Genomic DNA, 144,179 nt, shown 5'->3' on the forward strand with positions numbered 1-144,179 from the left:
AATTTTTACTTATCTAGAGATAAAACACCCTCTTGAATTTGTAGTTACTTCAGAGGACAAAACGTTCTAGGCCCAGAAATCAGTGAGAGGAAAAGTAAAGGTTTTGTGTTATTTACTTTATTTCAATCTGCATATCTTATTAAAAAGGATTAGTGGCACTAAATTGTGGAAGTATTTTTTTTATCTAATGGACAAAATGTGAGAAATAAGGTATATTATATCATATAACCACTTCATAAACATATACCAAATAAACTGCATATATAATTTGAAGAAAATATGATTATCAAACAGTTTTGGTTTTTTACCATTTGCAAATTAAAAAAAAAAAAGGCCTCAGATTTCATTTTAAAGATCTGGTCAACTTACCCTAACTAGATTCCCTAAACTGTCTAGTTTTTGGAAATATATAGTTTTAGGGGGTTAAAATGAAATATGGGACCTTTAATGTGTCTTAGATGAGACCTGGACCCAACAAACTGATCTGTCAAAATTCCACGTTTGAAAACTGTACTGTGCATATTTCAATTTTAACCCACAGTTCCTAAAAGACAGCCCCTACCCAGAAATACGTGTATTTCTGTATTCGGCGGGTGTTTCTGAATACAAATCACAAGTTGTTTCAGTATTTCCAGTTACCCAGGGAAAGAAATGTACTGAAATACTGTATTTGGATACAATGGGTTTGTTAGAAAGGAAATTTTACTGCGATATTTAGGACAGACTGGCGCTAAAATAGTTAAATAAAAAGTATTAAAATGTCCCTAGTAAAATACTTTGGGATATCAACTTTCAAAAAATATATACTTTTGTTTAGCAGTTTTTCTATTTCTGGGTGCTATTGGGGCACAATTCCCAGCATACCAGATTTAGAAAAAAATCTTGTTAAGGGGTTACAGTGGATGACTGATTATTATTGACTCTTGCTTTGTGTTTCCTTTTGCAGAAACACCAAATGCCGGTCCAGGTATGTTACCATGATGGTTAAATCTAAAACAGTGGTTCTGGAAAAATAATGATTCTTTACAGATCAAAATTAAACATTTAACTGTGAATTTTTCAATGTTTTTTTTAAAATACATATGTTACATGCAGGGGCGTACCTAGAGTATTTGGCATCCGGGGCGGATCCTGTAAGTGGCACACCCCCCCCAAATGTAAAGACATCTACAAAATTATGTTAAGAATATTTATTGCACCAATTTGTAAACTGTATTTCAACTGTAAACAACAAGAAATCTAAAAAAATAAATTAATAAGTAAAATAAATAAGTAAAATTAATAAGTAAAATAAATACGTTTAAATAACATTTACTGAACATATAATAGTGCTTTCTTTAATAACCCTCCAAAAAAAACAGCGTCCACATTGCCCACATAGAACCTGACCAGCACCCAAATTACACACACATAGGACGTGCCATCTTTGCCCCCAAACAGCCCAGCATGAGTCAGCATTGTTCCCAAACAGCCGAGTGTACGCCATCTTTGTCCCATGAACACACTACCTGTGCCATCTTTGTCCCATAAACACCCTGCCTGTGCCATCTTTGTCCCACAAACACCCTGCTTATACCATCTTTGCCTTTTTGACAAATCAACTATACACCTATGATTAACACAAACACTTTTACAGTCACTCACTAATTCACTTTCATTCACACAATTCATTCACACAATCATTTATTCTTTCACACAAATTATTTACACATATTCATTGATGCATTCTAACAAATTCTTTAATTCTCTCACTCATTCAAACAATTCATCCACACATTAATCCATTCATTTTCGCTCTCTCATTCTGACTCTTTATTTCAATATTCTTGCTACCCTCCTTTCTCCCTATCTACCCATTCTCACCCCCTTCTGCCCTATCTACCCCTTCTCACTCCCTTCTCCCTATCTACCCCCTATCCCCCCGTCTCACTCCCTTCTCCCTATCTACCCTCTCCCCCCTTTGAAGTTCACTTACCTTTCAGGAGTCCTGCGGTGGGGGTGCAAGGCCTCTGTCTCCCATCTCTGCCACTGTATGGAACAGTATAGAGTGATGGGAGTTATGATGTACTTTAGAGCATAATTATATAATGAAAAAGACATTGGAAATGGTACAGCATAACACCCATCACTCTCACACATTTACCAATCCACATTTACCAATCCACACTTACCAATCCACAGATTCCACACATACCAATCCACATTTACCAATCCACAGATTCCACGCATACCAATCCACACATACCAATACACAGATTCCACGCATACCAATCCACAGATTCCACACATACCAATCCACAGATTCCACGCATACCAATCCACACATACCAATCCACAGATTCCACACATACCAATCCACAGATTCCACACATACCAATCCACATTTACCAATCCACAGATTCCACACATACTAATCCACAGATTCCACACATACCAATCCACACATACCAATCCACAGACTCCACACATACCAATCCACAGATTCCACACATACCAATCCACACTTCCCAATCCACAGATTCCACACATACCAATCCACACATACCAATCCACAGATTCCACACATACCAATCCACAGATTCCACACATACCAATCCACTCTCACTGTCACTCTCACTGAATGATTTCCTACCTTTCCTCTTTTCTTCTTACAGCAGTAAGCTCCTTTTCTTCCTCTTCGCTCCTCTTCTTCTGTCTTCTTCGCTCCTCTTCTTCTGTCTTCTTCGCTCCTCTTCTTCTGTCTTCTTCGCAACTCTTCTTCTGTCTTCTTCCGGGTCAGAGGGCACTGTGGGCGTGGCAGCAGTTGCCGTGTGGATCGCGAGGGAGCGGTATCGGAGGTCTTTAACAGACCTCCGGCTCCCTTGAGGGATTTTAAGACGGTTCAAGGGAACCGGCTTAATATCACTCAAGGGAGCCGGAGGTCTGTTAAAGACCTCCGATACCGCTCCCTTGCGAGCCTTCTCCTCCAGCGGCGGACATTACTGTCCGTCTCTGGAGGGGTGTCGGTAAGTTGGCACCCCCCTGATCAGCGGCACCGGTGCGGACCGCCCCCCCCCGCCCCCCCGCTAGGTACGCTATTGGTTACATGCTATAAATATAGATAATGATTTTTTACCAACTTGTATGAAGGAATCCCACTAACAAAACCTATGAGATGATCAACACTATTAAAGTCTCTATTACATTCCAAAATATTTTTGTTTTTATATGATATACAGGTGTTGTGTCAGGTAAGCATTGTAACTTTGATGTATCAATATATTGAGACAGATATTACATTTTATATCCGCTCCCACTGAAGCTGCCTCCCTGTGCCACAGCTGCTCCAAAAACAGCCTCCCCGTGCTGCAGCTGCCCCTAAAACAGCCTCTCCATGCCGCAGCTGCCCCTAAAACAGCCTGCCTGTGACTCAGCTGTCCCTAAAACAGCCTGCCCATACCACATCTGCCTCTAAAACTGCCTGCCTGTGCCACCGCTGCCCATAAAACAGCCTGCCTGGCCACCGCTGCCCCTAAAACAGCCTGGTTGTGCCACCTCTGCCCCTGAAACAGCCTGCCAGTGTCAACTCTGCCCCTGAAAAAACCTGCTTGTGCCACCTTTGCACCTAAAACAGCCTGCCTGTGCCACCTCTGCCCCTGAAGCAGCTTGCCTGTGCTACCTCTTCCCCTGAAGCAACCTGCCTATGCCACCTCTGCCCTTCCTGAAGCAGACTTCCTCTTTCACCTCTGCCCCTCTAAACAGCCTGTCTGTCCCATTTCTGTCCCTAAACACTTACTCACTTCATGCATTCATTCATTCACTCCCCCACACCCCCTTACCTCTCTTGTAGATTTCACTGGTCCAGCCAAGCATCACTGGGGGGCAGTGCAGATGTCTATGCGGCCCGACGGCCGCCTAACGCAGGCCTGCAGCTCACTGCTGTGGCGCCCGCGCACTGTGTGAGGAAACTCTTTCCCCGCCCAGGCATACCCTCTGAATGACTGGCACTCACAAAGGATAATATCCCACTACACTCAAAGCCACCTTTCAAACCATAAAACATTTTGCTTTCAAAGGATTTCCAGGGGGTGTGACAGCTAAATTATCATACCATCTATATTAAAATAATGTTTAGTGAAATGCTAAAGCTTTGAAATTACAATCTTAAAGTAATATTGTATTTGCTGTAATGGAAAGTTTTCAGAAATATCTTTCAGGCTTAAAATAAAATATTAAGGTGCCTTCTTTAAATAAAACAATAAAAAGTGGTGCTACAAACAGGGCTTCATCCTGTGTCTATACAAAATATATTTATCAGAAATTCTATACAATTTTTAAAAATACAATCCTTATAATCATATGCATATTAAAATCGATGACTGTTTATTAGTTACTCTTGTTTTCTGTTTCCTTTTGCAGTAACACCATCATATGGCGGTCAAAGTATGTTACCAGGATGGTTAAAAATTAAACAACAGTTTTATGGTTTTTCATAGACCAAAATTGGACATTAAAATGTGAATGATATCTTAAAAACATGTATATAACATACTAGACATATGATGACACTAATAGAATCACTACATTTAAACAAATATTACATTTTATAGCCATAGAAATTTTTCAAATGTACATTGAGTTGGTTGAACCCTTGATCTAAACAGTTTTCCGGTGTATTTTGTTTTGGTAAAATTGTGAAACGTAGTGTCAGAACTTGTTTTAAAAATCTGTAATTATTTTTCCTAATATACCCTATCAAAATGCATTAAATGACTAGAGGTCAAATAAAGATGAATTTTTTTATGCATCTATGTAAATTTAATATACATATTGAAATTGGTATACAATATTGAAAACTAGAATCCTTATAATCATAGGCATTATAAAATGGACGACTCTTTATTATTTACTCTTGTTTTGTGTTTCCTTTTGCAGAAACAACATATGGCGGTCCAAGTACGTTAACACAATAGTTAAAACTAAAACAACAATTTTAGACAAATAGTGATTCTTCATAGACCAAAAGTTAACATTTAAATGTGAATTTCTTAATGATATCGTAAAAAGTTGTATGTAACATTCTAGACATATGATGATGATTCATAGCGGTTTGTATGATTGGCACTCACAAAAAGAAGAAATTCCACTAAAAGAAAACACAAGAAGAACAACACTAATAAAATCTGTACATTTAAACAAATATTACATTTTATAGCCATATCAATTTTTCAAATGTATGTTGAGTTGGTTGAACCCTTGATCTAAACAGTCTGAATTTTCAGGTGTACTTTGTTTTGCTAAAATTGTGAAATATATTGTGAGAATTTGCTTTAGACCTCTGTTATTGTTTTTCCTAATAGAGAACAAAATAAATTTTATCAAAATGCGTTAAATGACTAGAGGTCAAATAAAGATGCATTTTTTTATGCATCTATGTAAATTTAATATACGTATTGAAATTGGTATACAATATTGATAACTAGAATCCTTATGATCAAAGGCATTATAAAATGGACAACTCTTTATTATTTACTCTTGTTTTGTGTTTCCTTTTGCAGAAACAACATATGGCGGTCCAAGTATGTTACCACAATAATTAAAACTAAAACGACAATTTTAGACAAATAGTGATTCTTCATAGACAAAAATTTTACATTTAAATGTGACTTTCTTAATGATATCTTAAAAAGTTGTATGTAACATAATAGATATATGATGATTATTCATAGCAGTTTGTATGATTGGCACTCACAAAAAGAAGAAATTCCACTAAAAGAAAACACAAGAAGAACAACACTAATAAAATCTGTACATTTAAACAAATATTACATTTTATAGCCATATCAATTTTTCAAATGTATGTTGAGTTGGTTGAACCCTTGATCTAAACAGTCTGAATTTTCCGGTGCACTTAGTTTTGGTATAATTGTGAAACATATTGTGAAAATTTGTTTTAGACCTCTGTTATTTTTTTTCCTAATAGAGAACAAAATAAATTTTATCAAAATTCATTAAATGACTGGAGGTCAAATAAAGATTAATTTTTATATGCATCTATGTAAATTTAATATACATATTGAAATTGGTATACAATATTGAAAACTAGAATCCTTATGATCATAGGCATTATAAAATGAACAACTCTATTATTTACTCTTGTTTTGTGTTTCCTTTTGCAGAAACAACATATGGCGGTCCAAGTACGTTAACACAATAGTTAAAACTAAAAGAACAATTTTAGACAAATAGCGATTCTTCATAGACCAAAAGTTAACATTTAAGCGTGAATTTCTTAATGATATCGTAAAAAGTTTTATGTAACATTCTAGACATATGATGATTATTCATAGCGGTTTGTATGATTGGCACTCACAAAAAGAAGAAATTCCACTAAAAGAAAACACAAGAAGAACAACACTAACAAAATCTGTACATTTAAACAAATATTACATTTTATAGCCATATCAATTTTTCAAATGTATGTTGAGTTGGTTAAACCCTTGATCTAAACAGTCTGAATTTTCAGGTGTACTTTGTTTTGGTAAAATTGTGAAATATATTGTGAGAATTTGCTTTAGACCTCTGTTATTGTTTTTCCTAATAGAGAACAAAATACATTTTATCAAAATGCGTTAAATGACTAGAGGTCAAATAAAGATGCATTTTTTTATGCATCTATGTAAATGTAATATATGTATTGAAATTGGTATACAATATTGAAAACTAGAATCCTTATGATCAAAGGCATTATAAAATGGACAACTCTTTATTATTTACTCTTGTTTTGTGTTTCCTTTTGCAGAAACAACATATGGCGGTCCAAGTATGTTACCACAATAATTAAAACTAAAACGACAATTTTAGACAAATAGTGATTCTTCATAGACGAAAATTTTACATTTAAATGTGAATTTCTTAATGATATCTTAAAAAGTTGTATGTAACATACTAGATATATGATGATTATTCATAGCAGTTTGTATGATTGGCACTCACAAAAAGAAGAAATCCCACTAAAACAAAACACAAGAAGAATAACACTTATAAAATCTCTACATTTAAACAAATATTACATTTTATAGCCATAGAAATTTTTTCAATGTATGTTGAGTTAGTTGAACCCTTGATCTAAACAGTCTTTATTTTCCGGTGTACTTTGTTTTGGTATAATTGTGAAACATATTGTGAGAATTTGTTTTAGACCTCTGTAATGGTATTGCCTAATAGAGAACAAAATACACTTTATCAAAATGCATTAATAGACTGGAGGTCAAATAATGTTGTATTTTGCTTTATGCAACTATCTAAAATATATATATATACAAGTTCAAAAATAATATAGAAATGTTTATGTTCTCAAAACTTTGCTCTCATGAACATGAAAAAATATGGCTTCATTTATTAATTACGTCACTTTTGTATTCTATATTATAGGGATATCTTCTAGAAGACCAGGTTTGTAGCCTTACCTAATCTATAATTATAAAACAAAATAATAAATCATAGAATGACAATGCACAAATCACTAGATGTCTTAAATAACCACAATTAGTTTACAATTAGATTACTTTCATTTTTAATTCCACCCTTTTTTGTGTTCCATGGTATAGGGTCATCTTCTATAAGTCAAGGTTTGTAGCCTCATCTAATCTTTTATTATAAAACAAAATAGTAAAACATAGAATGAGAACACAGACTTCAAAGAGAAATGGAAATATGGTGTTTTAAGGGTATTTAAAAAAAGAGAAACAAACATCTTGATGCCTTAAATTACCACAATAATGGAAAACCCTCTGTGTGACTGGCACTCACAAAGGACAATATCTCACTACACTCAAAGCCCCTTTTCAAACCATAAAACATGTTGCTTTCACAGGTTATCCAGGTGGCGTTACAGCTAAATGATTATACCATCTATATAAAAATACTGTTTATTGAAATGCTAAAGCTTTGAAATTACCATCTTAAAGTAATATTTTATTTTCTGTAGTGGAAATGAAAGTTTACAGATGTTCTTTTCAGGTTTAAAATCCAATATTAAGGTGCCTTCTTTAAGTAAAAGCTGACTTTTCTAAAAGGAGAATTATGTGTAAAGGAGTCACTATCAGACTGGGGCAATATAAATTGAGTCCAGGAGAAATGGGATTATTTAAAAGTTGAATTATTGAAGGTAACAGAAATTTGTATTAGGCTGGTCAGTAAGCAAAAGAAACAGCTGTGGTGCTCTGCAGAAGTGGCCAAAATAGTAAAAAAAAAAGAAGTTAGCCTTTAGAAAATACAAAAAAAAGTGAGGAAGATGGACAGATATATAAGATTAGGGAAAAAGAGGCATAACTATTTATAAGAGCTGCCAAATCACACACAGAAGAGAGAATTGACCTGTCAGCATAAAAGGGAGATAAAAGATTTTTTAGATATATATATATATAAATGAGAAAAGGAAAGTAAAACAAGGAGATTAAAGACAATAGAAGGTATGTAGAAGAGGATAAAGGTCTCAAGGAATATTTCTTTTCAGTTTTTAATGAAGGAAAGGGACCTCAGTTTGGAAAAAAGACACATGATATATGTGAGTTTATCGAGGCGGAGGTTCTACTTCAGTTGTCTAAGGTAAAGAGAAATAAGTCGATGGGGCCTGGTGGGATACATCCCAAGTTATTAAAAGAGCTTGGTGGTGTACTAGCAAAACCATTAACAGGTTTATTTCATGAATCATTGGTAATGGGAGTCGTCCAAGAGGATTGGAAATTAGCGAAAAAGGCAGTAGGGAGGAGTCCAGCAACTACAGGCCAGTAAGTCTTGCATCGGTATTGGGAAATCAATAAAAACTATGTTAAAGGATAGGATTGTTGAATATCTGAAGTCACATGGGTTTCAAGATCAAAAACAACATGGGTTTACCTCAGGAAGATCATGACAAACTAATTTTACTGATTTTCTTGATTAGGTGACTAAAGTAATTGATCAAGGTGGTGCAGTAGACATTACGTATCTAGATATCAGTAAGGCTTTTGACACTGTTCCACATAGAAGATTTATAAATAAATTGTAATCTCTGGGTTTTTGATGCCAATATTGTTGAATGGATTAGGCAGTGGATGTGTGACAGACAACAGAGGGTTGTAGTCAATGGAGTATATTCGGTGCAAGGTCTTGTTACCAGTAGGGTCCCTCAGGGATCTGCACCTGGATCCATTCTCTTTATTATTTTTATTAGTGATATTGCAGAAGGTCTTGATGGTATGTCTTTTTGCTGATGACAGAAAAATTTTAACAGGTATGTTCCTGGAGGGATAAGCCAAATAGCAAATGATTTAATGTAAACTGGAAAAATTGTCAGAGCCCTGGCAACTGGCTTTTAATATGGAAAAACAGTAGCATACCTAAAGGGGGGGCCGGGGGAGGCAATCCACCCTGGGTGCCACTCATCAGGGGGTGCTGCAATGGCCGCCTAACAGATTACCACCGTGGCATCCATACACTGTGCGAGAGAACGCTTTTTCCCCAAGGTTTCTGCTCCCCCTGGGCGGGAAAAGAGTTTTCTCACACTGTTAACGGACGACACAGCGGTCAGCTGCGTGCCCATGTTAGGCGTCCGTCAGGCCCCATAGATGCTCGGCCGGCCCCAGGACCAGTGAAATCTGCAAGAGAGGTAAGAGGGTGTGGGAGAGTGAATGAATGGGTGCATGAATGAGTGAATGAAATGAGTGAGTGTTTAGGTGGAGAAATTGGATAGGCAGGCATTTTGGGGGGGCAGAGTTGGCACAGGCAGGTTGCTAAATGGGCAGAGTTGGCACAGGCAGGCTGTTTCAGGGGCAGAGGTGACATGGGCAGACTGCTTCAGAGGCAGAGGTGGCACAGGCAGGCTGCTTCAGGGGCAGAGGTGGCACTGGTAGGATATTTCTGGGGCAGAGATGGCACAGGCAGGCTCTTAAAGGGGCAGCAGTGGCACAGGCAGGTTGTTTTATGGTCAGCTGCGGCACATGCAGGTTGTTTTGGCGGCACAGGTCTACCACAACAATGTCTGGCTTAGCGTATAAATGACCAAATCTGTTCAGTAAATGTTATTTATTTAAACTTATTTTATTAATTTATAAGTTAATAACTTATTTTTCAGATTCCTAGTTTTTTCCAGTTGACACACAGTTTAAAATTTGGGGTTATTATGCGCTACTGTCAATGTCTGGCTCAGTGTATAAATGACCAAATCTGTTCAGTAAATGTTATTTATTTAAACTTATTTTATTAATTTATAAGTTAATAACTTATTTTTCAGATTCCTAGTTTTTTCCAGTTGACACACAGTTTAAAATTTGTGAAATACATTTTTTTGTTAGGGGGGTGCTGGTGAGACCTCGCTTGGAATATTGTGTACAGTACTGGAGACTGTATCTCCAGGAGCATATAGATATGCTGGAAAAAGATCAGAGAAGGGCTATGAAAATGGTTCATGGATTGCAGGATAAAATTTAACAGGAACCGTTAAAGGATCTTAACATATATAGCCTGGAAGAAAGACGTGACGGGGGATATAATAGAAACATTTAAATGCTTAAAGGGAGTCAACATGATAAAGGAAGAGATATTATTTAAAAGGAGAAATACTACTAATACAAGAGGAAATAGTCTTAAGCTAGAGGAAATATTACTTTACTGAAAGGGTAGTGGATGCATGGAATAGCTTTTCAGCAGAAGTGGTAGATGTTAATACAGCGAAGGAGTTTAAGCAAGCATGGGATAGGCATAAGGCTAAGCTAGGTATAAGATAAAGCCAAGGACTAACGAAAGTATTCAGAGATTGGGCAGACTGGATGGGCCAAATGCTGTCACTTTCTATGTTTCCCTCTTCTAACTTCATCTGCCTCTCTTCAGAGATAGCCTGGAGCGAACTTATGTTAAAATGGTGACGCTTTCAGTGAGCGCCACCATTTTGGCAACAGCTTTTGGTGACATCCTCTCTCACAATTGGAGAATCGGACATAACCTGGTGCACACTTCCACCAAAATGCCGTCTCTTCTAGTGATGTCCTCTGGCCCAATCCTACAGTTGAATGGGAAGACAGCACCAAAAGTGCCACGATATTGGTGGAAGTTCACCTTAGGGTGCCAGGTTATGGCTGATGCTTAAATGAGGGGAGATGATGTAACTTGCTTTCATTGACATCCTCTCACCTGATTGCAAGATCAGGCAAGAGAATGTCATCAAGTGCCACTATTTTGGCAGATATTCGCGCCAGGATATATCCGCGGAAATCCTGATGAAGATAAAATAGAGAAGATGTAAAAGGGAAGGTAAAATACGATGAACAAGAAGATGCGGAAGAGGTTAGAAGGAGAGAAAGTGGTTGGCACAGAATACCAAATTTGAAAATATTACAATTTGTAAAATAAATATGCACACATTTTAATATTTCTCCTAAAACTGCCAAAATATATGAAAATCATAGGCATATCAAATGTATCTAAACTCACAGGTATATGAATATATTCTGAGTTCTACTTTCTCATTTGCATTAGCTGTTTACAATTTATAAGAGGTAAAACTGTAAAATAATGTGGCTTTTTAACATTTTTAAAAATGGATTTTACAGAGGAATATAGTTTAAAAAGAAAGCCCCACTCATTCAGAAAAAAACAATATATAATTGATAAGGTGACACAAAGTTGTCTACAATTGTGAAAATGCCTTTGAAGGAGTTAAGTACACAGTAATTGATGAAAGATGGTTATTAAGGAATTGCATTTTTCACACAATTGAAAGGTCATTGTATAGGTTTCAAAGGAAAAACAATGAGATAAAAAAATACATTGGCCAGATTTTTAACTGTGATAAAATGCATCCTTTTTTAATCTCATCCCCTTGTAGGGTAGAGAGATGGATGGTATAGAGAATTGTTATTCAATTAGCTATTGATATTCAATTGCTGCTCAATTAATCAGTGTTGCTTATCTCTGTGTTGAAAATATCTTAACTTTTGAAAAAAAGTGGACTCTGATTTCAAAGAAATAAAAAATGGCAGTCCAAAATTTGGGATCAATATAAAAATCTTTTATTTTACTAGAAAAATGAAATAAAAGCAGCCATTAAATAAATCATCCACATAAAAAACATAGGTATATTGGCAGATAATTAATAGCAGGAAACTGCACAATCATGTAGCAATATTACATATACATGAATAAATAACCAAATAAGCTCACTTACACTTCTGAAAATATTATTAATAGTAGCTGGACCAGTAATACCGGCAAAGCCTACCATAGGTAAAGAATCGCATCACTTTAATATTATGCCTTTGTTTTTTATGATTGAGCAGTTATAATACTTCAAGAGGGACTTCCACTTTAAAGACATTTGTCAAGAGATTATTTAAACCTACTATATATATTTTTTTATTAGTCATTTTTCCTTTTTTTCTTTGAGAATAAACCTTATATTTTCTAAAGTAATATTATTTCTACTTTTGTAGATTTATCAAAATACTAATTAAAGAACTAATGCTAATGTCTTCTGTATTTTAAAATGTCTGCTGCAACAATTATTATTTTTAATCTAAAAATAAAAATGTACTTTTTGCATTTTAACGGTTCCTCCATTACTACATCACCAGGTCAGAATGGTAAGTGATTTGTGAAAGAACATAATTATCTAGTCTGACTTAATTTAATTTTATGAGCAGTCTTTAGGACAATAGATACAATTTGTTTCCTAATGTCAAATGTTTGGAAAAAAAACTAGAACCCATCAAAAGTATGCCCAAGACAAATATACCACAGATCAATTGATGCTCCTCCATCCACCTGTAACCATACAATTCTCACAAGGGTATTCTTGTAGCTAGATTGGATTTCTGAGTTGGATAGTAGATGCACAAGGATCAATCCCTTGGAATCAGCGTACTTTAAAACTGCATAGCTTCTATCGTTATATAATGGCACAGACAATGAAGGTGGTACAGCATAACACCTATCATTATATTCTGAGGCAGACATTGACGAGGGTACAGCATAACCCCTATCACTATATACTGAGGCAGACATTGACGGGTACAGCATTACACCTATCACTATATACTGAGGCAGACATTCACGGGGTAGAGCATAACACCTATCACTATATACTGAGGCAGACAATGACAGTGGTACAGCATAACACCTATCACTGTATAATGAGGCAGACATTGACATTGGTACAGCGTAATCCCTATCACTATACACTGAGTCTGACATTGACAATAGTGTAGCATAACCCCTATCACTATATACTAAGCCAAACATTGATGTGGTATAGAAAAAACAAAATACTGTCTGCACTTCTCACCCTAATAAAGTTGGCAACAAATATATAAACATAATATAAATGAGAGGTTTTGGTTATATGAATTGGCCAAAGCATAATTAAGCTCACCCGCCACGTCAAGGCACACTCTCAATAGGGTGAGATCCTACTCTCACCTCCTACATAGTGGGCACACAAAGCAGTGTATACTGCTACCAAAACCTTATTAATGTGTTGGGGGAGGTGCGATTAAACCTCCTCCCATTTAACCCCTGGACAGCAAGCTGCAACCAGACTAATGAGGAGCCAACAACCTCAAATATGTGCAAACAGGGAAAAGAAAAAATGTCGGTGCGCTAAGCTAGTCTCAGGCTCAAATAATACAAATGTATAATATGAGGCCTACCAAACAGTGTGCGCATGCTGCAAATACTGATGTGGTATAGGCCTACCACTTCAGTGTCTGGCTTAGCAGAAATGCACCAACATGAAAATTCTGTACCGAAACCAAAAATTCAGCATTTACTTGGCCAAAACCGAAAATGACCTCCCCACACCATAACAAAATCTCACACTTTTATTAAAAGTAAGTAACACATCAAAATTGGACAAAAAAATAAAATAGCAATATTAATATATATATATATATATATATATATATATATAAATTGTTAACAGCTATCACGTCCAGGCATACCCAGGTTCTAGCATGTACTGGTTGCCTGGGCATGATAGGAGTGTGACTGCTGTTAGCAATTATATATATATATATATATTGTTATTATTATTGTTCACATGTGAATTCAGCACTGGAGGCATAGAATCAGACATACAAATCCCGTATTTGCAGGTATACAATAATAATGTACGGAAACATAGCATTGCAGGTATAGATCAACTTCATTCACACAATTTATTCACACAATCATTTATTCTTTCACACAAATTATTTACACATATTAATTGATGCATTCTCACAAGTTCATTAATTCTCTCACTCATTCACCAATTCATCCACACATTAATCCATTCATTTTCTCTCTCTCATTCTGACTCTTTATTTCAATATTCTTGCTACCCTCCTTCCTCCCTTCTCTCGATCTACCCATTCTCACTCCTTTCTGCCCTATCAACCCCCTTCTGCCCTATCTACCCCCTTCTGCCCTATCTACCCCTTCTCACTCCCTTCTCCCTATCTACCCCCTACTAACTATCTACCCTCTCCCCCCTTTGAAGTTCACTTACCTTTCAGGAGTCCTGCGGTAGGGGTGCAAGGCCTCTGTCCACCAGCTCTGCCACTGTATGGAACAGTATAGAGTGATGGGAGTTATGATGTACTTTTAGAGCCTAATTATATAATGAAAAAGACATTGGCAATGGTACAGCATAACACCCATCACTCACAATCCACACATACCAATCCACACTTACCAAGCCACACATACCAATCCACATTTACCAATCCACATTTACTAATCCACATTTACCAATCCACACATATACTAATCCACACATACCAATCCACTCTCACTGAATGCTTTCCTACCTTTCCTCTTTTCTCCTTACAGCATTCAGCTCTTTTTCCTGCTCTTCACTCCTCTTCTGTCTTCTTCCGGTTCAGAGGTGGGCGCGGCTTCAGTGTTGTGCGCCGGGATCTGACAACAAACCCCGGCACACAGCAGCAGTTGCCCCGCGGATCGCAAGGGAGCGGTATCGGAGGTCTGTTAAGGACCTCCGATACTGCTCCCTTGCGAGCCTGCTCCTCCAGCGGCGGACCTTACTGTCCGTCTATGGAGGGGTGCCGGCAAGTTGGCCCCCTCCTGATGAGCGGCACCCGGTGCGGACAGCCCCCCCCCTGCCCCCCGCTAGGTACGCTACTGCTTGGAATATATAAAATACAAATATCTTTATTTTAACAAATCTCCACTTTGTTTTAGTCTTAAATATTTAAACTAAAATACCTGAAATGTTCAACTTATGTTATAGTGTCATTGTTAGCGTTAAACGTGCTCTTACTATTTAATAGATCAATTCTTATAAATTGTACATTTTAACAGTATGCTGTGGACCATCTGGAGGTATATTATATGTAAGTATTTTATACTTTAAATTGATTAACATTTAGCTCTCATTTTAACCCCTAACAGTGGTCGCTCTTCTGTGATATGCTTTAAATCACAGCAATCACATGACATTGGCACACTCAGGCATTTCCTCTGTTGTGAGGCACATGATCACCAGTGTACACTTTACCCATATTCCTTTCCATGCCATGTTTTAGTAGGCTTTAAAGCTCATTGTTTTCATGAGAGCATGGAACATCATGAAGGTGCAAATTACTTAAACCACAAAATATGTTCCTAATGGTTGTGCTTTGTGTGCAGCCTGGTGATATGTGGTCTATAGGCTGTGAAGTTTGCAAATGTAATGGAAAAACAGGACAGATGGAGTGTTTTCCGTATCCATGTGAGCAAGACATAGCCTGTAACGAAAATGAAAGAATAGTATTCGACAAGCCATCTTTAAATTTAGGAAAATCATGTTGTGGACACTGTGGTATGTATACAAATTATAATTATGTTTTAATGAGCAGCACATATTTTGTGTAAGAACCATTATTGCCTCTGAATACATTCATTTTATCTTAAACAGACAGGAGGTATGGTTAGAATCTAGTTTAAAAGACTCTGCTTTACAGAGGAACTCCCACCATGTTTGTTATTAGATTTTAAAAAAATATATGTATACATGCTGAATACATTTATATATACACACCTATTTTTTCTCTCTATTATTATGGATATTTGGCAAACCCAACATTTTCTGTTAACATAAGATAAAAATAATGTAACCATACAAAAGTTACATGTGTACTATACAATAGATATAATCATGGAATAACATATGTTTATGTTTAAATTAATTAAAGGAATCGCCAAAACATTAATTTGCACAATAAACCCTCACTATGGATATATTTTAATAACATTTTTCTTTTAACAGTGCCAGTGACCTGTCGATTTAATCACACAGAGTATGAGGTAACACATTTAGATGTACTAGGACTTTCAATATAATTTATAAAGCAGATAGTGTCTCAATTTATACAGTTAAACATTTAACCCCTTTTGTGATCGGACTGTTTTTGAAATTGTATATTATTTGTGACAATTATTTAATGAAACAAATAATTAAATTTTTGATTCATCAAATTAAATAATTTCACGTAAACACTTCAGTTTGTCAAATGATCAAATCGTAAGACCCACGAAAAAGCCAACAACTTACTCAATAAGCATTAACAACCTATGTCTATAACCAAAAAGTATTCTAGAAATACATAAAATGAGCACAGATAGGTATAAATGTTGCCTCAAATCCTTGTTACTTTAGAATTCTTAGTGGTAATATGCAAAATTGAAAGTAAAACATCAAAAATGAAAAAACGAAAGGCTGTAGAAAAAATTTAGCCTTTCCCCCTTCTCAGCCATCATTTGTGTAGGACAACGGGCGCATTTATTTAAGCTTTTGAAAAGATAAGGAAAAATATTATTATTCTTCCACATGTTTTGCTTGTTTACTTGATGACAAAGCCATTATAATAATTATGTAAGTTACATTATATATATATATATATACACCACCATAACATAATGACCACTGACAGGTGAATAACAGTGATAATCCTGTTCTCGTGGCACCTGTCAGTTAGTGGAATGTATTAGGCAGCAAGTGAACATTTCGTCCTCAAAGCTGATGTGTTAGAAGCAGAAAAAATGGGCAAGCACAAGTACCTGGGCGACTTTGACAAGGGCCAAATTGTGATGGCTAGACAACTCAAGTCAGAGCATCTCCAATACCAGATACCACAGAAAACCTTCAGACATCTAGTGGAGTCCATGCCTCTATGGGTCAGGGCTGTTTAGGTGGAAAAAGGGGAACCTACACAATATTAGGCAGGTGATCATAATGTTATGACTGATCGGTATATATGGATTAGAAAAATTTTATATTACTGCACAAAGAGGTTATAAATATTGATTTAAATACTTAAAAAAGATGAAATTGATGAATAGATCTGCTTATTAGTGGTTGTTTTGTCAGATGTACTACATTATTTTGGAGCTCAGCATTAAAAACATTTGACTAAAACTGTGATACATTTTATACATAGAAAAACATATTGTAGCCCATTATACTTGCAGTTTTAAATAACTATTTCCAACATTACATTTTATACTTCGAACAAAGATTGTTTTTTTTATAGATTTCTAATACTCAACCTTTTCATTTTTTTTAGATTGGAGCTACTTTTAGAGATCCAGCTTATCCATGTGTGTCATATTCCTGTGAGCTATCTGGTTTGTCAGTGACTGTTAACACATGCCCAAATCAATTAACTTGTTCAGAGGTATAGTATGAATTTATCTTTCAAAAGGCCCAGGGCTTTTTTTTACACTATAGGGCAGCAGCAATTTTCTTGTTTTTACTATGTTCATCCACAATGCCCCTCTTGCTCAATTAATGTACCCACACAGTTTTACAGGTATATAAGTTGTACACAGCTAGAGCAAATGAGAAAAACTACCCAAAATTTGTTAATGAAATTGCACTATTTTAGGTCCAATTAGAATTACCCTATATGCAGAATATTTTAATCTATTTTGACCATTATAGGGCACATTATAGTTGCACATCCCTTTTTAAAACTCTGTTTTACTATAAACTCTAGCTACTTCAATAGCAACTTCATAAAATTATGTATTACTGAAAGACAACCCAAGGCATTTTAGTAGGGCCATTTTATCTCCAATCTCTTCCAGACAACTTTATTTTTCACAAAAATTTTGCATGTTGTTTTTCATTTCTTAGTCAGGAAATAAGACTGTAAAAAATATTTTATGTTCAGTGGTATCTTCCATTGTATTCAAATTACCCCATATTTTTTTCTAAAAAAAAGTCAGCTAAGCATATGTTTGTATATTTAAATTTGTTGTTATTATTAGGAGCGTTGTAGGGGATGGGAGAGGGTTTTAAAAAAAAAACAGATACCATGTGATTTCTGTTTTACTTATTATTCTTTTTTATTACATGAATTTGACATTTTTTGCACTGTTCTCTAGTGTACAATGTATAAAGATCCCCATTTTCCTCTATTAGCACTGGGAACCACTGGGATGTTACTGGTAACACCACTTGTTAGAGCTCCCTAGCACAGCAATCAGGAGGTTCCCCTGTGGTGTTCCCCTCTACAGCAATCATTGGAATCCTATTGGGAGCCCTCGGATCATTGTGTGCAGCCAAATGACGGCTCTGTCATAGGGCTGCAGCATACCCGCATGCACACTGACTGATGACACTAGTGGCAGTAATTAGTTCAGACAGAGCATCAGAAACAACTAATGCTACATACAATGTGGGCATCATACCAAAGAGACTTGAAATGCCTTACATATTTGTCTATTCTCATAAAATCCTTTTAGATGCCCTTTTTCTTTTTATTAAACATGTAATACATGAAATGTCCAAGGCCACTCTGGCATGTAGGAGGTTAAAAGGCATATGATGGGACAGAGTGGCATATAGGGGTGTATAAGGTATTTCTGGAGGCAGAGTGGCATAAAGGGGGTTAAAAGGCATACCATGGGGCACTCTGCCTCCAGAAAAGCCTTATGCCCCCATATAACACTCCCCCCCCGGCCGTTCATGAAATTAAAGGGGCCGGCGTGTATGCACGTCTTAAAAGGGGTGGGACGAAGAGCTGAGGCACGGCCATTGGGCTGCGCTGTGCGTGCACGCCAGCCCCTTTAATTTCATTAGACGCCGGCGGCGGCGGCTTTCAATCCCGCTCGCAGCCGCTCAGCGGCTGTTTTGAATGTTGGTCTCCAGGCCACCCGGCCCATGGACCTGCCGACCCACTGGGAAATTTCCTGGTATCCCGGTGGGCCAGTCCGGCCCTGCCACCATTCTAGAGCTAAAGAAACCATAGATGCAGTACCAGTCTCTGTAATACCTGTATGAAACTCCAAGATATCTCAAAATGATCTTTTTGTCTCAGGAATTGATTCCACCAGAGACAGCAAGATCTTCAACCCACGGTCATGGAATTCATAGCTTCAGAAAAGTGTGCTTTTAATTGAAACAGAACTTTAGGAAAGTGCCAAAAAAGTGGTCATAAAGTTACACAGGGGATAGGTGTACCTTTAATGCCATTTTAAATCTGTTTCAATAAGATGTTTCATGAAAATTTGTTTCATATGACATATGAAAAATCCATTTCATATGACATATGAAATACCAAAAAGAGTGATTTATTTAAGAGAGAGGGCCTTAATTTAATGCAAAAAAATATTTTTAATTTTTAATGTGATTCCTTTAAAGGAATCCAAAGGAGGAACACACGTTCAAGGAAATTCTCACAAATGTTTTCATAAATATTTTAATTTTTCATAGGGTAAGGCGTGGTCTTTTGTAAAACCTGCATTCCTTCTGAAGTTCCTTTCTTCTTGAAGCAGCAGACGACAAAGTGCAGGTTTTACAAAACATCGGAAGACAGTGGCATTGGCAGGGAATATATATATACATATGTATATATATATATATATTGTATACGTAGCGTTTTATAATTGCTCCCTCTACTTTGGTTCCTGTCCCCCCATGTGCCCCCCCTAAATATAAAAGCTGGAGACGCCACTGTCTGAAGATATACCGTATTTGCTCGATTATAAGACGACCCTGATTATAAGACGACCCCCCAAAATCTGAATATTAACTTAGGAAAAAAGAAAAAGCCTGAATATAAGACGACCCTGAAGGAAAAAAGTTTTACCAGTAAATGTTAATTCATGTAAACTATTTTTTTTAATAAAAGCTATGATTGAGAAAAATATTTTTTTTGTTTTTATTTCTTGTATTTTCCAGCCTGTCCCCCAGTTACGCACATCTGCCCCCAGGCTTGCCACACCAATATGGCACTGTGGCCCATGATATGCCTTTTAACCCTCTATATGCCACTGTGCCCCATGGTATGCCTTTTGACCCCCTATATGCCACTCTGCCTCCAGAAATGCCTTATACCCCTATATCCCATTCTGGCATTTAGGGGGTTAAAATGCATATTATGGGGCAGAGTGGCATATAGGGAGGTATAAGGCATTTCAGGAGGCAGAGTGGCATTAAGGGAGTTAAAAGGCATTGTATAGAGCACTCTGCCTCCAGAAATGCCTTATACCCCTATATGCCACTCTGGCATTTAGGGGGTTAAAAGGCATATTATGGGGCAGAGTGGCATATAGGGAGGTAATAAGGCATTTCAGGAGGCAGAGTGCTCTATTAAATGCCCCCTTAACGCCACTCCAGAAATGCCCTATGCCCCCATTTAACTAACACACACACACACACACACTCTCTCCCCCCCCTCCCCTCTCAGCCCTCTCTTACCGGTGCTTCCAGCCGGGGCAGCGGGTTGACGTCGCCTTCTGCTGCAGCCGGAAGGAGGTGGAGTTGGCAGCGGGGGTTTGTATGCGTCCGTCGCGTATACTTTCCCCGGCTGTCAGAGATCAGAGATCTCTGACAGTCGGGGAAGGTCTACGCGACGGACGCAGACAACCCCCGCTGCTAGCCACACCTCCTTCCGGCTGCAGCGGACGTTGTCTACGCGGATCGCGTAGACGTCAACCCGCTGCCCCGGCAATACAGCAGGAAGCACCGGTAAGTGTGTATGATGGGGGGGGGGGGTGAGACAGGAGGATCCAGGTCCCCTGCAGCGGTGCGGGGGATCTGGATCTTAGTCTCCTAATCAGACTCTATTTGAGGTCTGATTAGAAGACGACCCCGATTAGAAGACGAGGGGTATTTTTCAGAGCATTTGCTCTGAAAAAACCTCGTCTTATAATCGAGCAAATACGGTAATTGGCTTAAAATTTGAACAGCAGAGCAACATAAATGTTTCAATTGGGGACAAATTTAAAACAATATTGATATTTATTTAACATTGAAGAAAGCCTATACTGTTGTGTTCTCACTAGACTTGTGTATTCGGGCGTACATGAAAAGGAACACGAAGGGTGCGTTTCCGTTGTTTAGCCCGAATACCGAAGAAACGAACATGGCGGCGGCAAAACGTACACAAAGACGAAGACACACAACACAAAGAATCTTTGTGTTCGTCTTCGTCTTTGTTAATATCTCCAACTAATCTCCATTGTCCCTTCCGCATCTAGCCTACCTTTTCTGGACACAGCATCGCAGGGGTTAACGGGAGCGGAAATCCGTAGGTTAGCGCAAGGGTTAAAGGTCCGTGCGAGCGACTCTATTGGTCGCCGGTAGGGGCCTCCTCTGCCATCAACCAATTGGGCCGCTCTTATGGACCTTTAACTCCTGTTCCCTCCCCAGGCCAAGTTTCGTTGTTCGGAGTTAAAGGTTGGTGCAAGCGACTCTATTGGTCGCAGGCCAGTTACATAAGAGATCTCCAAAGCCAGCCTATAGAAGACTGACACGACGAGGAGCCAGACTGCCCAGTGGAACAATTTTCCCCCTGGTTATGCAGCAGATGACCTGCTGTCATCTCAAACCTAGGCTGAATACTAAAACACCATTGTCTATAGTCATGCAGTAGTGTGTCAGTGAGTGTCAGGAGTGAGACAATCTGGAATGCAAGGAGGAAACAGAGCTTCATAGATCCAATAAAAAAATTTACAAATACCCATTATCTATCTATCTATCTATCTATCTATCTATCTATCTATCTATCTATCTATCTATCATCTATATCTTTCGCATACATACATGTGTGTATGTAAGAAAAAATTATTTCAATGCCTTCATTTTTAGGACAGAAGAAGCTATGATGAAAATGGATGTTGCTATACTTGTAAGTATGTGCTTGCTTATCATAGGTAATAAAAAATGTGCATTTGGGTGCTGCAAGCTGAAGCACCACCACCACAGAGGTCAACTAACATTGCCTTAGCTGTCTGTGTTTGAAAACCTTGTTGTCAGGCAAATGCATATGTAGAATTTACATATATTTTTAAAAAAAGGCCACTCGGCTATAAGATGTGCATATAATGGCTGAAGTATCCCTATAATAAGGACTACACTATGCCTTTTGGTACAGTGTTTTCTACAAAACCTGCATGTTTCACCCTTCTGTTTCTTTTCATTTGTGCAGGTGACACCAAATGTAAACCATCCCCTGCTTTAATAAAAATACAGCATGATCTCCAAGAACACAAGAACTGCTCGGGAATGATATCAATCACAAAATGTAGTGGTGATTGCCAAGCAACAGAAGTGTAAGTAACCACACACTAGAAAAGCACTACTCTAGACCTCTAAAGGTGTGCTGTGGTATCTGGCACCAAGTCCTGTAATTTGCGAGGTGGGGCCACCATGGATGGATCCTGGTGCCATGAGTTCTGCAGGTAAGAAACACACATGCACCCGGCCATCCACGTGATTCATCATACCAGACAACCTTCTTCCATTGCTCCGTGGTCCAATTATTATGCTCATGTGCCTATTGTTGGCATTTTTGGCAGTAGACGGGGGTCAGCATGGGCACCCTGACTGATCTGCGGCTTAGGCAACAAACTGCGATGCACTGTGTTTTAACACATTTCTATCACAACCAGCATTAACTCTTGGATTTCACCACACGGGCCAGCCTTCACCTCCCACGTGCATCAATGAGCCCTTTGACCCTCCATGACCATGTTGCCGATTTACCGCTTTTCCTTTCTTAGACCACTTTTGATAGGTACATGACCACTGCAGACTGGGAGCACTCCACAATAGCTGCAGTTTTGGAGATGCTCTGACCTAGTCGTCTAGCCATCACGTCAAAATCACTCAGATTTTAAGTATATAGATTATCCACAACTAAAATTAATTAATAGAAAAATAAATAAAATAATAAAATGCCAAAAATATATGTGTTAACTTGCCCTGATTTAGTACAACCCTATTTTCTTATACGATTTTCATTTAATGTAAGTTTTTTAAAATTTTGCTTTATATTTGTATTTATTATATACATTTTAACCCATAGCCTGAACCTAAGACTAAAAATTTTTTGTTTTTTTAAAACCTAGGTGTTGTAACCAAAGCAATCACTATTTCTTACTGTCTCTCTCAAGCTTACAATCACTGTAAGAAGGCGAGAGAAAGAGACAAAGTCAGTGCTCACTGGGTCCATCATAAAAAGATGTCCCTAGAGAACCCATGACGTACCTGGTACCTGTATCATGCATTGATTGGCTGTAGCAGTGACCACAATACTCATTAAAATTACATCTAAAAAATAACCACTTAGGGTCAGGTAACAAAACACGTGGGTCTTGTGTATATATATATGCAAAAACTAATAAATTGGGGGGTAAGTGAGCAATTTATTTAGCATGTTTATTTAAATGGGTTTATTTGTTAGAAAACAGTAGTATACATACAGCACTGATTGAAGACAGATAGTGATTATAGGTGCTGTAGGCTCTGTATTCTTGAAAAGATGGAGGAGAAAATAAACCTTGCCCTTGTAAGCATGAATTTTTATACCCATTTACATTAACAGTTAGGGTATAAGTTCTTACTATACATGGGCAATGTTAATTTTAATTCCTAGCACTCAGCTTGCATTCAGGTCTAAAGTGCGTATATGTAAAGGAAATAATAAAAGCATGAACATGATTTCTTACACAGGTGTATACAGTTTTGAGGGAACAACAGTTTTGCTTATAATTCCATCCCTTACCTACCGTATTGGCTCGGATATAGGCCGCCCCCGTATATAGGCCGCACCCTAAAAGTTTGGTGCTTTTTTAAAGAAAAAGTTTTTTTTCTTTAAAAAAGCACCAAAAAAACATGCTGCCACTCTGTCTCCCCCCCCCCCGAGATATGCTGCCATTCTGTCTCTCCCCCCCCGAGATATGCTGCCACTGTCCTCCCCCCCGAGATATCCTGCCACTGCCCCCCCCCGAGATATGCTGCCACTGTCCTTTCCCCCCCCCGAGATATGCTGCCACTGTCCTCCACCCCCGAGATATGCTGCCACTGTCCTCCTCCTCCCCCCCCCCGAGATATGCTGCCACTCTGCCCCCCCCCGACTTACCAGAGGAGACTCCCGGGTGTCTTGCGGGGCCGGCGGGGGACATCTACGCAATACGCGTATACAACTCAGCTGAGTGCCGGCACCGGAAGTTGTATACGCGTATTGCGTAGGTGTCCCCCGCCGGCCCCGCAAGACACCCGCGAGTCTCCTCTGGTAAGTCTTGGGGGCAGAGGTAAAACGCATCCTGCGGACAGTCACCGGCTGCGGCGATGCGGGTAAACAACCTCCGCAGCCGGTGACCATCCGCACGATGCGCTTAGACAACCTCCCGTGCCGGCACCCACCCCGTGGAAAGTGCTGGCAGGGGAGGCTGTCTAAGCGTATCGGGGAGTAGGATGCAGGACCCCTGCACTGCTGCGGGGGATCTGTATCCTAACCCCGCTTCCCGCTGGACTGCATGTCCCGGGCGTCGGGCACTAGACCCCGAATATAGGCCGCACCCCTACTTTAAAGACTTAAAGTGGGGGGGAAAAGTGCGGCCTATATTCGAGCCAATACGGTATATTTAACCAAGTTGGATACATGAGAGATTATCCTAGACTTGTGCATTCATTTTAATTAATTTGTACGAATGTCTGAAAACTTGAAAGAGCCCAAATGAAAAACAAAATTAAGCTTAAAGCTCAGAATTTTTTCTTCAATTTTGTTTTTCAGGCTAATTTTTTCACCTTCTGTCCCTCTCTCTTAGACTCTCTGTCACAATATATCCCAATGTGGGCATACCTTCTATATCTCCTTTTCCACAGCTCAGCTTCTTGTTCTCCACTTCTTCTTTCTCTTAATGTTCTCCACAGAAACGCTTCTTCTTCTCCACTGATCCGTCTGCATTATTCTGGCCTCCTGATTTCCTTCCGCATCAGGGTGGAGGTTGTCCCTGATGTGGAAGTGCTCCAAGAAGTCCGGGTAGCACAGTGGATCATTAGAAGAAGCGGATCACCAGAGAATAAAGAAGAATCAAAAGGCGTAAAACAGGAAGAAAAAAAATATGGGGTGGAGAAGAAGAAGACGTGCAGTAGAGACACTGAGAAGATAGGGAGACATTTTAAGAGAGTGTGTGAATGAGAGAGAGAAAGAACATGACAGAGAGTGAGTGGCAACAAATGTTTTGTTTCAGAATAAAAAAAGACCTCTGAATTATGTTTAAATGGAAAGGGCAGGATTAAAATTCATTGTCTAAAATCCATTGTATGCCCATGATACGTTTCATGAATACAAAAATTCTTGTAATTATTTGACATATGATATAATAACTTTACTTTTTTTTACAGATATGATGAAAATCTTTATGGAATGGAGACTGATTGCTTTTGTTGTAAAGAAGAAAAATATGAAACAAGGACTGTTAAGTTAGACTGTACTGATAATATTACAATGCCATACACATACAAATATATAACAGGGTGTAAGTGCGTGCAATGTATTACCACAAATTGATTATCATGTACCTCTGTTATATCTGTAAACAATGTTCATGGCATGGTCTAAAAATTAATTAAGCTGTCTACAGAACAAATAATGCTTCGTATACCCTTACTACATGAAATTAGCACCATGGACTTAATTACATGGTGCTTTTACTATTATTCTTCCTTATATATAAAAATAAAATATATTTACTATGCTTGCATTCTGTGTGTGTTATATTATTATTATTATTATGATTATTATTATTCATATGTGAAGAACATGTGTGGAAAAAAAACCCACACAAAAATACCACCACAAATTTTGACAAAGGCTGGTGGTAAAATTATTGCATGGAAAGGGTTTAAATACTGGCATTTGAAATACCCTGGGGTGTCTAGTTTTCAAAAATATATGATTTGATGAGGTAAATTGAAGTGACCAGCTTCAAAGATGTCCCAAATAGGACATGGTGGCAGACGATTTGTCAGTTCCATGTTAGAAAATGCGCACTTCCCAAATGTGGTATGTGGGGTGTTGTTTGACACATACTAGAATCTATAAATTTATTGAAGTACAATTTGTGTCAAAAAATATTAACAAAATTATGACCACAAACTTTGGCAAAGGCTGATGGTACAATCTTGTGCATGGAATGGGTTTAAATACCAGCATTTGAAATAACTTGGGCTGTCTAGTTTTCAAAAATATATGGATTGATGGGGTAAATTGAAATAGCCAGCTTCAAAGGTGGCTCACTTAGGACATGGGGGAAGGACCAGATGTCAAAGTTCCAAGTAAAAAAATGCACACTTCCCAAATGTGGCATTTTACCTTCCAAATAACCCTACAAGCCCAAGCATAGGGGTATCCCAATACTCAGGAGATGTTGCTGAACACATATTGAGATGTTGTTTGACAGTGACTAGGAGCTGTACATCCATACCTGAAGTATGATGACAACACAAATTATTACTACCACAAAGTTTGACAAAGGGTGGTAGAAGAATTAGTGCATGGAAAGGGTTAAATACCGGCATTTGAAATACCTTGGAGTGTTTTGTTTTCAAAAATATATAGTTTGATGGGGTAAATTGCATTGGCCGGCTTCAAAGACCACCGAAATTGCAAAAAAAAAGGTTCAAAAAAATAAAAAAATTGGCTGGTCCTTAAGCGGTTAAGCAAAAGTAATTAAAAGAATGTTGTTTTTGTTTCAAACTGGAGCCAGAGCTAGAACAAATACTTACTGAAACCATCTTCAAATGGAACTATCACGTCTAAACATAAAACTTTAAATTAATTAAACCAACAGTGAAAATAATCCATTACTTTTCTTAACATGTTGATAAACGCTGGTAAGGGGGGCAATTGCTTTCTAGGCTGCTCTCATTTGATAACTGCGGGCCACTGCCCAAAGGAGTGTATTTTACATAAAATACCATGGATTATTTTTGGCCCCCTTGTGAGTTTTCTCTGGAGTTCTTCTTAGGGAAATATTTATTGGACAGTTTCTTGTCAGTTATTTATATGGTAAACACATTTACCAAACCTTATCTCATTATTTTTGAAGCCCCAAGGGTTAGTGCTTTGACGTATAGTGAAGACATGGGTAGATGGTGCCAAAGTGCCAAGATAGGGACCACAATGGAATACACAACCCCTTCCCCCCCAGTCCCAAAGGCCTGCAGGAGGGCCAGAATGTCTTGGTCCTTCTCCAGGGAGGAGGGCCACTGTAGTCTTCTAAGAAAAGGACACAACACCTCCCCCACCAAAAATTCAAATCAGACAATCCAGCTCCACTGCGGCCATTTTCAGTGTGGAAAATCCATGCCTTGAATACATTTTTTAATAAGAACAACATGATTAATTGTCAGACATGTGCAGTGCAAAAAATAAAGCAAAGTGCATAATGAGGGTTAAGAGAAACAGTGCCATTCAGGCTGCAGCCCTTCAGCTGGCAACATAAATATGTTCTATACCTCTATCCAACCTAAAAGTCTGGAGTTAGTAGCTACAAAATTAATAAAAATTAAAAAGTCTGGAGGGTTCCAAAGGTTCATGTGCACTTACCGACATGTATACCAAAAAAGTGCACTGTGTACCCCTGACAAGTACACCTATGGTGACATGCAGGGGAGGGCTGGTACCTTCTGGACTAGGCAGCAGGTAAAGCCAAGTGGCCCCATCGGCCCCTTGCCCCTCCCCCTGAGTAATTTACACACATATTTACACAAGCATTCTCAAAATTACACCCTAATGCTAACACACATTCTAACACACATACCTGTATACAAACAATCACACAAACTCTAAACCTTAACGTACACACTCGCTCTAACATACATGCTTCCTCACTCCAGATGTTGTCCAAAAAGCCTTTCATACACTGCAAGCAGTGGTGCTTTTACCACGGGGTCACATAACACCACATTGCATGACCCCGCCATTGACTGTTTCTTTTTGCTTCTTCAAAAGAGCTTGGACAGAATATCTAGAAACCCCAGTGTTACAGAGACCCATACTCGGACTGAGTATCTCCGCTGTAGAAATCCTCCTTGCTGTGAATGCTTAGTTGCTCAACAGTTAATCCTCTATAATTCTCCCCCTGAGCACAAGTCAAGACTTGGTGTAGGGGTAAAACAGAACAAGAGTTTATTGAGGACAGCATATAATGTATACACAAAACATAATAGGATTAGTAGTATAATCTCATCAACCACCAGAGAGCCTGGCGCCACCATACAGTCCTATGGCCAGCAATGCCCACCCAACTAAGAGTCACTATTTCATGGTGATTCCAAGGGAGAGGCATCAATCCTGGGGTACCAATGTATGGTATGTTTCAAAAAGCGTCAGGAAAAGTCAGCGTGGTATCCTAGCCAGAGTTCTATAGCCGCGGCTGGGTAAACCCCGGTCCTAAAGATTGATGATAAAACCAAGGTTCCCACATGAGCTCCCTCTCTGTAACCACTACCGAGCTTAAGAGCGACATGGTGGGACAACAGGTGTCAGTAGCAATTGAGTTCAAATTGTCGGCGGGCCACAGTTCCTAGCTACCGTACAGTTCCATGAACTCATGGCTAGCTCCTGTTCAGGCACCAAGTAGGGACAGTGGAATCCGACTAGCACAAGGGGCACACAAGGTCTGTGAGCCCTTAATGCAGGGGAAAGTCGGTGAATATACTACTTTGTAAAACACAGGGATTGAGGTGCAATACATGAAAACAGGAATAGGGGCCAAAATAACATATTGGAAAAACAGATGGGCTGTCACACCCTGTCCGTCTTGAAATTTCTGCTTGAGAGAGACCTTGATGATTGGGTCTTGTTGCTGTAGTAAGTTTGGCTGTTCCTCACTGGACATGTGCACGGCAAGCAAAATCACTTCAGACAAAATTTTCATTCAAATTTTTTTCATTCAAGAATTTTGTTTTTAGGCCGCTGGGCTCGGACAAAATTTGAGGGTTTTGATCCAGAACGAGATTCTGGAGGTGTTTCCCAAGGAGAAGACCCATGACATCTTCTGTACATACCTTTCATTATAGATTTTTTTTTTTATTCCCCAGAGTAAGGTCAAAGAGGTGCAGCAGTAGTATTAGGACACTGGGCCTGGGCAGGCGGCCAATGGCACATCATAGGCACATGCAGCCCTGTGGAGCAGGACTGAATTTCCACCACAATATTACAGATTTTTTTTTAAAGAAAAAGGTTCCCCCAGTGTAAGGATGGTCAAAGATTTGCAGCAGCAGTAGTAGTAGAGCACTGAGCCTGGGCAGACAGACACTGTCAGATTATAAACTCAGTTCTGATATAACACAGTATCATAGAAAATTTGAAAAAAGGTTCCCCCAGAGTAAGGAAAGTCAAAGAGGTGGAACAGCAGCAGTAGTAGTAGAACACTGGGCCTGGGCAGGCAGACACTGGCAGATTATAGGAACATGGAGCCCCATGGAGCCGTACTGAATTTCCACAATATTATAGAAATAAAAAAAAAAGGTTCCCCAAGAGTAAGGAAAGTCAAAGAGGTGCAGCAGTAGTAGTAGTAGTAGTAGGGCACTGGGCCTGGATAGCCAGGCAATGTGGAGCAGGAATTTAACAAAATTAACAAAAAATAATCAGATTAAGACGGAGACAAAGCAGCAGCACTAGACCTCGCTCAATTGTTTCAATGTTGAGTGCTGGGTAGCCTAATTTGGAAAGATTGAATTTCAAGAAAGCCATCTGCTCAACCAGATGTGGGGAGAGCTCTTTTCTCGGGGGGTTAAGTATGTTGCCTGTCACAGAGAAAACCCTACTGCTTTGAACACTGGTGGGTGGGCATGAAAGCAACTGCTGGGCAACTAAATAGAGGCCTGGCCAGACAACAGCTTCTGTTGGCCCCAACAAGGTAGAGGGTCAGTACCAGGAGGTATTGGCAGTTTCTTAAGATATATTTCCCCATTTCAAAGGCTCTACTCTAACATTGTGGTGCTTGGGTGGTACTAGTATCCACCAAAGTATCAAGGGCTACTTCCCAAATTACTGATGCTCCAGTGGGTCTAATGCAGCTCCTTTGCATGGATGCAAGGGGTTGGGATAGGACATGCTGCTGGAACTACTGCAACTTTTGCTGGAAATTTCCTTTTCCAACTCCTGCATCTCTTTAGCATTCCCCTGGGGTGCTGCATCTCACGCACCCTATGGACAGCAGATCTTTTCAACTTTTAAAATTATTTTTAAAGGCCAACCTGCCTATAACTCTTGTGTCACAAAGGGTGGCTAGCATGTACTCTGGGGTACCATGATATAGTAGAAGGCATGGTTTTGTCACCAATATTTATGTATCAATGATAAAGAATAGATGATATGATAGAAAGGTAATAAGAAAATTAACTTGTCCACAAATTACAGGTATGGCTAGTACCATAAATGTCCAACTGTGTTATCAACTAAACTCTGGAACAAGGGAAAAATGTATCCTGCAGTCCCTGTAATACACTACAGTAGTCACTATAGCTTCTTCAAAACAGTACATTTTCTGCACTAATATAGAGTATTAATTAACTTGTAGTATTGTATATGAGCAATAATCTCAGGCTCTGCTAAACTAACTGTCACTGTCTCACACTCCAACTCCCTCCAGTCTGTAAAATGGCATCAGCACACTTATATATCTAATGCTTGTCTCTTCCCCTTGTAATGACCAGCATGGAAAAAAGTAAAGAACAACTCCAACAGGTTGTTGAACCCATCAGCAGCCAGAACCATCCCATTTTTTTGGCCACTTCAACCTTTCACTCATTGATATGTACCATCCTACACACAGTCCATCCCTTTTTACCTCATCAACGAGCCCCAAGACAGCTTGTGATGGTGGCAGGGAATGTGCAGTTTGTTTTCGTCGCAAATGGCCCTCATTATGGTTGATTCGTATGAATGCACAAAACAGCCAATTTTCATTAAAAATAAAGTTTGCACGGAACACGGATTGTGTTTCAATCTACATATTAAATTGATGATCATTAGCACCTGTTTAGTATAATACACCTAACTACATGCCTACAAAACCCCTGATTGATGCTCTTTTGAAGGCAAAGGGTCTTCACACCAAATATTGATTTTGCGTTTTCTTCTGTTTCACTCACTCTGCATTTTGTTAAAAGATTAAAAAAATTACCATGTCTTTTTTAACAGCTTCTTTACTGGAAGAAAGCTTTTTTTCACACCTGCCTAAAACTTTTGCACAGTACTGTATGTATGTATATATTAAGTAACAGATGGAATAAGTATCTTGTGATAATACCTTTTTTATTGGACTAACAGAATTTTGGAATGACAAGCTTTCGGGAGCTCTTCTCCCTTTCTCAAGTCTAAAACATGTCTCTTCATAGACTTGAGAAAGGGAGAAGAGCTTCCGAAAGCTTGTCAAGATACTTATTCCATCTGTTATTTGATATTGACACCACTGGACTAATACGGCTACAACCTCTACTCTACTATGTATATATTGTATATCATGAGCTGAGGATATACAGTGACACAGTTCAGTGTATTGTGAATGTCTGAAAATGCTGATTATTTCATGTATCACCTTTCAGTCTATGTTATGTGCTTCAACGTGCCTGGGGGGAAACACTTTCCATTTTAATTCTAGGTTCCCAGTTGTGTCTTTACTTGCTTTGTAGAATTCTTCCAGCTAACACGTTCAAATACTTTGTCCAGGTAGGTTTATTTTCCCTTTATAAATATCTTTTATACATGCAGCTAAAATCTGTTTTTATTCTTATAGCATTTTGTTTAACTATGACAGATGTCATCAGTGTAACCTGCTCGAAAAGTGAGCAAATCCACCATATACATCTCAATGTACGAGCTCAATATATGAATGTTTCTGAAAGTGCATAGTTTTAATGAATTTTGTAACTAAGCATGTTTTAGGGAGCATTATTGATATCCACTCTGTCAACTATTCAAGTTTAACTTATGATAGGCCACTGTAATGGTTTGGCTGAAAAATGTCTCTGTACACTTAAGTAAATTGAACGTTATATTGAAATATAATATTTTTAAATATTTAATCCAATCTTTCTTTATAAATAGTTAGTGGACCAACGGCTGGATCCACTAAATAAGAAAGCAGTGGGTATAAAGACAGACCTGGTCGCTACAAAAATGTATTTTTCGACTACAGAAAATAATTTGCCAAGAAGATAAGTTCCCTGGTTTTAAATGAGAATTCAAAGTGACTTAAATTGTTTCCAAATAAGCAAATAAAAGGAAATGAAATGTTATAACTACATACTACATATATCACAACTACTGCCCAGCTTGATATTGATTTCAAACTCACTTGATTTCCTTTTGACTATTAGCACTAGAGACAATATTTTCTTGAAAAATGCAACTTTTTTTTATAAAAATATGTTTTTCTTCAATGTGTGTTTGTTACATGTAGTGTGAAAGAATGTGCATTGTGTACAGTCTAATATGTTAAATTTTGCCCTAGGCAGAGTAAGATAGCTGAGTATTGGTTCATACTTCTGTATGAAATGGAGAAATAACACTAAAAAGACATATGTATATATATATATATATATATATATATATATATATTTACTCACAGAGTCCATTGCACACCATTCCAAATATTCCAAGCCCGGTGCTAGTAACCAGCAGTTTCCATGTAAAACACTTTCAAAAAGATGGTCAGCACTCCAGGTCTTTAAATAGACAATTTCATTTTATTCAAAGTCAAGTCGACGTTTCAGTCATTACTGACTTTCATCAGTTACATGTAGTGTGAAAGAATGTGCATTGTGTACAGTCTAATATGTTAAATTTTGCCCTAGGCAGAGTAAGATAGCTGAGTATTGGTTCATACTTCTGTATGAAATGGAGAAATAACACTAAAAAGACATATGTATATATATATATATATATATATATATATATATATATATATATATATATATACATACATACATATATATATATATATATATATATATATATATATACACCTTTTTACATGAAATTACTGGCTGAGCAAAATGTATTTTGTATACATAAAATAAGGCAAATATTGTTCAGCAATTTATTAATAAGCCAATTTTATTATAGATAACAAGAATGACTCTGCTGCATTTCACTCTAATTTTCACATGTAAGTATAATTGCCAATTATGTCAGGCAAAATCTTGAACCTGTGATTCTAATACATGTACCATATAACTTTTATGTGTTTATAAAGAGAATGTTTGATGTTTCTGATTTTTTACCTTGTAATCTGACTTCCACAAAGTGAGAATGTACTGAAACAAGTAGGAAATTGATTGAATGGATTTTTTGTATTTGTATGAGTTAAATATGGCTGCTTAGTAATGTAGTTTACAACAGCACAAACAAAAAACCCAGACTTTCCATATATGAGTATTTTTTTGTTGCTATTGCATAGAGCATAATTTTGTATCAGCTGAATAGATTACAGGTTAAAAATGCTATTTGTCCTGTCTCTTCTCATTTTAGTTACTCTATCAATAATGTCACAGCATTCTTATTCTTAAATTGTTATACATTTTGGTTTATTAATATATTAAACTGTGCTTAATATATTTGTTGCCAGGTGATCATTCTCCTTAGAATATGCCTTAGTATTCATAAGAGTTACTTCTGGTGTATTCGCTAACTTGAGTTTTCAGCTTTCCACAATTTGTGTTACCCATAATTAATGACCAGTGAATTTAGAATGGCTGACCTGACCCAACATAATGTATAGTTAGCTTGCTGGTATGTCTTGGAAGTCAGCTCACTGCCTAAATTGTACATTATGCAGTCCAAGCCTGTGCTCTCTATGTAGGGATTTGGCCATTAATGCATAATTAAGTCAATGAGATAAATTATGTACTCATCTGAAATTTCCAGGTTTAGTTAATATTCCCTGGTTTTTCTGACTTTGTATTGTTCATTAAAACATGTTTTGCCAGGCAAAAAGTAAAATGGCATGTAAAGACTCCAGGGCTCCAATTTATGTTTTACTTTCAAGATGGAACCTGTTTCAAATTCTAAAGTCTGCAGGGCAAATAACAGGGAAACTGGAAGTATTTGACTCCAGGTCACTATGTAATATAGGTCTCATTTTACAGCACAGAATAAATATCTATATATGAGAAACAAAAAAAATAAATTTAACGATAACCCAATTAGTTGGAAAAGTGTATGTGTTTTTAATGATTTATGATATTTTGCTTGTATATTTGTATAAAATCTTTAGTTCTCAATACCAAAATATAGTATAACAAAACTTTAACTAGCACACACATGTAAGGAAATATCAATTTTGTATTAAAGTTTGTTGTAAACATTTTAACCCTTTGGATGCAACATATTGTTTCCATATTTAAAGATTGAAAAGGCAGAATTGAGGGAAAATTTCTGTTCATTCATTGTGAAGTAAAAGGGTTAACATCACATGAAAACATGTTTTTTCTATTTGATAGCACAGTTAACTCCTAACAGCCTGTTAGTTTTGTATTATTTCCTCAACTGTCAAATTGTTTAAATGGAATGACCACTGTTCCTTTCATACAAAGTATATTTATGCTTCCCCTTCAAAAAAGCATTGGTAAGTATTGTGAAAACACAGGAAAGCTGTCAAAGTGCTTCATGCCATCCAACAATTGGAGATCTTCTTGTGGGAAGAAGTCAACAGCTCTTGGCATCTTCAACGTGTGGTCTTGATGAACCTCAAAGATACTGCATTGTTAGCTACCTTGAGGTTTGTATGTCTTATATGTTAAAATGAAGCCTACATCGCTGTGTTACCATTATAGAATACAAATAATATTTGTCTGATGTTAGAATGAAAGTGCCCTTTAACTACTACCTTTGAAAAATTGCAGCTGTTAACAGTTTGACAAATTCTATTGATCCCATAGGGATCAGAATTCCATATGATTACTTATTATCCCTCATTGTAATACTGCTGGCACTCTATAAATAAGATGCAAAATGTATTTATTCATTTAGAAAATATTTAAATGTGAAGAATACATTGAGATTTCCTTTATTTCCAAGTATGTCCTTGTATGATCATATAAAACATTATACCAACAAAAAAATGGTTGTACTAGGATTAGGTAATTTTAATGTTTCTCCATATTTTATGGTAATTGTTGTTTGAGGCATAATATATCACACATTTGCTATCTATGATTTAATTATTAGTAAGTATAACAGCCATTTTTGTATCATTGTATAATTGATATTTTTGGAATTTTTTCAAATTGAGCTTTTCTTTTTAATTGAACGTCTGATACATATTTCTAAGTAAAACTGTAGGATGTAATCTTTGGATTTTTCCATTCTAGGACGGTCAAAAATGTTTTACCTGCGATTCTAGATACCCCTATAATCCTTATACACATCCTAATAGTCATCTGATTGAAAACATTATCACAACATTTGACCCAAACTGGAAAAATAAGTGGTGGCAATCAGAAAATGGTAAGAATAAATTACTAAATAAACTAGGTAAATTGAAAATATTATGCACAAAAGCGTTACTGACACATTTTCAAGTGCAAAAGCATGTCTATACTTGCTATAATATAACGAGAAAGATTACAACATAAACATTTGCCTGTGACCAAACAACAAAAGCTATGCTTTATGTACATTTTTTTAATGTTTATTTAAACCATGGATCCGAATGGGTCGATTGGACCTGTTACATTCAGGAGACCTGCTCATGGCAACCCATGGTACTTGGAGCTCGGTCTCCTCTGATTGCATGGTCACTTCGAGTTAGGTGTAGAACAGGGGAATCCTTTGTGTTGTGCTCTAGTAGGCACACCCTAGATCAATCTAAAACTAAATTAATTAATAATATCTTTAAAAATCTTTACCAAAACTAGCTTATAATAGAGGTGGAATACTTTATTTTATTTAATAAAAGTACAAATCCCAGGGGTTCTGTGGACCTGAAGCTTCTCCTGCTGGGAGACAGTTCAACATATCCACCACCCCTCAGTAAAGTAACGTATTAAGACACTCCCATGTATAAGACGCACCTTCATTTTGGGGCCCGAAAATTACACTTCTATCATGCCCAGGTTCGAGGATGATGTGATGTTTGCTGTGCTGGAATTTGGGTATGCCTGGGCGTGACCATGCACAAGCAGCCAACACATGCACATCACTTTCAGCCTCCCTGTGCCCTGCCTCCTACTTAAATATCCATGCTATCACGCACAAAAATTCATTCATTCCCTCATTCACGCAGACTCATACACCCTCCCAAACCCTTACCTGTGTCAGAATCCCAATGCGTCAACCTGCAGCTACAGGAAGAGCACAAGGACAGCTTCCATGTAAAGAAGTATTTTGATACAGCATTTTCTGATGGTAATAGGTTATGTGCGGACATTCAGTTTCATGAATTTTTATGGGATAAAATCTTGTTCTGTATTCCTGTGGATGATACTGTATGGAGCTTTCCTATACAAGGCTGAATTGTGCTGTGACAATCTATACGTTAATTTAAAAAAAAGTACCATCTTTGTAGAAGGCAAAAGTAGTAATCCTATTGAGCAGTCATTGGGTAATACACTGTGTGTGTAAACAGTATATTGGTATGTTAGAGAATTATACAGATTGCCCTACCTGACCTTGATCTGCTCCTGCAGCTCATCATATTCTTGAGGATTACACGCTGAACTAAGACGAAAACGCCACATTTGAGTTATGTTTCGGGGCAAAATACCCTCCAGATTTACACAGTCTGGTACACCATAGCTCCAGACGAACAGAGGAAATTCACCTGCCTCTTGGTAATGGGTAGTTGGTCCTTTACCCACAATGTCTATGAGTAGCCTTTTGATATTATTACATGTATATTTTTACTTAGTTTAAGGTTTGGAATATAAGGCAATGTTTGAACAGGTTTGTACTCTTACATTTACTGTGTCCTGAGATACTGTGAACGATACTAGCTTTGCAGACTAAACAAAATCAATGAACTCCTCAAACTTTTAAAGACATGGTCAAAACAACCTTTTTTTCTCCTGAACACAAAAATGTAAGATATTTTTAAGGTAGTAATAATGAGGTATTATTTCAATGTCCGTAACCTAATTTTTGTTTGCATTGTAGGTAATGACTATGTTAGTATTAGACTGGACCTGGAAACATTATTTCAGTTCAGCCATCTCATCATAACCTTTAAGGTATTTAAGTTTAATAGGCATTTTATCATAAAATAACATGATAGTAATGTATTGATTATTTATATTATTATGTATAACACAATGTTTTCTATAACATAATGAAAGAACAATAATTAACCCCTTAAGAACAATGGGCGGTTCCTAAACCCATTGAAAACAATGCATTTTGAGCCCGTACACGTACGGGCTTTGTCATTAAGGGGTTAAGGTTGAAGCCAAATGATTTTTTTTTTTTAACTACAGAGAACAACCAACACAGAGACCCATGCATGGGCGTAGGAACCCCTAAAAATATGAGGGGTTAGCATTTTCCCCCATTAGATACCCCTTTTTTTCTCCCCATCAGACACCTCTTTCCTCACGATCCCCTACCCCACTTTCTCCCCATCTCTTTTTTTGCAAACATGTACAATAATATATAACTTGAAACAAGGGATGCACCAAAATGAAAATTCTGGACTAAAACAAAAAAAATAAATAAAAAAATAACCACACTTGTTAAAAGTAAGTAACAAACCAAAATTGGACAAAAAAAATCAATAACATTAATATTATATATATATATAATTATTAACAGCAATCACACTCCTATCATGGCCCGGCATACTCACATTCCAGCATGTACTGGCTGACTTAGCATGATAAGAGTGTGATTGTTTAACAGCAATCACACTCCTATCGTGCCCAGGTTCTAGCATGTCCTGGCTACCTGGGCATGATAGGAGTGTGATATATATATAACATTAGTAACAGCAATCACACTCCTATCATACCCAGGTAGCCAGGCATGATAGGAGTGTAATTACAGGCTCCCTCCCTCTGACTTTACCGTGACATTGAGAGGTCCTCTCCTCCATAATCATCCCCAGAGTCCCTTTGTCCCTTCATTCACTAAGCCATGCCTCTGTTTTACTTGCTCCCTGTGAACTATAGATCAAATAAACAACACATGAAATAGCACTTGCATGTATAGATCAACTGAATAAGACACACTGTTCTGCCCTCACGATGTGTTGCTAGTTTGTCAGGCATCGAACAACAACTCAATAAAAACCCAGGAAGCAAGGGTACTATTTGGACTCTTACTGAGACTCTTTAATATTTGATTTCTCATTTCATCTTTTTTACTTTGTAAAACTGCAAAATATACAGAATTAGGAACATATATATTAGAACATTGTTTGTACACATTGTCAAACTACAATGCATACAAGTGACAGGCATCAGGGGCGTACCTAGAGTATTTGGCACCCAAGGCGGATCCTGTAAGTGGCACCCCCCCCCAAATGTAAAGACATCTACAAAATTATGTTGGCAAGAATATTTATTGCACCAATTTGTAAACTGTATGTCAACTGTAAACAACAAGAAATCTGAAAAAATAATTTAATAACTTTTTTTTTTGTCCCATAAACACCCTGCATATACCATCTTTGCCTTTTTGACAAATCAACTATACACCTATGATTAACACAAACACTTTTACAGTCACTCACTAATTCACTTTCATTCACACAATCATTTATTCTTTTACACATATTATTTACACATATTCATTGATGCATTCTCACAAATTCATTAATTCTCTCACTCATTCACACAATTCATCCACACATTAATCCATTCATTTTCGCTCTCTCCTTCTGACTCTTTATTTCAATATTCTTGCTACCCTCCTTTCTCCCTATCTAACCATTCTCACCCCCTTCTGACTCCCTTCTCCCTATCTACCCCCTATCCCTCCGTCTCACTCCCTTCTCCCTATCTACCCCCTCCTAACTATCTACCCTCTCCCCCCTTTGAAGTTCACTTACCTTTCAGGAGTCCTGCGGTGGGGGTGCAAGGCCTCTGTCTCCCAGCTCTGCCACTGTATGGAACAGTATAGAGTGATGGGAGTTATGATGTACTTTAGAGCATAATGAAAAAGACATTGGAAATTGTACAGCATAACACCCATCACTCTCACACATTTACCAATCCACCCTTACCAATCCACACTTACCAATCCACATTTACCAATCCACAGATTCCACACATACCAATCCACACATACCAATCCACAGATTCCACACATACCAATCCACAGATTCCACACATACCAATCCACATTTACCAATCCACATTTACCACATTTACCAATCCACATTTACCAATCCACAGATTCCACATTTACCAATCCACACTTACTAATCCACAGATTCCACACATACCAATCCACACATACCGATCCACAGAATCCACACATACCAATCCACACTTACCAATCCACAGATTCCACACATACCAATCCACACATACCAATCCACAGATTCCACACATACCAATCCATACTTACCAATCCACAGATTCCACACTTACCAATCCACATTTACCAATCCACACTTACCACACTTACCAATCCACATTTACCAATCCACATATTCCACACTTACCAATCCACATTTACCAATCCACAGATTCCACATTTACCAATCCACATTTACCAATCCACAGATTCCACACATACCAATCCACATTTACCAATCCACAGATTCCACACATACCAATCCACACATACCAATCCACAGATCCCACACATACCAATCCACAGATCCCACACATACCAATCCACACATAACAATCCACTTTCACTGTCACTCTCACTGAATGATTTCCTACCTTTCCTCTTTTCTTCTAACAGCAGTCAGCTCCTTTTCTTCCTCTTCGCTCCTCTTCTTCTGTCTTCTTCCGGTTCAGAGGGCACGGACGGCGGTGGGCGCGGCTTCAGTGTTGTGACAACAAACCCCGGCTCACAGCAACAGTTGCCGCGCGGATCGCGAGGGAGCGGTACCGTTAAAGACCTCCGATACCGCTCCCTTGCGAGCCTTCTCCTCCAGCGGCGGACATTACTGTCCGTCTCTGGAGGGGTGCCGGCAAGTTGGCACCCCCCTGATGAGCGGCACCCAGTGCGGACCGCCCCCCCCGCCCCCCGCTAGGTACGCTACTGACAGGCATACATGACTATTCATCATCAACTGACAAAAAACAAAGGCCTAGCTAGCCAAGGTCATATCACCTTACTGACATGAAAATAATATACACCAACATGAAACAGTACTTAAATCAGTGAACATATATACTAATGCATTTAAACCAATGACTTACAGACTTATATTTCCAAGGCCTGTGTGTGCAAAAAGGAAGAACTCATAACTGTTACTTCTCCTCAGACTTGCTTACAGTGGAATAACCTGGAACAGGAAGTTGACACATGGCCAAAGTTTACCACCAGGTGGCAGTGTAAGGCACCAACTTTATATATACTAAGCACAGACATAACGTATTTGCTCGATTATAAGACGACCCTGATTATAAGACGACCCCCCAAAATCTGAATATTAACTTAGGAAAAAGAAAAAGCCTGAATATAAGACGACCCCAAAGGAAAAAAGTTTTACCAGTAAATGTTAATTCATGTAAACTATTTTTTTTAAATAAAAGCTATGATTGAGAAAAATATTTTTTTTGTTTTTATTTCCTTGTATTTTCCAACCTGTCCCCCAGTTACGCACATCTGCCCCCAGGCTTGCCACACCAATATGGCACTGTGGCTCATGATATGCCTTTTAACTCTCTATATGCCACTGTGCCCCATGGTATGCCTTTTGACCCCCTATGTGCCACTCTGCCTCCAGAAATGCCTTATACCCCTATATCCCATTCTGGCATTTAGGGGGTTAAAATGCATATTGTGGGGCAGAGTGGCATATAGGGAGGTATAAGGCATTCCAGGAGGCAGAGTGGCATTAAGGGAGTTAAAAGGCATTGTATAGAGCACTCTGCCTCCAGAAATGCCTTATACCCCTATATGCCACTCTGGCATTTAGGGGGTTAAAAGGCATATTATGGGGCAGGGTGGCATATAGGGAGGTATAAGGCATTTCAGGAGGCAGAGTGCTCTATTAAATGCCCCCTTAACGCCACTCCAGAAATGCCCTATGCCCCCATTTAACTAACACAACACACACACACACACTCTCCCCCTCCCCTCCCCTCCCCTCTCCTCTCTCCCCTCTCCTCTCTCCCCTCTCTCCCCTCTCAGCCCTCTCTTACCGGTGCTTCCAGCCGGGGCAGCGGGTTGACGTCGCCTTCTGCTGCAGCCGGAAGGAGGTGGAGTTGGCAGCGGGGGTTTGTATGCGTCCGTCGCGTATACTTTCCCCGGCTGTCAGAGATCAGAGATCTCTGACAGTCGGGGAAGGTCTACGCGACGGACGCAGACAACCCCCGCTGCTAGCCACACCTCCTTCCGGCTGCAGCGGACGTTGTCTACGCGGATCGCGTAGACGTCAACCCGCTGCCCCGGCAATACAGCAGGAAGCACCGGTAAGTGTGTATGATGGGGGGGGGGGGTGAGACAGGAGGATCCAGGTCCCCTGCAGCGGTGCGGGGGATCTGGATCTTAGTCTCCTAATCAGACTCTATTTGAGGTCTGATTAGAAGACGACCCCGATTAGAAGACGAGGGGTATTTTTCAGAGCATTTGCTCTGAAAAAAACCTCGTCTTATAATCGAGCAAATACGGTATATACAGATATCAGAATACATACAAACCCTATGTTTGCAGGTATACATAAATAATGTAAATAATGGAAACAAGCATAGCAGATACAGATCAACAGAATAACACACAAACCCAGCTTTGCAGGTATAAATCAACTGGAATTTACATAAAGACTCAGCATTAAAGGTGTAGATAAAAACCCCATAAATTACAGACATAGATCACAGGTTGCACAACCCAAAGCCAGCCCTGGTGTCCACACTCCCCACATAGAACCTCACCAGCACCCAGATTACACAGATTACTGTCCAAAGTAAGCCAATTTTGTCCCCAAACAGTCCAGCGTGAGCCATCTTTGTCACTAAAAAGCCTGCCATTTGCCATCTTTGTCCCATAAACACGCTGTCTGTGCCATCTTGGTCCCCAAGGCTCAAACACCCTGCTTGAGCCATCTGCTGAAGTCCTGTGATGGGAGCCCGAGGTCGCTGTTCTGCTGTGTTGCGCGCGTCTTCGCTGCTGAGCGCCGGCATATGACGTCACATTCCTGCACTCAGCGTGAAGCGCCGGCACCGAGACAGACGCCTCGTGCTCCCACCACTGCAGTGAGGGCAGTGCTGAGGCGGGTGGCGGCAGGGAGCAGAGGAGACAGAGGGGCGCTGAGCGGTTGCCGAAAACTCTTTCATGAGGGACCGCTTGGCACCCCTCTCTCTCCTCAGCCTGGGTGCCGTACGGCGTTTTGATTAAGGGGATTCCTATGCCCACCTGGGGAGGATTTCGGTCCCCTGCCCCGCATGATTTACTGAGGGGGAATCTGTCCCCCCACCGCCCACCCCCGGTTCTTATGCCCATGGACCCATGTCATATAATGCAACTGATTCTGTTAAATGCAACACATAGGTAGCTGATAATATTTCTGTGGCAAGACATCTATTTTAGAGCTTACAGAAGCTTTATGATGAAAATGCAATATCAGAGTGTAGTCAATGTTTTCTATTTTGATCCTTTGTGAATCAACTTAAATGCAATAAAAAAATCAATGCAATTACAGTTTGGTATGCCTTTTTTGTTACTGGCCTGTATATAATATTTATGTTCTACTTCATTGGTAGACATTCCGACCAGCAGCAATGTTGGTTGAACGATCAAGAGATTTTGGAAAAACATGGAAAGTTTTCAGATATTTTGCTCAAAATTGTGCTTCAGCATTCCCTGATGTTAAACAGGGTTATGCAACTAATGTGGGGGATGTGGTTTGTGATTCAAGATATTCTGATTTAGAGCCGTCAACAGAAGGAGAGGTAAGACTTTTTTCTATCGTATGGCTTTGGGTTAATGTTTTTTTTTGGTGATATACTTAACTGGCAAATGAAAACAGTGCCATCACAGCAAATATTTTACAGTACTGATCACTATACACATAAAGTGGCCTGAAATACCATAACTAGAAACATATATAGTGACCCACAATTACTAAATGTAACTTTAAGTTAATGCAAAATTTAAACTGAATTAAACTCTGACAGCTTTATACTACTCAGATATTAAGTTTGGCATACTTGATGAGGGTCGAATTGGGAATTAAAACCAGCACTGGAAATAATTGAATACAAGCCTCATATTTCATGTTGTCATTTTTGGCATCCTGGCCGCAATATTTTAGGTTAGAATAGGGGCAAACCCTGCATTTTTTTTAGGTCAGTCCAGACTTGTACTTGATGGATAGTGACTTGACTGCATTCCTATTCAATAATACAAAAGTGTCATATTTAGATGTAAAAGAGAATCAATAATGCATGCAAAACAGACTGTTCTTCATCTGTGTGCTTGTACACTAGAATGTTATCAGAAGTATAATGGGTGCAATGGTCAACATGGTCATTAAAGTGTATCAAAATGAAGACATAGGGTTATGGAGAAAAAGGCCACAGTGTTATTGGTCTATGTGACAATATCATGCAATCTTGAAGACAGGCTGGGGTCCCTGCTTGTTACTCGCTAGGCACCTAACCCATAGGATATGGAAACAAATCCTAGCAAGCTATACCTGGCACTTTACATTTACCAGGAAATTATTATTTTACAGTGGGGCAGCCTTTTCTTAATGCTGCTTACTGCCCTGTTCTAACCTTACCAGTTAAGCCTACATAACTTGCTCCCCACATTCTCTATTCCACTGTGCAATGATAGAGACTTTTATTGCTGTCTACATAGCAAGATATACTATAAGCACTGACTGGTCTATAACTAATAACCAGCTGCATATATTTGATGACAATTCCATGCACCATCACGCAGCCCTTAAAATAAGTTCTTAATTCTAGGGTTGTTCCTACAAAATACTGTCTCCAAGATTCATAAAAAAAAAACCCCACAAACCAAACGGCAAGTACCTAATTATGGTTTCATTATGCTGCCATTAGAAAAGAAAATACTTTTTTTATTTCGTAGGTGATTTTAAAGGCACTTGATCCAAATTTTGACATTGAAGACCCCTATGATCCATTCATCCAAGGTATGAATAACTAGTATGATATATAATTCCATTTTTACATAATGATATCTTTAGTCAAAGTTCATACAATTTATTAGGCCAACATCAAAAAAAAGATGTAAAGTTTCATGTGATACACATTTCAGAACCTCAGAGGTCTTTTCTACAGAGAAAAGACCTTCAAGGCCCTGAAAGCTTACTTCACCAAACATCTCTATATAACTTTGCATCCTTTCATGTTGTTTTGCAAGCCGGCATACAACAGCACTTATTATTGCCGCAGTAGTGAAACATTTGTACCAAAATTTTTTAGGTGTTTTTGAACACCTCTTGATTTCTTCACAAAACCTACCTACCTATATTTATTATATTGTTGGGGATAACTGTCAGGAGAATGTGTTCTTGATTCACATTGTTCACATTATAAATGTGTGGGATTAAAGGTAAGCCTAGAAAGCAATGGGTTAAAATCTAACAATAAGCAGTAATTAAGGTAAGAAACTAATTAACAAAATGCTAAATGGGATGACCCATGCAATCCCTTACATCGTATCAATTTATCACACATCATTCATTTTTTACATATCTTAAGTCATTGGTCCTAAAGAGTCAGTAATATTGCAAGGTCCTGGGAAGTCAAGTTTTCATTGAAATTATACCACCATAAAAAACTGAACTGGCAACATTTACCAATATCTCCTTGCTTTTAGATCTTATTACTATAACTAACTTAAGAATAAACTTCACAAAACTTCACACCCTTGGAGATACTACGCATTATGGAGGAATAAGTGGACCAGAAGCAAAATATTATTATGCGATTTATGAAATGATTGTAAAAGGAAGCTGCTTTTGTAATGGTCATGCCAGCGAGTGCATCCCTGTGGAAAATTCAAATAGTGATTTTTTTAGCCAACCTGGAATGGTAAGGTATTGGTAAGACACCATTGCAGTTTGTTAGGTGCATCATATTTTTCACATTATAATGTTTCAGAAGCATTGCGACATTAAAAGCTTATATCTGCTTTATAATCAGTCATATACATCCATGGAAATCAGTAGGCTTTGGACCTAGGATCACAAAGGGCCTTGCTATTTTGTCAGATCCATGCCACCAGAGTCACGATATGACCAAAACTATGTGGACATCCCTCCTAATTATTGAATTTAGGCGTTTTAACCATACTCACTGCTAACAGGTGCATAAAATGAAGCATGCCATCTCCATAGACAAATGCCGGCAGTAGAATGGGTCATAAGATGGAACCTTTTCCACAAGTCTTTGTGAAATTTTTGCCCTGTTAGATCTGTTCTGGTCCACGGTAAGTGATACCATTGCGAAGTGGAATCATCTAAGAGTGACAACAGATCAGCAATGAAGCGGTAGACCAAATAGATTGGGGCTGCTGTAGCTAATGCGTGTAAAATTTCCAAACTCCCACTGGAAGCAACATCAGCACAAGCGTTGCATTGCCAAGTAGCTGCACACAGTCACTGGAGCAGTGAAAACATTTAGCGGAGTGTTGAATCACACGCCACTATCAGAAAGTCTTATGGATGAATCTAGGTTTGGCGTATACCAGGAGGACTTTATACCAGATGGCATAGTGCCTACAGTAATGTTCGATGGAGGAGGGATAATGGCTTTAGGTTGTTCTTCGGGGGTTTGGGCTAGGCCCTTAGTTTCAGTAAAGGGTACTGTTAATGCTACAGCATTCAAAGACATTTTAGACAATTGTATGCTTCAAACATTAGGTTACCAGTTTGGGGAAGACCCTTTCCTTTTCCAGCATGACTGCGCTCCTGTGCACAAAGTAAGTTCCACAAATACATGGTATGGAGGAACTCAGAATGTCCTGCACAGAGCCCTGACCTTAACCCTATTGAACACCTTTGGGATGAACTGGAACGCCAATTGCAAGCCAGGGCTTCTTGTTCAACATAAGTACCTGGCCTCACAAATGCACTTTTTGCTAAGTGAGCACAAATTCCCATAGACACACTCCAGAATCTTGTGGAAAGCCTTCCCAGAAGAGTGGAGGCTGTTATACTTGCAAGGGGGGGATACCTATGGTTTTGGAGTGGGATGTAAAATAAGCTACTACAGGTGTGATTGTCAGGTGTCCACATACTTTGGTCATATAGTGTACTCTTTCCTGTTGTCTCACCCGTGCATTACAAGACAAGGCACCAGGAAATAACATTTTTAATTTCTACTGTTAGAAGGAATAATCAGACTGTAATACTATGCTCCATAGTAAATATGTTACAAAACAGCGAACACTGAGCACATTGAGGCCAGAATATGATATATACTGGAGACTAGTGGGAAGCAGACAAGAAATAATAAAGCTGAGAGGGTTATAAAACATGTTTGCACCAAGCAATCTCATGACGCTATCTTCAGGGTACACACACTGACTGCATTGTATTGCCTATAGCAGACTACAGAGCCATGTTAAAGCCATTCGGGAGCTAATTGGTCCAAATTGGTGCTTTCGGTTTTGCCTAACCAGTTAAAGAGTTAATAGTTGCTGTCTCGTCCGGTTGTAATGCTGGGGTGTAACCATATGGTTAAGAAAGGCATTTGTGAATAGCTGGGTATTTGAGAGTTGGCAATTAAATTGTAATGGTAGAGGCTGGTTGAATGTGATGGAAATATAATTATTAGCTGGTCCTAATAGTTATTACCCCTACTCGGGGTCATGATTAATTTTGTTTGCCCACGGTGGCTTGTGGAGTTGAATGTATTTACCAATCATAAGTAAGATAGTCAAACAATATATGAATCAGGTAAATAATGTGATCTGTTCTGTCCTCTATGTTTGCAATATTTTATATTCTGTTGTGTTACTATATTTAACACATAAGCTTTATGTAAAGAATAATCTTATATAGTTATTCTTGTTCAGCACTTTTTTCTAAGTGAATGGATTCAAATCTTGCAGCATTCTTATAGGTGCATGGGAAATGTGTCTGTCAACATAACACAGATGGTGTGAACTGTGAAAAATGTAAAGAATTTTATAATGATGCTCCATGGAGACCAGCAATTGGCTTCAATGACAATGCCTGCATGAGTAAGTATTAATATATATTAAAAAATAGATATTTTTGTTGCCCTACAGGGGTTTGTGCTCTACCATCTCCTATATCAATCACTGGATTATTGTGCAGAAGACATACATTCCTGTACATGTTATGGATTTGTGCAGGTAGTCTTTTATTATACCAAAGATTATTATATTTATTCACTCTTGGAATGCTCGACGGTAATTAGGTTTTAATTAAAATACTAGCTAAGACCAGGGTTAATTAACTAAAGCTTAATAACTGATTGTTTGTGGCAATATAATAATGTACTTATCAGTATTTCACATACCCAGGGAGAAGATATACAACAACATAATGTTGACTATAATACACACCACTATATATACAAATTGTCTAACATCTCCTTGGCGCCAAGAGAAAATAAAGTTCTGTGAATAAGTTGCAATTGGAGATATTTTGGTAGACAGCCACGCTTGAGAAGGTTCACCACTGTTCCAAGTCTTCTCCTTTTTTAGAAAATGGTTCTCACTTTGCTGGAGTCCCAGAAGCTCAGAAATGGCTTTGTAACCTTTTCCAGACTGATAGATGTCAATGACTTTGTTTCCCATCTTTTCTTGGATTTCATTGGATTGCAGCATCATGTGTTGCTTTTTGAGACCTTTAAATCTGACTCACTTTGGAAGACAGTTTCCATTTAATTAATGTTTAGATTCCACAGGGTTGCCAGTAATCATGCCTGTGTATGTCTTGTGAAACTGAGCACATTATGAATTCAATTTAGTTAATTGTTGATTTAGTAAGTAAGGGGGCACATAGAGCCAGGTAGGGTTGAATTACTTTTTTCCCTCTATACATGAAATCAGTTAAGTGTGACAAATATGCAAAAATGCAAGAAATCCAGAAGGGACAAATATTTTCTATCAAAGACTGGGTAGAAGGGTAGCAAAGCAATGCAACTTTCTCTTTTATATATGTAAATAATATCTTTCTTTTTCTAGAGTGTAATTGCAATGGCCATTCTAATAAATGCCATTTTGATATGAATGTGTATCTCTCTAATAATGGTACTAGTGGAGGTGTATGTGAAGACTGCCAGCATAATACTCAAGGGAATCAGTGTGAGCAGTGTAAACCATACTTTTATCACCATCCTTTGAAGCATATTTGTGATATTAACACTTGCATACGTAAGTCAACTTTTTTCCTGTTTTTCAAAAATTGTATTAATTGTATACGATGTAGGTTATTATTTATAATAATACCAGCCAAAATCCAAATTATATTCCCGGTAATATTTCTTCACCTGTGGTAAAGAAGTTTGTTTAGTCTGTATGCAGGCATTATTAGTTCCTGGTAAGGGTTAACATGTTACAGTTTAACAAATCCTATTAAAAGTTCATTAAAATGATATCCCTCTGGATAAAGAGAATCAAACAGCATGTTATTAAAAACACAATTAGAGCTGTCAATCTCTGAAATCTGTTGGTTAAATCCCCTCATTCTCAGCAAGTTTACACATTAATTTAATTTCTGTCATTTACAAAGGATATTGTGCGATGGTATGTGTTTTTATATTTGTATGATGTCACTATGTGCTGTCTTGTATGTTCCCAGCCGATTCTATTTTAAATAGACTATTGAATTTAGTTTGATTCTTTATATTTATCCACTTGGTCAGTGCTGGGTAATAGCTATATGATTTGGGGTTTTTTTATCGTTAAATAATTTCTGTACATTTTTATTTAGCCTGTGATTGTGACCCAGAAGGCACTATAGAAAATGGGTTATGTGAGAGTCAAACAGATGAGAGCCGTGGGACAATGGCTGGCAAATGCATTTGTAAGCAAAATGTGGAAGGATTCCGTTGTGATCAGTGCAAGCATGGATACTTTGGACTGAATCCATCTGACCCATTGGGTTGTCGATGTGAGTACAACACTTGCATTTCATTTAACCTATTCAATCTGAGTACGATGTAATATGTGAGAGGAGTATCAATTTGCAAATTATTGAATTTTCCTACTTAACTTTAGCATACACACTTTACATCCTCACTATATTATCCTCTACCCTCTTTCATTGGAGCATGTTCCATTTATCTGTTTTACATATACATTTAATCCTCTGACCCTCTAATTGTCCACTTAACTCTAGTTTGTTAAATTACTTTAGGAATGTAAATGTTATCACACCTCCCTTTGTTCTTTCCTCCAAGCTCTATATATTGAGACCACTTAGACTTTACAAATATCTTTCAACCTCTACATCAGTTACAATTTTAGTAGCCATTCTATGAACATTTTCCAATATGTCAATATATAATATATTCCATAGTTGACAAATCATACGTTAAAATAACGTTATATTCCTGGGTCAATTCTCTTGCTTTACACAAACATTATATATTCTGAAGATGTTTTCTTCACACCCTTGTTGCCACCTACTTGCTTACTTGCCCTTACACACACTTGCCCAAATGACTCTCACTCAAAATACAAAAAAAAGTATAGTTAAAATACAAACACACTATCTCTCCCCTTTCTCATAACCCTCCCCTTTTCTTTATCTCCCCTCTTTATCCCCATCTCTCTTGGTTCACATTATATCCTCCCTTTCTCACTGTCTCTCTCCTTTGTTTTTATCTCCCTTCCCCATTCTCCCTCATTTCTTTTTAGCATTAATACCTACCACTTCTTTTTCACCAAACTCTTATCTTTCTCACTCTGCCCCAAATTACCTGTATGGTGGTCCAAGTGGCATCAAGAGCAGAGGATCTGAATTGCAGCCTACGCACTCAGTCCTCTGCTGATCCTTCTTACGGACACTCCATCCGGCATCCCAGGTGCCTGTGGCTATCGTTTTAAGACTCTCTGAAGGCAGGCACACTTTCTCACGATCGGCAGAAAAGCAGAGTGGGGCACGTGCCAGTGGCTTCCTCATGCATATTTAAGAGCCAAGTTAAAGGGCCATTAATACATTTTATCCAGCCCCCTACTAATCCGCCCCCTATAATCTCTTGAAGTTCCCAGAGTAAGGGCACTTCTTTTTCTTTCTTCTTCATCTTTTTTCCTTCTTCTTTTACTTTCCTGTTGCTGTCTATTGCTTGATTTCTGACTACCGTTGACCGCAGCCTTGCTTGTGACAGCAATTATTATTTTGCTTAAAACTCTGATTATTTAGCCATATTGCGGTTCCTTACTTTTGCCTGATTTCTGCTGCCAACCCTGACCTGTGCCAGGATACTCAATTATTCTTGCCGTGCCCATTAGTTCATCTGTTCTCCCCATATCTTACCTGTCTCAGCTTTCTCCCCATCTTTTACCCTTTTTCTTTTTGCTTTCCGTGACAGGGCAAGTGTGAGCATGTATGTTTGCGTGTAACAGGCAAGTCCTGTGCCACAAGCTGTGGTGGGAGCTAGAGGTCTGTTCCTTCAGCACTCCATCGCTGTGTGTGCGGCTTCCATGTTGAGCGCTGGACTATGGCATCATATGCCAGTGCTCAGCATCAATCGCCAACACACAGTGTTAGGGAGCGCTCCTTTAATTTTGGGCCGGTTAGAGGGAAATCCATGGTCTCCCCAACCAACCCTGCAGCTAATACGTGCAACTGTCGATTCTCTGGGACATGTTTCAGGACACTGAATTACCAGGATTTTGCTTTCAGATTGACCTTTTTTGCAGTATATAGCCAGGTTTCCATGTACGCTGTATATATATATATTTACTGGATCCTGGAACAAATCTACATTTCAGAGTGACTTTGTATAAGTATCAAACCTTACGATATTTTTTGATGCAGAAAGTGTGTTGAGTGACACTTCAGAAATGTTTTCAAATAAGATGACAAATCTTTCTTTATTTTAACATTTCTAACCAATGGATGTCCAACTGTGCAGCATCTGTCTAAGACTGTGCCTTCTCTGATACCATACCTCTGCTAGAGTGGGTTCTGTGATCTCCCCAACCTCCCCTGCCCCTCCAGACAGTTCAGTCCGCATTTGGAGAGAGTCAGCAGGGTGATGGCACCACTCACATCAGTAGGCACCCTGGGCAGACTGCCCCTCACCACCCGGCCTAGGTATACCACTGTACCTAGGTAAGCATTTTGTTATTTTTACGTAAAAAAATAAACTAAGGTCTAAAGATGTGCCACAAAGATGTGCCAGTAATATGGCATGTAGGAAAAAAATAACTAAAATAATTAGTAGAGAAATAAAAAAAAATGTATAACCATGTCTATAAATTAAATAGCCACCATTTTCCTTGAAATGATTAAAAGCCTTATGCAATGATGTATACTTTCAGACTGCAACTGTAACCCATTTGGAAGTCAACCATCCTCTATCTGTGACCCTATTAGTGGACAATGCCAATGTCAAAAATATTCCGTTGGTCGATACTGCGAAGAATGCCTTGTAAGTATTCCTCAGGAAATTTCACTGTGATGGCTTTCAGGTGATTTTGTTACTGATCTTAGATAATTAATGTTATATAATGCTTACAAATACATTTATAGTACCTAACATTACACAAGATTACACACTGGTGCCAAATCCGTCTCAATTAAATCCTACAGTATGATTCCCAGCCCCAAAACCCCCTGTCCCTCTTTCCCTGACATTTTTTTTAGGATCTGAGAATGTTTGGTTATTAGCGTCATAGTTTTATACAGCTCTAAAACTCACAGTATAGACATCTTGCTCATGTTAATGCACCGGAGAGGCTGTTTTTGTTTTCACGTATGAGATGGAAGACTAACTCTTATTACTTACATGGAAGACATGCTAAATGTAAATATTTATTTGTAAATATGTATCTGTGAATTCTAAGCATATACACTATATGACCAATCATATGTGGACACCCGACTATGATACCTGGGAACTAGTGGACTCCAGCTACCCGGAGCCTACCCTTGCGGTACATGGCCAGAACCGCCCTCTGACATTGGTGGGCTGTCCTGCTGACGTCGGTGGGCTGTCACGCTGTAAGGGAAAATAGGCGTGTAGTGGACTGGGACATACATTTCACAAACTGACATGTGGTAAACGTGACAACCTTGTTTAAATTCACGGAGCTCTTCATTATGACCTATTCTGCTGCTAATGTTTGTCTAAGGAGATCGCTGCCTGTGTGCTTGGTTTATACACCTGTAAGCAGTGGGTATGGCTGAAACCTAAATTCAGTGACTACATACTGCTGGTCATATAGTGTATACCTAATCTTCATCTAAGACACATGCTCACAAGGTAATGATATACATGTTTCATTAGATAAGGAACATGTCAAAGTTTAAAAAAATGTCTTTTTCGTTTATTCATTTTAGCCTGGTTATTGGGGGCTTGGCAATAGCCTTTATCATTGTTCACCATGTAACTGTGACATTGGAGGAGCACATAACAATTTGTAAGTATACTTCTCCATTTACCTTATATATATTGTTTGTTGGTTTGCTTTTACAAAGCAACTATTGCCCAAAATTATCTCTCCAAAGACACCATTATCTATGACAATGCTTATACCTATGGCCCATTAAGTGAAACGTCTATCACCTGTTGATTCCTCCCCCTGGTGGTGTGACTTGATGTCAGAGTGGTAAATAGTACTCCCAGAAAGATAAAGACAGAGATATATAATTCATAACACTTCATGGCATAACTACATGCATAAAAAAGATGATAAACTGGCTGTAAAAAAAACAAGGCATGACACAAAAAATAAGTTCAGAAAGTGAACATGATATCTTGTTGACAACGTTTTTAAGTGTCGTTGACTACAGACAGATTACAGAATAAGCTTAAAGCCAGCATTTTACAATTACATTCTGAAACATCTATATTTACTTCAGTTGCGATCACTGTGATATTTAGTTTCATATAACCTGATCATACCCATGTGAGCAGGTTTGATCCCAAATAATTTTGCAGAAGTTTACAAAGAATCCTTAAAATGATATCCTGTAAACACAATATCAGCCTGATTTTAGGCTTAGTTAAACTCATGCTTTAGTCTACCTTTACCCCTTCCCTCTCCCATCACACCTACAAGCCCCAGTTTTTCTTCATCTCTTCTTCACACTTTCATCTTTCTGAGACTCTGAACCAATTGTATTGTAATTATTATAATGTGGTCCATACCTTTATTCCCATTTTGAACATCTTATTTCTCAGGCTTTAGCAGAGCTTATCATACAGGTACTAAAGACATGTACTTTTATACAAAAACAAAGTGCAAATATAGACACTTTACTATCGTACTTTATAGCTGCCTAGTATACTTACAATAATATAAATGAAAGGGTGAGTACGCTAAATCTTAATAGATAATTATACATTGCATTAATCATAAAGAAATTATAATCTATATATTATCTCTAGATTGTAAGCGTGTTTCAGCAGGACCCTCCTCACCTGTTACGGTGACAATTTACGTTACATACAACTTGTTATATCCTGTCTACCCATTGTACAGAGCTACGGAATTTGATGGCGCTATATAAAACAATAAATACTAATAATAATATCATAAGCCTATAAGATAATAAAACAATATTCTCATGCAAATGCACACTCCATGTCTATTCTGACCTGGCTGATTTATATCCCACCATTTATATTCTTGATTTATTGTCATCTATCTAGTTAATTTCAAATGATGTTGATGGTAATATGTCAGTATGAGCTTACTTATATGTAACCTTTTTAATGTGTTTTTTTGTTATGCATTTATTTACTACAGTTCTTAACCTGTTCTATTGTATGTCTTTATTTATACTAATACTTAATTCTATAGCTTTATTCAAAGTGTTTCATTGTATCAGGATGCAGTAAAGCATTTATTTTGACAAGAAAAAAAATATGTGCATTATATTATCCATTAAACTTGCAGTATATAGTATGGTCTGAAATTCTGAGCCCACCATTGCCAGCTTGTTGATCATTTATTAAAATAGCAAAATATTTAATATTTCCAGTAATACATTATTTAACACCTTATATTATTACTTGATTACATTAACTATTTTTTTTATATTTTTACTGGTACAGATGTTCTCAGAGCAATGGTCAGTGCAACTGTCTTCCTAACATTATTGGTCATCAGTGTAACGAGCCTGCACAAGGATACTACTTTATATCTCTGGATTACTATATTTATGAAGCTGAAAATGCCCAAGCACTTGCTAAGCCAGCATCAATTGTGAGTTGTTTTCAAGAATACTTTAATGTATATGGTAGCTGTATGAACCGTTTACATTCTCCAGGTGTCCATTTTGCAAATGCATGGGAGCATTCTGTAGAACCTCCATATGCATTTTCCCCTTCTGCTGTTAGCCCAACAAAAGGTATCAACTTCAACTTTAAAATGGTTAATTCTTCCTGAGATGTATTTGACTCATAGTCAACAGTGGTAGGTGTCTAATGTTAGATTTCATTTTTTTTATAAATTATTCAAAGGTTTTCTATTGAATATTCAGTAAATTGCTATCTCACAATGTCCAGGAAGCAATAAAAAGAGTAACATTTCAACATGAATCAACAAACAATGAACCAAGTAATAAAAACAGGTTTCAGTTTCAGTTACTAACTGAAGAATAGGCAGAATAAGACAGACACAGCATAGACTTTAACAATAATCAAACATTCCATATGTTATAGAAAAAAGGACATACGTGTTAAACAAAGGTTACAAATTAGATGAGAGTATTTTGTAATGGGATTCAAAAGGGTCAGACGTGGCAGAAGTGGCCCCTTCACTGTCAAGATTTAAAAGGGGGATTTGAAAGAGTTGCCGTTTGTCAATATTGGTGATACCAATTTAACTCAATGTATCTTAGCTCTATCTCCCAAAGTCCTGTGCGTGTCTGGACATTTCTCTATTTCTTGAACAGTTTCTGATTTCTACATACATATATATTTCCATTTCAGATTGATCCATCACCTATGCCAAAGTGTAAAGATTATTTCCTCCAGCAAGGAATTGATTTCAGATTTGAAAACGGCAGAATAATACTTAAAAAAATGTCAAAGCGGAGTTTCAGAAGACGACGACAAGTACAGGTCTGTTTATTTATTTATCTGCAGCACACTGTTTAAATACAAATGTCGTTGAATGATTTACAGATGTTATCTTCCAGCAAGTTTCCCTATAGCAGAGAATGTCTCTAAATGCTTAAACTAACAGTCATGTCATTTTTTTTGTTGCATAACTCATTTTTGTTACCTAAAAATGCCTTCCCAGCATTCTGGTCCACTGCATAATCTTTCTATGTGAAAGAATCTGCACAGTTGCTTTCATTATATTAAAGTGTCTTGATTGAAATCATCTGTTAAAGGAGAATGCACTGGAAGTAGGGTAACTACATCGGCCATGTTTTCCAGGACACATAGAATTTTTACATCTTGCTGACCAGCCCAGATAAAATGCAGCCCTACAGTTTGGGAGATGTATAGACTTATGGAAGGGAACCAATTAGTCAGTTACTAAAGTGCACATAACAGTTAGAGTGTCCCTTTAATAATAATAGCTCCTGTGGTTAAAGTGAGTTTTAATCTGGTGGCACAAAAATGGTTTCTGATCAACTCATCTAGTTATTTTAACTGTTAATCTTAACTGTTGGTTTTATTAAAAACGTTGTTTCCCTAATAGAATCACATTTTCTGTTAATCCTAATTATTAATGATGGTACTAAATGCGTCTTATTTTTTAACTATTTAGGCAGATATAGAACTACATTCATAATCAATTTCTCATTTGTAACCTACATTTTATTCCATGCAGGAAATCTTGCCTTATGGCAAACAAAATGCTGTGGAATTGGTCTTACGACAACCAACTTCTAGAACCTCTGTAACATGGACAGGCCCTGGATTTGCACGTGTCCAAAATGGGGCTGGCCTAAGATTTACTGTAAACAATATCCCATACTCAATGGACTTTGTCATTGCTATTCGCTTTGAACCTGAGGTAATAAGACAATGTCTGAACTTTGCTGATCTGTTGCTGCAGCATTTTTGTTATATGACCTTCCAGTTTAATAATACACACAATAGCTGTAGTTTGTAATAGATATTGTAATAGACAAATATCACACCATCCCCAACCATGAAAATGTCTCCAAAACAGTCCAGAATATGTGGCACTTTATGAGGGGGGGGGGTTGCAACCAGATGGAGAAATACTCTCATATCCCCTCATCACCATTAAATGTTTTTTTTTTTAAATGAGAGACCTGTGTTTTGCAACAACAAAATTTAGTCACAGCTGCCCCATTGGCCTCTGTGTGACCTATGAAGCAGGGCAAAATATGGCATCATAGACTGGCACTCTTGCTTCAATAACACTGAGGCGTTGCAGGACCTGCAAGTCCTAATTCTAATCACATGCCCAACTTCACCTTTTACCATGCTTTTAGTCCTGCTTTGGGCACCTGGATGTTTGGGGGATAGGAGGTATTATATGTTTCAAGCAACTGTTCTATGTTTGTACATAACACTGTCCTGCATATTATATATGAGTCTGCCTCAGGAAGGCTACACATTGGTTCGTGGATAGTATTAGACAATCAGAAATGTGCAAATAGGCCAAGAACGAGTCGGTCAAATTGTTTGCTTCATTTTTGGCCCATTAATTTTAAGACAATGAATTTCGTTCCCTGCCTTTTTGGTTCGGCCAAAAATTTGGAGGCATTTTTAATTCAGGAACGAAATTCGTTGGCCGATTCCCAAATTCACTCTCACTCACTTTTTGTCTGTTTCCCTACCTTCTCTCCTGACCACTTCCGCTTCTGCCAACCACTTTCACATCTGCATCTTCTTCATCTTCTCCCTTTTGTCTTCTATCTCCACGGACAAACCTGGTTGGAACCTCTGCCAATATGGCAGCGCTTGCAGTTATGTCCTCTCCCTGATCCATGATTAAGAGTTACAGAGCATGAACGAGACTGAATAAGAATGAGAGTGTGAGTAAATGTGGGCCCATGAATTTCAGAGGAAAATTCTGAGCTTTCTACTTAGTTTTCGTCTGATTCATGAGGGGTTTGGTCTCGTTTTCGGGGCTTCGTATGAATCGCCAAATTTATCAAAATTCTGTAAACTTTCAATTAGTACGAATCTGAATGCACAAGTCTATTAAACACTATTTAATCTACAACTGCCCAACTATAAAGGGTTTTATTGCATTCATAAAAAGTAATCAATACTCATTTTATCTAGTTAGGTAAGAAATATAAAGTATTGTGCAAAAGTTTTAGTTAGGTGTGAAAAAATGCTGGAAATTAAGAATGTTTTCAAAAACAGACATGTTTATTTTATCTTAACAAAAATCTAAATCAAATCAATATTTGTTGTGACCAACTCCACCAACTGGTTTGCACTCAAAACAGAATCAATTCTTCTTGTGGTGTTACGTAAAGTGTTACAGAAAAAAACAATAAGCATATTGTTAAAGTAGGTAAAAAATATTTATCAAATTTAGATTAACGCTTTTTGTATTTAATTTTAAACAAAATATTAAGTCACTGGAAAACTGGACTGCAAGGATTGCGATAAACCAACCTCAAGGTCCAGTGAGTGAACGCTGTAGAAGTGGGATTTCTCTGAATACTACCTATTCATTACATCTGGCCGCAACAACAAGGTAAAGGCTCAAGTGTAAAACTTTGATCTCAGTTGGCTCCTCAGAGGTTTGCTTTGATCTGCCTAAAGAGGCAGTGATTTTAATTTGATGATACTGTTTGCAGTGATGATATTCTCTAAACGCATGTGTGAGGTTTAATGATTAGCAGTTGTTACATGCCTATGTTCTCTGGGAGTTGAGATGCTTAATAGTGAATATGGTTTTAGCATAAGTTATTTTTTCTTCATTAGTCTGGATTTTAGATGGTTAATTGAATGAACTTTTCTATTTGAGATTGTAGGCACATGTGTAGGCCCAACTATATAACCAGATGTCTTTGTGCTTCAGGCACATCAGATAACAATAAAAAAATGCTACATATGTACCAGATACACAATACATGTGTCTTCTCATTGGTACCACATAGTCATTATTCTTATATAGAGATGAGTTAGAATTTTAATCAGTAGGTGTACACAGGAATTAATAAAATGTAATATAACCATAACACATTACCACAAGCTTACTAAAATGTATTTTAAACTATGGCTGATCCAGTAAACATTACAAATATTGAATAACCACAATCATGATACATATCTTCTAATGTTTTTGGTTTTTTTTTCAGCAACAGCAGCATATTGTCTATATTTCCTGTCTTTCACTGTGTCGATATAATATTGTAATAATGTCCATTGTCTCTTGTGACAGGCTATCCTTGCTGAATACTTCAGTATGTTTGGACCCAGATACAGAATATGTAATAGATGTGTATTTTAACCAACTGTCAAATGTTGCATTAAATGACAAAGTTTACATATTAATAGATTCGGTAAGTAACTTAAATTAATTGCATTGTAAACATGTAATCCTTCAATAATACATTATATACGCCATGTCATTTCATAAACAGTTCTAAGCATGATTACTGTAGGAAAGCAACATTAATTTCAAATTTACATAATCCTTTGTACTTTTTTTATTTGGAATACTAATAAAAACACTTTTTTGGCCCCTTCTAAAGCTTGGTCTGATTCCAAAACTTGATTCAGTTAACAATTTATGCAGCAAAGAGGAAGTAGAAGAATATGACTATTATAACTGCATTGAAATTGCTTCTGAAGTAGGGACAGAAATTCTTCCTCATGTGTGTGAGAGGCTCATTGGAAGTTTGTCTGCTCGCATGCATCATGGAGCAGTTAGTAAGTATAAGTTACCTTGTTTTTTTTTGGGGGGGGGGTTAGTATTGTATAGTTACTTGAAATGTATTGACATTACAGATACTATTTCTAGGTCCGAAGGTCCGCCATTTTGAATCTATGATATAGATATTTAAAAACAGATACTGCAATACATTTACCACTATCCATAGAATGACAATAGTATACTCCTACTTTTTAAATTAGCACGCTTACACTTATTGCAAAAGATATGTATAAATCTTAGTCTAAATATATTATCCTATACAGTAAACACTAGATGGCAGTATTCACTAACAAGCCTCATGGACCTCATTGCCTCAGCAATAGTGTAATGCACCAGCACATCTCAGTCCCCTTGCACCTTTAAAATATGTAGAACCTATGCATGTAACATACCAAATAGTTTAAATACCTAGTTTAAAAACAGCTAAAACAAAGTGGGCCAAATGTATTGAAATACGAGTAATAGTGAAGAATTTGTTTTAAGGAAATTCTGTTAACTTTCGACACAGAAGTGACCTTAACTTCTCCCACTATTATCTATTTTAATTGTATTGTGGTATTTTGCCATAAATGTCACTTCAACCATAATCAATGTATAATAAAGATTGTACTTTAAACATGTGGTCAGCTTTTTTGACAATTTCAGTATTGGTACAGAAAACTGTTGATCCCCTCTTAACAATGCTATTCCCATATATACATAGTAGTTAGCATGAGCACTTAAAAGGAAACTTCGATGTCTCATGCAGCCTCGTCAACAACTAATTTATATTAAAGTATTTTGTAAGTACTTTATCATATTTTTTACAAGATGCAGAATGCATATTAAAATGACTTACCTTTAGGAGCAGCTGAAACTCCAGAGCTTTAGCATAACGGTCCCGCGCCACATATTGGCTGCTTGAAAGAACCAATCAGTAGCAGTAGCTTTCTGAGTATGAGGGTCTCACTAGACCCTCCACACCTGGAGTCCTTGACGAGCACCAAGCTGTCTGGCGATATCACCTGGCAGGAGATGTGTTTAGTCACACACCTTTCACAGGGCCAACTATTTGTTTTAAGTCACTGCATAATGACCATTTATTATTACTCTGGCTTCATAACCAATATTTTGTCTCTTATTTATAGTATAACACTCCAAATGTCAATGATTATGATTTGTTAAAGATGTTAGTTTGTATTTAAGGTTATTAGCCCTGAGCCACATACATAGCTGTCAGGGAACATCAGATGAAATGAAGTTTTGCAGAATTTTCTTTTAACAGTCCTTTTAATATTTCTATTTCAGAATGCACATGTAATAAAGCTGGCTCACTAACTACCAGTTGCAGTAAATTTGGTGGTCGCTGTTCCTGCAAACCTAATGTTGTAGGTAGTTGCTGTGATAGGTGTGCTGTAGGCAGCTATGGATTTGGTCCCAATGGATGCAAAGGTAAGTCGTTGAATATTTGTAAATAATAGTAATAGTTTAAAAATATGCACCATATGGATCTGTGTAGTGTGCTATGATTCCATGCCCAGTCAAGCATTCTCTTCATTAATGGTGAATCATGGGCTCTAAACTCTACAGCCCAACCACTCCCTATCCCAAACCTACGATTTTGTATCTTAAGTGATTCCCATGCACTCAAGACAAACCTTTCTAACTGCTCCCCCTTCAATGTCTACCTTACTGTGCAGTGATGTAGACTTATTGAAGCATACCTTGTAAGCTGTACTGTAGTATCTCCTTCCTGAAAACAACTAACCTCCATATTTAATGATTAATGGCTATTCCACACAACCCTTAAATCAATGTATCAATTCCAGGGCTGTTCTTAATCTTATGATCATGGTAAAATACAGACCACAGGTAGACACCTGCAGAGGGTTAATCTAATTTGGGAATAGGAGAAGTAAACTCCTTTGGCATTGTCATCCATGCCATAATAAGAGCTTTTCCCAATAAAAAGTACTTGTGAGAGCTCTGTTGTCACTTGACCTGTTCAGAAAATGATCACTGCATTTTTTTCAACTCCCTACCCCGTAAAAATGTTTTCCTTCTCCCCTTCACCTAAAGTATCACTTTACTTTATGCTTTTTTTATCTTCATCTTTTTCATCTGCTTACAAATAAAAAAAACTGGTAATAGCAGATTTTTTAAACTGGCTTTGCTTCCACGTTTGTACAAGTAGCTTTTATATAAAAAAAAATGCCGTAGGGTATTGATATGTTTTGATTTTTCTTTTAGAGTGTGGCTGCCATAGTAAAGGTTCGATAAGCCCACTGTGTGATCAAGTGACTGGTCAATGCGCTTGCCGCAGTGAGATACAGGGCCGGTGGTGTGACAGTTGCCTGCCTGGCTACTATGGATTTCCTAACTGTAGGCCTTGTCAGTGCAATGGCAACTCAGAACTTTGTGATCCAGTCACTAGAGCTTGCCGGAACTGTAAAAAATTTACAAATGGGACTAACTGTGAACGGTATGACATAATCATTTAGCTATGAAATGTGTGCAAAAGATAGCTGTAATGTTAAATTGATTTATAATGAAACAGAAAAAGTGAACTGAAAATGTAATAACTTTAAACCCTTAAGGATACTGGACACGATATAACATTCTTGCAAAAGCATCATTTGAAGTCGAGGATATAGTAATATGTCCTTCACTACTGTCACAGATCTTGGCTAATTGCAGCTGTGATCGGTGGCAGGACTGCTGCTGCTGGCTACCCAGAGACTCAGAAAGACCAGCAACAACCACTAGGAAATACTAAATGTGATTGCTCAAAGAGCCAAGGTGCCTCTCTATTCTTCAATCTGATTGTGAAGCAGTGAGTGGCACAAGAAAGTGTTTTCATTTTTATACTTAGTAGATTTGGGCAAGTATATACAAAGAAATACACTTGATTGACTAATGTTTTGAAGGTAATTCGAATTGGGTGCAGCTAAACTAACTTGAGGAATACTGCTGAACACAAAATAGTTTTTTTTTCCTGTGGCCACTTATTCTCTGGTCACAAAAAAAGGACATGACAAAGTATGTTTTAAAGACACACAAAAAAGTTGCAAACTTTTGAAGTGATCTATGACAAAATGGCTGCCTGAAAATTGTCAAAATCATACTGGTGAAATACCCTGGGTTGTCTTTTCAGTAAGGTATAGTTTTGTGTGATGGTTTAGATATCTCTGACCAGTACTGACATTATGCTAAATTTAAAAGTGATGCAAACCTTGTAATCTTTGGCCTGTAACTTTCAAAATAGATACAAATTCCAAATCAGGGCAAGTTAATGAATATATTTTGGTTATTTTTTTCCATTGGCTGTAGATGTAAACTGTTTCTATACATATTTAAAAATGTGTTCTTTTCTAATAAAAAATGTCTTATATTTATACATTTATGGTGAAAAAATAATATAGAATTTGTGTGGTACACTAATTGAGAAAGAGGGAAATTACGGTTTAAGAAAGACATAGTAAAACATGAAAAGTGATAAGGTACAGGGTTTCTAAAATGTGTTTACAATAATGCCATGTACTCTGTAATGTTGAACATGACCGGGAAAACCCTGTGCTTATAACAGCTGGAATTCCCCTGCTCATTAAAATATACAAAAGTTTTGATTTTTTTTGTTTCAAGTAGGAGACAGCTAAACAAATTTTAGCTTGGAACAATAAAAAATAATAAAACCCATGTTTTAATCTAAAACATGGAGCTAACTGGAAACATGAGGATCAAAAGTGGGCAGTTTTACTATGAACATTCTTCACCATCATTGACCAAAACTGCAGTTGTGAAAATGAAAGCTAACAGAGAAAATAGCAAAAATACAGAGAATAGCTCTGAGAAACATAGTGGAAAAATTTGTAGTCTCCTTGTGTTTTAGCATTAGCTTGAACCACCCACCAAATTGTTTGCAGAGCTGGAGCTGACTGGGTATCTTGATGTAACCAGTGAATTGCATTTTCAAAATTAATATACCGTATTTGCTCGATTATAAGACGACCCCCCAAAATCTGAATATTAACTTAGGAAAAAAAGAAAAAGCCTGAATATAAGACGACCCTAAAGGAAAAAAGTTTTACCAGTAAATGTTAATTCATGTAAACTATTTTTTTAAATAAAAGCTATGATTGAGAAAAATATTTTTTTTGTTTTTATTTCCTTGTATTTTCCAACCTGTCCCCCAGTTACGCACATCTACCCCCAGGCTTGTCACACCAATATGGCACTGTGGCCCATGATATGCCTTTTAACCCTCTATATGCCATTGTGCCCCATGGTATGCCTTTTGACCCCCTATGTGCCACTCTGCCTCCAGAAATGCCTTATACCCCTATATCCCATTCTGGCATTTAGGGGGTTAAAATGCATATTATGGGGCAGTGTGGCATATAGAGAGAGGTATAAGGCATTCCAGGAGGCAGAGTGGCATTAAGGGAGTTAAAAGGCATTGTATAGAGCACTCTGCCTCCAGAAATGCCTTATACCCCTATATGCCACTCTGGCATTTAGGGGGTCAAAAGGCATATTATGGGGCAGAGTGGCATATAGGGAGGTATAAGGCATTTCAGGAGGCAGAGTGCTCTATTAAATGCCCCCTTAACGCCACTCTGCCTCCTGAAATGCCTTATACCTCCCTATATGCCACTCTGCCCCATAATATGCCTTTTAGCCCCCTAACTGCCAGAGTGGCATATAGGGGTATAAGGTTTTCCAGAAATGCCCTATGCCCCCATTTAACACACACACGCACACACACACACTTATCGGTGCTTCCAATTTCCTGCTGTATTGCCGGGGCAGCGGGTTGACGTCTCCTTCCACTGCAGCGGGAAGGAGGTGGAGTTGGCAGCGGGGGTTTGTCTGCGTCTGTCGCGCATACCTTCCCCGGCTGTCAGAGATCAGAGTTCCCCGCACCAGTGCGGGGAACTCTGATCTCTGACAGTCGGGGAAGGTATGCGCGACGGACGCAGACAACCCCCGCTGCTAGCCACACCTCCTTCCGGCTGCAGCGGACGTTGTCTACGCGGATCGCGTAGACGTCAACCCGCTGCCCCGGCAATACAGCAGGAAGCACCGGTAAGTGTGTGTGTGGGGGGTGTTAAATGGGGGGGGGCAGGAGGATCCAGGTCCCCTGCAGCGGTGCGGGGGATCTGGATCTTAGTCTCATAATCAGACCTCTATTTGAGGTCTGATTAGAAGACGACCCCGATTAGAAGACGAGGGGTATTTTTCAGAGCATTTGCTCTGAAAAAAACCTCATCTTATAATTGAGCAAATACGGTACTATAAAATACTCTTTTTGCTTTAAGGGAAAAATGACATCTAATTTATTTGTCATAGGTGTATTGATAATTATTTTGGAAACCCAGTTTTGGGACTTCCTTGCCGTCCGTGCATGTGTCCAGGCTCCCCCACAAGTAACCAATTCTACGCACATTCCTGTAACCAAGATCCGAATGGCCTGGTAGTGGTTTGCAACTGTCTTCATGGTTACACAGGTATGCAATCCAGTTTTGCTATATCATTATATTGTTTTTTTTGCTATATTATCATGATGGAACTAAAATAAGCTCAGAAAGAATAAAAAAAAAAGAATAATAACTATTATTATTTATACAAACAAAGTAAAACAAAGTAAAACAAGCGTGTCCCAAGTGTGGTTAGGTTACAGCCAGGTTGTATATGGGCGCTGTGACAAATACAGTCTTGTATTATCCAGCATGGTTGCAGGTGGCCACCATAATTATCACTTGCATTTATAGTGGTTTTACCCTTAATCTTAATGGGGCTGTACTCTAGGAGGGGGTGGGTGTATTTTATGCTCATAGTGTTTCTTTTAATCTCGTTTTTCCCATTAGGAAGGAATTGTAATAAGTGTCCTCTTGGATTTTATGGAAATCTAGACAGTGGAGAGGTCTGTTTACCATGCCAATGCAATAATAATACTGATGTAACAGATCCTAAATCCTGTGACAAGATCACTGGAAAATGCTTAAAATGCTTGCACAATACCTATGGTGCAAATTGTGAATCCTGCTTGCCAGGCTATTTCGGGTCAGCCCTTCGCCAGAGCTGCACAAGTAAGTGGAAAATGTCTATATAATATTCAATGTATAAAATTCTCCAGTTGTATAAAATACTACCCGATGTGAGGTTTATACTGCCAAAAATCCAATTTTAAATAAATGTAAGAGACGAGTTATTTGTATCATGTGTGAGTAAACTCATCTAGATTTCACAGGTTTCAAATATACATAAACCAGATATAAGGAGCTTATCCCAAGAACATGCTGGGAGGTTAAAATAATAAGTGAAATATCACCAAGCATGCAGCCCCATATTCTGGCCTAGTCCTAACATGGCAACAGTCCCAATTCCACATTGCCAGGGACCAATCACCTTGCTGGGAGACTAGGCTCCCAAGTACCCTCTGCTCAATGAGCTGCTTGAATGTAAGAGAGAACTCCCGTTCCCGAGAACGCTCATTTACATAACTTTGAGTATATCAGATGTTCAGTTTGGGCAGCTGTATTGGGATTGTAGGGAGAGGCAGGAGCGGGTGAGGTCTGAGATATGGCCACCTACCCACCTTAGCCCAAGAGCCACCTGTCAACGCTCAGCTGCTGAGCATCCCAAGGTGGCCATACATGAGCTGCTATAAATGTCTCTGCTGCAGCAGTGGGATGGTGCCCGCAAATTGGGGCTGTCTGCGAAACTTGAGAGGCATGTATTTACACTAGAGGGAACTCAATAGTATTTCTCCCCCTGCATCATGTGAGAGTTATGACATGTCCCAGCACTTAACACAGAGTACGCACAGTCCTAGGATAGCAACCCCCACCCGACATCTTATCCGGGTGAAGTACTGCCTCTCTGGGGTGGGGTCTTGACACTCACCTCCCTTTTGCCCTGTAATCATCAGTGCATCAGTGGGCAAGTTCCCAGGTATGCTTATCCCTGACAGTTGTAAAAATGAATCCCATATTAATATACATCAATTAATTACATTTAATGCATGGCTTTGTCATTTCACAATAAAAGACGACATTAATTTTCGCTTAAGCTTTGCCCAGCATGACTGATAATTCCCACAGTGACAATGCTATAATAGACCACATAGTGTATAATACCCTATATGGACAAAGGTCCATCAGACCCATTGCCACAGGTATATAAAATCAAGTACCTAACTGTCTGCATTTAGAAACATTTATGAAAAAAATGGGTAGTTCTGTAGAACACAGTGAATTCAAGCATGGTACTGTGATAGGATGCCACCTTTACTATAAGTCAGTTCATGAAATATCATCCCTGCTATATATTCCATGGTCAACTATAAGTGGTATTATTGGAAAGTGGAAACATTTAGGAACAGCAGCAACTAAGGCACAAAGCGGAAGACCACATAAAGTCACAAACCGGGGTCGCCGAGTGTAGCGGTGCATGGTGCATAAAAGTCGCCAAAGCAATTACTGGTTCATAGCTGAAGAGTTCCAAACTTCCACTGGCATTACCATATTTGCTCAATTATAAGACAAGTTTTTCCTAAAAAAAGGTATAAACCCTTTAAAGCTGACTTTGCTAACATGGATAAGTTATAATGCCAAAAAAGTTATAGTGTGTTGTGTTTTGATTTTTCTTTTAGAGTGTGGCTGCAATAGTAAAGGTTCTACAAGCTCACTGTGTGATCAAGTGACCGGTCAATGCGCTTGCCGCAGTGAGATACAGGGCCGGCGGTGTGACAGTTGCCTACCTGGATACTATGGATTTCCTAACTGTAGGCCTTGTCAGTGCAATGGCAACTCAGAACTTTGTGATCCAGTCACTGGAGCTTGCCTGAAGTGTAAAAAATTTACAAATGGGACAAACTGTGAACGGTATGACATAATCATTTAGCTATAAATAGATAACCCTAATGTTAAATTGATTGAAAATGAAACAGAAAAAGTGATCTGAAAGATACATAACTTAAAAAAAGACATGCACAGCAGTGTGTGCGGTTGCTACTCTGAAGGAAAACATGGAAATTTTCACAATTTTACACTACCATATAGTGTGAAATCTTCTACATATAACTGGAATTCCCCTGCTCATGAAAGACAAAGGTTTTTTGTTTCTAAGAGGAGATGGATAAAGAATGTCAGCTTTGTATAAGAAAAATATAAAATCCACATTTTAATATGAAATATGCGCCTAACTGGTGCCCATGAAGACCAGTAAATTATTAATCCCTCAAACTGCCAAAAGTTCCCACACCCTCTTTTGTCTTTGCAAGACATAACTCTCCAATCACATAAGTGGGTAATTTATTATAAAAATGTTACTGGCACTGACCAAAATTGCAGCTGTGAAAATAAAAGCTACAAAAAAAGGGAAAAGAGAGTAGCTCCAAGAAACATGGTTAAAAAAGTAGCCTCACAGATTAAAATGTTTTAGTGTACGCTAAGAGACATTACCTCTTCAGTCAGGGGTCCTAGAGATTTATGTGCAAGCTTTATCTCAACGGCCAGACTGAGAATAAAAGTGTGCTTTTGACAATTATTATATTGCAATTATTATGTATAAGTAAATTAACAAGGAAGAAAAAAATGCCTACTTCAAGAGGTTTTAATGTTATGTATATGTTATAAAAAGACCACTAGACCTCTAAGGACTTTACTTCTCACTGAGCTGCACTAACGCTTGAAGCCCTCTCCACAGGTGGTTTATTTATGGGCTCCTTAAACACTTTAATACTTAATTAGATGTGAGGAAGTTTTTACTCATCTGTACAGAAGGTTTGTTAGCTATTTTCATGAGTTGCTGAACACTTATTGAACTATCCTTAAGCTTTAACCCTCAGGCTTGATAAATACATATAGGGTGATTGGTACTAATACAGCAGGATCATTGTAGCTACACTAAAATACTCATGAACAAAGAAGTGGGTGTCAGATAAAGTTTGAGATACTCTAAAAGTGGCCTCAAGATACTGTCAGTTTTGCACAGAAAGGGGATATCTTTATGTAACCAAAGGGCAGTCAATATTAATCTGTGATTCACCAATGAGTTAATTTAAAACATGCACCCATGCTTGCCCTCTCTATACATAACCCTTACTGAGAAAAAAGATGTCTGATATTATACGCTTACACTGTAGCTATTAAATTAGTTTGTGTCCTGCCACATGATGTTCAGTGGTTGATGGGCTGCTTAGCCAATCAGCGCCTGAACTCCCTGTTAAACTATTTTTTTTAGTTCAGCTACCCGAATGTTATTAAGAGACTGAACAAGATAAATGCAAATTGCTTTTCTCCCAGTACACACAAGAAGTGGTTAGCGTGTTATAATAATCTTCAGCTTTTATTAAAAGTGATCTTCAAACGTAGATACTATAAAATGCAGTTTTTGTTTAACGAGAAATGTGACGTTATTTATTTGTCGTAGGTGTATTGATAATTATTTTGGAAATCCAATTTTGGGGCTTCCTTGCCTTCCGTGCATGTGTCCAGGTTCCCCCACAAATAACCAATTCAATGCACATTCCTGTAACCAAGATCCTAATAGCCTGGAAGTGGTTTGCAACTGTCTTCATGGTTATACAGGTATGCAATCCATTTTTGCTATATGATTATTTTATTTTTTGCTATATTATCATGATGGAACTATAAGTTTAGATTTCTAATATATATTATTATTTATACAAACATACTTTATCTCCCATAAAAAGGTATTAACAAGTGTTTTCCAAGTGTGGTTAGGTTACAGCCAGGTTGTATGTGGGTGCTGTGACAAATACAGTCTTGCATGATCGCAGGTGGTCACCCTTACTCACCCTTAATCTTAATGGGGCTGTACTCTTGGAGGGGAGAAGTGTATGTTATTTTCATGGTGTTTCTTTTAATCTCATTTTTCCTATTAGGAAAGAATTGTAATGACTGTCCTAGTGGATTTTATGGAAATCTAGACAGTGGAGACGTCTGTTTACCATGCCAATGCAGTAATAATATTGATGTAACAGATCCTGAATCCTGTGACAAGGTCACTGGAGAATGCTTGAAGTGTTTGCACAATACCTATGGTGCAAATTGTGAATCTTGCTTGCCAGGTTATTTTGGGTCAGCTCTTCATCAGAATTGCACAAGTAAGTGGTAACTGTCAATATAACATGTAATATGTACATTTCACCACATGTATAAAATACTGCCTGATGGGAGATTTATGTGGGGGTCTGAGATCTAGTCACCCACTTTACCTAAACATCCACCTCCCAGCTGTACAGTATCTCTGTGGCTACATGGGAGCTGCAATAAAGGTCTGTTCTGCGGTTGCAGGACCAAAATTCATGGCCGTCCCTTTAAAACTAGGACTTTACACTACAGAGAGTTTAATAGTATCTCTCTCCCTGTGCCACATGTGGGATAACACAATATGTACCTACAGACACTAAAAGGTCTAGGATAACAGCCCCCATAAATACACTACTAAGAATGAGCACAGAAGAGGGAACAATTGTCACCCTTGTGAGGGGCACCCTTGAGCTCCTCATTCACAATCCATCTGTACTTCTTGTTTTTGCTTCCTCTTTCTGAGGTTCTTATGGTCGGTGAACCAAAATTCTTTATTGCCCAGCATAATAGCAAAAATTACCCAAGTAATTTAAAAGTATATGGTATATAATATTGTGGTCTGCAATCTAGTACATACATCCCATACAGCTAGGTTCTATAGCAGTGCATAATTAATATTATCACACAAAAAAAGAACACAAAAAAAGTTCGACAATAAGTCCAGGGAAATAAAAAAAAGAATTAAAAGCATATACACACTACAACACTCTGTGGGAATCCCACTATCCCACAATAACAATAGTATAAACAAAGGTAATGTCCTCTAGTGTGATATAAGAATCACACACCCATCCATAGCTGGAATGTGGATATCTGCAATGGATAAAAGCCTTCATAGAGCAGTACAGCAACGATTTTAGCAGAAAAAAGGTGGCCAAAATGGGCTCTCACCTTGCCTGGAACCCGTGGCCTGGTTCCGGGTATAAACAGCACTGTGCTGACTTAGGGCAGCACTCCCCCTTTAGGGTAAACAGTTTGGGCAGTTTGGGCAGGTGAGTATAAAATGCACAGCTTATAGTCTAAAAGTATGTTTAATATTCATATACAAGATAAATATATTATTAAAACTCAGTGTTAAAATGAATGCTCAAGTGTCCTCTCCCAAGTCACCGATACGCGTTTTGCCCGTGGGCTTCCTCAAGTCGGTATGATATCGGTGACTGAGGAGAAGGACAATATTCACTTGTGAAAGAGGTGATGACATTCAAAGAAATCTCTTTGTGGAGGAAGAGGCCTACACTTAATGTCCGCCATACACTGCATGGCGACAGACGCCCGTTTTAAGAGTTTAGGAGGCAAACTTTTTAATACATCTTTGCTGCCTGCCACCTAGTGAAGGCAGATGGGCCTGTTGCTTTAGCTTCATCATCCCCTGTGTTAATCAGCTTAATTATATTATAATAAAAATACTTTTAGTACAGCATGGTATATTCTTATGGGCTGAAACAGTATATGCCAAGCTCAATGCTTTCATATAATTGTGTGATGTTAAAATTGACACACAGCTTCAGAAATAACCTGGGGAAATTTACAATAAGATAATGCCAGTCTTCTATAGAAATATTTTTTTGTTTGTGTACTAATGCTGTTCAACAATTAAAAAGAAAAAAAATCCAGCAGACAGATCATTTGTATAATATATTTTTATTTTAGGTTGTGACTGTAACCCATTGGGAACTAATGCAGCGAACTGTTTAATGTATGAAGAAGTTGGAGAATGTGTATGTGATAAAACTACCGGGCAGTGTCCTTGCCTACCTAATGTGATCGGTATTAACTGTGACACGTGCGCATCTGGATACTGGGGTATGACGAATGGGAAAGAATGTCAGCCATGTGACTGCAATCCAAATGGTTCTTACGGAAAACAATGTAACCAGGTATGGAAATCCCCCAAACCCTAATATAATCCAAAATAAAATATATCCATAATAAATAAAAAGTATTATTTATTTACTGAACTTTTTTTATATATAGCTAGTCTCTATTAACATATATTTAAGTATACAGAGTTAATGAAGAAAAACATTAAATATGTTTAAACTTGTTGTTCCAACAGTTAACAGGGCAATGTACTTGCAAGCCAAAATATAAAGGACAGAAGTGTGATCAATGTATAGATAATTACTATGGGAATCCAAAGGTTCAATGCACATGTGAGTACAAATAAAATTATCATCTTCTGCTTTTAGACACTTAAATGGTCCGATACGTGATTCTAATAATGCGGTGCATTTCAATAAATCTATGTCATTGTGCCTCACCACCACTTAATCTTTTGTACACTTTAAGGTTAGCTGAACTCTAAAAACACAAGTCTTGTGTGTATACTTTAAACGTATACACACATTTCTTATTTGTGTTTTTTTTGTGTTTTATATGCGGGCTCACTCAACTCTATTAAGAACAAGTTCCATGACATTCTACCAGCCACAACATCCTTATGTTTCTTAGAAGAAATATCTTATTTTACATTTTTCCATATTTTGCTTTGTGTCAAGCAATGTTTTGTCTTCCTGTAGCCTGTAAATGCAATTTGGAAGGCACGCAAGAGCCTTACTGTGATAAAGACACCGGAGCATGCAACTGCAAGGTTGGAGTTACTGGAAGATACTGTGACCAATGTGCCCCTAAATTTAAGCAAGAATTTCCAAAGTGTCCCCGTTGTCACATGTGCTTTGACCCATTGGACTCTGAAGTGACAACGCTGTCCCATGCTGTCCATGGCTTGGTCCGGCTCGCGGCTAATATTGGGCCCGACAGAAATGCACCTGTCTGTGAAGTGCAGATTGATATACTTAAAGAAAAACTCACTAAGATAGAGAAGATATTCCGCAGTCCTATTTTTTCACCCCAGAAATATAAGCAGGTGAAGAGCTATTATGACCTCATAAGGTAATCATTTTAAACATTTGAGCTTTGCGTCTTTATATAAGACTCTTTTCTTGCGTCTTGAGGTTTTGTTAGATTCCATTTCTCAACAGAAAACAAATAGATGTGTCCTATCAAATTAAATAAGGCATAATGTATCTCCATACTTCTGTAAAATGTTTTCTGGTAGTAATTAATCTTACCCATCAAGGACAGCATGATTTCCAGCTGTTCCGGTTGCAGAAACAGAGATTATGTTTTACCAGTAATTACATATACATAAAATTACCATTTATTGAAAGTAAAAGAACAAACTTAATTTACTTCCATATTGATGTAAAAACCTAGGTGCATAAATGAAACGTACAAATCTAGCTTTGGGATATTCTCCTGAGACACTACCACAAACAAATTGTAAAATATCTGCATACATTGTCAATGGTTAGATCTTTATGCAAGCATTGCAATATACTATTGGAGGGAACCCTAGCAATCTTGGGAGGATTTTTAGGCTGTGTATTTCAAAGAAACAATACCTGTTACTTAGACAACCACCTGCATATAGTTGGTTGTTTAGGCTAAACAAAAAGTGGTAATCGAGAATCTTGCAATCATCCTTATGATGATATGTTGCCATCTCCTGCTTGTTAGCCAGGATGAACTGTCATTGAAGAGACCTAAAGATCAAAGGCAACGTAAAAGATTAAGAAGATACCGCATGTTTTAACACTAAAATCAGCATCTCAAAATCTTGTTGTAACTACTGAAAGAATGATATATTTTTCAGGCAAAAATTCAGCAAGTTAAAGGTTAAAGATTATGGAGATTACAATGAGATTCCTAAAATGAACAGAACAATAGGGAATATGGAGAAGGAGATTGATGAGCTATTTAAAGAGCTTGATAAAGTAAAAAGGAAGCAGGAGAAAGAAAATGTAATCAGGGCTAAAGGTGAGTGCTAAATTACAGTGGATTTGTTTGCATTGTATCTTGTTTGTATTAGCACAGCATGATTGTGACAATTTGTCATCTGCCACATATACATGCTACAACTTGCTAAAGGCAGGATTTAAAACATTTCTGATCGGGACCAAAGATTCCTCAAGGATTGACATGACACGTGATAAAGTTATACCAAAGACCACATTCCATAAGTTCATTGTTGTTCTGTTTTGCACTTGATACTCTGTTAGTCTGTTCACCGTTTAAATAACATCTAATATATATATATATATATATTTGTACACAGTAATTGTTTGGGAAGCCACATCATGAATCGCATTTCCCTTGACATACCCTCATACAATGGTAGAACATGCACATTTCAAATGTACCTCAAGGATTACCATTTAAACCTCTATACACTCTGGTTATGCTTCCTTCTGTCCACTCTGATTGCAGCTCTGATTGTTGCTGTTCTTGTTTTAAGCATTATTTTGCTTTTGACTATGAATGTTTGTGTTCCTTTTGCTACAATAGGAATTCTCCACTGAAATCTCTACTTTTACCCTATAGACTGTTTACGCATAGTGTCTTACCTGACTCTACTTCCCGGTAGGCAGCAAACGCCAAGTGAAATCTAAGGATCAGGAGGTTTAAATGAAGGGCAATACGCAGGCTAAAAAAAAGAATCATTATAGTAGAACAAGAAACGTAGTGTTTCTAGAACAAGGGTTGACTGGCCCAGAGGAACAAAGTAAAGATGAAAACTAAAAAAAAATATATATTATATAGATTTTGTATGCATTATCTGAATGCTTAGGGATAACTATTGTGAAGCCCCTGACTGACTAGTTAAAATAAGCCAGCCAAGCCAATTGTAAGCTCTGGAAACATTAACTGGAGTAGAGAATGGTTAAACACTCCAACAACTGCATATGTATAAATTCCAACAATGCTTGCCAGGTGTCCTCTCTAACCTCATGGACATGTGTGTGCTTTCTAGTTTTTCTAGTAGAAGCAGCCCTAAAACTATAAGCCCACTGACTGCTATAGATTTTTAATTTAGTTCAGCATTGTGCCTTAATCTAAAGAAGCAAGATTTCTTTTCAGTCTAACACGAAACTACTTTTAAACATGTGGCTTTAAACTCCTGTTTATATTGACTTGGACGTCTATTGAATTTCTAATGTTTTTTTTCCTTCAGCTTTCGAAGAGTCTTTTGACAAAATCACCAAACACTATAAAATATCTTTATCTGCTGGAGAACAGATACGGGATGTTACTCCAATTATCAAAACAGCAACTAAAACAAGGAAACAAATTGTTGCAGCATTAAGTAACCTAGATGCAAGAGACAAACAAAATTCAGACAAGATAAATAAAATGACATCTCTTGATATCAGAAAAATGAATCAAATGGTAAGACCGAATTCAAATAATTCTAATATTAGTATTTTAGCATGAAGAGTTTTTGTGGCATTAACACATTAAACAAAAAACAAGAATTGGATCGGATTTTCAACATTGACTTACATATATGCATTAGCATTTCTGGTAAAGGGTTAAATGTACTTGTTATTTGTAATGTATCATCTCTAAGTGTAGATATGTAGGTCTTCATCCTGATTTACTAAAGTGATGCCATCCCATGGATAATGTAGCTTCTTTACATCTTGCAAACAAACTATTGCTATTAAGTAAGATGCCTACACACAAACACATTGGCTAAGATGGAGAAACTTCCAACTGAAATATTTACAATAGTATCTTGTTCGGTTTCCTGATATGGACATGTTTTCCCACTGGTATAATTACAGGGATTGCATCAGAGCATACCCTGCCTGTTCCTGCACAAATGTCTATTCTCATGTTCCATAAGAGAAAGATTGATCAGAACACAAAAACCTTACCTCAAGAGCTAAGTTATAGTGGAAGGGGCAAGCAGCAGCTTATGTTGGGACTTTTGCTACTTGAAACCTATCTAATTCTATGTAAAGTGTATTAAAGATTTTTAAAATAGTGAGACTTACGACCTTCTTGAGAGATTTTATTAACTAAAGGCTAGGGCACAATTTCAAGGAAGTTATGCAAATTTTAGTTTAGCAGCTAAAACTATAGCATGATTGAAGCATAAATAAACGGCAGACTTTCAATTCATCACGCATATAATTAATATGTTATTTTTGGAATATACTGTTACTGTAATATTAGACATACATAATGTTTTGTATTTCTCCTCTGGGCAGGTTTGTGGAACTGTCTGGGACTTTCCTTGTAATGTTGCACCTTGTGGAGGAGCGTTATGCAAAGACAGGTTTGGAAATAGAAAATGTGGTGGACCAAACTGTAATGGAGCTCTTCCTCTAGCCAATAGTGCACTGAAGAAAGCAAATGAAACAGGTCTTAAAATAAGTACATTATCATATCGTCTCTTTGATGCTGAGAAACGGGTAAGCAATACCAGTTGTGGAAAATATGTGTTTAGATACTTTATAATGTGTTTGACAAAACAGGAGACCTAAGCTTTTACTATTTCAAACTGCTTTCTCTGACCAACAAGCATTGCCTGTAAGAAAGTGGTCCTCAAGTCTCTCAAGACTGGCCATCTGGCAAACTGGGCAAATGTCCAGTGGCAGATTTAGCCACAAACTTTATCTTTACTGCGGCTCCAGTAGCAGATTGGGTTCTACAGCCTCCAACTGGATACACACGGCCGCAACAGAGCAACAGTGGAGAGTGCAACCTTGCTTATCCAGCCAGTGGTTGTATGTATGTAACTTAATGGCTTCTGGCCTTAAAGTGCCAGGTCTGCTTTAGATCCCCAGCCTGACCCTGAGCTGAGATGTAGGAGCAGAGACCATATCTTCATAAGTATACTACATTTGCAAAAAATATCTGCAATGGGAAAAGTTTTGATAAATGGATATGTTTTTTTAAGCTATTTCACGTTTTGCTGGGGTGATTGAAAGAAATTTGGGCTTGGCATGAAATTATTCCAGTGACAGATGTCTGAGTTTGCAACAAGTTATAATACTGAAATCCACCTGAATTATCAGGTTAACGACAAACAAAATTTAAGTTGCAAAACCTTTCAGGAAAAAGACATGATTACCGTATTGGCTCGAATATAGGCCGCACCCGAATATAGGCCGCACCCTAAAAGTTAGGTGCTTTTTTAAAGAAAAAAATTTCTTAGTAAAAAAAAAACAAACACTTAGTGGAACAGATATGCTGCCACTCTGCCCTCCCCAGACATGGTGCCACTCTGCCCGCCCCAGACATGGTGCCACTCTGCCCTCCCCAGACATGCTGCCACTCTGCCCTCCCCAGATATGTTGCCACTCTATCCCCCCCTGAGATATGCACTCTGCCCCCGAGATGTGACCCCCCCGAGATGTGCTGCCACTCTATCCCCCCCTGAGATATGCTGCCACTCTGCCCCCAAGAGGTCCCCCCCCCTAGACTTACTGGTGCAGACTCCCCGGGGTCTTGCAGGGCCGGCGGGGGACATCTACGCAGTACACGTATTCAACTTCCGGTGCTGGCACTTCCGCCATGGGAAGTGCCGGCAAGGAAGATTGTTAGCGTACGTCGCGCAGATGTTCACCGGCTGCGGCGATGCAAGCGTTAACAACCTCCGCTGCCGGCACGTCTGCACGATGTGCATTAACAATCTCCCTTGCTGGGACTCCCCCCGTGGGAATTCACGGCAAGGGAGATTGTTAAAGCACAATGTGCAGATGTGCCGGCAGCGGGGGCTGTTTACGCGCATTGCCGCTGCCGGTGAACGTCTGCACGATGCGCTTAGACAACCTCCCGTGCCGGCACTCCCCCCATTGAAAGTGCTGACAGGGGAGGCTGTCTGGGCGTATCAGAGAGTAGGATACGCGTCCCCTGCACCGCTGCGGGGGATCTGTATCCTAACCCTGCTGCCTTCCCGGGGCCCGGAACTGCATGTCCCGGGCGTCGGGCGATACGAATTGCGCATTCCTGCGCTGGACCCCGAATATAGGCCGCACCCCTACTTTAAAGACTTAAAGTGGGGGGGAAAAGTGCGGCCTATATTTGAGCCAATACGGTATATATCACATATTCAAAACATTCTATCAGTTGTTTCTAGCAATAATAACAATAATATGACTTTGAAGTGTCCTTGTTTTTGGAAGAAAAGCACATTGTGTAATTAAAAGAGCATCAAATTGATCAGAAATACAGTGTTGGTGTTGTTAATGTTGCAAATGACAATTGTAGCTGGAAATGGATGATTTTTACTGGAATGTGTTCGTAGAGGGCCATTATCAGCAACCATCACACCTGTGTTTTAATGACATGTTGTGTTAGTTAATCTAGGTTTAAAAGGCTTATTGAGCAATATAAACCATTTTGCAATTATGTTGGTACAGCTAGATATTTTCTTTTTTACCATGAAAACAGCTAAGTGACCCCAAACTTTTGAACAGAAGTTTTTGCCAAATGTAAAGGCGTTTACAGGCTGCATCACAGGTAGTGTCTCCATGTTTTCCGAATCCCTACATCTCTTTAATGTTTCTTGTCTTGGCATAATGCCTAAATACTGTTTGTGCTTAAGTAGCACCCTGTGCATTAGGTGCCAGCAGCACTACAGGAAACAGTCAAAGTCAGAAAACTCTCTTGATAAAACCAGTCTGGGTACTAAGTTCACAACTTACTTATTGTGCTTTACAGTACTCAAACTAGCAAAGTTAAAAAAAATGAAAAAATTGCAAAACAGAAAAAATAGGAAATGTATTTATCAACGATATGACTACTTGAATGAAATGTCTCCAATGCTACAGCACATATATTTCTTTCTAGTTGAGAGAAGGCCTCGATTTTATATTATTTCATGTAATCATTTTGTTTTAGATCGAGAGCATTAGACAACTGGCAGAAGATACAAAGTTGAAGGCTTCCAAACTAAACAAAACTTTGAGCAAGGCCATGGTAAAGTTGGAAGCAGATCGGAGCCGTTCAAAAGAACTCATTAAGAGTGTTAAGGATTTCCTATTAGGTGAGTAACATAGTAACATAGTTCATAAGGTTGAAAAAAGACCAAAGTCCATCAAGTTCAACCTATATACATATTGTGTCCCTACTGTGTTGATCCAGAGGAAGGCAAAAAAACCCTTATGAAGCAGATGCCAATTGCCCCATACCAGGGGGAAAATTCCTTCCCGACTCCAAATATGGCAATCAGAATAAATCCCTGGATCAACGTTCTGTCCCTATTAATCTAATATCCATAACTTGTAATATTATTGCTTTCAAGAAACACGTCCAGGCTCCTTTTGAACTCTTTTATTGAGTTTGCCATAACCACTTCCTCTGGCAGAGAGTTCCATAATCTCACCGCTCTTACTGTAAAGAACCCCCGTCTGTGCTGGTGTAGAAACCTTCTTTCCTCCAACCGTAGAGGATGTCCCCTTGTTATAGATACAGTCCTGGGTATAAATAGGTCCTGGGAGTGATCTCTGTACTGTCCCCTTATATATTTATACATAGTTATTACATCCCCCCTAAACCGTCTTTTTTCCAAACTAAATAACCCTAATTCTGATAATCTTTCTGGGTACTGTAGTCCTCCCATTCCCCTTATTACTCTGGTTGCCCGTCTTTGAACCCTCTCCAGCTCCACTATATCTTTCTTGTACACTGGTGCCCAGTACTGTACACAGTATTCCATGTGTGGTCTGACTAGTGACTTGTACAGTGGTAGAATTATTTCCTTGTCGTGGGCATCTATGCCCCTTTTGATGCACCCCATGATTTTATTTGCCTTAGCAGCAGCTGCCTGACACTGGTCGCTACAGGTAAATTTACTGTTAACTAAAACTCCTAAGTCGTTTTCCATGTCAGTCGTCCCCAGTGTTTTCCCATTTAATACATATTCCCAGCCTGGATTTTTCTTCCCCATGTGCATAACCTTACATTTATCTGTGTTGAACCTCATCTGCCACATCCCAGCCCAAGCCTCCAACCTATGCAGATCCATTTGTAATCGTGCACTGTCCTCTATTGTGTTAACCACGTTACAGAGCTTAGTATCGTCTGCAAAGATTGATACTTTACTATACAATCCCTCTACAAGGTCATTAATAAATATATTAAAAAGAATAGGACCCAAAACTGACCCCTGTGGTACCCCACTAGCAACAGTAACCCACTCAGAGTATGTACCATTAATAACCACCCTCTGTTTCCTATCACTGAGCCAGTTACTTACCCACATACACACATTCTCCCCCAGCCCAAGCATTCTCATTTTATGTACCAGCCTTTTATGTGGCACCGTATCAAATGCTTTGGAAAAATCAAGATATACGACATCCAGCGATTCACCCCGATCCAGTCTTGAGCTCACCTCCTCATAAAAGCTGATCAGGTTAGTTTGACAGGACCGATCCCTTGTAAACCCATGCTGATATGGAGTCATACACTTATTTTCATTGAGATACTCCAAAATAGCATCTCTTAGGAAACCCTCCTAGTTTCCTGAAATGTTATCTCCTGAGGATCCCTCCCTTTAACTGCAATCCTCAATTCAACATTAGTGAGGAGATAGATTTAAAAAAGTTTTTACAATGTTTGGTTCATCTCTTCTGCTATTCATTATGGTTTATCTCGCTATTTGAAAACATTAGTGAATTTGTGAGAGTTTAGAATAAACTTTGTTGTTAATCTTTGCTTTGTAAATAGGTGATTTTTTAGGACAATTTAATATGACTGCTGTTTTCTTTTAGTTAAAGGAGGGTTGTGCTATGGCTAGCAAGATGGAGAAACAGCAAGCAGTCAACATCAGGATTGGGTGAAACACAATAAAAGAACTATAGGCCAAAAGTAACATAGTCTGGCTTTTCCCGCCCCCTCGCTCTTGGTAGAGAAGGTTCCCAAGTATGCCTTATTCCTACCAGTCTAAAAACTATAACTGTTAACCCAGAGGTTACGATAACCCATGTCCTGGCCAGATACACTCAAGTGAAGAACCTATCCTTGTTTAAATGCACAGGCTGATATCAAGCAAACTGCAAGGCAGAAAAAGAGTTTTGAGTAAAAATATCATAAGCAGACTACATTTTATCCAATCTTATACGATATCTTTGAAGCTGGGTCTTTTAAAGTAAATAAAAATACATATATGGTTTAGTTCATACTGTAATACTACCTGTTTATATTAAATAATCCAGCTTGCATTTTTTATTGTTATATTGCTTGCAGATAGCACAGTACTGTACTATTGCCCAAAAAGGGGTACCCCCAACACACCACAGGAAGTCGGTAAGGCTTTTCTCATGAATGAGTTATTCATTATTGGTAAATAGTGTTTCCTTGCTATTTAAAGAGACAGTGTAACCCCCTCTCATTTTATTTTTTGTTTCTTCATTTCACAATGCAAAATAGTCTAAATTTAAAAATGGTTTAATGTTTTGGGGGGTTTTTTCACATTACTGTAGCTATTAAGGCTGTAGAACACTTTGATATGTTTAAATGTGGCATACATTCTGAGCTCATAGGAAAGAAGGATACCAAGGAAGGGAAAATGGACAGAGAGGGGCAATTGGGAGGTATATAATTACCGCCAGTCAGCTCCAGTGCTGATAGCAATCCTATTAATTTCAGTGAGAGTGCTTTCCTATCAGTTATTGGCTGCTTGTTAGACCGTGGAAGATGAGGGCATCTTAGGGCATAATATTTTAATATGCATTCTTCCTCAGTGGGGCAGTCAGGGACAGTAAACCATCCCTGAAATTGTAGCAGTTGACCTAGTAGATACTATGCAAATAGTGCCAGTCTTTTTTTTCTCCTATGTTTCAGAAGCTTTTGTATACCCTGAAGAAATAGAGAAGGTAGCGAATCAAATTCTTGCCATTAAGCTGCCTGCAGCCCCATATGATTTAATTGACACACTAAATAAGATCAAGGCATATTGTGATGATTACAAGAGGAACAAGAACAACTTAAAAAAGCAACTAGAAGAAGTTAACAAACTAACTCAAAGGGCAAAAGAAGCCAAGTAAGTATTTTTTTCCCCTAAAAACTGATATTTATTTTGGAATAAATCTAAATTAAATGTGTTAAATGTATTGTTTCTAACATGTTCTGTAGACATAATTCCAGGGGTTTTTTGTGCATACATTAGGTTTCAGATTTATCCAGTATGTTTTGGTATACACTACAAACAGCTCAACTTTGGAACTTTTAAAAGAGAACAATATTCTCTTTCCTGTGGCTGCTTTTAGTATCATAATGACAGAAAATCTGGATGTGTTGTGTTCACTTGTGGGTGGCATTAATATACAGCCAAATAACCCTGGAGAAACCATACAAATGCACTGACTGCTTCAAAAACATCTCTGTTTCTCTGTTATACCCACTTTGACTTTATATCCACCATGGACTGCAAGACTTTCAGGTTTCCAAACAATGGTTCAGCTGCTACTGTAACTGGTGCCAGACCAGCTATTGAATTAGGGGCTGCCAGGTCTCAAGCCCCAAGTCCAACCGGAGAATCCCACTGATACAATATATCAACAGTTGGTAAATGTTTACCTTTTCTAATTGAGTCTTGTTGAAATATGATCTAATATTTACATTGTACATATCCTTTCAGAAAGGTGGTTGAAAATCTACCAAATGGAGATGAAATACGAATTAATTTGAAGAATGCTGAAAACTTACAGCAGAAAGTTACTTCTATCCTTAACAGTATAACTAAGGAGATCCAGGATATCAGGAACAAGATTTCACGAGTAATTTCACATGCTGACACCGATTTTAACTAATACAAATTACAATACTAACATGAACTGAGTTACCATTGAGATCTCTCAAATAATAAGTACATTAATACGGAAGAATTAATTCTAAAGTAAATGTAAATAATTGTTATTGCAATTCCCAACTTCTTAAGGTTTAAACAAATCTGTATTGTTTCACGCATATTTTATTTTCTGAAAGAGAAACTAGCACAAAATATTGTTTAATTTCATTTAGAATTTTTTTGAATGTCCAGTGGCTCGAATAACGTGTGCCCAATTAATAGATGTTCCAATAAATAGGTGCCAGAAATGTAAACAGGAGATGGTTGTAGACTTATGAAATTTAGAGGATCTGACATGATTACTGCTTAAGGAAGACGTGTAACATAGGTGAAGTTAGATACATATCTCACAATAATATTCCTTTTTTTTTTCTTTCCTACACAAAGGCTAAAGCCAGGGCAGATACAACGGATGATAAACTGAAAGCCATTAAAGACTTTCATTCTAAATTAGAGACTAAAATTGCAGAGCTGCAGGAAAAAATGCTGAGGAACATAAACGAGGCTGCAAAAGCGCAGAAAAGATCAAACACTGCGCTGAAACAAGCTACAGAAAGTGAAAATGTACGTAAGATTTACAAAAAGAACATTAGCAAATATGTGTGTAACAATGATGCACGCTGAGAGGAACCGACAAGTACAAAGAAGCAATACAATCATAAAAGCTAAGATGTCGTATGGAAGAGGTTGAATGCTGCAAAATTTGTTAGCACTTAATAAATAAAGGTCAACCCCGCTTGTTACCCTATAGATGTACATGTAGGTCCACAAATGCTGTGGTGAGACATCTTCCTGCCCCTGCATGGGAAATCTGGCTGTGTATTGACAGCCTTGACTCCCCCTTTACAGCAGAAGCCAGCATCCCTGACTTCCTGCTGGTCAATCGTGTGTAACGCGATCCCTTCCCTTCCTGTAGGCTGGAAGGTCAGTGAAAGACAAGTGAGACTCAGCAGGGTCTGTATAGATTTCTTTGATTGCTCCCCCTGGGGTTGATTGCACAAATTGTGATCAGCAATGCAAGGCTATGGAGCCCTGTTTGTTGATAACAGTCTGATCAGTGCAGGGGTGATCGGAGGGAAGACAGTGATAAACTTATGGAATAAACCAATAAATATTAGTTTTTATTATCCAATGAAAGGTACTCATTTTGGAACCTTGGAAGGATGAAGGGCTGAGTTGACCCTGCCAGGATTTGAACCTATGACCATGAGGTTTGAATAGGCTTTGAAGTCAGGGCAGTTTATCAAATAAGCTATGTGGGCTTAATCAAGGTGCCCTTTTTCCATGTTTGATGTACCCACACAAATATACACCCCGAAAGAAAAAAAAAATAGAGCTTTCATTTGAAACAATAGAAACATGCAAAACATAATAATTGTGAGTACTGGTATGTTAACCCCTTCGTGACAAAGGCTGATTTCATTTTTTGTACCCTTTGTAACATAGTAACATAGTTCATAAGGTTGAAAAAAGACCAAAGTTCATCAAGTTCAACCTATATACATATTGTGTCCCTACTGTGTTGATCCAGAGGAAGGCAAAAAAAAACCCTTATGAAGCAGATGCCAATTTCCCCATACCAGGGGGAAAATTCCTTCCCGACTCCAAATATGGCAATCAGAATAAATCCCTGGATCAACGTTCTGTCCCTATTAATCTAATATCCATAACTTGTAATATTATTGCTTTCAAGAAACACGTCCAGGCTCCTTTTGAACTCTTTTATTGAGTTTACCATTACCACTTCCTCTGGCAGAGAGTTCCATAATCTCACCGCTCTTAATGTAAAGAACCCCATTGTGACAATGGCCGTTGTTCTGCGCTGCTCCTGTTTAGCTGTAATTTTCTTCTTTCCCGTTTACTGAACCCACACAAGTTATATATTGGGGTTTTTTCAGGACAAGAAGGGCTTTCTCTAGATGACATTGTTTTGATTGTGTCAGGACTCGGGTGATCAGGTCAGGTAGGAGCCCATGCGCAGGGGATACTTGGGGTTCAGTATGTAACCCACGGTGCATGATTATGCAAACAAAGACACCACAAACAGAAATCCAGGTAATGCAGTGTATTTCATGTATATAACAGGACCAGCAAATAAGGGTAATATAGTCTAAGCAAGTAACCGGACGTATGGCAAAATAAAATACAGGTAATAAGTCTTTTGGCAGGGAGCCCGCTTGGAAGGGCACGACAGACAGAGAGCCCGCTTGGAAGGGCACAACAGACAGAGAGCCCGCTTGGAAGGGCACAACAGACAGAGAGCCCGCTTGGAAGGGTACGAAAGGCACACAGCCCGCTTGGAAGGGTACGAAAGGCACACAGCCCGCTTGGAAGGGTACGAAAGGCACACAGCCCGCTTGGAAGGGTACGAAAGGCACACAGCCCGCTTGGAAGGGTACGAAAGGCACACAGCCCGCTTGGAAGGGTACAAAGGCACACAGCCCGCTTGGAAGGACACAAAGGCAGGGAGTCCACTTGGAAGGACACAAAGGCAGGGAGTCCACTTGGAAGGACACAAAGGCAGGGAGTCCACTTGGAAGGACACAAAGGCAGGGAGTCCACTTGGAAGGACACAAAGGCAGGGAGTCCACTTGGAAGGACACAAAGGCAGGGAGTCCACTTGGAAGGACACAAAGGCAGGGAGTCCACTTGGAAGGACACAAAGGCAGGGAGTCCACTTGGAAGGACACAAAGGCAGGGAGTCCACTTGGAAGGACACAATAGCAGGGAACCAGGAACAGTACAGGTGCAGAGCCACAGCAGGAAGGTCCATAGACTTCAATACAAAGGCCCTGACTGAAGGGCAGGGCAGGTTCATAAAGGCAGGGCAATCCAGGTAACAAGGCCCAGCTGGATGTAGACTAGGGCTCAACCCAGGTAACAAGGCACACCTGAGTTCTAAATGCTCCAGAGGGTGGAGAGTGGCCACTAGTGGTTGCAGATGTAAACACCACAGGTATAAAAAACCCATGGTTCAGGCAGCGAAAAATTGGTTCCTGACAGTACCCCCTCCCTAAGGAGCGGCCTCCGGGTGCTCCTGGGACTGTAGAGAGGCAGTATCAAAACCTGTGGTAAGAATTCCTAGCCCTAGCACGTAGAGCTTTTTCAAATACGTGCAGGTCCTCCTTTCTTACTACAGTTCCGTTGGAGGCAATGACGCAGTCTGAGGAAAGGTCATCTGCAGTGCAGTTGTAAGACATAGTGGTATTGGATGCTGGATGCATAGACATGATGGCACTGTTCCATACTCTCTTTCTTGGCTGTCCATGCACCAGGGGTCACGAAGCTGCCCTGTACCCAGGGCACCTCTGGGGGCAGGGGGGTAGTACCTGAACTGCACTGGTTCAAGGCTGGAGTGGCAGGCTTAACAGACTTCTGTTCACGCAGCTGTTGCTCGTAATGCTTAAGTTCTTTCCTATGCACAATTGTCCCGTCAGATGCTAGGATGTAACCAGGAGCCCCTAAGGAGTGTTTTGCTGTTTGGGGTCTACGATTCTTTTTCCTGGGAGTAACGGGAGTGGTGGTCCCAACTGCACAAACAGCCGTGGGGTTATCAATTGCGGGTGTGTCTGTTGTATCAGCAACAGAAGCATCTGAAGACACGCTGTCCATATCAGACCAGTCGGTTTCATCAGAGATGGTCTGGAGGTCATCCGACATGGCTTCAGATGGCGCAGAAGTGCCAGGTACTGTGGATTGGTTAACCCCAGGATCACCAGGTTGGGGAAGAGATAGGGTGTGCTCCAGCTTTGATGCGTTGCTGTTGTCACATGCAGGTTCCTGGGCCTGGGGTTTGTTGGTGTGGGTTGCAGAGGGTTTAGCTGGTTTCAGAGGACATTGGGTGATCCAGTGTCCCTTTTTGCCACAGTAAAAGCAAGATTCCTCATCACGCCTTTGTTGCAATTCGGTTGCGGTAAGGGGTTCACGTTTCCTAGATTTCCTAGGAGATTTCTGTTTCATACTGGTAACAGGCTTGTTGGATTTCTCAGGTGATGTAACAGGTGTAGGAGAATGGTCTTCATGAGAGTGATTGGAGTTGGAGTCCCAGATTTGCATTAATGATTTGCACAGTTCAAGCAAGCTTTCTCCTATCACTTTGATGACTGAAAGTAACCCCGCTGACTCCTTGTAATGGCCTTTGTATTCTGTCAGGACTCGGGTGATCAGGTCAGGTAGGAGCCCATGCGCAGGGGATACTTGGGGTTCAGTATGTAACCCACGGTGCATGATTATGCAAACAAAGACACCACAAACAGAAATCCAGGTAATGCAGTGTATTTCATGTATATAACAGGACCAGCAAATAAGGGTAATATAGTCTAAGCAAGTAACCGGACGTATGGCAAAATAAAATACAGGTAATAAGTCTTTTGGCAGGGAGCCCGCTTGGAAGGGCACGACAGACAGAGAGCCCGCTTGGAAGGGCACAACAGACAGAGAGCCCGCTTGGAAGGGCACAACAGACAGAGAGCCCGCTTGGAAGGGCACAACAGACAGAGAGCCCGCTTGGAAGGGCACAACAGACAGAGAGCCCGCTTGGAAGGGTACGAAAGGCACACAGCCCGCTTGGAAGGGTACGAAAGGCACACAGCCCGCTTGGAAGGGTACGAAAGGCACACAGCCCGCTTGGAAGGGTACGAAAGGCACACAGCCCGCTTGGAAGGGTACGAAAGGCACACAGCCCGCTTGGAAGGGTACGAAAGGCACACAGCCCGCTTGGAAGGGTACGAAAGGCACACAGCCCGCTTGGAAGGACACAAAGGCAGGGAGTCCACTTGGAAGGACACAAAGGCAGGGAGTCCACTTGGAAGGACACAAAGGCAGGGAGTCCACTTGGAAGGACACAAAGGCAGGGAGTCCACTTGGAAGGACACAAAGGCAGGGAGTCCACTTGGAAGGACACAAAGGCAGGGAGTCCACTTGGAAGGACACAAAGGCAGGGAGTCCACTTGGAAGGACACAATAGCAGGGAGTCCACTTGGAAGGACACAATAGCAGGGAACCAGGAACAGTACAGGTGCAGAGCCACAGCAGGAAGGTCCATAGACTTCAATACAAAGGCCCTGACTGAAGGGCAGGGCAGGTTCATAAAGGCAGGGCAATCCAGGTAACAAGGCCCAGCTGGATGTAGACTAGGGCTCAACCCAGGTAACAAGGCACACCTGAGTTCTAAATGCTCCAGAGGGTGGAGAGTGGCCACTAGTGGTTGCAGATGTAAACACCACAGGTATAAAAAACCCATGGTTCAGGCAGCGAAAAATTGGTTCCTGACAGATTGTATCATATTATTTACCATTAAAAAAAGTGTAAAATATGGTGAAAAATTTAGAAAAAAATGACTTTTTCTAGATTTTAGTTGAAAAATCTTTTACTCCTCTATAAAAGGTAATGAAAAAACCTGCTAAATAGATTCTACTATTCGTCCTGAGTTTAGAAATACCCAATGTTTTTATGTTTTTTTGCTTCTTTTCTGCATGTTATGGGGCAATAAGTGCAGGTAGCATTTTGCTATTTCAAAACCATGTTTTCCAAATCTGGTAATTCTTCCCCCCGTGTGCCATTTCTGGGTATCTTTGAAGCCAGCCAATGCAATTTACCCCATCAAATCATATATTTTGAAAACTAGACACCCCAGGGTATTTCAAATGCTAGTATTTTAACTCTTTCCATGCACTAATTCTACCACTAGTCTTTGTCAAACTTTGTGGTAGTCATTTTTTTGCATTTTCTTTCTACACACGTTTTACTTCAGGTATGAATTAACAGGTCCTGGTATATGTCACTGTCATAAAATATGTGTTCAGCAACATCTCCTGAGTACAGCAATACCCCACACGAATGGTTTTGCCTGGCTGTTTGGGGGGCAAAGGGCCACATTTGGGGCATGCGCATTTTTCAATGTTGAACTTTGGCATTTGGTGATCCACTGCCCATGCCCTATTTGGTACATCTTTGAGCCCAGCCATTTCAGTGTGCCCAATAAAACCATATATTTTTGAAAACTAGACACCCCAGGGTATTTCAGATACTGGTATTTTAACTCTTTCCATGCACTAATTCTACCACCAGTCTTTGTCAAACTTTGTGGTAGTCATTTTTTTTGGTCACAGCCCATCCTGGGGTGAGTGAGTGGTGTTGCTGAATGCCTTTTGATCGAGGCATTTCAGCAACACCATTGAAGTTTAGGAGGTGATCGTTGATCGCCTCCTAAACACTTTTAAAACGGGCGTCCGTCCGCACTGTATTGTTTGTTTGTTTGTTTATTTTAGTTTTCATTTTTATTCATTAAAAATAACTGTTTTAAAAATGTTTCCTTTTGTATGAAGAAACATTATCTGATCTCCCCTGCAGTGATCACACTGTGATCAGCAAGCAAGGCTCCATAGACTTGCAGTGTTGATTTCAATGCATGCCAGCCAGCAGGGGGAGCATTCAAAGATCCAAGCAGGGTCTACTGGATCTCCCCTGTACTCCAGTGACCTTCCTGTAGGCATTACCAGTAACCTCCATCAGAAGGGAAAGCCTGATTGCGCAATCGGGCATTCCTTGTGTAACAGCGTACTGTTGCATGCAATAGACAGCCTGATCTCCTATGTAGATGCAGGGAGATGTTCCTGCCGCTCCAATAAAATCCAAATGTACAGGTAAGTCCTGATGGGCATCTTGCCACAGCTATTTAGGACATAACCATACATCCATATTGTCGCAGAGGTAAAGAAATAATTTTATATAAATGATTAGGTCATAATGAATACTTTAGAGTATAATAAACAAAAGACTTCAGATTTGTGAATCAAACTTATGTTTATTGAATATATAGAATTTAAACAATAATTAAATTAAATACGAAAATACATCTATAAAGCAGAGTATATGTATACACAAGTATAATGCTTGCCAATAAATATAATAATTTGCAACATACCCATTCGATACAGTCTCTTGTAGTTCTCTTCCCTCCCCCAAACTCATTTTTTCTATATCTTTACCCAATGTCTTGGGTATAAGTTTGCATTGCGACTCAGCATGACCTTGAACATGTCACTCAATGTTGTTTATCCAGAGTACTGTACACCTGCAAGATCCTAAACATGACACGTACTGTATCTTTTAGTATATTTAAAAACACAAAGTGGAAATAAATGAACCATTGTACTTATATTGCTGTAGCTAACGTTAAAATAATATATATTAATATGCTTATAACAGTATAAAGGAAAGTGTGAGTACACTAAGTCTTAATAGATGCATCAATCATGAAGAATCTATTATCAGTATAAGATTGTGACACGTTAAGTAATCTTAAGTGAAAATATGTGTTTTAATATACATATCTCAATGTTTTCACAGAGTCTTAATGATCTGAAAGAGAAATATGAACTTCTTCAAGAAAAACTAAAGAAGAAAGACATTCCCCGAGAATTATTAGAAAGAATAGAAAGGCTTAAAAAAGAAGCTGAAGATGTTGTCACGGAAATAGGAAAGAAATCTAATCGTATATCAGGTAACCCTCACTGATTCCCTTAGTGCACAGGTAATGCAAACAAATATGTGGGGTCACTTCTTAGTGAAGAACAGATGTCTATGGGTATAATGCAAAGGTTTCCTATCAATAAGTGGTAAAACAGAGCAATGTCATATCATTAGGTTAAAGGGGAATGCCCATCAATTATTTATTAATTGTATACGATTTAAAAACAGGTTTTCCAGTTTGTCTAATAGCCAAATATCCTGACTTCTTATACTGATTGAGGTAAAATGTATGTTTTAATCAAACAGACTTCATTAGTATTGCCATAAAGAGCTAACTAAATGTGGTGTTTGAGCATTATAGCACATTTTAGAATAATGGCATGCTCCAGGTAAAGCAAATTTATTGGAACAAAATCAGATAAAAACAGATTTTTGTCAGTGCTAATCTACTGTATAAAGCCCTGTGTTTTATGCTCAAGGTGACAATTTTGTCCACTTTAACAATATAATTTCATTTTAATGGTGTAGCGTTAACTAACATGCACCACTTATTCTTATGAAAAGACAGACTGCAGGACATTTTTTGTCCTGCAGTGCACAGTGAAGTCTTCTTTTTCTATCCTGAAACAATTAATTAGTTCTTATGCCCCTCTCCTCGTTTATACCAACAAATACTAGAAAATCCTGCAACAAGCTGGATATGCAGTACACTGAAAATCACTAAAACCTATACAGAGCTTCTCTCTGTGTTGGAAGATTGTAACCTCAAATTAAACTAAGTGGTTTGCACTGGATGCATCATGTCCAGTCATCGCTACAATATAGTGGCAATGCCTGGTGGGGAGTTGACTTTCCCTCCTACCTAAAGCTAAGTTAGATGTGCTGTTAGGTTATGGGGAGCTTTAAGTGTAACCATTCCAGACCTCCCCAAAAAGCAGCAGGAGAAAAATTAATGCTCTGGGTTGACAAAAGTAACCCCCCCCCCATCAGGAGAAACTCTTTCCTACCTTGATGCCCCTGCTTTTTTTTTTTAGCAGAATGTTTTGGCTAAACACACAATCATTGAGTAAAAACATAATAATCTAAAATAGAAAATAAAATGTGGGGTTGCCATTTGTCTGAAGATCACCCCTGCCATGGAAAACATCATTTTTTTCCCCTGTAAGTTATATTCTCAGTGTTCATCTGAATGCTGAGTTACATGTAAGGCACGTTGTCGTTTTCTCATATTTCCGAATTTGATCTGCTAGTTGTCCGTTAGCTATTTGATTCCTAGTGCCTTATCAAATGCACTGTTAAATCTCCTAGTAGTGATACTTGCCTCTGAATGTGTAACTATTAAATATGTTAAATACTGTTCAGATTCCAGGTGTTTGATAGTAGATGAGGTAACTGTATAAAGAATCAACAGGGAGATGTAACTAAGCTGTATGAACTTAATATTCATAATTATGAAACAATGAATTACTGCTTTCAATCAAAATCTTGAAAAAAAAATTAGTACACTAATGAAGGGGCTTGGATCATCTTTTACCTAGCAAATTCAACAATTCTAAATTAACATCTATGGTCTGTAAGGTCGGACGCATTTAATTCATTTTCAAACAACCATCTAATTAAAAGAATACAGCTGTATTCTTAGAAGCTCACACCCTACACATTGTTCAGACACGGTAAATTTATTTTTAAAATACTAGTCCTTCAAGGAACTCAGTTGTATTCTTGTAATGAACAACACATCCTTCATCTGGACACTATTTTCATATGATTACATGGAGTTGAAATGGTAACTTACAATTATAGGGGTTTCAAAATGCTAAACCATGAAAAAAATGCTAAAGAAATGGTGACCACATTAACAAGACTGCAGCCAGAAGAGAGATATTTACACCAGTATGCATTGATTCTTTATGTAACCTAAGAATGTACAATTGATCAGGACAACTATATGTATTGGTATATCATCTTTGCATGTTATAACTAAAATGTTATATAGGCATTTTAACTAGAATGAATGCTGTCAAAATCTATCTCAAAAATATATATTGTTTCTCACAAGATGAGATGTAGGTAGTCTAAATGTCACCTGTAACGTGAACATGGGCACAAACAAAAAGCATTTAAAGGGACAGTTTACTGTTGTTGCAGCTATGAACAAGACAGAAAAGTATTGCTTAAATATCCAAGTCACTCAAATATTATCTTGTTTTTTTCTGAAATCTTACTTCAAGATGAATAATATGTAATGCTGACTTCAAAAGAGGCCTATCTGAGAAAGGAATTCAAAGTATCCATGCATTCATTCCTGTTTGATAAAATCCACTACTCCTTCTTTTAAGTAAAATTAAATAAAAAATCAGTGATAAGTCTAGGGTTAGTGGTACCTAGGTGTAGTACTGCTTCAGCGCACTCCCCATAACTAAAACATAAGCACACATTAACACACAGACTTGCTTTTACAGCTACTAACTCTGACACCAAATACCTATGCATGCATATACACACACACACAAGATTTCCCTCAATCCTCTTAATTGCACCATTAACCTGAGATTTAACCCTGAGACTCTAACACCTTATGCTGACTCACTCACGCTTTCATAAAAAAACACCAACCCACCCGCTGACACCAAATACTCACACACACTCATGATAACACCATACACTATCATACAATAACAGCATACAGTAACACACTGGGAGATTGAATGTCAGCAAAAAAACACAACAAAAAACTTTATACTAAGCAACTTAATAAGATACACGGAGTATTAAATGGGAACCGTATACCTTTTGACATATATATTGAGATCATAGAAACTGTTACAATCCACAGAAATGTAGTGCACCATAAGATGACTTGTTATGTGTTGTTTACCCATTGTACAGAGTTGTGTAATATGATGGCACTATTTAAAACAATAAATAATAATAATAATATATTTATCTTAAAATATGATATGAAGTTACAATAATGAACAGGCACAATCTGGTTTAACTAAAGCATACACATTATTGTATTGTTCTTTTCCATATTGAATACATCACTGAAACATTCACAATGTGGGTTGGAAAAAGTATGTGATCCCTTAAGCTATTCACTTCAACAAAAGCTAATTGGAGTCAAGAGTTAGCACAGCTACTTTCACATAAAAAAACACTAAAAATACTGTGCTATTCTCTAGAAGCTGCTGATATGAACCATGCTCTCAAAAAGCTTACATATTTATCAGTCCACAGTTAGACAAATTGTCTATAAATGAGGACGAACTAACTCTACTACAGAATGGCTTAAAAAAACAAACTCCTCCTTTTCAAGCAGCCCAGTCAGACATGATAAGATTATGGCTGAGCTTAAGAAGTTCTGCAAGAAGGAATGGTCTAAAATTCCTCCTCAACGTTGTGCAGGTCTGATATGCAGCTACTAGAAGCCCTTGTTTGAGGTTATTGCTGCCAAGCAATATATTAAATCCAAGGATTCATTTACTTTTTTTCATCAGCAATGTGAATGTAATGGGTGTGTTCCATAAAGAAACAAACAATTATTACTGTTTGTGTGCTAATAGCTTTAGTACATTCTATTTGTCTATATTTGTGACTTAGATGTAACATTCTCTTACATTAGATGAGCAGTGTTTATGTGCAGTTTGCAATAGTTTTTTGGGTTTATGTTGTGGGAGTTGAATTGCTTTCTTATGAGTATGATTTTAGTGTGCTATCTTCATTTTCCACAAAACATTTTACATGGGTTATTGAATTGAATCCATTCTGTCTTCTTCTCAAGTTACAATGTCATCTAACTACTGCTCCTACTAAAGACTAATTACCGTATTAAACAGGGAGGCAGTTGTCATTCCAAGGAACAGAGATAGTATTGTCATTTATATATGCTCTGTGACAAAGAGTGCTTTGTCTGTACATGTTGAGAAAGGCAGAAAATTCCAATGCCTTATGGAAAAATATCTCTAGACACATACTTAAGTGTATTCTTGCAATGCCACTTTACATACAAAACATTTCAGCAGAAAATCTCATTCACTTTTGAAGAGTGAAAATTGAGCCGGCGCAATATTGTCCCTTGTATAGCTTCTTTAAGAAAAAGATGGAATGCACCCAAAGTTGTTATGTGTGATTAGTGTGCTGGCAAAAGCACTTATACACTAGCATAGTCTGGCACTAGTGACAGCAGTTGTTCCAGATGATTGAAAGGTACAGAACCACATGAGGGGAAAAGTTAGGGGGTAGAGCCTGGCAATTACATACCAGGACATAGTCTATTCATAATGGTTTGAGCAGTGTCAAGCTCAAAGTACAGTCAAGTTGCTTCAGCCATTCACTAAAGTAAGCTCAACTGCCCTTTCAACTGTAAGGTTGATTTAATTCAAGTTGGTTCTTGTAGTGAGTTGCTTTGAAAAGCATAGTCGAGTTGGCAGTAAAGTTGAGTTGAAAAAGGGCGAGAGCACTTAATAATGCATACAAAAGAAGTTAAACCCATACATACCTCTCAAATAGACAGTCCTTAAAGTAATAGAAGCATAACAAAGTAGACTAAATAGTCTGTCCACGTTGCGTCAACTATTTTTTTTAATATGGAACAGTCAACATAGAATCAGTGGAATCTGTGCTACTACCTGTACTATGCCCCACAATTGCTCAATTTTACCTGGATTTATTTAATAGTTGCTTATTGTAAGTTCTGCAACCACTTCAACCTTTCACCAGTATTTAAATGAGTAGAAGTGATGTAAAACCTACATAGAGGTTCTATCTCATAGCAAGCTCCAGTGTTCAACAATCCAATATTTGTACAGCATGGCATCATCTTTGCAACAGTTTGCATTTTTTATTTATTTATTTGGCCAAATTCAACCAAGCTGTAGCCATGTAGCCATCTTAACTGGTAGCTAAACCTTGTTAATTTTTTTTTAAAAAAAGGTGCAGGTTCAAGTTACTTAAATGAAAATCCCTTGTGTAAATGACTGAAATTCCAGGTAATGCATCTATCAGCACAACAGATCTAAAGCACTCTAATGCACTGCACAAAGCAGTATATAGACTAATTTCTGTTTTCTATTGCACTTGCTGATTAGTTCAAGCCTGTTGAAAAATCTTTGGCGGCATTCTTCTTATAATTTTTCCCCCCAAAATTAATGAATTAATTGTTAAATCACCTTGTTTAACCTTTATAGTTTTAACAGCTGTACCGTGTACACATTCTGTTTTTTATTGCACATGCTGATTAGTTCAAGCCTGTTGAAAAATCTTTGGCGGCATTCTTCTTATATTTTTTCCCCCAAAATTTAATGAATTCATTGTTAAATCACCTTGTTTAACCTTTATAGTTTTAACAGCTGTACCGTGTACACATTCTGTGCGTATATATCTGTTTAATTTCATCATTTTTAAGAAAGGAGTACAATCTAACCCCAGAGCCCACAGTGCCTCTGCTTATATTTTTATTGCATGTATAACTCAATATATAGCAGTCCAAAATATGCTCTCTACAAATAATAATAATGTTTCTGTGTTGCAGAACTGGAAAAGAAGATTGACGACATCAACAAAGAAACCCAAGATAAAGTCAATCAACTAAAAGACCTCGAAGAGCAAGTCATAGCACTTAAGAATAATATTTTTAAAGAAGAAAATAAATATTCTATATGTAAATCTTAGTGATACACTAAGTAGAAAATGAAAAAAGTTCAAAGACACGTAATGCTCAAAAGACTAATTGTATTGTAATTATCCAAGTAAACTGTGCACCAGACAACTTGTGATTATTGTATGAGTGTTCATTCTGAAGATAAATACAGAGAGCAAAGCTATGCCATTTTGGGAATCTTGACACTTTTATACAAATAGTATACTTACGTTATCCCATGCTGTGAAGGTGATCGTGTTAGGAAAAAAAGTGGGTGGAATGGATGAGGTACTCCATGATCCAGATGGCTGAGATGCACTCTACTACACACATACTGCAGTTACAAAGGCAGGAGTCTACAGTGAATATGTATACCCCTATACTAATTATCCAGGACCCCTAGGCAGTAGCCCAATGGTTAATCCTTTATAGTACATAACATTTACACATAAATACAATTAGGTTTATTTTTTGTTTGTATGGCAACAGTCTATGAGTATCAGATTTTGAAAAATATAACAAGCTAGCATCCCATAAAAAATTGTTTTTCATCTAATTTTCTGCTTATTAAATTTACATCTGTGCAAGGACCACCCTAGGGTTGGTGGTGCCTGGGTGCAATATGTCTTCAGCCTCCCATAACTACACACTGGCTCTACAGTATAGTACACATACACACACTAATCCTCCTCCATCCCCCCCTGCCTATTACCTAATTGAGCAGCACTACTATAACAAGGTTGGATAATGCGTGTTACATGACCCCACTGGAAGCCTCAGTTACGGGATGCTTGCACCCGCAATGCCCACGGGCAGAAGTAATTCTGTTGGACTAGGACAGGATGTTGACAGCTATGTTTAAGTTACATATATAATTGCCCATATTATATAATATATGTTGCCCATATTTTGGCCAGTTTAGGACAATTGGTTCGGAACAGGCTTTGACGTCAGACGGGCACTATATTTGGCACCTGTACTGAAAGACTAAAAAAAAAAGTTACTTATGTGTAAGTAAACAAGTATGTTCTTGTTTAGAGAGAAAAGTCTCTTATTTATGCAATTTTTTTATATTTTAATAATTAATACAATTTGTGCACGCACATGTAGTCACCTATAGCAGCACAAGTGTATCTTCCTAGCCGCAAATCATATGTATATGGATTTATATTATTGCTTGCATGAATGCACGCACACAATCCCATATGCATACATTCACCATTCTTGGTGTTATGTATGGTATTTTATGTAACTACTTCCAGGCATACACGCAATCAGACATACACACATTAACCAGTCATGTGCGTGTGTGACTGTGTGTTTCTATGCATGCAGTCACATGCTGTAAATCACTATACTATTGTAACTTATAAGAGGCGTACTCCAGTGTGTATATGTATCGTGTATACAGCTCATCCAAAAAAGTACAGCAAACTCCAGCAATGCAAATAATACTGTTTTTTATTTGGATGATGATTTTTAATTGTAAGCCCTCTTAGATGGCTTTTATATGATAGTGAGTACTGAATGTTGAATTTCCTTTAAGGAATAAGAGTATGAAAATTCCAGAAGACTAGGGAATTAGTAAATTCACTGTAATTAAAGTGCCAGTGTTTTTTTTTTAAAGACATTGCCCAGGGATATTTTAGGGACATTGTAAAGATTCCAAAACTATTGTTCTCAAAATTATACCAATTTACTGTATGAAGCAAATAGACTACTATCTGTCTTTAAAGAAAATACAATTAATGTTTTCTTACCATGTAAGAAAGGAAAAGGCTAAGCAGGGAATTTTGAAATATACCGTATTTGCTCGATTATAAAACAAACCTGATTATAAGACAACCACCCCAAAATTTTAATATTAACCTCTATTTGAGGTCTGATTATAAGACGACCTTGAATATCAAACAAAAGGGTATTTTTCAGAGCATTTGCTCTGAAAAAAACCTTGCCCTATAATCATGCAGATAGAGTATATATTTTAATTTATTTGCTGATAGATAATAAATATGTTTTACAATTTGTATACCAGATTGACAGGCATCACATTTTAAAGAGAGTGAACAAAAAGAAATAGACATTAAATTATTTGCAAAAAAAGAGAAGAGGCAGACATCTCCAGGTTTCTTTTTTTTTTTACATAGCGCTTTACAGTCAAAGTCGGTAGGATGAATTTGAAATCACAAATACCGTACTGGCTGTGATATAGGCCGCACCCGAATATAGGCCGCACCCTAAAAGTTTGGTGCTTTTTTAAAGAAAAAGCTTTGTAATAGATATGCTGACAGTCTGCCCTCCCCCCCCCGAGATATGCTGCCACTCTGTCCCCCCCACCCCCGAGATATGCTGCCACTCTGCCCTCCCCCCACCGAGATATGCTGCCACTCTGCCCCCCCCCCCCGACTTACCAGAGCAGACTCCCGGGTGTCTTGCGGGGCCGGCGGGGGACATCTATGTAATACAAGTATACAATTTCCGGTGCCGGCACTCAGCGGAAGTGCTGGCACCGGAAGTTGTATACGCGTATTGCGTAGATGTCCCCCGCCGGCCCCGCAAGACACCCGGGAGTCTGCTCTGGTAAGTCTTGGGGGCAGAGGTAAAACGCATCGTGCGGAGGTTCACCAGCTGCGGCGATGCGAGTAAACAACCTCTGCTGCCGGCACGTCTGCACGACGTGCTTTAACAATCTCACTTGCCGGGACTCCCCTCGTGGGAAGTGCTGGCAGGGGAGGCTGTCTGAGCGTATCTGAGAGTAGGATGCAGGTCCCCTGCACCGCTACGGGGGATCTGCATCCTAACCCTGCTGCCTGCCCGCCGCCCAGAACTGCATGTCCAGTATATGGGAGGGAGTTGCCATAATCCAGGAATATCATACGGAAGTGGATCAGTATTCTGTATTCTGTTAGCTTCTTGTGTTAAGAATGGCAGATTCGGGAGATGCTTTCAAGGTGAAGCCGGATTTGTTGAGGGACTGGATGTGATTGATGAGTCAAGTGTGACATCAAGGCAGCAAGCTTGGTGAGCAAGCTTAGAAGTGAGAGTGAAAGATCAGGAGAGGGGATGTAGATTAGGGTGTCATCTGCATATAGGTAGTATATGAACCCCTAAGAGATGTAGATGGAGAAGTGTAGAGGCCCAAGAACAGGCACAAGTTCCAGTGAAGGAGACACTAAAGTACAGTCAGATAGAAAGAATTTGAACCAGGAAAAAGCTGTGTCACAGATGCCAGGTGCATGAAGGGTTTGCAGAAGGAGGGGGTGGACAACTTTTATCAAAGGCTGCAGAGAAGTCCAAGAGTATAAGCATAAGGCCTTTTGTTTTAGTGGTGAGGAGGTTGTTTTTTTTAGTTTTAGTGAGTGCAGTCTTGGTGGAATGCTGTGGACAGAAACCAGATTATGGAGGGTAAAGTAGTAGGTTTGTGGAGAGATAATAGTAGTGGAGGGGGAACTTTGCAGCTCCAACACCTTCCACTCTTCTGGGAAGGCGTTCCACAAGATTTTGGAGTGTTTCTGTGAGAATTTTTGCCCATTCATCCAGTAGAGCATTTGTGAGGTCAGGCACTGATGTTGTATGAAGTGGCCTGGCTTGCAATTTTCCATTCCAATTCATTAATATGGTTGAAGCCAGGGCTCTCTGCAAGACAATCCAGTTCTGTGCAGGCCCATCACCAAACTCGTTGTCAGGGTCCTCAGCAAGGACCCCGACGAAGCGACTCACCTGAGTACCCGCCAATGGCGGGCACCAGCTCCCACGCCGCGGCCGTCCTCACTGCTGCTCCGTCGGCTGCCGCGCCGTCTGCATTCAGAGGCGCGCACACGCGCCCCCACCTCCCTTTGTGGATTCCTGAATGGAGGAGGCGGGGAACGCGCGTCAACGACGTTACGCACGGAGGCGGAGCGACCCCTGGTGGTAGCTTTAAAAACTAGCTCTGAATATCATTCAGTGCTCAGTTATTGTGTTGTTCAGAGCTCTATGGTGTTACTGCCTATCTATCTGATTCCTGTTACTGAACCCTGGCTATTGAATATCGTTTCTGCTGATTTCTCCATTCCTGACCTTTGGCTATTGAATACCGTTATTGCTGATTTCTCCGTTCCTGACCCTTGGCTAATAAACACCGCTTATGCTGTTTTCTCCAATCCTGGACTTTGGCTATTTATTTCTGGACTTACTGCCCTCACCGCTGTGAGGTATCCTGCATACCGGGTTCCTCCTCCCGAATTCCCGACACTCGTCCAGCCATTGTGAGTGACTACTGCTGCCTTTAGCCCCTTGATGACAATTGCCGGTCCTGGCACGCCACGGAAAAACATGTCGTTTACGACAATTGACGTGCCAGGACCGGCACGTCTTTAAACGGGCGCAGAAAGCGATCTACTTTTGCTTTCTGCGCCCAAACAGCATTGCTGTAATGCCTCGACCTCGAGGCATTCAGCAATGCCACGATCGGCACAAAGGGGCCATCTCTGGCCCCTCCCTGGGTCGTCAACATCCGCCATACTTTGTATGGCGGCGGACGCCCGTTTTAAAAGCGTTTAGGAGGCGATCAACGATCGCCTCCTAAACTTAAATGGTGTCGCTGGAATGCCTCGATCAGGAGGCATCCAGCGACACCAAACACTTACCTCTCGTTGGGCTGTGACCGCTCCGGAGAGCGGTCACAGCCGCAGCTGCCGGTGATCTTCGCCATCAGCAAAGATGGCGGCGGCCCGGGAAAAAAAACAATAAAGATGAAAGAGTTCACTAGATGGTCTCCAGACCCTCTAGAGAACTCTGTCTCCACTTGCAGGTTGAATACAGGTACTGCATTCACCATGCAAGTCAATTGCGCCCAGCTTTCTAATCACAGTGTGATTAGTAAAAATAAATAAAAAATAAAATAAAATTAATAATAATAAAAAAAAAAATAGTAAAAAAAACAGTAAAATTTAAAAATAATTTCCCACTGATGTCACTATCAGGGGAACCTTCAAGTTGAAAAAAAATGTTAAATTTTTTTTTTAAAAAGGCAAAAAAAATAAAATATATATATAAAAAAATATTTTTGTGAGCAAGTCCTAAAATTAGCATATTAGCTTAAAACAATTCTCGCATGGAAAGAGTTAAAATACTGGCATATTAAATGCCCATGGGGTGTCTACTTTTAAAAAATGTATGATTTGATGGGGTAAATTGAATTGGCCAGGTTCAACAATGTCCCAAATAACACTGAAATGGCCCAGCTCCAAGATGTACCAAATAGGGCATGGGCAGTGGATCCCCAAATGCCAAAGTTCAACATTGAAAAATGCGCATGCCCCAAATGTGGCCCTTTTGCCAGGCAAAATCATTCATGTGAGGTATCGCTGTACTCAGGAGATGTTGCTGAACACATATTTGGGTGTCTTTTATGATAGTGACATATAAGAGAACCTTTTAATTCATACCTGAAGTAAAATGTGTGTGACAAAACAAATGCAAAAAAATGACTACCACAAAGTTTGACAAAGGCTGATGGTAGAATAAGTGCTTGGAAAGGGTTAAAATACTAGCATTTGGAATACCCTGGGCTGTCTAGTTTTCAAAAATATATGACTTGATGGGGTAAATTGCATTGGCCGGCTTCAAAGATACCCGAAATGGCACATGGGGGAAGAATTACCAGATTTGGAAAAAATGGCTTTGAAATAGCAAAACGCTACCTGTACTTATTGCCCCATAATGTATAGAAAAAAGCAAAAAAACATAAAAACATTGGGTATTTCTAAACTCAGGACAAATAGTAGAATCTATTTAGCAGGTTTTTTTATTACCTTTTATAGATGAGTAAAAGATTTTTCAACTAAAAGTTAGAAACAGTCATTTTTTTCTAAATGTTTCACCATATTTTATACTTTTTTTTATAGTAAATAATATGATAAAATCAAAACAATGTCATCTAAAGAAAGCCCTTCTTGTCCTTAAAAAAACAATATCTAATGTGTGTGGGTTTAGTAAACGGGAAAGAAGAAAATTACAGCTAAACACGAGCAGGGCAGAAATGTAAAAACAGCCATTGTCACGAAGGGTACAAAAAGTAAAATCAGCCTTTGTCACGAAGGGGTTAGGCAACAATCATCTATATTTATTGTTATTCTTATTTTTTAAACTTTACTGAGGCTGTTTATTGGTCTCTGACTGATAAGCAGCAATTAAAACAGATGAATTATTGTGAACGCGAGGCATCCATTCATAAAGGAAGGCTTGCGCTGTTGCACTAGACTTTCATTCAAGAGGCAGTCCCCTACACCACGAACCAGCAAATAGCGTTTTGCATGGGATTGCACACAGCCTGCCTTCATGAAAAAAGTAATCAAGAAACGTATATTGATGGCATAGAATGTCATGAAAAAAGTAGCGGTTCAGAGCGCCAGGAAGATTTTAAGTGGTTAATATCCATTTAGTATAAATGACTAGCTTTTTACCTCCTGAGGAAGCTGAGATATCGGTGAAATGGTGTTTTTAGTCCATTTATCTATTTCTAGTAACTGTATTATAGTATAATTGTATTTATTGTATAGTATCATCAGGTCGGTACAGCATTGTTTATGCAATTTTCCACATGAAAGTTTACATCTTTAGCACCTTAATTGGAGGTACGTTGTAGCACTTTATAAGGGGTTCCATATGAACCAAGCACTTTAATAAGCACAAAGTGCACTTTATCCTGGTAGAACTGCAGAGCATGGTTTAGTGCAATATGTTCTGTACTATACTGAGCACTTTAAACCTGCAAAATGGATATCCATCTGGACTCTACCTCATAGGAACCTCATCCATAGCGCTATTAGCACATAAATCCAGTGTGGAATTTCCTTCTCTGTGTGCAATTTTTGTTCATTATTGCTGCTGTTTACTGTGATACTGTATCATTGGAACCTCCTATGTTTTATTTTTTAGACAATTTGGGAGTAAATATTTTTTGTGAGTGCAATCTTATACCATAAACATCCAGCTGATCTCTATTTACTGCACTATAAAGTGTTATTTTGTGTTTTTTATTCTCTGTTTGCCGAAGTACCCCATTGTGTTTACAAATAGATCTTGGATTGAACACTGGAGAGGGTCATTCGTGGGTTGCAGCTGTGCCATTATTGGGAAGTATTTATGTTGGTTGGTGATTTTTTCCATTTCTATAATATTTTTTATGTTGAAAAGAAGACAATCCAGGGTATTTCACTAGGATGAATTTCAGGTACCCAATTCACCGCCTATCACCTATGTTTTGGGCAAGCTATGGGGCCACAAATGCCACCTGCACATTTCAGTTTTCAATCGTTAAATTGATTGATTTAATGGGCCCGTGTCTCATTTGGGACAGTTGAGCAGCCAACTGAAACTACATCTATAAAAGTATATGTTTCTTAATAGTAGACAGGGAATAAAAACTAGCCTTTGACATTTACATAAACATATTTTACTATCAATTACTTTCAAAGTTGCCAAATCAGCAATGGAGCTAACTGGATGTAAGCGGCATGGAAATGTATTCGGTCAAAGACATCTGCTGCATGGAGAATAACTGGGGAATGGGGAAAATGCATATGGGGGCATTCTCCATGCATTTGCAAGAAGACACCATGAAAATTCACAGGGACCACACAGCTATCATATGCATTTAAAAAAGGAAAAGTATTTTTTTGACCAAACTATCATGGGTTTTCTCTTTTGAGAGGCATAGACAATCGAAACATTTAAGTATAACCAACAATGCTCTTTGATCTTCAAAGTATTGGATAAAAGCTAATTAGCCTCTAAATTATTTCTAACAGAAAATCTCAGGTTTTGTTTTTACTAAGATTTCAAAAGGCTGTGTCTTTTTTACCAGCAGCCTCTTTTCGCCAGCCATAATTATTGTTAACCCAACCACTGGAAGACAAAATACCTACAGCATGGCGTAGAAATGATAGATGTCTTTATTATCTCCATCACTCGCTTCAAAGATCTGAAAGCAATGATGTCAGGCACATTTCCGCTTCCATTCCCAACAATTCACCACTTGTCTGTGCGGTGACATCTGTATAGCCTCAGGTTACTCTTTGTAATCACAGCAGAATGGTGTGTACAGTGAGTTAATGAATACACAGAATGTGTAGATAAGTGTGAACTGATGTATTTACTCCTGTATTATAATTTTGCTGACAACAGCCTAAACAATATTTTTGTAAAATTACATTTGTTTATATATATATATATATATATATATATATATATATATATATATATATATATATATATGTATAAGTCCAAAATTAACAATTGCACACCAATCACCACTTTTTTAGCCCGGTGCCAAGTAGCTGCAACAGCAAATCATATAACATCCAAAAATAGTTACCGGCACTCCAGGGACTTCTTTAAATATCACATATATATATGTAGTAGAAGCATTAATAAGCACTCATCTACAGGTGTATGCAAATAAGGTCAAGAATAATCACCTATATTATTGTTGACCTTATTTGCATGCGTCTACCCAGAATACCTTGTGGTCGTGGCAGGACCATGAGATTTCTGAGGGAAAAAACAAGCCTTCTGGCTTGTCTGGTGTCTGTAGATGAGTAATTAATAAGGCTTCTACTACTCCCTTAATTTTAAGTGGAAGGGTTTTCCATCATCTTTACCCACCATAACGTATGTAATGGTGTATATATATATATATATATATATATAATATATATACCGTATTGGCTCGGATATAGGCCGCACCCGAATATAGGCCGCACCCTAAAAGTTAGGTGCTTTTTTAAAGAAAAAAAATTCTTAGTAAAACAAACTTACATATGCTGCCACTCTGCCCCTGCGAGATATGCTGCTTCTGTCCTTCCCAGACATGCTGCCACTCTGCCCTCCCCAGATATGCTGCCACTCTGCCCCCCCGTGATATGTTGCCACTCTATCCCCCCTGAGATATGCACTCTGCCCCCGAGATGTGCCCCCCCCGGGATATGCTACTACTCTACCCCCCCAAGATATGCTGCCACTCTGCCCCCAAGAGGTCCCCCCCCCTAGACTTACCGGTGCAGACTCCCCGGGGTCTTGCAGGGCCAGCGGGGGACAGCTACGCAGTATGCGTACTCAACTTCCGGTGCTGGCACTTCCGCCGTGGGAAGTGCCGGCAAGAAAGATTGTTAGCGTACATCGCGCGGACATTCACCGGCTGCGGCGATGCAAGCGTTAATAACCTCCGCTGCCGGCTCGTCTGCACAATGTGCTTTAACAATCTCCCTTGCTGGGACTCCCCCCGTGGGAATTCCCGGCAAGGGAGATTGTTAAAGCACATCGTGCAGATGTGCCGGCAGCGGAGGCTGTTTACGCTCGCATCACCGCTGCCGGTGAACGTCTGCGCGATGCGCTTAGGCTGTCTGGGCGTATCAGAGAGTAGGATGCAGGTCCCCTGCACCGCTGCGGGGGATCTGTATCCTAACCCTGCTGCCTGCCCGTCCCGGGCGTCGGGCGCTAGACTGATATAATATATATATATACATAATATATATATATATATATATATATATAGTGACAAACCCTGTAGCATGAGGGCCATAAATGTCACATTTTAGAGTCCTAAGCTCAGTCCTCTAGGGCAATCAGAGTCGGGAACAACAGCTTGTAACAAAACAGCGCTTTATTTTTAACTCCTTAAACCTCAAAAAACACCAAATCATAAAAAGAAAACCTAGCTCCCAATTGGAGCCCTCTCTAATTACAATATACTGGCCCAGACTGACCAGCCTAATCACCCACTAACTTGACCTCCCCGCCAGACCCAGCTAAGCCAGGCTCTGGAAAACCTCCCCCAGACAGCACACACAGGTCCAGGCAGGTATTGCCTCACTTGGTTTAGGGATGGTCTTCTTGAGGGCCTTTCCTTGCCCTGAGAGCTCAGGGAAACTTCCTCTTTCCCCAACAGTCTCTCTGAGTATCAGGCTCAAGGGGTTTTAATGCCTAGCACCTGTGCCTGATGCCGACCCCATAGGAATCCCGGACCGGATCCTGCAGACTTCTAGCCTCCTGGAAAAGCCGGCATGGAATTTCCACAGAATGGGGGAACGGAGCATTGGCCCACCCTGTCCTCCAATTGCTCCACCCCAGGGACCCATATGTATAATCTGCATAGCAGTTGTACCCAGATGCCATGCCAATCAACTCCCTGGGGTTCACAGTTTCACTTCAGACGGTGTATGTTAATAATAATTCTTCCAGACTTTTGCACTGGCATATACGATTCTTTTTAAACATTTATGTACATTAGTGTTGAAGGTTTCTATTGGTGCATATTAGTGAAAGGAAGTATCCTATAGTTGGACGTTAATGTGAAAAGGCATGCCAGCTGGTGTTTCTCAAGTAAATAAAAAGATATTGTTCAAATGTATCTGTCAATCGTGCTGTTTCACTGCCAATATTGTGTTACAGAATTCCTTAAACTCTTAAAATTATTCAGTAAACTCATCTGGGCAATCATACACTGGTCATAATGTGTGTATGACTACTGTACTTACAATTATTCCACCTGACCTTTACTATATACTAATTCACTAAGTACATCTGTTAACTCTCAGTAATTAAAAGTAAACATACATACATACATTAATTGTGAAGGGACAACTCCAGCTAGGATAATGCCTGGTTAAATCAGTGATATTTCCTAAACATGATCTTACCATGGAAGTCCAATTAAGCCATCCTTGCAGGAGATACTTACTTGTTTTGACCTTTTCATAATGCATAGTGCAATGCCTATGGCTTCAAGCGATGGCTAGCTAGGTGTAGCCACAGAGGTGTCGGGACAGGAAGAATCTACACCATGTCTGGATCTATTCTTGCTCCTCTATGAGCTTTCTGTTTTGGCCTATTTGGTTAATGGGCTGGACAGAACAAGATAATGGGCATTGGCATCTACATAATCGGCTGTACTTTAGGGCTGCTTTTCTTGGCTTGTCAACCAGGGTAAATTAGCTATACCAATATTTCTGGAGATAGGATCTCTAGTACTGCAAAGTATACTCTAGGTGATGACTGACCAGAGATCTATAAAGTGGCAGAACCACCTTCCTCTTCTGGCTACTAATGCCTCCAGCTATACAAACCAGCACCCTGCAATTTCCACTGCCATATTATATTGTCTGTCCCCAGAAATAGTTGCTTGCCGGACCCTTTCCTCTATTGTCACTGATGGCATGGTAGCTATAAATTATATTCCACCCTTGGATTTTGAGGTTCCAAGTGAGTTATCTTTCATTTATAAACAAAGTAATGTAAGGACCCTTTAGAATGTATGAGCAGCAAGATTTCTGTCTTGTGTTTGAAACAATGGCTCATTCCCCTCATGAGTTGGAGTCTTAATCCTAAAATGTCACTGGATTTAAGGTTTACATTCCATGTACTTAACAGCTCAGGCAAAAAGGCAGTAGCTTATAAGGGTTCAAACACAGTCAATCAATAGCTTCCAAAATATTTGTGCCCATGGCTTTAAACAACATATTAAAAATGCCTTTCAGAATGCAAATGAGAGTAGATTTTTTTTGTGGGTTATGTATTTAATTTTCATTAAACAAAATGGAAAAAATCTTATTTGCATAACAAATTAAGGAAAATTGGGAGCTTAACTTTCAAACTTGCTGCTGCACAACTCAAAGCAGAGTACAGATCCCATTGACTTCAACTGGAGCTCTTTCTGTTCTGGCTCTGAAGGGTTAAATCCTAAATTTTGCCATAAACCAGTTTGCATGCTTTCATTTTGTATGAATATGGATTTCAATATGCATTCTACTTAAATATACAAGTGAAATGGTCCTTAAATTGGGGGCACAAACAGAAAAAGATGCCTACTGGCTTGCATTTCCCCATCAAACATTGTTAAATAACACCTGGTCTAAAGGCATATGTGCAAACAGACACTTTCTACAAGCCTAATGTCAAACTGTGCCCACTTCGTATTCTCTCAGCGAACACTTACTTTCTGAGTTGCCATCATGTGTCAAGTATAAGTGAACACACTTTGTTGCCATAGCAGCATAAACAGTTTTATGACGGTGCAAGAACCTCTACACACTCTGAGTTTAAATATTATGTGTAACCTCATCCAACTGTGCTCCTTTGTTGGTTCTTTATAGATACAATACATCAAGTTTGTTATTTTCATGTTTTAAAACAGCTAGAAAAGAACAAAACCTAGGACCCGCTTAGCATAGTCCATTTCTTTATATTTTGTGAAAAATAAATGTGAAAAGTGCCCTTACTTCATTCTACCCCGCTATATGGGCTGGGGAGTTTAGTGGGGTTTACCTAGAAAACATATGTGTTGTCATAGAAACACCTTTTTGGTACAGGTAAACCAGAGGGGCTTTAGGCATGCCAAAATTTTACATGTAACATTTTGGCATGCTTATTCCCTTAATGATATAACATTTTCTTGTAAATGTTAACCATTAAATATTTAAAGTGTACAGCACTGCAGAATATGTTTAATGCATAATAATAATAGTAATGATAATAATAATAATGTTACCATATAAGCAGTTTCTACAAAATAACAAAAAGAGGAAGAGACCTGAGTGTGGCAGATGACTGAACTTTAGGTCCTGTACATTTAAGGACAGTTATCCATTGAAAAGCACTGTAGAATATGACAGTACATGAATCAATAAATAACAACAACAGCAACAACAATAATAATAATAATAATAATAATGTTACCATATAAGCAGTTTCTACACAATAACAAAAGATAAAGAAATAGAGACCTATGTGAGTGTGGCAGATGTACTGCATTACTTTAACACATAACACTTGTATATATGTATTGTGGTTGCCTATAATTTCCATGAATTGTTGTTAGTGGTGGGCACCTATATCCACACATATCTATTTGCTTTTGAATAGGGGTACTAAAGTTTTAACCAATTTACATTTTTCCAAAAAATCAATTTTGTGAAAAGCAAGCCATATTGAGCATTGAGTTTGATGGATTAGTTAACAGCTACCCCTGCTGTGCTAAGCGATCCAGGGACTGGATGAGCATGCTGAGAGTTGTAGTCGGCAGCAGCTGGAAACCCAGAGGTTGCCTGCCCCTACTCTGTACTCCGGGTCCTGACTTTCACACACAAAGAAGCGCAGGCGGTGGGGGCCACCCAGGACATTCTGCGCATGCGCACGGAATTCCCATGCATTAACTTTTTGGGTCTGGAAAGAGAGAAATTCCTCAGTTAAGTAAGGGGCGCAAGAGGGAACGCAACTCAAGGCAAGTTTGCAACTTACCTCACCGGGTTAAAGAAAAATACACAGCTCTGAATTCATTTTAACTGAGACTTTCATTTATTTACAGGGGATACGCGAACAAACAGCTTTTATTCCGAACCTGTACCCCAATTAAGGAGGATAATGGGGTTGCTCCAGGTGACTGGACTCATTATAGGTAAAAAAATCTTTTTGCAAGTTCCGACTGCACGATAACTCTAAGTACTAATATGACTTATTACTTATTACTTATCACTGATTTAACCACGAACGCGCCGGAACGGAACAAAATGCCCTTGACGACCTCCACATTAGGGTTAGACGTGGATCTCTACCGTGCATTGTTTTATACAGCTCCTTATTAACCACTTAAGTGCCGCACAGAGTAAGAACGCCCTGTGATTAACATCACTTATTTATTATTAAAATATGCAGTATGTGAATTCTGTCTTATTAACTTTGCCCCAAGGAGAACATTTGTGGAGTGCTAGTTAAAAGTGTCCCTGAAGGGTGTGCCAGTGTCTCTTGCCAGGAACTGTACTGGATTTAGGATAAATGGCCCCTAGTATTGTGCAATGCCTAATGAATAGCCCATGCTATCTGCTGCTTGTAGTGTCCCGGGGGCTTGCACATTTTGTTTGCTACACTAATATGAATTATATTTATTACAATTGTTTATGTTAATATATTGTTGTTTTTGGTAGTATCTGGATGATGAAGGATTTCAGTTCATATGGATTTTTATTATATATATATATATATATATATATATATATATATAGTTATATAGCTACATTAAAGAAAACAGTTATGAAACTTTACTATGAATTCTTTAAATTACTAATTCATTTGTACTAATAAACGTTTTTAATTTCCTGAATAAGCAACAATGAAATAGTCATATGATGTTATACAAGCCCTAAAAAGTTGAACATGTGAAACTAGTATCTGGGTGTACATATCTGTTTATATATCATTGTATTTGTCTAAACAAAGATTTAAGATTCATCAAGTTTCCTTTGTAGAGGAAAGTAGGAACAGTATCACAATAGACAAATGGTGCTTGCAAGATGTGGACTTTTCTTTCTTTTTTTATTTTTTTATTTTCTTTTATTAAATGGCCAGCGCTTGTATTATCAGGGTACCTTTAAGCTCATAACTGAATGAATCTTTCCATTTCTTTAAAGCACCGAAAATGTATCCGCTCCAACATCTGTCTTTGTTAGACTAGCAGTTTACCTTTTGGTTACTTATTTACACTGCTAAGTTAGCAGAGTATAATCGGGGCAAATTCCAATTAAGCAGACCAATGAAAGGTTAATCCTGCTAAGATTTCTAGATATATTTATATATTTTACATGTTATTTAAAATTATATAATAATTTGATTAGGTCATAGGCCAAAGAACATTGTTTAATATATTATTTGTGAGTCTAATCACCCTTTATAAACAATTGCAATCTATACCATATGATGTTAAATTGTTATCAGAATAATTGAGAAGTCTAGTTGCTTAAAAGTATTGGATATCATCATTTGCTATAAGTAGACTAAATGTTACGGATCGTTGGCATGACTCACAGAATTGGCTACTGGCAAAATTCCATTGTCCCTTTCTGGAGATGCCCATGATATCGCTACATTACTAACTTCTGATAAGGATTTTCCATCTTTTCATAAGGACTTTCCTCTTCCTCCTGTTGTAAAGTAGTTTATGCCAACAGAGAGAGATGGTGGACATAGTTAACCTAAGCTTACTTGCTAACCATGGAGAGCTCAACATTTCAACCCTCTTTACTATATACTATGCAGTCCCAACACCAAGGAAGAACTAAACTGGTTTAGATAAAGCATTGTTAATTTTACTTTTCTTGAAAGTCATATGATTAATTTAAGTATGCATTGTGCAGGGGCACTTTAGCAAACTTACAGGAGGGGCTCATGCATTCATGCATGCATAGGAAAGGCAAATATTAAATGTCCCCTAAATTCTCTGGTTAATGAATGCACCCCAAAACATAGTGGTAAAGGTACATAAACCATAAAAGGGTTCATAAACCAATGGGTAAAGTGTTAAAGTGCTGTGGAAAGGTTGGTAGCTAACTGGAATAGCCTTCTTTGGAAATGGTAAAGACAAAACACAGTAAAGGGTTCTAGTAAAGTTTAGTGTATACACTGTAATTTCTAAAAATGATAGATATGAGTACTTTGGTAGATCATAAATGGGCAGAGTAGGTGGGGCACATTTTTTATATGTTTTTTTGGCGATAGAATATGTTTCTCTTTAGGCTCAAAATACTATAATTGAGATAAGAATTTCCACATATTGTCATAATCTTTAAAAAATAAATAAAACATAGACTAAAAGTCTGTATTGGTTAAACAAAAGCATTAATGTACATCTCCCTCATAAGGGTCTGTTATTAAAGTAGTAATATTCCATCCCTATCTATTAAGGGTCTGGGATTCTTTTCTACACTTTGGCATTCCTTTGACTTAATGCCACTCCCTCCTTGACCCCTTGCAGCTTGTAATTACAAAGAAAGAACACCCGTCTTTTAAGGCTTATACATAAGTGTCTTGCTTTATTTCTGTTTCATTCTTTAAAGTATCAATCAGTCTTAGGTTAAAAGTAACTGGCAATGGGTGACCCGTATTTGATTCCTTTATCATTTTTAACATGTTTGTTCGGTAAAACTTGTAACACTTCAAATACCTATGGGTTTTGTAACCCAGTAAAAAAAAGTTGATGCATTCAGACTTATATGAAGCTTACTGTTAAACTGTAATGGGTCTATATATATAGACCCTACAAAGAACAATTACTGTCAATGAGTTAAAACAAAAAGATACAGACTGGAGTCTTATTGGTCCAAAACTATTGGCATATAGTTTTGCTAACACTGCTTTTTTCATAAAAACTGGAGAGATAATTCAGAAACTCTGGCTTCCTGCTCAAATTAAGGATGGATGAGAACAGATTCCTAGTGTTTACTCAGTGTTGGAAGTCATACAGAGTTGTGGAATGTTGTGTGGTTATCTGATTAGTGTCAAGAGTTTCCTGTAAACCTTTTAGTTCAAACCGATTCAAAGTGCAAGGCTCACATTTTTTTTTCTATCTTGACCATGCAAACAAATCCTAACAGTTTACAGTACAATACAAAATGTAGCTAGAACATTGGAGTATGAAAAGTTAAATTAGCAAATACAATACATGAGCTAGTGTGAGATCACTTGTCAGACTGGCTAACGAAAGAAGATGAAAGAAGGGACATCAGTTGACTGTATGGTTTTCATAATCAGCCAGTTTTTATGCGTTTTCCATGCATCAGTCTTACAGGTGACAACATGGCTTTTCTGAAAATTCTGAAATGCTGCGCACAGAAGGTTGGGTGTTGGCTGAGATTGTTTTCCATTAACAAAATATAAATCATAAATGAGAAACAACAGAAAAAAACAACTAGAAGAGCATGAATTCATCCAATAACGGCCTGTATTATTTAAAGCAAATTTGGTAAAGATGATACCTTTATTGGCTAACTGAATCTTTACCAAACTCTTTCTTCTTCAATGGCTAACACAGTACAGCGCTATACATGAATTATTTAGACGTTTCAGGTTAATGACCAGTTGTTTCACCCTCTTTTTAGTTTGAACTTTTATAACTCCTTTCTGTCTGTGCAGTAAATTGTGCTAAACACTTCCGAAGTTTTTCATGCCTTGGAGACATTAGTTTACTGGCTCTTTGTGCTAGGGCACCCAGCAATTTAGGGTGTCAATAGCTGCTCTTAGGTATACTCTGTTCTTCACCGCAGGCATTGTAATTAGGATGCGCATTTTAAAGCGTTAACCAGACAGATTGTCTGTTTCTAAGAATCTTCTTCCCCATCCTCCTATTCACACACTTAATTGTTAACTACTTGTGCTTGAAATTGGACAGCTAAAACTGGACACAAACACTATTCTAGTTTTGCTGGGTTTTTGATTATTGTCAAACCTGAAGTATATTACACACATTTGGTATAATTAACACCCATATTTGTGGAGTCAGTTGAACTATATGTCACAAATACAGAATCATGCTTCAAGTATCTTAACATCATTGTAGGTTTTATTGGTGCACTTTGCATATTAGTTGGATAATTATGCCAAGTTCCAAGTCACTATGAATAGACATATACTCAAATTAATGCAAAAGCTTCTTTCTTACACATACATACATTACTTAAGCATTCACTTTAAGAGGACTGACTAAACAATTTTGGAATGATCAGTTGTGGTTTTCCCACCACATCACTGTCTGTGATAATCTTGGCCAGGTGGACCCATCCGTTACCCTCAGAGAGTAATAACGTCAGACTCCATACCCCTGTAACAAATTAAGTATTCATTGCTTGCAAGGACAACTGAATTTTTAGACAGCTGAGGACCTAGTGTCCTAACCAGATGTGTAGGATTATTTACATTTCTTATTTGTAAAAAATGCTAGACATCAAAAAGTCCATTGATTTTAGTTGGAGGACTGGGAAAATCTTTATTTTGACAAACTTTTAAGGTGTTTATTGACATAAAAGGCTTAATGGTTATATATATATATATATATATATATATATATATATATAACCATTAAGCCTTTAGAAAGATCAAATATTTTATATTATGTCAATTTAATGTATCCACATAAAGTATGTGTATATATAAATAAATATATGTATATATATATATATATATATATATATATATATATATATAATTTTCAGGCCTGGGCAGGAAAAATCTTGTTTTTGTTGTAAATTTGTTGCCTTTTGTTTCAGTAATGTTATGGGGTGCGGCCCATACTCAGCATCCAGACTTCAGCCATGGCTGCGGTGAAGGCAGCTGCTATCCTGCCACAGGAGACTTGTTGATTGGGCGGTCAGAGCAGCTGTCTGCTTCATCCACATGCGGCACCAAGAAACCAGAGTCATTCTGCATTGTTAGCCATCTTCAGGTAATACATACATCCGATTTACGTCTGCTCTCATCACTCTCATGCCTGTATTTTCTCATGATACATGAGCCAGAAAGAATGAACACACCAACTCCTATGGGGGATGGATCTGCAGTCTTTCCCAGGCACGGATGAAACTCCCCCACAACATTCCCCATTAAACAGAAAACATCTGGCAGGAGGCAGAACTGTAATGTGAATATTCACACACATATGCATTGTTTGAGCAGTTGCATCTGTATAGTATTTCCGGCCCTTGTTTACATTGTCTCTAAACTGGAAAGCCTAGCATACAATTTAACTGGTTAGATGCAAGACACAAATGGATGACAATGTAAAGTGCAACTTTTATAAAAATTTTTCATTTTGTTTGCTTATATTTGTTCCACTACCCTGCTGGCAAAAAAAATACTGTACATATTCAAGAAAAATATTATTTGATAATACGGTATTACATTGAATTTGTTAATACAATATATTTTTAATCGGATTAAATAAAAGAGTAAGATTCAGTATATATATATATATATATATATTAGAACATAGTTATTCAGTACTATTTATTCTCTATATGCATTTAACCCCTTTATGACAAAATATACCAAAAATGCATTGTTTTCAATGGGTTTTGGGACTGCCCATTGTCCTTAAGGGGTTAAACATCTAAATAATGTTATTATGGTGTTTAATAGAATGTAACAGGGGGTACTTGTGGTCAGATGCTTGGTTCAGTCAGAACACCACCTTTTTGTAAAAAGAATAAAAGGTAATTTTTGGAGCAGACGGGTAGAACAAAAACATGGAGGAGAAGTAAATACTACAAAGCTAAAAACTCAGCAAAACATGCCGAGCATAGCATACTGTTCTGCACTGAATTCCAGAGTACTTTGTTTCTCAGATTTACAGAGAGATGTCTAGACAATTTCCTGTATACTGTGATTTCGTTTTTTCTACACTCATGTTAATTCATTGAGGGAACCTATGAAGATATACAAGAAGGAAAAAAATGAATAGCTCAAAGACATCTGACCAGTTGTTATTTTCAGCCCATATATTTACTAAAGTGCACTTTTATTCTAGACTCTTAAACTTCAACTTGAAAATTATAGGGGGATTTTATTAGGGGAATTGTGGGTAACAACTAAAACATTTTATAATACGGTTCTAGAGTGTGTACGACCGTGGGCTAACGCCTCTCCTTAGACTTACATGATCTTTGCCACTGCCATTTCAGGAAGAAAAAAAATGTTTCATTTGCGATTCAAGCAAGCTGTATGATGAATTTACCAATCAGGAAAGTCATCGTATTGAAAATGTAGTCACTAGTTTTGCACCCAACCGTCATAATTTGTGGTGGCAGTCAGAAAACGGTAAGTTGCTTCAGTGCACTTTTCCTGATCATCCACTATATACTGCATTTATGAATTTGGTATTCCAATATTGTAGTGACCCTTACCAGATTGTTAATAGTTTAAGGAACTTACTTCTTAGTTAGCATAGCAGTTTAGACATACAATTCAGCCTGGGATTGGAAAGCTCCACACAGTATCATGCACAGAAATTATATTTAAGGGTACAAGAAGGGAACTACAAATAAAATGGTCATCATAGAGAACAAGGTTTTGATCCCACAAAACTGCATGAAAGCTAACTGAATGTCCACACATAACCAATTACCCATCAGATAAAGGACATATTTAAATATGGAAGCTGCTTTTATCCTTTTGCTGTGCTAATATACATAAACACACAAAGCCATAAAGCACATACACACAGATACACAGGTCTGCTTAATAATACAGAGGTATTCCCCACATAAATGCATAAACACACCTTTGTACTTGTTGACTGCCATAATCAAAGAATAAAACAATGAGGACATTGACAAGCAAACCTTCACTAAATGGGACACACAGCATACACCACACTGTAACCTGAATATATGTACTGTAAGAAGAGCTAAGTAAATTGTTAAAAAATAATAATAATAATAATAATAATAAGAAAAAAACTAAACACAGGGAGTAGGCAACTCTATGTAAAGGCATAGAATTTTAAATCCAAACACCCAACGATTATAATGTTTCATTTATTGTGTATCAGCATTTTTTCAAATTACAGCACAGAGGCTCCCCCCCAAGAATAGGGGGATGAAAATACGTGTGTCATACTACACCTAGCGCTTCATCAAAGGCCTCCTGCTTGCATAAGCATCTACTTGCTGCAGGTTAATGGCTTGGGATCTTAACACATTAACTCTGACCATTACCTTTTCCTTAGAAGCAGAGAGAAATGCACCCTCCACCCTTACTGATTGTAACAAATAACCATAGAAAGAGCTTCTTACTGGTAGATCCTGTCACATGGCCATACCTGGGAAGCACCAGTTCTCCGGGTCAACACCCAAATCCTCTGGGTCGCGGGGTCTTGACAGGCCCTGCTTCTCCTCCATTTCGCCCATTTAAATGGGGGTGTTTCACGCAATGTCAGCTGGAACGCCTCCTGACATCAGTGAGAACGCCGACCGATGTCAGCGGGACCGCCTACCAACATCAGTGGGCAGTCCTGGCTGCGTCCCACTAGGGTAAACTCTGGGTAGCCAGAGCCCAAAAGTTTCCAGCTATGCACATGGCAGGATGTAGGAAGCTGACTCTGCTGTCACTGATGCCCATAATGGAGTCTGTCTGTGTTTCTGCAAATACCCATGTCACATGAAAGGGGCCCCTGCGCCAAGTGGGCCCCCACCTGATCTCACAAATCCCCAGCACAACAAGTACTCGATGCTTACTCTGCAGTGCAGGCTAATACACATAGCAATGTACGCCAATGTACGAAATGTACAGATCATTGGTACTGGAAGCATAAACAGACGTGAGAAGGGTTCTACAAGTCCTCATAGTTGGACTACTATGGCTTTTGTATTTGGAGTTACGACAGGTGCCTGTCTCAGATCTTGAACACCACAAAGTATTCTGTAGCGATACACAAGATTATCTGGTCTTCTTACTTGTTCGTTAGTGGAAGTATACTATTACTTAAATACTGACTTTTTGTTCCAAAAGGAAAAGAAAATGTCACAATCCAGTTAGATCTTGAAGCAGAATTCCATTTCACTCATCTCATTATGACCTTTAAGGTAAGGAATGCGTAACATCATGTTCAAGCTCCAATAACTGCATGTGTACAGCTCAGTTGAACAAGGGGGCATTGCAGTGACTCTACTGTATATATTAAACATGTTGATGCAAACTTAGCTGACAGCATAAATGTTATGATATATTTTGTAGTTTGTCTGTATTGTAAGCTCTGAATTAATAATAGTAGCTTAATTAAAAGTTAGATTCTACTTGAAATTAAACATGAACTAGGCATTTTTGGCAGTGGCACGTAATCAACAGATGTGTAGGAATAACATATGGTGTATAATGTATAGTAATTGTTCCACTGAGATGGACTGAAAATCGTATTTTTTTGGCAGGTTGATTCATAATGTTCTTGGCAAATAATTCATGTTGTTAGTACACATTTAAATATTTGTTTTTATTATGTTATTTTAAAAAAACATTCTGATCACCCTAGACTTTCCGCCCGTCTGCCATGTTAATTGAAAGATCTGCAGATTTTGGTAAGACATGGCAAGTATATAGATACTTTGCTCATGACTGTGAATCCTCATTCCCTGGTATTGCCACTGGGCCAATGAAAAAAGTTGATGACATCATCTGCGACTCCCGGTATTCGGACATTGAACCTTCAACAGAGGGAGAGGTATTTTTATTTGATTTTTAAATCATGTAGATGATTCTGATTGGTTGCTTTCCATGGAATGTAATTGTAATTTTATTATGTCTTTATCTGTTATAGATTATTTATCGTGTCTTAGATCCAGCTTTCCGTATCGATGACCCATACAGTCCAAGGATTAAAAGTAAGCATGACTTGATAGGAAAAAACATTCATGAGTTTTTATCTTTAAAGGTGACCAAAAACAAAAGAAAGTATGTTAATTGCATCAGTCCATTAGACCATCAGTAACCTTCATAGTAAAAAATAGGTTTAATACATTCAGTTCAGCAGGAGATTATTATTATTATTATTATTATTATTATTATATATTAATAAATGTTAAATATTAACACAACTATTTGTAGTTTTACAATATTATTATTTTTATTTAATTAACTTTTTGTTTTTGTTTAAGATTTGTTGAGAATTACCAATTTAAGAGTGAAGTTCTTGAAGCTGCATACTTTGGGGGACAACTTGTTGGATTCAAGAGTGGAAATAAAAGAAAAATACTACTATGCAATTTATGACATGGTGGTTCGTGGCAACTGTTTCTGTTATGGACATGCTAGCGAATGTGCACCCGTGAAAGGCTATCCTGACAACGTGGAAGGAATGGTAACTATATCTGCTTTTCTGTAGTTTGTACGTAAGTTAAACAAATTAAGCAAACACAGTGTATTATTAGTCATGTATAATAAATCTATGACATCACTCTTAAAACTAAAGCTTGTGTTGAGTATACCTAGCTCCTTATTTATAGTTCTTTTATCACATTATTGGTTATTGCTAGTTCCTCTAGGAACAGCGTTATCCACATCAAAAAGATACATCCATACTATTAAAAAAACATGACCCCTCAGAAATATGGACATTTCCCATGCCACCTGTAACTTCATAGTCCAATAGTGAAATGCTTGGATCACCAAGGCAGGATTTTCCACTAGATATATTGGGTAGGTGCCTATTGTCCCAAGTTTTAAACAACACTAGAGAAGGCAACTTGGTAAGATTCATCTGTTGCCAAACCTACTCCAGTTCCACCAATTTTCATTGAGCTGAGCTCTATGTTCTGCTTATGATGCACCCACGTTATTCTTATGCCTCTCCTATAAATCTATTTTATTGGTAAATAATCTCTACAAATCTTTGCTGAACTTTGGTTTCTTAAAAGGGTGCTTAAAACATACTGCCAGAAACATTTGTAATTTATCTGTGCCCTCTCTTACAGATACTTTTATTTGGTAACGATATTTACTTTATTATACCGCATGGTGTATCTACAATCTAATCTGCAAAAGAACAGAATTAATTTTTAAATTTTCTTTTTTTTCAAGATGCAAAAAGGAAATCTGTACTCATGTTGTTAATTTTTCTTCTGTTTCTTTTTTTTTCTAAGGTACACGGGCGCTGTGTTTGCAGACATAACACTAAAGGTTTGAATTGTGAGCAATGCTTAGACTTCCACCACGATTTGCCTTGGAGACCAGCTGAAGGCCGCAGCAGTAATGCTTGTAAAAGTACGTTTACAGATTAACCATTGGCAAGTTTGTGAATAGTAAATCGAAAGGATGACATTAATGCTGGCATTTACACATGTGAAGCATTTAAATCATGGAAATTTAAATTGACCAAAGGGACACCAAGCATGTTAAAGGCCTTGTTAATCTTGTTGGGCGTTTTATTGGTTAGAGATGGCAGACATTCAAGTATTAGCCCACGTTATGACCATTGCAAGACATTTGTGTGATCATGTGCTAATTGTGATACACAGCAACATTCATAGATACTTAATACTATATATATAATACTGTGATTATGATATATTATTATCTTCTGTGAATACAGCAAAAAAAACTGGAACGTTTGTCTCCTGACATCTTGAATCTGACAAATCATATCTGTATTATTTCATTGCAGAATGTAATTGTAATGAGCATTCCACAAAGTGTCATTTTGATATGGCTGTTTATATATCAACTGGAAATTCAAGTGGTGGAGTGTGTGATGATTGCCAGCATAATACAATGGGACGAAACTGTGAACAATGCAAACCATTTTTTTATCAGCACCCAGATAAAGATATACGTGACCCAAACATATGTCAGCGTAAGTAACATAGATTAGCTAAATCGTACTTAAGCTTCATTACCTGTGGTTTGTCTCTCACAGCAACATTTGATTGAACTTTAGTTGTTCTTCACATTTAAGAGGGGAGATGGTGAAAAGTTACACATTTTATGAATTCTTTAGAAACTTATTATAACAATATATTTTTATTAGATTTAGGTTGCTTTCAGAATAATATATCAAAGATGATTAGTACTTTCTTTCAAAGTTTATATGAATGTAAGACAGTCTACGTTTCTGTTTTATGTAGGGATCAGATTTTTTAAATTGCAAGCATTAATTTACAAGATACTGTAGAAAGATAGAAAAAGATCACTGGAGAACACTTAAAAAATTGGAACTTTTAAAATGACTATACAGGCATACACTTGACAGGACATAGAAAACAAGGAGCCTGAAGTCGACAAAGTAAGGGTAAAACTGATGGTGTGGCCATGGCTACCATTAAGGCACTATTTGCCTCTTGTGGTTTCCCCAAAGAAAACGTTGTTGTTTTTTGTTTTTTACATGTAGACTTGTTTTGTTGCTCATATTAACAGAATAATCTAAACCTAATTAATGTATTATGTGATAGTTTTTTTTTTTTACTTCAAAGTTTCTGTAATTCTTTGATATATATGTTTTTATAATATAATGTAATTATAATAATTTATTATATGATTTCTAACCGCAAAATCTTTGATACTAAATGTAGTATTAATTGTTGTTTTTAGCCTGCAATTGTGATCCAGCTGGCTCCCAGAATGGTGGAATCTGCGACCGCTATTCTGACTTCTCTGTGGGCCTTATTGCTGGACAGTGTCGTTGTAAGGCAAATGTTGAAGGGGAACGTTGTGATCAGTGCAAGGAAGGATTCTATGACTTGAATGACCAAAATCCAGATGGATGCCAACGTGAGTACCATATAGAAAATATCCTACCATGTACACCAGAAACGTTTTACACACTGCGTTATATTAAATAACAACCTGTTTTTGTGTTTCTTTTCTCCTTTTTTTGCAGAATGCGGATGCAACCCTCTAGGAACTATTCCTGGGGGAAATTCTTGTGACCAACAGGATGGAAGTTGCTATTGCAAACGTTATGTCACTGGAAGGAAATGTGATAAGTGCATGGTAATAATCCATTTTATAATTCAGTTTATCTGTGTAGCTCTAATCAGTCAAAAACAATACTTGTATTATATTTGTATAACCAAATAAGGAAAGGATGGAAGAGTATGGCATTTTTATTTAAATCTCATAAATATATATTGCAAACCAGGCACTTAAATACTTTTTACATATGTCATAAAATAAAAGTTATTTAGGTCTATTTGAAAAAAATAAATAGGGTCTCCCTCCACCGGCCACACGACCCGCAATTTTAGAATAAAAAATGGTTCAAATGAGGTCAGCTGGAGAAGCCACATATCGCTTCTAGAATGTTATATTTTGCATGCAAGTGATTCATCTTAGGATTTCTAAAACATTATTCTCTGATAATATCATATTTCAGTGATATGCTGTAGCTAAATATGAAAACATTCCAAACTATACATCAAACTAAGCAGCAGTCAGTCAAAAAAATGGCTTTTCAAATTGTTTACAAAAGGGTATTTTACAAAATAGCACCCATGTAAATTTCATCCACTATCAAGTAGTTTTTTTTAACATTATTAACAATAATCAACGTGGGAAAAATTTTAAGGAACTTTTTTTTTGCAGCCAGAATTCTGGGGTTTGAGTAATGATTTGGATGGATGTCGGACTTGTGACTGTGACCGCGGTGGATCACTGGACAATAAGTAAGCTGAACTTTAATTTCTGCCTGTGTCATGTTCTATACATAAATAAGCAGTGAAGACCATTTTGCTTGAAGCCAAAACCACCAAGTTATTCCCCATCATGGAAAGAGGTAGCACCATTACTGTGGATACATATAAAACACACAAAATAGGGCAACACTGATTATGATACAGCCCTGCAGTCTACATTTTTGAATCTGTAGGTTCTGCATGTTCTGCATATTCTGTGCTACTTGGTGGACTAGTGGGACAAAGCTGTGCAATACGTGCCTTTTTATTATTTTAACTGTTTGATGGGTTTGTGACCTTTGATTAAATTAGTTGCTTTTTCTCACTGTTTTTTCCTTCAGCTGTTCACCAGAATCAGGCCAGTGTAATTGCAGACCACACATGATTGGTCGCCAATGCAACGAAGTGGAATCTGGATTCTATTTTATCTCTTTAGATCATTACACCTATGAGGCAGAGGATGCCAATTTCGGACCTGTAAGTGTTTCTCTATTATAACATATATTAAGTACACTTCTTGTGGCAAAACCTCTGATAGTTGCAAATTGTCTTCTGTTGACAGGACGTAAGTCTGGTTGAGAGGCAGTATCCTCATGATCGCACTCCTTCTTGGACAGGACCTGGATTTGCTAGGGTCCCAGAAGGAGCGTATTTGGAATTCCACATTAATAACATTCCATCTTCCATGGAATATGACCTTTTGATTCGATATGAACCTCAAGTGAGTAATTTATTCTTCCTACATTCTTTCTTTGTACTTTGTTTGCGTGGCAATTTACTTCTTTACATATTTGCACCCTTTTTTGTAGTCAAGTTATATTTTTATTCGACAGCTTTTTTAGCAGTATTTTACAGAAACATAAAAATACTTTCATGTAAAACAACATTCTTTTACAAATAACACAAGTTCTGAAGAGCACGTTATCAGTCAGTAAAAGTATACAACGTTTTTGTAGATAATACACCTTTGCACAAATAATGAAGAGTTTTACACTCCTACATGACATGCTATTAAGAAGCATATACCCAGACCATTCTAGTACCTAAGGAAAATATTTTATTCTTGGAGAACCATTTTTAGAGTGAAATGTTCATAGAATTGTCCCATGCATTACTTTAAGCATCATCTTTTTTTGTCTCCAGCTACCAGAGCAGTGGGAAGAGGCAGTTATCACAGTTATACGCCCTGGCAAAATTCCCACAAGCAGCCGATGTGGCAACACTATTCCCAGTGATGATAATCAAGTTGTGGCATTACCCCCTGGATCCCGGTTAGTGAGAATATAATCCAAATTTATTTTGCATGAAATCAGTAATTTCCTAAATTTGGACCTAGAGAACATATTGTCGTGTCTTAGGGCCACTGTGTTTCAATCGGGGAGGGGTGTTAATGTCAACAAGTTCCCATCCCAGATCCCATTTCTGACAACCCAGCCTTGTGTGTTTCTTCAACAGGTATATTGTCCTTCCTCGTCCTGCATGCTTTGAAAAGGGATTGAATTATACCATACGGCTGGAACTACCACGCTATTCACCTCATTCCAATGTGCAAAACCCATATACGTTAATTGATTCTGTAAGTAGACGTTTGAAGTGAAGTTGTTAAAATCAGTGTTTGTGAATTATTATTGTATAAAGAAATATACATATACCCAAGTAAAAAAGGACGTGTTGCAAAGTTGCTCTTAACAGTAACATTCTCTTACATCATTATTTATTGATTTATGTAGCACCATCATATTCCAGAGTGGTGTAATCTGCAACATAGAGCTGAATGGGGAGACACAATTGAAATTCCTGCATGTGCACACATCAGCTAATACAGAAACAATGGATTCCTGTCTCCTAATGCTATTATTATATGAAGCATCTCTTTCTCTGGTTTTCGGCAGATCGTCTTACTGCCTCATATCAAGTCCCTTGATATATTCAGCATGGGAGGTTCAGGCAATGACTTGGTAACCAACAACGCCTGGCAAACATTCCAAAGATACCGATGCATTGAGAACAGCCAGAGCGTTGTAAAAACTCCACTTACTGACGTCTGTAAGAACTTCCTATTCAGTATCTCTGCACTTTTACATGAGGGCGCCCTTGGTAAGTTTGCCTATGTAGATTTCATACTATAAATATTTCAATGTATATTTTTGGTGTATTGTTTTAGTGATTTTTACAGACCCAATTTAAAACATATTAAAATACAGGGTATGTTGTGAAACATTTGTGTCTAGTGTTACCTTGGATGTAAAACCGGACTTGAAAATGGAAAGTATGGTTTTCCTTGTAACCAGGGCCGGCCCAAGACAAAATGCCGCCCCCCCCCCATTATCTACCCTTCCTCTCCCTCCCTGCCGCCCCCCCCATTATCTACCCTTCCTCTCCCTCCCTGCCACCCCCCCATTATCTATTCCCCCCTTGTACTTACCTTTCAGCAGTCCTGCGGCGAGTCTCCCTGCTCGGTCTCGGTGCCGGCTTGTAATGCTGAGCGCCGGAAATGACATCATCTTCCGGGGCTCAGCATTACAAGCTGGCACCGAGACCAAGCTAGAGGGCTCGCAGAGGAGAGAGAGGGGCGCCGAGCGGGTACTGACAACTTGGTAAGTGAAAACCACTCGGCGCCCCTCTCTCTCCTCCGCCCCTTCAAAAGTGCCGCCTGGAGCAGTTGCCCCACTCGGCTCTATTGTTGGGCCGGCCCTGCTTGTAACAGCATTGTCTTCAGAGAGAACTCAAACTTTTGCAGAGGAATTAATACATTGTTATATATAAATTAGATACATATAACAACTACTTTAAAAGTTTTGGAAATTGCTGTTGTCAGTGTACGCACAGTCCAACATCTGGAAGGTGTTGCTTAAGTTTATTCAAAGCTAAACTAAACTGAAATAGCTTTTATCTAGTTGGGAAGATGAGTGTAATGTTTTAATAACATTGGTTTGCCATTTTAACGTAATTTTTCAGAATGTAAGTGCAATCCGCAAGGATCCTTGAGCACTGTATGTGACCCTAATGGTGGCCAGTGCCAATGTCGGCCAAATGTGGTTGGTAAGAACTGCGACAGATGTGCTCCTGAGACATATGGTTTTGGACCCAGTGGATGCAAACGTAAGTCATTAAGTTTACTAATTATTGACTTTACACGTGTTTGTTGTGTTGTTCAAGAGACGTGAGTAGTTAATAGTAATAGTTTTCCCGTTATGAGTTGTTTCTGTTTCTATGTAACATACTAGTGAAAGTGTTGTTAATTTGTTTGTATAGCCTCTGTGTTTTTTGATGTTTTTTCTTTTTCTTTATGTATAGTTACTAGGGTCTTAATATTGCCTTTCTGTCCCTTCAGCTTGTGAGTGTGATGTTAAAGGATCTTATCATTCCTTCTGCCACCCCGAAACGGGTCAGTGCCCTTGCATTCATGGAGCATACGGACGTCAATGCGATGGGTGTCTGCCTGGATATTGGGGATTCCCTAGATGTCAACAGTGCCAATGTAATGGACATGCTGAAGACTGCGATACACTTACAGGAGAGTGCCTTAACTGTAAGGATCACACTGAAGGTCACAACTGTGAAAGGTATATTGTACCACTAGTGGGTTCTACATTATACAGCGCTTTAATCTAAATAACCCCATAACGTTCTTAAAATTAAATATATATATATTGCCATAGATCTTAGTTTCCATGAGCATTTTAAACTCTGCAGTTTTAATTAATTATGTTAGTTTTGGTAAAAGCTGGGATAGCGTTCTCCCAATTCTTTTCTTCTGTGGAACTTTTAATGACGCTTCCCATATGGGACACTGACCCACTATCATGCTAAAGAGGCACACATAAATACTCTGATCATGTAGATCATTGCTTGTATTATCAATCTTTTATAATTTTAGCATTAATCTTTATAGTGAACTAACTAAATGGGCAACAGTTGCCAATAGAACCTAGTAATTTGAAGCGGTACAAGACTGTATGGATAAAAACCATATGGCAATATGCAATAGTGTTTTAACAAAAAATGTGTTAAACACTTATTTTTACAGATGCCTCTCTGGTTATTATGGAGATGCTAGACTTGGCTCAGGAGACCATTGCAGACCTTGTCCTTGTCCCGATGGCCCAGGAAGTGAAAGACAGTTTGCCAGTGGTTGTTACAAAGACCCCTCAACCTTACAGGTTGTTTGTTCTTGTAATGTCGGATATACAGGTAAAGCCTCTTTTTTTTAAATTGGAATAAAGCATTTATTTCTTTAATTTATTTGTTTTTGCTGTATGTAACTCATATATGTCTGTGTGCAACCATTTTTGAGTTTAATACATGTGTGATTTTTTTTTTGTAATAATGCAAGTAAGCGTTGGTTGAAAATGTTTTCTTTAAATTCATATAGTGACAGAGAAACTGACGTACACTAATTCCATGCTAATGTTGGTACTATGTAGTAATAATAATAATATGTAGTAGGTAGCTTTGGACTGATCGCAAGAAGAGTGAGAGATCACAATGTGTTTTTCTATGTGGTCTTTCGAGTGTGAATCAATTCACCTTTTAGTTAAGGTGCCTAACACAAGGCAGTTTGCTCTATTTAATACCTTCTTTGTGTATATCATCTACACCAGAATACCCTGTTTGAATTTACTTAATTGTGACTGTTTCAGGAGTCAGATGTGATGAATGTGCATCTGGCTATTTTGGGAACCCTGAAGAAAATGGAGGAGTCTGTCAGACATGCAAGTGTAACAATAATATAGACATGTCTGACCCACTTGCTTGTGATAAACATTCGGGAAAATGCCTTAAATGTCTTCATCATACAGAAGGAGAGAGCTGTCATCAGTGTCAATTGGGGTACTATGGAAATGCCCTTCATCAGACTTGCAGATGTAAGCTATGTGCTGTTATGTGCATTTTGTAATTATTGTATTGCATTCTACTGTTTTGTCATAACAAAATGTTAGTATATGTGTAATATCCACTTTATATTGTTCAAAATGTCGTGTCACTGTGTAAGAATGTTAGTATTTTAGTGTGTGTGTAAGTGTCTGTATAGGTATGTAACTGGGGGTGTTTGCTATTGTGTTTATGTAGGTATATTACAGTGTGTGTGTACGTATGTTACTCTGTGCGGTAGTATGTGTAAAAGCATGTTACTATGTGTGTATATATGTTACAGTGTGTTAGTTTGTGTGCAAGTATGTTACTGTATGTCATCATTTAGATAAATTAAAGATAATCCATTAGATACATGTATCCAGCTCATTGTGAGTTACCAGGCTACTCCACCTTTCAGTCATTTAAAAGCAGTAGATACATTTCTGGTCATTCCATAAATTATCTGTAGATATAGAACGATTTAACCATGAGTCCTAAAGCTGCCCCCAATGTAGAAGAATCACTTACTTGAATGTATACATATTCGAAGCCTTTAAACCAAACCAATTTCTTTAAATTCCCTCCTTATAATGCCCCCCTTATAATTTCCACTGTCTTCGCATGATAGTTATGTAATTATTTTTCTTTCTCTTTAATATGAGGTTAACCTTTGAAGCTATGCATTCCAAAACCAAGGATGAAAGGCTTAGCTAGTTTTTGACTTTGTTCTGACATTAGTGGTTTTCTTGGAGTCTCATTCTTTACAGCTTAATCTCCCACTTCCATGGTTTTGTGTTAGATCTTCAATATGAACTGCAGTTAAGGAATACATACTCTAAGTGCAGGCAATAAACCACATTCTGATTTTATGTGTATCCATTTAATTGTTTAAGAAAAAAAACTTTAATCCCCCAGCACCATCATATAGACCATGTGTCTCCCTGGATCTTATTAAAATATAATATTCTCTTCATCTTCCAATAATCCTGGTTATATTTGAGCAAAAAGTAATTGAACATTTAGAATCCATAACAACATTGATTAGACTAAAATGTGATTATTTGTAACAAAACAAAATATGCATTGTACCCTAGTTAATTATTCCAACAACGTTCAGGAATTCTACCTAGATAGACGTCAATGCATTCTAAAATAAACAAATGCATTCACCCTCCAGGTGGTGAAAAGCTACAATTTGACATTGTTGAATTTGTCTAGCTGTATATAACAGGAAGTGAAAGAGTTTGCCAAATGAATAACTATTTGGTTTAATAATTAACCAGATGTTAATTGGTTTGACCATTATAAATACAAGCACCGCATGACTGCACAATAACGATTAATGGCAGTACTTCATTTATCCAGAATCTTAGCAGACCCTCTAAAATCTCCTCAAAAAAACTGCAATTTATTTGTATTTATTCAATTATACAGCACCAATGATTTACAAATGATTTTATATATTGAATGGAATATGAAAACATCACAGCCAGTGGCAGACCCACATATAAGAAAAGATTAAAGAGTGCGCTTCTCACAAGCTTGAAATCCAGAAACGAGCTCAGAGAAACCAAAAAATATAATCAGTGTACCGGTATGCAGCTAAAGGGGCCATAGATGTGCGTGGTTTTCCATTCTCGTGAAGCCATTCCTCCTCTGTGGAACCATGCAAATGAAAATGATTGTTATAATCTATATTTCTTCTTGTACGGTAACAGATAAATATCTTCTTTTCAGCATGTATCTGCAATTACCTGGGAACAGAACAGAATATGTGCAAAGATGGCCTAGCGTGCCACTGTAACAGGACAACGGGCCAGTGCCCATGTCTGCCCAATGTGATTGGGCAGAGCTGTGATAGCTGTGCTCCAAATACCTGGAACCTGGCAAGTGGAACAGGCTGTGAACTTTGTGGATGTGATACAGTCCGCTCTCTAGGACCATCTTGTAATGAGGTAAATATATGAGCTTCAATCAGGCAGCATTCAAGCATATAGTATAATTATGTCTTTCAAAACCACAGTACGTAACGGTTCCCATGGATTATTTTTACAGTTCACTGGTCAATGTCAGTGCATGCCTGGTTTTGGTGGGCGGAACTGCAGTGAGTGCCAGGAGCTTTTCTGGGGTAATCCGGATGTTGAATGCCAAGGTAAAAGAATTATTTATTATTATTTTGTCCTTCACTTACATTTAACTTGGGCCTGGGAAAATATATAATGAGCTGGGCAGCCTGATCTATTTAGATTCATTATGACAGGAGAGGAAAAACAAAGGTCAGTTGATGCAATAGTCTGTTTTATATACGCGTTGTTTTTACTGATTCCGTTAATTTCGCAATAATGGTACATGCATGTACTAGCATCCTTTTAATCTTTTGAATGCCACTTCATTAAACATACAAGGGATTAGTGTAAGACATAGCATTGATGGAGAAATTTGGATATTGTATTATAGTTTATATGCGTACTCTTATATGATTAAACAATTTTAACTATAGAATTGCTAAACAATGGGAAATGTTATTTGAAAAATAGCATACACAATAATAATTATATAAGACCCCCTCCCCCAATTTGAAGTTAAATCCTGGCTAAGGATAAATGGAGAAACAACCTGTGGGCTTTCCCTTGGAAATATGGCAACACTTTTTATGACTTTGCTTAAAGACTGTGTTATACAGCCATCACTTTTTCTGTATGTTAACCTTATGATAGGACTAATTACACCATTTATGTTTACAAGCCCAAACAACAATACAATTAGACATAACACATTGCTTAGTAAATACAAATACAGTGTTAAAAGATTAGTGTGTTTAAATTAGAACACTTACTACCAATGGTTTTAAAAAGTGCATGGAATTCAAGTATTTCTAAGCTTGTGACGATAATAGATAAAAGAATTACGTGTGTTGTACAGGGAGTCGTTAGGCCATGTAAGGTAAACATTTGTCTTGTTACAACTCTTAAAAGCTAATTAGTCTTAGTATTTTTCTCTTTTTCCCCCATTATAAGTATTTTCTAGAAATCGAACCAAATTCACTTATTATAACTTTGAGTAGAGTTGTACTGAGGCAGATGATTTCTTTAAATTGTATGATATTATACATTTAGTATCTGTAATCAGGGTGGACTAAAAACAATTTAAAATGTCTATTTATCAAATAGCTATTTGTTGCAATTAAGGTACTTTATATAAAAAAATACAATGTTACCCTATCATGTAATATGATTATACATTTGTATACTATTTTATGAAGCAATATACTCGTATAATGTTTAAGAAAAGCTTGTAAATAATCCCCAACAGCTCTTGTATTACAGACCCCAGTTTACATCGCTCTATTGCCGTCTGAATAGATTATTTTCATTAATCACTTCTCAGGCTCTGCGCTTGTGTCAATTGAGCTTTGCGAAGGTGTCTTTCATTGATTCTGAACTGTAGAACATAGGTTCTGCTCCACATAGACAAAACATTATTTGCAGTCATTAATACATATACATATTAGGAGAGCCGTAATTTTCTTACTTCTTTAAATCCAGATTGCTATTCAATACACTACTAAATAAACAATAAAAACAAAGGATCATGATCTGATCATCTGAAATATAGTTAAAATTATTCCCTTCCCCCATTCCCATATGCTCCACTAATGAAAATGAATCCTTTCAGCCTCAATATAAATGCCATAATGGTTTCCTTGCCCATGCAAGTACACTGTCCTAAGTTTACTCTGTTCAACAAGTGATGGCTTCCACCTTAAACAAATAACCAAGGGTAATTGAAGGGTCTTCTAAAGATCAAAGATTGAAGTTTAATTTTGGCTTGCATTCCTTTCTTTGTCATTCTTAATGACCATTATATTTGGCGACTCATTCACAGACTTGATCCTTATCTAAAAAAAATTAAGTTCTTTCTACAAGGCCCTTTGTTGTTGATCTTTGGAATGCTCCACATACAAAGTGACTGTAGGAGATTCTAATCACTTTGGGTGCCATGTGCAGATCTTTTGAGACTTGCTGTTTGAAGAAAAGCGTAATTAAAGAGCTATAATCTACGTTAGTTCCATGCTCTTTGATAATTCTACAACTCACAATAAATTACTAGTTGTCACTCCAGTTGTATTATTGGTAAAATGATGGCACAGTAGCTACTGTATTTGGAAACCATAATCTATATGTTTGTGTATAATCGCGCTTCATTTTTGTTAGTAAATATAAACAACTTTTGTTTTTTGTCAGTAAATTGCATTTAAAGCAGATCGGTATCCCCTGTCCCCACACAAACCTGCATATTTTAATTCTGCACGCTAAATAAACCTATGTAATTGAGTATACAAACTAAGATAAGCAACTGTATATACATGTTAAAACAGTGAGGAATGCTCATTTTGATCTAGATGATTATTCTTATTCAGTAATATATCTGCATCATTATTCCTCTCCATTACTTTATATCTGCCCTGTTGTTAAGTTGCTAATTGTTAATTCTGGACAACTTTGTAAAGGTGGGTGAGGAGGAGACAAGGGAATACAAAAGATAATGCTGGATCTGCCACAAACTGCCATCCATCTCAGCTTCCATTAGGTGAATCCTTAAACTAAGTATCTCCAAAACATTTACACCAATTTACAAAGTTAATAAATTATATGTTATTGTAAACATGTGACAGCGACAGTATTCCTGGACAATGGGCGGTCCCTAAACCCATTGAAAACAATGCATTTTGAGCCCGTACATGTACGGGCTTTGCCATTAAGGGGTTAAGAGATGCAGTGACTGCATGTTGCATATAATCTTTAATAGCCATTTTAAATAAAATAATAGCATATTATACACTAATCTGTTTATTGTCTGTTTATCTTTAGCTTGTGACTGTGACTCCAGAGGCATTCAGACTCCACAGTGCGATCGTGCCACAGGCCACTGTGTATGCAATGAAGGTGTAGAAGGTATCCGTTGTGACAGATGTGCTCGTGGATATTCTGGCTTTTTCCCAAATTGTGTTCCTTGCCACACATGCTTTGCACTATGGGATGTAATCATCAAAGAGCTGTCCAACAGAACTAACAAACTCCTAGACCGTGCTGCAGCCATGAAAGTGACTGGAGTTATTGGACCATACCAAGAGACCATCGATAAAGTGCAGGAAAAAGTAGAGGAAATTAAAGATATAATTTCCCAAAATCCTGCAGCACAACCACTGAAACACATTGATCAACTTTTTGAAGATGCAGAGTAAGTAACAAAGTGATTTCCGTATTTCTTTCCCTGGAAAACATAAATATTTTATTTTTCACAGTTACTCTTATGGGTGGAACTCAAGGCCAGCCACTGCATATTAATGCTCAAATTTAAGTGACATGAAAATATATTCTGTATGTATTATATCCAGAACAGTCCTCCCACCCCTATGATCCCAGCTGCTATGAAAGTATTTACTTTGAAAACTGCAGAGCAGTTAACATCTGGCATTGATGATTTTTATTAAGTATGTGTTTCTTTCCTTTCGTCATTTTTTTTTTTTAGGAAATTGAAGGCTGAAGTTTCAGAGAGGGTTGCAGAAGTGGAAAAGAAACTATCTGAATTTAATGACAATGACACAAAAAAACTTGATATTCTCCATGAAGACGCAGAGAGTCTTTCAAAAGTTCTCAAAGAACTTGGAGAACAGCTAGAATATATGAAGATTTCAAATGTGAAAGGTGGGTAACTACTGCTGTCTTCACAATTCTGCCCTTCTGGCATATATTAAAGAGATTACCAATATATGGAAGTGGGTAAATTAGAAAATTATTTCTTTAGAAACATATGATTTGTAGCAGGCGCTAAGGCTAACAAATTGCTAGTATGCATTTAAAAGGCTATACATGCAATATGAAATGTGTTTATGCTGTTATACATAGCATTAGCTGGGCCTCATTGGAATATGTAGTTCAATTTTGGGCACCACTTTACACGAAAGATGATTGTATTGAATGAATTATGAATGTTCAGTGAAATTAGATCATTTACTCTAGAAAAACTTACTCTGTATACAGTAGGTTCACTGCCATCACATATATTTTATTGCATTTTAAACAAACATTGTATTACATTTTCTGAGACTACAAATGTGTGATGCCATGCATCAAAAATAATAATATGCCTGAATATGCCCCCTTTGGTCATTAAGAACTATTGAAACTTTTATCAGATGCTTGCAATCATGTGCTAGTAGTTTCAAAATCCAAATGTAGTAATCATCCCCACAGATATGTTTCATAAGGTATATCATTTTTAATTTTACTTAAGACACATATTAAATAATTCTCAATGCAGCCCAATAATACTTGCCTTCTGTTTCTAATACATATTTATATAGGTTTCTGAGCATAAAGTAGCTTTATGGTTTATAGTATGTTGGATTGATTTTAAAAAATGGTAAACAAAAAGGTTATATACACTGTTCCTAGATATACTTGCAACAGAACAAATTAAGGCAGATTTAATGGGCCATGTCTATGGAAGGTTACAAGGGTTTTGGTGAAAGTTAGAAAAGATTAAGACATTATTTTATTAGGAGTGAGGAATGAAAGCTTACAGTGTCCCATGCTGTGTTTGTAGGAGCCATGGACAGCATCAGCAAATATTTCCAGATGTCTTTGGAGGCAGAAGAGAAGGTCAACGCCTCAACTGTAACCCCGGATAGCATTCTCCAACAGTCAGCTACTACCCGACGGGAAGTAGAGGATTTGCTAGATGAAAAAGAATCTGCATTCAAGGAAGAGCAAGAGGAGCAGTCTCGACTCCTGGATGAACTTGCTGGCAAAGTGCAGAGTTTAGATCTTTCAGCACTCTCTGAAAAGGTAGAGTGTTTGTATATGCCTAATGTGATCTGTTTCAAGACACACAAACAAGAAATCCAAAAGGAAGATGTTAATGGGCACTCTGACACTATTAAAATATTTCAAGGCTGTTAATCCAGTGTGAAATGCATACCGTTTTGATCTAGGTCGTGTTTCATTTTGATAATCAGTACTCTGGGTATATACCACCTTTAAAACTACCACATTGGCAAACTTACCAAAGCAGCGATCATATGATGAATCTACAATCTAAGTATATTTATAAACCATATTCCTAACCAACATAATGTATGTGCATATCAATTACATTTGTTTTAGGATGCTTGTGTTAGCTATGTAGTTTAGTATAAACATAGTTGACTGCGTGGGGAGGAAATTAAGGAACATACATTTACATTCCAATGCCTAGCAATGGACAACATTATTTTATTTTTGAGAAAAATTAAAATGCTTGATTTCCCCCTATTTTCAGACTTGTGGAACACCTTCTGATTCGGCATGTGAGGATTCACCATGCGGAGGTCTCCACTGCAAAACAGAGGATGGCAAGATCAAATGTGGAGGATCTGGTTGTGATGGCTTAGTTACTGTGGCGCACAATGCATGGCAAACATCAATGAATTTTGACAAGGAGATTCTTAGTGCATTGGCAGAAGTAGAAGAACTCTCTAAAATGGTAAATAATGCAATTTTGATGTAATCATCCAATTGAATATTTCATTATCAAGGCTTTCTTATAAAAAAAAGTGTGTATTTTACAATCTTATGAGCAGTTGTTATCATGAAACAAATTGCTTAACATATTTTATTAATAGCTACAAGAACGCCCAGAAGTTGTATCATTCTTCCAGTACTATCTTGATTATTATGATTGGATACTCACAAGATTATTTATTTGAGCCATATTTATCAAAGTCAAATTGGAGCAGTTGTGGGATAGTTGTGAGTGGTAGGCAGCAACAGGGTTTGTGGTAAACATATGAGTATGTGCCCAATTGGAACCAAGACATCCACAAGCCTTGCCACGAACATGTTTCATACAGACACATTGCCTATCACTATGGATTGCTATAGAATCCAATGGAATATGTGGTTGCTCCAAATTTGGGACCACAATTGCTCCATTTGTGTCTTCTGAAACATATCCCATAATGTACAAATTTGCCAAAATGTAGTAAAGGTTCCCTTAGATTTGTATTTTTCTAAATGTTTGGAACACATTGCCAGTGTGGTTCTGTGTTTATCCCAGCCAGGGCCGGCCCAAGGCAAAATGCCGCCTGGGGCGAATTTTAAAATGCCGCCCCTCCCCTTATCTACCCTTCCTCTCCCTGCCGCCCCCCCCTCGTACTTGCCTTTCAGCAGTCCTACGGCGAGTCTCCCTGTTCGGTCTCGGTGCTGGCTTGTAATACTGAGCGCCGGAAATCTTCCGGCACTCAGCATTACAAGCCGGCACCGAGACCGAACAGGGAGACTCGCCGCAGAGGAGAGAGAGAGGGGCGTCGAGCGGGTACTGACAGCTTGGTAAGCGAAAACCACTCGGCGCCCCTTTCTCTCTCTTTCGCTTTAAAAAAAAAAAAGGGGGCTTGGGGCGGTGAAGTGCCGCCCCTTCAAAAGTGCCGCCTGGAGCGGTTGCCCCACTCGGCTCCATTGTCGGGCCGGCCCTGATCCCAGCTACAAAAGATAACTTTCTGACTTTTGTTAAACATATATTCTTTGTTATGTGTTTCAAATGTTTTATGATCTTCCATCTTTCTTAAACAAACATCCTCAGGTACCTCCACCAATGTCTAATTCTTAGCTGTGCTATGGTCATGTAAAGTGAAAATGTGCAATAAAAATAATGTGTAATAAAAATAATTTACTTTTTTTGCGCTTTTTAAAGGTAGCAGAGTCAAAGTTGAGAGCAGAGGAAGCAAAGCAAAGTGCCCAAGATGTCCTCAACAAAGCAAATGCAACTAAGGAAAAAGTGGACAGAAGCAATGGAGACCTAATAAATCTCATCAAACAAATCAGGGAATTTTTAATGCGTATGTGTATTAAGAATTCATTTATACTTCTTGCATTTTTAATCTGAAGGGTGCAAATACCAATTTGAATACCAGTTTTAGAAGAGAAAAAAACATAGCTTTTATGTGTCACTGATGCAGAAAACTGGATCAAGTTTATTCAGTGCTGCAATATCACAACTCTGTAGTGCCTCCGATTTGTTTCCACACATTCATATATATGACTTTACTCGCCTACACTTGCTTATTAGTTGTTTATTAACTCCCCCAAAAAAACAAAATTACTGTGCTGTTGTTCAACCTTGTTTGAAAGAGATTTTAATTCATCAGTTAACCAGGGATAATTGTTATATTCAATATATTTAACAGAATAACAGTGCTTGGGCCAATATGACAATCTATTGTTCTTATTCTTCTAATCACACAGAGGACGGGGCTGACCTGGATAGTATTGAAGCTGTTGCTAGTGAGGTTCTGAAGATGGAAATGCCCACTACTCCAGAGCAGCTTCAGGCTTTGACTGAAGATATTCGTGACCGTGTACAGAGCCTGTCGAACGTGGAAACCATCCTAATGCAGAGCGCTGGTGATATTGCTAGAGCAGAGTCTCTCTTAGACGAAGCAAAGAAGACAAGGTGATAAATTATAACTTTTTGGGGGCGTTTAAAGTGTAGTGAAGTACCAACTGACGCTCCTATACCTAAAACTGTAAATTCATCATCCTTCAGGTGAAAATGTTCTGTAAAATATATGAGATTTTGTGTTTATATTACAGAATATTCTCTTCTACTCTGGTAGTTCTCATATTCAAAGCTGTTTAATAATCCTTACTTTGTTTACATTGGTTGTAATCATGATACTCAATAGCATTTTTATGTTACATTATTTTCAGTAAAAGTGCATCAGACATTAAAACTACTGCTGATATGGTCAAGGAAGCACTAGAAGAAGCAGGGAGAGCCCAGGAAGCAGCTGAAAAAGCCATTAAGCAAGCCGATGATGACATCAAAGGGACCAATGATCTGCTTACTTCAGTAAGTGAACGTAAAGAAAACCTTAAATAAAAAGGACAGAATTTAGGATTTTTATAAATGTAGGCCATCAACTGCTCCAAAGCACTTTATATGCTGACAGGATCTCCCAACATGCTACTACTTCCTAATGTTATGTGCATACCACTGCTATCCTGACGCAGTTATACGGACCATCGCTGACCATCTAATGGCACGCCAAAACTTTTGTAGGTTCTTTTTTCTCCATGGACAACATTTATGTTTTGTTTGATACCAGCCTGTGCAATATGGAATGCAGTGATGATGGTTGAAATGATACATTTTGCCCTTCTTCTGTTTGTAGGTGCATTGTAAGTAGATATCCAGCCCATTCTATTTTTTAACTGCGAATTCAGTAAAAATATGGTTAGATATTATTTAATGGAAAATAGTATATTGATATTAGATTTGACTTCGAATAAACTGAGATAATATGAAAAATGTAAGTTAATACAAATGATGAGGCAGTTGTCATTTGTTTGGGTTCATGAGGTGAAGTTATAATGAGCTAGTACTATAACAAATACTGATAGTGTTGTTATCTACTTTTGTTGTTACACTAATAGATAGAATCAGAATCAGCAGCTTCCGAAGAAACCATAAGTAACGCCACAGAACGTCTTGCCCAGCTGGGAAAAAATGTTGAGAATCTGTTGAAAAAGTCAACTGCAAATTCTGAGGCAGCAGATAAGGTTGAAAAAACTGTTGATGAAATTAAAAAGGATGCAAATGGAGTCAAAAAGGTATGTGATTCTAAGAAGTATGAAAGTATCTTGAGTTAAATCAGTGGGTTATTGGACTGTACCTTTCCGTATTTTTAAATGTTACCATGAATCATTAAAGTAGTAATTATCTTGTTGTTGTTGCCTAAATATAATGATCAACAAAAGGTATTACACATATTTATTGTCTTTTGAGGAGTACAATATGGTTCATAGTTTTCTGTTTTCAACTATTCTTTGATTTCACCTGCTGAAGAGAACATGTTAAACTAATGTCCTGCAACACATAAGAAGTCTAAAAAATGATAGAAGGTTCATATAAATTAATGCTGAAGAACACTTGAGGTTCTTCTTATAATGGAATTCATATACTTGGGAACTCTCCAACTTCCACTCAGAATGACTGGGTAAAGCCCTGCTTCCCTGATTCAGTTTCTTCTTTTTGGGGGGGAAAGGAGCAGTTCTTGTACATACCTGCTCCCCACGCACTTAAGGCGGTCTGGAGCTAGCCCAAACCCTATGTACTGCTTGCTTTGCCTCCATGCTGGGCTAGCCTTGCCCCTTCACAAAGCCACTTCCCCAGAGTATATATATATCATCATTTAAAGGAACAATTCTGCCATGATATTTGCGTTAATGCATATGATAGCTTCGTGGTCCCTTTAAATTTCCGTGTTGTCTGTTTTGCTAATGCATTGGAGGGCTGTGCAGAATGTCCCCATATGTATTTGTCCATTCCCAACTCCCCAGCTAAAGGCCACGAAGGACATGTGTTCAGCAACACATCTCCCTGCGCATGATTTATTTACCCCCAGTCAGCTCCAGCACTGTATCTGGAAATGCTGCAGATGGAGGTCTCCTGAGACCCCTCCGCACATGTGTGGAATGTCTTCTCTTTGATTTCAATGGGAGCCAGTCAGTTGCAAGAAATATTAGACCATGGATGAGGACTGCAACTCCTAGGTCAGAAAAAGGGTTGATTTTAATTTTGTTTTCAATTTGTAAGAGTACATATTAAGTACTCATATGCATTATTGTATAGTGGTGGTTTCAGAGGCACTAAACTGTCCCTTCAAGAGAGAAAGTGTTCTGAAGTGATACGATTCAAACAGCAAAATAATCATATGTTTTGCTAATTATCATTTAATTTATAGGTGTTGGACAGTGAACTTAATGACAAGTATAAGGAAGTTGAAGACTTGATAGCAAAGAAAGCAGAAGATTCTGCAGAGGCCAGAAAGAAAGCTGAGCAGCTTCAGAAGGAAGCCAAATCACTGCTAACACAAGCAAACAAAAAACTGAACTTACTCAAAAGTAGGTGTTTTACGATCATTATCTGTTGAATTGATCACATAATTTATGTGTAAACAAAAATACTTTTGCAATGACATTATTTGGTATTATTTATTAAGTGTTGTATGAATAGAGATAAAATTGACAAAAGATTGATGGGACAAGAAAAATGCTGGTTTTCTGAATACATACATGGCTGGGTACCCTAATGAATATTTGTAGAATAAAAATGTCATCTAAAGCGTGAAGAAAAATTGCACACTGCAAATTGGTGGCTGTATATTTGGTCAGAAAGTATAAAATGGGAAAGACTATGCCGGGGCCGGACCTCTTTGCCCATGGGAAGTTGCAAGGGGAAGACATTTTCCAAATGTACTAAATATTTTACACTTAATATAAAACCTGCCATCAGATAAAATAAATTATTTATTTAACCAAAATATCCACAAACCCAGTGAAAAATTGAGCATGAGCACATACAAACTATATTTTATCTCACCTAATTTAGGGTGCCTTCTGTAGGTTTTTTGCCTGCGTAATTTTTACATACCCATTGCCAACTCTTGACTTAACAAATATGGTTCTTGTGCAAATAGCTTGTAACTACGGTATTAATACTGTCTGTATTTCTGCAGATTTGGAAAAGACATATGACGATAATCAGAGGGTTTTGGAAGAAAAGGCTAAACAGTTAGTGGATTTAGAAGGGACAGTTCGGTCTCTTCTACAGGCGATCAGTCAGAAAGCAGCTGTGTATAGCACATGCCTGTAAGCACGGCTCAAGCAACAGGATTGGGACCAGATACGCTGTTGTTATTTATTGAATATGAAGTGTGAACTCCAAATGAAGAAATTATTTTTGTGATTACAATAAAATTTGAATGCTAGTAAAAGAAAAAATAACTCTTGATTACTGCAAACAATTACGTTTTTCATGATTCCATTTTGAATATTTCCTTTTAACAAGGCATGCACTATTGCCTCAATCACCTATTTGTATTTGTACCTACTTTTAATATTTTGCACTAGTGTAGTTTTAGTAATATGAAGCGCACATTAGTAGTATATGCTCTATAGTGATTATATAATATTTTGCTTATTGTACTCATAACGGAAACTCAGCTGACATTTCTCATTGAAACCTGTAATCCTCTTGTAAAAACACAGCTGCATTGGCAAGAAGATACACATTTCGGTAGTGTAGATGTACCCAACAGAATTATGTTTTGTAACAGAATTTATTTAATATACACAGTATTAATGTTGCACAGAAATTACAATTTATGCCTACCAAGAATAATAATAAAGCACAGTTATGTCAATTGATGTGCTTATACTACCATGCAACATATAATAAATAAAGCCTGTTAATAGGAAGATACATTTTTTCATATCATCATGATTATTGGGCTGCATAGTGTAATTAGCTCATCTATACAATAGTTCTGTAGCTGTAACACAAGAAATGTCATATGAGGCAGTATTTCAATAAAAAAGATTTTATTGGCATGAACAAAGGTTCTTTATTTGGCAATTAAAGAGTTAGATATTTCCACTAGCTCGCTTACCATTGATGAGCAGGAAAATTATACGGATCATATTTAATTTGGGCATATTAAGCTTTTTCTGCTGACGGGTAAAATGTTGTATTTTCTGTTGACCACCTGTAGGGATGAAGAGCCAACATTTGCTTTGCAGTGATAAAAATTCTACAGATCTTTCCTAAGCACCTATGTGGAACAAGCCTAACCATTTTCAAGTAGTCTCCAACCTCTTTGGATTCTAATACATTCTGTTGAGTAACGTAATCAGAGTGTCCTTTCCACTTTGTACAGTGCCACAGAATATGATGGTACTATATAAATAAATATTATTTCAAGTTTCTTTATGTAGAAGTAATGCATTCTTTGAAATTAATTGAATTTCAGCTAATGAATGGAACATACTGCATTTGCCTACATTTAAGCAGAAAGCGTGTATCAGTATTGGTGGCATCACCACTTAGGAGTGATATGGAAATAAGTGAAATTAAAATCTACAAGCACTGTCATACTCACAATTGCCATATTGGCTCGAATATAAGTGGCACCTGATTATAGGTGGCACCCTTAAAGTTTGGTGCTATTTTAAAGAAAAATTTATTTTTAAAGAAAATACACATTAGTGTAATGGTAAAACAGTATTTTACCTAATACACAGGAATACATGTATTTTAACATTTTTGGTATCTATTATACAGTTAGTCAGCATACGTTATATAAAACAGAAAACCAATAGCCATTTTAAGGTCCCGCCCTTAATTCAAAATGCACCTATGCCCCTCTGCTCCACTGATATGCCACTCTGCCTTCTGATATGCTTTATGCCCCCTAGAAATGCCAATCTGCCCCAGATATGCTTTATGCCCCGTAGAAATACCCAGGGCCGGACTGGCCCACCGGGATACCGGGAAGTTTCCCGGTGGGCCGGCAGGTCCGTGGGCTGGGCGGCCGGCAGACTAACCCTGAAGACAGCGGCTGAGCGGCTGTAAATGGCATTGAAGGCCTCCCTCGGCGCCAGGGGCGGGCTGGGCAGGGGGGCAATTGCCCCCCAGGCTGCCCGAAATCTAATCAAAGTGGCCGCTGGGTGCTGATGCGGCCGGCCGGCATCAGCACCCAGCAGCCGTGTGCGATGGCCGTCTAGTGATGGGAGCAGCGTAAGGGGTGAAAGCTCCGCCCCCTCGCACTGACCTTTCACCCCTCACGCTGCTCCCATCACCATGCGGCCATCAGGCTAGGTTTCCACTTGGGTTTTTGTCCTGCGTTTTTTTTCTTGATGAAAAACGCCAAGAAAACTGCCACTGCATTTTCCTGCGTTTTGGCGTTTTTTTCTGGAGTTTTTTCTGGCGTTTTAGCCTTTCTGTGGAAATTGCTTTTTTTGACCTTAGGCAGTTTTTCCAGCCTTTACACGTTAGACGTTTCACCCAGCTAAAAGGGATTAGGATAAATGGCAAGTATCTGCCCCCTGATGTCATTTACTTGGTAGAGTTCTACTTAAACACCCCGGCGGACCCTTTTGTCACTTTTCTGTGGTTTGTAAGGCGTGCTTTATTCCGAATGTCTGCTCCTCTAGGAAGATTGGCCCCAAATGATGGTGCAAATTGTTTGCTGTTGCTTTTGGCACGCAGGATCCAGTTGATGCGTCGCGTATGTTTGTTTGTAATGGCATGTTTGTTCCAAATGGTGTAGAATTCAATATGAACGTTGTTTTGTGTGAAACTGTTTGTTTCCAGCCTATTTCTCGTAGGACACACAGATACTGGGTCCATCCTCTGCATTGTAACTGTGGAAAAAACGCCATAAAAAATGCCAAGGCAATAAACCCACATGGCTTTTTCATGGCGTTTTTTCTCTCCCATAGACTTCTATTGGAGAAAAACGCCAAGATTTCCTTGCAAAAAAACGCCAGAGTGTCAACATGCTGCGATTTTGAAAAACTGCCACAGAGCCCAAAAAAGCAGAAAAACGCCAAAGAGGACTGAAAAAACGCCGAACAGAAAAACGCCAAGTGGATATGGCATTCTGCGATTTCCTATTGAAGAACAGCTAACATCTGGCTGCAACGTTTTTTCACTAAAAAAACGCCAGGTGGCGCTATTGGCGTTTTTATGGGCGTTTTTAGCAAAAAAAAACCAAGTGGAAACCTAGCCTTAAAGTAGCTCCGGCCGGCGGCATCAGCACGCATCGGCCATTTAGATTACATTCCCAGCAGTCTGATGGCTGCATAGTGATGGGAGCAGCGTGAGGTGGAAGCTCCGCCCCCTCGCACTCAGACTGCTGCAGCACCGGATGTCAGGTCAGTGGCATCCTGTCAGCATAGAGGAGAACAGTGTGCAGCTACCAGGAAGTCAAGAGAAGTAGAAGGTCAGTAAACCAATGTATTTTTTGTACTGTATAATATTTTTTTGTATTTGTTAAAAACAAAAAAAATCTGCACGTGTGTGTATGCAAGTGTGTCCCCCTATATGCCACTCTGCCTCCAGAAATGCCTTATACCCCCCTATATGCCACTCTGTCCCATGATATGCCTTTTAACCCCCTATATGCCAGAGTTGCATATAGGGGTATAAGGCATTTCTGGATGCAGAGTGACATATAGGGGGTCAAAAGGCATATCTGGAGGCCGAGTGGCATAAAGGGGGTTAAAAGGCATATCATGGGGCATATAGGAGGGTATAAAGCATATCGGGGAGGCAGAGTGGCATATAGGGGGCATAAGGCTTTTCTGGAGGCAGAGTGCCCCATGATATGCCTTTTAACCCCCCTCATGCCACTCTGCCTCCAGAAATGCCTTATACCCCCCATATATGCCACTCTGTCCCATGATATGCCTTTTAACCCCCTATATAGCAGAGTGGCATATAGGGGGTATAAGGCATTTCTGGAGGCAGAGTGGCATATAGGGGGTTAGAATGCATATCAGGGGGCAGAGTGGCAAGCCTGGGGGCAGAGGTGCATAACTCGGGGGTAGGTTGTCAAATGAAAGGAAATAAAAACCAAACATGTCTCAATCATAGCTTTTATTAAATATGGAAAAAAATAGTCTACATGAATTAATAAAGAAATAAAAGTTTTGTTACCAGAATATCGTGAAGAATAATGTGATCAGTGTTTTGTTCCACCGAATAAAATGGAACATTTTCATCTAAAAATGTTCGCAGTAGCAAATGTTTTGATCTCATTATGTGTAATGTATTTCATTTATTAGGGCCTTTTAACACGTTTGCTTTCTGGCATTTTAATACAAATAATGAGATAAAAAGAATGGCGAATAGTGTGACGCGGGTATGTATAAGGGGTGCGTGTGGGTATAAGAGCTTGACCGTGAGATAAACTATATGGGGCTGTTCTCCAAATTTTTCCAGGGCTGCTTTTCAGTCCCAGTCCGGCCCTGGAAATACCACTCTGCCCCCTTGATATGCCACTCTGCTCACTAGATATGACGGAAAAGCACCGGAAGTGCCGGCAGTGGAGGTTGTCTACGTGCATTGCCACAGCCGGTAGAAGTCTCCACGATGCCCTTAGACAACCTCCTCCGCTGCCGGCACTACCGTCGGGGCTTCTATAGTGGAGCACTGGAAGGTTATGTCAAGCCGGTGCGCCACCATATAAGTCCCGGTGGAAGTGCTGGCAGGGGATCCTAACCCCGCTACTTGCCCGTAGCAGGGCTAAATGAAAATGAAAAAAAAAACACCCGCACGGCGCATGGAACTGCATCACCCAGGCGTCGGGTAATACGAATTGCGCATCCCTGCGCTAAACCCGATTATAGGCCTCACCCCCACTTTAAAGATTTAAGTGGGGTGGCAAATTGCGGCCTATATTCGTACAGATTCATCTATATCACATTAAGCATTGTTAAAACATTATGTCCAATCTTACCTAAGGCCTGGCCACTACACATGTGCAAACCTTTTCTAACTGTTAAATAGGGACTGTGCATGTGCGACCACTGACCTGCCAATCTGCTGTGATACTGGATAGGACTATTCATATCAGGACAAGTGGCAAAAATATAGTGTGGGGCGCCAACATAATATGACATATACTACACAACACATGAGTGGAAAAAGTATGCACTTAAGATCCTCTAAATTGACCTAGATTTGTTATCAGCCACTGTATTTCATGACACATCTTTATTGTCTGGGGCACCAGTCCTCTCACCAGAAGGGTAGAAGGTCTTGCACAGCCTGCAACTGGGCACATAAGCCCATGTAATATGGAGCAAAAGGAAAGAGAGGGCAGTGGAAAAAAGGCTGTTAGTGCCCTAAAGTTGATCCACTCTCCCTGCCTGGGTGCAGAAGGACACTGATAGAGGAGCTGGAGTTTATGACAGTATTGGAACAGGTCAGGGCTACTACCTAGGAAGGGTTGGCAACCTAAGGCCTGAGTGGCAAGTCTAGTCAAGTGGACCATTGCGCCACAGAATCAGCCCACCATCCATGCTCACCTTTTCCTGATTTTCTAAAGCATAATGATGTGATGGGATTGAAAGTACATCAGTACACTTAAAAAAGTCATCATACACGTGACGTCTGAAGCCACAATTTACTGTGATTAATGCTTTTTCATAAAATATGCAGATTGAAATACAGTAAATAACACAAAACGTTTACTTTTCCTCGCAGCGATTTCTGGGACTACAAAGTTTCGTCCTGTGAGGT

General features: G+C 38.3%; 2 protein-coding genes across 2 annotated transcripts; both read left to right on the forward strand.

Moving 5' to 3' along the window:
- The first annotated feature begins 8,607 nt into the window (after positions 1-8,607).
- Positions 8,608-82,745, forward strand: LOC149302876 (laminin subunit beta-4-like). Its single transcript, XM_089482084.1, has 37 exons — positions 8,608-8,771; positions 22,091-22,155; positions 22,431-22,554; positions 25,160-25,372; positions 25,634-25,767; positions 29,207-29,260; positions 34,865-35,022; positions 35,615-35,750; positions 37,398-37,471; positions 43,121-43,309; positions 44,460-44,523; positions 45,213-45,427; positions 47,462-47,582; positions 48,555-48,743; positions 49,303-49,482; positions 51,861-51,970; positions 52,882-52,961; positions 54,602-54,752; positions 55,481-55,612; positions 56,334-56,519; positions 58,069-58,190; positions 58,881-59,001; positions 59,194-59,371; positions 60,663-60,806; positions 67,009-67,240; positions 68,790-68,947; positions 69,265-69,486; positions 71,126-71,352; positions 71,532-71,628; positions 71,995-72,367; positions 73,131-73,294; positions 74,490-74,704; positions 75,532-75,735; positions 78,170-78,314; positions 81,116-81,314; positions 81,912-82,050; positions 82,509-82,745. Exons 1-37 carry the CDS (start codon positions 8,608-8,610, stop codon positions 82,743-82,745), a joined length of 5,916 nt encoding a protein of 1,971 aa, XP_089338210.1.
- Positions 82,746-113,335: 30,590 nt separating this feature from the next.
- Positions 113,336-138,746, forward strand: LOC149302877 (laminin subunit beta-1-like). The gene is made up of 32 exons (XM_089482199.1): positions 113,336-113,482; positions 114,717-114,852; positions 116,545-116,618; positions 117,062-117,250; positions 117,347-117,410; positions 117,684-117,886; positions 118,668-118,788; positions 119,189-119,377; positions 120,112-120,291; positions 120,401-120,513; positions 121,105-121,184; positions 121,535-121,670; positions 121,756-121,914; positions 122,337-122,464; positions 122,649-122,769; positions 123,086-123,290; positions 124,152-124,295; positions 124,528-124,759; positions 125,224-125,387; positions 125,837-126,061; positions 127,788-128,005; positions 128,106-128,202; positions 130,922-131,291; positions 131,583-131,758; positions 132,660-132,901; positions 133,374-133,577; positions 134,784-134,928; positions 135,335-135,542; positions 135,800-135,941; positions 136,526-136,702; positions 137,836-137,995; positions 138,610-138,746. Exons 3-32 carry the CDS (start codon positions 116,607-116,609, stop codon positions 138,744-138,746), a joined length of 4,941 nt encoding a protein of 1,646 aa, XP_089338325.1. The 5' UTR covers positions 113,336-113,482; positions 114,717-114,852; positions 116,545-116,606.
- The last annotated feature ends 5,433 nt before the right edge of the window (positions 138,747-144,179 follow it).

Source organism: Sceloporus occidentalis, unplaced genomic scaffold (assembly GCF_023333645.1).
Source record: "Sceloporus occidentalis isolate IW3139 unplaced genomic scaffold, rSceOcc1.0.p SCAF_17, whole genome shotgun sequence".
In the NCBI taxonomy this organism is placed as follows: Eukaryota; Metazoa; Chordata; class Lepidosauria; order Squamata; family Phrynosomatidae; genus Sceloporus; species Sceloporus occidentalis.

Bases quoted from the DNA above. Each gene is read 5' to 3' on its own strand.
- LOC149302876 (XM_089482084.1), top strand. From the start codon at position 8,608: ATGGGGCCTGGTGGGATACATCCCAAGTTATTAAAAGAGCTTGGTGGT. The intron at 54,753-55,480 runs GTGAGTTGTTTT...TTTCCATTTCAG, and splicing joins TTGCTAAGCCAGCATCAATT to ATTGATCCATCACCTATGCC. The intron at 72,368-73,130 runs GTAATCATTTTA...TATATTTTTCAG, and splicing joins AGCTATTATGACCTCATAAG to GCAAAAATTCAGCAAGTTAA.
- LOC149302877 (XM_089482199.1), top strand. The intron at 123,291-124,151 runs GTAAGTTTGCCT...GTAATTTTTCAG, and splicing joins TTTACATGAGGGCGCCCTTG to AATGTAAGTGCAATCCGCAA. The intron at 128,006-128,105 runs GTAAATATATGA...TTATTTTTACAG, and splicing joins TAGGACCATCTTGTAATGAG to TTCACTGGTCAATGTCAGTG.